The sequence below is a fragment of the Leptonotus elevatus genome, chromosome 10 (genome assembly GCF_054856555.1).
Source record: "Leptonotus elevatus isolate MCC_2025b chromosome 10, RoL_Lele_1.0, whole genome shotgun sequence".
Classification (NCBI taxonomy): Eukaryota; Metazoa; Chordata; class Actinopteri; order Syngnathiformes; family Syngnathidae; genus Leptonotus; species Leptonotus elevatus.
This window is the reverse complement of record NC_141248.1, coordinates 15,163,992-15,277,075: the sequence shown is the minus strand read 5'-3', so window position 1 is coordinate 15,277,075 and position 113,084 is coordinate 15,163,992. Positions and strand designations below refer to the sequence as shown.

Here is a 113,084-nt window from a genome sequence, read left to right as displayed (position 1 = left end):
AGCACCAACATCCCTAATATAAAATTAGATATGTACAATTAAAAAACCTGCAATACAGTTAACCTGCAAAAAGTGAACCCATTTTTATCCATCTGAGGGGACGGCCATTTTAACACTTGCTGTCGACTGACAATGACATCACATCAGCTCAGGGTTTACTGAACAACCAATCATGGCTCCATAAGTCATTTTAATTGTTAATCTAAGTGCTGATTTTCATACGGTAGACCACACAGTAATTTTGTGGCAAATGGTTCCTACCTCACTGAGAAATTAAGTTCAGATCCATGCTCCTTGGAGGTCTATGGAGGAAAATGTGGTGTGCCACAAGGTTCAATTTTAGGTCCTTGTTTGCTTTACTCATATATGCTGATGTTCCTGCTTGAAATATAATTTTAACTGTTTCCTGGGCAGCAAATTCGGGATGGCAGAGAATATTCTCTTTTTTTATATTTAACTCATGTAAAGCACTTTGGGTTGCTTATTTTGTATAGAAAGTGCTATATGAATACAACTTTATAAATAAATAAAAATTACAGTTTTGTAAATTACATAACCCTTCTGAAATGTAACTTTTAATGTACAAATACATACATTAAAAAAAAGAATATTTTAGAATTAACAGCTAACTCATAAAACTCTGAACGTAAACATGAAATTAAATGGGGTATTTTGTAAAGATGATCACATTTTAACATATTTTTTACAAAAGAAATTCTGCTGACTGAGCAGCCAGATTTTTCTCTTTCATAAAATTAACATTTATTTATTAAAATAATGTGTGTCCATCAATCGTCCTACCTTGGGTTGCGTGGTGCCAAAAGCTAAAAGTAGTTTGAAGATGCTGACTTGAAGCACCGTTCTCTCCATGGTGGCGCCAATCAGAATGAAGCCAGGACATCAAAAGTTGTTTTTTTATACTCGAACAGAGTCACGGGGCAACGTGGATGTGTGCATCATGTCAAGCTAAAGGGCAAACTCTCTCTTTCTCCCTGGACCCTCTCACACTTACAATACATACAAAATTAGGACCAACTGCAAAATTGATCCAAAAAGTCGTCTTTACAATATACAAAAATGTTAAAGCTTAATTTTAACCGACACTGAAATTTGTGTCTAATAACTTTTAGAAATTGACACAGCCTGCCTAAAATAATTGTGGCCTCTACATGCAAAGAAAGTATTTTTTTTTTTGAAAGATAGAAGCACATGATGGCACTTTAAGAGGCTGGATGATTGCTAAGACCAATAGTTTCAATGGTCTAATAAATGTGTTTTTATTTCATTTCATTGTGTTCAGTGCGTTTGTCACCAGTACGGCGACGCAGCAGGCCAAAGCATTCATACATTGCAAGCATGAACAATGACAAGGGTTGGGTCATACTCAATGAAGCGCAAAACGTTTTACAGAGAAAGAGAAATGAAATATAATATAATATGAGGCATTTATAAAGTACTCTTTGTCTGCAAAGAGATTTCAAAATGATCCATTCTTTTGATACTGTCAATCAGGCCGGATGAAGAAATGTTGAAAGTGAACGTGTTTGAAGGTGAAATCATTTTAAAAGGGTGAAAAGGAATGAAGTTACACACCTTCTAATACACTTTAAGAATAAAAACAAGAATGCAATGCAATTAAACAGGCTTTTCAGTAATTCACATTCTTGGTGTACTTTATACCATCAACCTCACAGCAACTCTTAAAAACTCCCTCAAGGCAACAATATGTAACGCGACAGGTTTGAAGAGGTAAAGGACATTTCTGTGTCATAGTTGATTTTATGCCTTTTTCCCACCACCTTGCGAATGAAGAGGAGAAAAAACAACAACAGAATGCATTTTAAGCACATTGTATACTGTAGATCCCCAGGTGATTATTATTATTATTATTGTTATTTTTTTTACAATCTGTGATATTTTATGACCTGCAATGAATGATGAGATTATAGCATTTTTTTTTTCCTGTCCATTTTGATCCTCCTAATCAGATTATTTAAGCATACATTGAGAATAACTCATGGCTGCTTCGGACTTAAATGCTCATCTTCAGAAATTACAATACAAGGCACGCTCGCAGGTGTTTTTCACCTGAAGGTAAAAGTTCCTTCCGATCTCTCGTTAATATTCCAAGCGCTTGTGCTGGAAGCATTTCATTGATGGGCTGAAGGGAAAAAATTAAAATTAAAATAAACGTAACCTCGGACTGAGAGCAGGTCGGCGCACGTCTGGTCCAGAAGTCTTCACAGTGGCGGCTGCTGAAGGGTTGCACAGCAGGAGACGCACGCAGTAGCTGCAGCAACAACCTAAGCATCATCCGCTGTTAACTGTACAAACACGCAAACTATGTACAGACTAACAAGATATATTACACGTGGTCGTAGCAACACAACTCTGTAAATCTCAGTATTGAATGTAACAAGTTGACATACAAGCAATGACTGCAAACTCTACCTTTGCTCAATGATAATATGACATATGAACATGAGGTATGCAAATGAGAGACCAATGGTAACATACGTGCTGGTTAAATACACTATATACAGTATATGCACATTGTCATGGACTACAACTACAATGACATTGCTTTTTGGTACACGACTTGGAAGACACAAATTGCTACTCAGCTTTAAAGAGTTCTTGCTTTGGGGTCCGGCGGTTGATATGACGCACTTGGGATGGAAGCATCCTGGCTTGCGGGAGTGCCAGGAAAGGCAAAAATTCCAGAAGGAAGGGCGAGGGGCGCCCCGGGTGATCGGCGAAGAGAGAGGGGAGAGGACGAGGCCCGGACGGGGAGGGGCGAGAGTAGTTGACAAACGGCGCCGGTTTCTCTGGAGGACACGTTGACCATCGCCATGCCGGCGCTGCCAGGCCATGATGGGGGACGGTTGCCGCTTCCGACACTCGGGGTCATCCATGACGACACCTTGAGAGTTGGATAATGAATTAGATCAGGGAGGGGGCCACAATTTTTCATCAGCGCTATTTGGGGGCCATGTAGGACCACATACTTCCTAAGCAGATGTATGAGAAACATTTTATTTTACTATTGCACAAAATTCTAAATCTGCAAAAAAAGTTGTAATATAGAGCAATATATGACAAGCACAACTAAGCCAACATTAGTTGTTTTGTTTTATTGTTGTTTTTAACTCATTCACTCCCAGTCATTTTCAATGAAGCCACCCCCTTCGCTCTCTCTTTTACTGGATTTTGACGGATTTTACAAGGCCCACAGAATATGGTGTTCTATTGCTATAAAAAACATGGAACCGACCAAAAGAAAGATGAGAGTCTATTGTTTCATCAGGAAAAAAAACATCTGTTTCCGTTTTGCAGCAATTAGCATTAGAATATAGCTAAGTTTCATCATTATTCACAAATCCATTTAAAACACTGGGGAAAGAGCGTTTTGCAACATGGCCCTGGTTGATCACTTATACTATATTTCCACCTTCTGGCCGATTTTGTAATAACTACCATTGCTTTGCGTGTTCTCTTCAGTTTAGAGGCTGTATCAAAGCCTTCTGTATGCTCTTGCAGTAAAAAAAACACTTTTGGCAACATTTAAAATAGAATGTTTTTATAGGTTTTTGGGAGCAAATGAGTTAACGACAATAAGGTTTTTATTTCCCTATGTGCCAGTTTTGCCATTCGCTTCCGCCTTCCTTAGAAACTGTCAGCTGACTGCTGTCTACAAACCTAACCGAACAATGTCTTAAAAAAAAAAAAAAGAACGGAAAAAACAAATGACTGTATAAACTAAAAGACAAATTGAACGTTATTAGCTAATAACAAAGCCCTGTTTGCCATCTAATGACGAGTGGTGATATTACATATATATATATATATATATATATATATATATATATATATATATATATATATATATATATATATATATATATATATATATATATATATATATATATATATATATATATAATACATATAAATGTATATATTCAATATTATATATACATTTTCCATGAAAAAAAATCCTTTCTAAAAAAACAAAACCTTTTCTTTCTTTTTTTACATCTGAAAATGGTGCAAAGCTGAGAGTATTCAGGGTCCACTGTACATGTGCTTCTCTGCAAACTCACCTCTGAGTTACTTGCAACGTGACTTGGGGCAACCACTCGATCCAAAAGCTGCTGCCCCCCGATGCGCAGGGAATTCGTACGCGGCCTGTGAGTGACAATAAGAACCTCCTGCGTCCAGTCGTCCATCAGTCTTTGCAGATCTTCCAGCAGGTTGATTTCAGTGGCATTGATGGATGAACCAGCGTAGCTTGCTGTCTTGTTGTTGCTGTTATTGGCTTGAGCTTGTGCCAGTCCCATCACTGGCTGATGAGGAGGGGGTGTGGCACCGGTAGGTGGCTGCTGCAATGGATTAACAACCCCTAGGCCAGCACCCGGCCCTGGCATGAGTAAAAACACGCACACATGGCAGCAAAATTCTATGATGTTGAGGAGTACAGTGATGTACGGCAGTGATTTCCAACCAAGGCGCCATGGAATTATCCAATTTCACTTATTTTGTTTGAGAATTGTTATAGTGGAACTTTGAGATATGACTGACCCGAAAAAAGGAGGAAAATCGATTGGGAAAAAATCTATATAAAAAATATTGAATCAAATATTGAATAATTTTTGGAAAAAAATGTGAGGAAAAAAATGTGAAAATGTGAATACGTGGGTGCCAAACCATGTAATGGGCTAACGAAGCAACGGATATATGAACATAAAATGTTAATCAACACATGTAGACAGACAATGTAACAATACGTACTCACACGAGCATATGTCTTTTATCTTCTGCAAAACCAAACCAAAAAAACGAACATTATTGCAGCATTCGGAGTCACTTAGAGTAGTTGTGAAACTCTTCTTCCTTCCATCTGCATGATTGTATTATACTGCCCCTGGTGGCTATGTTGCGCACTCCAGAAGGAATTACAATGAATTATCTTGATGCACAAACTAGTTATAGTTTTTTTTAATTATGTTATTAATATGTATATATAGTCCAATGTGAAAGACTGTTAATCTATATTCAAAACATTACAAAATCTTTTTTTTCCCATCGATCTCTGTGAGCGACATATAGTGACAGAACAATTCAATGTTCTTCCAATAGATGGCAGAAGGTACAATTAAACTGTGCCTCCAAATACATTAATGCAACAGAATAATAATTTTGTGTTGATCTGAACGGCAAGATTTTTTTTTCACAATTTAAATTGGATGCCTTAGCTTAATAAAGGTTGGGAAACACTAATGTACAGTACACAACATGATTGCAAAGTCCTTTACATACATAAATAAACTACATACTGTTGCCTCGCTCTTTGCCAAGACACAAACGCTTCAGCGTTGACCCTGTGAGACAAAACAAGAGTTTACAAAACTTGTCTGAGACTCCTTTTAGAGAAGAATTGTGTACAGTATTTGACAACAAGATGCTTTAACAAAGCGGCTGAGACAGAAAGCAAAAAAAAAAAAACTAAACTTGAATTTGAAGCAAAATGGTCAGCCTCCTGAAACAAGTGCAACAGTAAAGTGCAGCGTAAGGAGCGGAAAGGAAGAAAGACATTTATGAATATACATGCTTGATATTAAATACTGTAAATATAATGTGACTGACTCATCCATACAAACATTCACTGACCACCTAATACAATACAAGACCTCATTAAGATTCTGTAGATAAGATCATGAATAATGCCGAGTTATGATTAACAATGAAGTACAAAATAAATGATGTCATGGCATCGCTGGAAGCATTCACACACAATGTCTTGTAGTTCATCATTTAGCAATACATTGTAGTTTACAGTATGTAGAACTGCATTGCATCAAGTTCCCACTTTACATAGCTAAATAAAGCAACCGAAAATGTCAAAGCAGCAGCGCAACTTTTGACGCGGTTCATATAATGGACCTCATTAGATGAGTGAACCATGTCAACATTGTGGTCAGTGAGTGTTTCAACCAGTATGGATCTGGGAAGGTGCACTGAGAGTTCACCTTAGCAAATATTCTGTTTATCCAAACCTAGGCTATAATGCATGTCATTATTTTTGACAAAAGCTACCAGCCAATTATTATTCATAGATTGAATTCTTAATGTCAAATGATTAATTTGTCAACTCTGTAGCCGTTTGAATAAACAGGACAAAATGTAGGAACCGAAGGAAAATGTCAAAAAACAAGTGCAAAGAAAACAAGCTGTGTTTCGGAACACAAAGTAAAGACAGCGTTGTGTGTCGCATGAGAGAAAGACACGCAAAACAACGGAAGCAGAGCAGCAAGAGAAGAGATACAAACAGATAGATAAAGGCACAGGCCCACTGAGAAATCTAGCTCTGGGCTTGCTACTGGATTTGTAAGTCACACTCTCGGTTGATTGAGGGTAATTAGCCCAGCCTGGATAGGAGAATAATCAAAAAGGGGAGAAGACACCAGAGTAAGAAAAGCACACATTTAAAAAACTCTTAAATAAATTCCACAAGAGGCAGTTAATATGTTGATCCAAGGTACAAGTAGTGACGGGAAAATGAAGCTTCATGAAGCACTTGTGATATTATTTGACTCCTCTAGATGGTGCTCTTGGTTTAAAGATAACTTTAACTTTCCTCTCCTTTATCTAGGTATCTTTAAACCTGAGAGTGCCATCTAGAGGAATCAAAAAATATCCCAGGTGGTTCATGAAGCTTCATTTGTCCAACACATTACTGTATCACACAACATTAAAGTGTTCTCACCTTGTCCTGGTGGAGCTTGTGTGCTTGTGCCGTCTCCAGTGTATAGTCCAGCATAAATGTTATCAGAGGACAAGGAGCCCTTGAGGGAGCAGGGCTGCTGAGTCTGCACGGGTTCCGGGGTGAAGCCGGGAATGTGGCTGGGACAGGATGGCTCCCTGCCCTGAGTGGTGACGGTCGCCTTGGCTGGAGAGCCGTTTAAACTCACAGTTGTTTCACCTGATCTAGGGACAGCTAATGGACACATGAGGGTGTTACTATTATTTTTCATTTGTAGGCTCAGGGCACTCATTATCACCTTATAACACCAATAAAAGTAACAATAATTAGGAATGAAAAAGATTACAATTTAGAATTAGACTTAAAATTGTCGTTGGGGCTTTCTTGTTCGCTGACCTGCTACACTCCACCATCGAAAGGCAGTTTGCAACGGCGGAGTCTAACCCGAGACGCTTAGGACCACCCCCCTCACATTTCATGCTGACAGCATTTGGAGCATGAAATAAATAAATATGAGAGCAGAGCCTTTTTGTTTATTGATTGATATTTAAATCTATGAATATATTTATATTTGGATTAAAAAATAATAATTGTATTTTGTATTTTTTTTTCTCGCGTCTCTTTATTTATTTAGTTTACTTTATTTTCTTATTTATTTATGTATAATATATATATATATATATTCCATTATTATTTATTTTTTGTATATAATTTTTAATTATATTTTTATATCTGTTTTTATTTTCACTTTTATTTATTTATTTATTTAGGCATTTTTGGTCCTCCATAAATAGTGGTAGCGGACTAGAGTGGTTTAGATCCTATTTGGCCGACAGAACTTGTGTTAGCCTTAGTTGCTCTGAGTCCTGCTTTGCTCCACTGTTGCATGTGGTGTTCCGCAGGGTTCAATTTGCTGTTTTCATTGTATTTGCTGCCACTGGGTTTCATCTTGAAAACACGGTACTGTATTTCCTTTAACTGTTGTATGTCCCGCTGAGCAAAAAGTGTGTTTTTTCATTAAGGCCACTAAGTTCTGTCCTGTCTGGAGGAAATCAAGGCCTGGATGGCACTGAATTTCTTGCATTTCAATGAAAAAGGTCTAGCAAGCACAATAATACTTTATCACTGTAAGAATACTTTATCATGCCATAACTTCTCTTTACACAGCGTGCGGCCTTGCTACACCTCACCACCCGTCACCTGGCTTAGTGAAAGGAGTTCGACTTCCTCAGCCGGAGCGAGAACCAATCAAAGAGACTCGCTAACCTAATTGCTTGTCGGGAAGCGGCTGCCTCTGTGAAGTTCATCATCCAAATTGCAGAGCTTAATTTGCAGTTGCCTAAAAGTGTTGTCATCAATGTCCTGAAAGTATTGATGCATTTTTAAAAGTACCAGACGTACTGTATAGTATCCACGCTAGTGAGGAGCATTGAAGGAGAAGAGCATAGAAAAAAAGACTTCAAGGTGGGAAGAAGGAACTCGATATTATGAGACTCACTGGATCTGCCGGCGTCACCAGATTTATTTGTGACATGTCGAAATTGCTGAACCAGTGGGCTGAGGAGCTTGCCGGGTTTCAGCCTGTGCTTGCCGGACCTTTTTCTGCGACCTGTAGGTGGCGCTACGTGCGAGTACGTTATGCCGGATGGTGGGACTTTGCCAAGTCTGAGATACAGCAGCTCCACTTCTCCTCTCTGATGATCCTGCAGCTCTGAGATCTCCCTCAAATGTCTAAAGGAATTGGAGCAAGAAAGTAAAGCTCATTTATATAATAATATATTTCATTTCATTTTTTATAGTAATCACCTCAAAAAAATTCTTACTCACTTCTCCATGAGTGTCTGTAGTTCTCTCTTCATGTCTGAGTCCTCCATCTCCGAGTCATTATCACTACTGGCGTAGGCGGAACCCGTCACACCTCCGTGCCTGCTCGGAGAATCCGAGCTCTGCACACTGCTGCTGCGCCCTGACCGTCTGAGGAAGGCCACTGCCCTCTTCATCAAGTCACTTCCTCTGCGCTCAGACCGAGTGTGTTGACTCGGGGTGGCAGGGGCCAGCTTGGCGGGGCTGCTCTCGGCCCCCGAGTCAGAAGACGGGAAGCGAGCGTGGACTGTGATGTCGACGGGTACAGAGGCTGAGGTGATGGTATGAGGGAAGGAGCCCTGGGTCGATCCGGAAGAAGGCGTGTCTAGATAGAAGTCAGGCGGCGCCGAGTAGCGACTGCAACGTGTCCTTTGTGTGACGTCATCCTCGGCGCTGACCACGGCGAAGCGACCGATGGTGGTGGAAGGAGTCATGGCCTCAATGGCAGCATTGTAACCGGCGGGATGTGCTGGCGAGGCAACGCTGCTCCAGCTCCTCTGCTTCACATCACGCTTGTTGGCCACTTCAGGAGGAACTGACATTATCTGACAAAAGAAATAGACATGAATGTATAGTATGCTGCTACGCTCAATAGAAAATCATTTTTTTCCTTCAAACGCACCTTAAACCGGCCTCTTGTCCCAGAGCAGGAGACAGAGTGAGAAACGTGCCTTTTGGAATGGGATGCTGCAGATAATTGAAAGTTAACACGAAAATTCATTGAAAAGAAAAACTGAGGAATGCATGGACAGTCAGGCACAATATTTGAACATTTTAAAATGTCCTCATTGAAGACAGTACAGTACATACCACATACAGCTGAGTCACTCAGAGTGCTCAAACTATCCATTCTCTCGGGAATTTGAGGCTAAAAGAGATGATGGACAAAACAAATTAAAAGTCATGAGTGTGTGTTGACGTGATCAAAATGCACTGTAGCGAAAAAAATAGATCAGATCTTAAAGGTATGGTCCGAAGTTGTAAACACAACATTCATAACTGACGCTCGAGGAAGCAGCCAACCAGGAACGAGTGTGAAATCAGTCCACCAATCAGGAGCAGGAGTTTGCACAGCTGAATTTGCATATACCACTGATAGTAGCTTGCCTCTGTGGCTTGTCTGGAAGAAAAATGTTGAGTCCCGCCCAGAAACGTCCCGGACAGACCAAAACTTCGGACTATACCTTTAAACAAATTACATGGTGTGTAGGGATAGGCGAGTACTGATACCAGGTATCGGCAACGTGCTGATACCAGGGCTTATTTCAATGTATTGGTACTCGTGATGGCCTACCCTCTTGTAGTTGTTTACAATCAGGAACTAGAAATGACAAATTGGAAGAATAGAAAGTATTCATTTTTTTAAGGAAAAATGCTATAGTAGGTCTTCCTTTAAAATTATCTGTCATTGTTTTGTTTGGGGAAAATTGTATGTATCGAAAGTACTAGTGGTATCGGAACTTGGTATCGTTGACTACGGTCACTCCCAGCCATTTTCACTGATGCAATCCCTTTCACTCCCGATTGTTTTACTGGATTTTGACTGATTTTGCAAGGCCCACAGAATATTGTGTTCTATTGCTATAAAAACATGGAACCTACCATTAGAGCGTCTTTTTTCATCAAGAAAAAAAGTATGTTTCTATCTGTTTCCGTTTTGCAGCAATTAGCATTAGAATATAGCTAAGTTTCATCATTATTCACAAATCTTTTAGAATTGTGAGTACATTTGCTTTTTTTCAACATAACCCTGGTTGATCTATTTTGCTCTGCTGCCACCTGCTGGCCGTTTGTGTAATAACTACTATTTCTTCAACCGTTCTTTGCAGTTAGAGGCTCAATCAAAGCCTTCTGTATTGCTCTAGCATAAAAACAAAAACAAACAAAAAACGCATAAATACGTCTTTGAGACACTTAAAACATTTAAAATAGAACGTATTTATACATTTTGGGGAGAAAATTAGTTAAGAGCTGAGTACTAGCACTGGTATCAGTTCGAAAAAAAAGTGATACCGAGCATCCCTAATTGTGTGAATAAAAGATACAAGATGGCTAGTTGCAAATATGGATGCAATACTCGACTACCCTTGAGTAGTCACCGATACCAAGTTACCACTAGTACATTTGATACATAAAATTTCCCCCAAAACAATGACAGATTAAAAAAAAAAAAAAAGACCTCTATAATAAAATACAGCATCTTTCCTTTAAAATGCATGAAATTAGTAGTAAGTAAGGACTGCTGATACTGGTAACGGCCGCAGTTGCAAGTACTGATACCAGTAGGCCAGACATCAGCCTGATACCAATACAGTATTAGTATTAGTCACCCATCCTTAGTTATAAAGTTGCAGTTGCACATCAGACAGTAAATGATTGGTGCCCCACTTTGATTTTTGTAGAGCAAACATAAACATATAACCTAAATACTGCATATGGAGCTAAGATTTGTATTGAACAAATATTACCAAACGTACCAATTGTTCCCCTGCTCTGTATCGACTCTCCTCCATTGGACCCGGTGTACTGTTTCCTGACCCACCAGTGGCACTGTCTGGCCCAGGAGGCGATTGGATGTACTCCGTACCGGAACCTGGCGTCTCCGCTGTGCTTCCCGACGGATACATGGGCGCGTACTCCTGGTAGAGCAAATTCCGAAGTTTCTCATCCAGTGTTTTTATGGTGCTGTCCACAAATCCCCCGCGACCCAGTCGTCCTTCACCGTCTGACTCGCCCGGTCCTCCGCCGTGCTGCGAGGGTGCGGGGCTCTGGGGCAGTGAGCACACTTTGGCCCCTCCCACACTGGAGAAAGGCTGGTGAAGCACCACGGGCTGCTGCGGGCGCTCACTGCGTGTGGCGGCGGCGGCGTACGAGAGAGATAGTGACTCTTTGGCTGAACCGGGCTCCTGGGGTGGAAGAGGAGTGATGGGGGAGCCACCCAGTGAGCTGCCCACATCCAGAGACAGGGGCATGACCAGGGGACAGCAGGGTATTTCCTCCGCCGCAGAAAGGGGACATGCCATGTGTAAAGTGGAATGGGTGGGGGAGGTGGCGGCCACGGGGGATCCTTGTGGCTCGTCTATTTGAAAAGAGGTTTGTGGAGATGATGGTGGCAAAGTTTCAGCTCTGGCCGGTTGGGCTTGATGCACGCTGCCGAGTAGCTCCATCGATGGTACCGACTGAAGAGCCGGGGGGGCAGACACCGGAGGGGAAAGACTGACCAAGAGGAGAGGGTCTGTGTTGGACATAACCGGGGGACTGCAGAATCCATACAGGTCATGGATGAAGCCTCCACTCCCTCCTGACATCGTCGAGGATGAGCCCTCCTCAGCTACCGAAAAAAAACACACACATGGATCATAACAATATCATATTTCTTTTCAATAGACTCCCATCTGCCACAAATTGCGATGCAATCAGATTTTGCACAGCAGATGAAAAAGAATCACCTCGCGATGTGGAAGGCCTGCCAGGCAGCTGCGTGTTGGCTGAACTGCTAGGAGACTGCGAAGTTGTACCATCAGATGTGGGCTCCTGGCTGGAAAAGGGGGTCTCCTCCACAGGACAGATTATGAACCATCGCTTTCCTGTGTGGAGGACTGCAATACCCATGCGTTTAGAAAATGAACAAAATAATTATCAAAATGCTGTGAGGGATAAAGTGCTTCACCATTCTGCTGGTAGACAGGCTGGGATAATCCAGATTGTTGACTCTGTAGTAAGAAAAGACACGTGCGATAAATACTAATGTCCCTTTACAGAATCTTGAATAACTATATGGACTCAAATATTTTGAGAAGAAAATTTGGACTTGGTCCTGAGCTACAAGAGCTTCCACTGAAAGACTTTATACAAGCTTTTGGAGTGTGTTTTGGGGAAATTAAAAACTTTCCAACAACGTTGGAAGCACATAATTCAAAATGTATTGACAAATTCAGGGAGAATCTCATACTTGTATCCGTATTAGGGACGTAACAATAATGGCAATATCACGATATTGCAATACTAAAATTGTCATGATATTAAAAGCAGCATATCTGTTAAAAAGGCGAGGTTGTATTCCATTTGTGCAGTTCCAGCACCCTCTGGTGGTCAGTTTATTAGCGCCATTTAATCTTTATTATGCATGTTTTGGCCACTGCGGCGGTTATCACTCACTCACACCTCAGTCATACCAGCAAATATATTTGAACATCTCTGTAAAAAAAAATTATATATATTTTGTACCCGCTTCATCTGAACACAGCATTGTGAACTACATAGACCATGATACTTTGCGCCGCTGAGCCAATAGGAGCACATGACAATAAAATGATTGGCCAAGCCTATTTCTTGTCACTAATGTTATTGTGCTTTTTTTCAATCATTGTTATTTTTGTACAATATGTGTTTTTATACTGTATCATGAGCTTTTTTAATTTAATATCGCCAACCTACTCACAATATTGTGATAATTATCGTATTGTGACGTTTGTATTTTTCACAATATTAATAATTTATTTGACACTTCTGTTACCTCTCCCACTTGTCCTTCAGAGGTCTGGCCTTGTTGCGGGCTACAACTCAAAGTAGAAGCCCGCTCCCCCTCCGTGTCGTCATTCAGCATGTCCTCAGCTTTATCCACAATGTCCTTTAACTGGTCAATGAAGATCTCTTTTTCTAAAGGCAGTATAAATCCATTCTCCACCTAAATTCAAACAATGCCCACATGTTGTGAGCAACGCCAATACAGTAGATGAGAAAGAACTTGATCATGTTAATTGTTAAACAAACCATGTAAGTAGCAATTTCCTCCGGAGCGTCACCATCCAGATCAAATTTAAACGTCACCATTTTGTGATTGTGAGTCTCCAGCTGACATTCCACCATTTTGTCGCCCGTGTTGCAAACCTGTAGGGGCAGGGGCCACACTTCACAAACAAGAATACGGCTTTAGGGACGTGTAACCTTGGAAAAATATGAATCCTGTTCTCACATTGAGCATGCTCAGTTTAGGTTTGCTCATTTTCTCTTGACGAGAGCGTGTTCGAGTCGACTTGCGATGATGTTTTCTGTGTTTTCCTTCCCCCTTCCCTCCGCTGGCCAGGCTGTCATACCCGTCACTTGTTTCTTTACCAGATGCAACATCAGAGAAGGGACTGAGAGAGAAAAAGAAATACAGATGTTGAGGATTTTTTTAGTTAATGTACAGAATTAAAGGATTGCTTAAAAAATGCACACACCTGTCATAGGCATAGCTGGGCAATGATACTAGTTTTTCCTGAAACACTTCCTGAAGAGAGTAAATGTAGGGAGATATGTGCATTTGGAAATGTCAATAACCTGAGTGAATTTGTTACTCTCAGTAATACACCGTCTTGTGTTCACCATACCTCTGTGCAGGGATCTTGCTGTAAAGTGCAAGAAGTTGATGAGGCTTCTTGTTTCTGACAAACTGTTGTCTGGCTTATACATTCAGATGTCTGGATTCCAGCGGACTGCAGAACTGGAGCTGGGACAGAAGTCGGAACAGGAGCAGGCTGAGCTGGTAGCGGGACGGAGCTCGGTCCTGAGACCAACCCTGGTACGGAGATGTGGTTTTGTCCTGCTGCCGAGGAATCATCTAAGGCTGTAGATGAGACTTTTGGTGATCCTGATAAAGAAATGACGGTGGCTTCAGATGGGGCTAGAGCTGGAGCTTGAAATGAGAATGGAGCCGCGGAGTGAGCCGGCATTTGGGATGCTGCTTGGCCTTTTGGCTGGATTAAAGCTTGTGCTGGGGTTTGGGTTTCGACATCCGCTGCAGATGGGAGTGGTGCTGAGGTGTGAAATGTCGAGGCTACATTTAAGTCCGTGCTGGCTGCAGCATTATCTAGATCTGTTCCACTTCCCCAGAGAGGAATCTGAATAGTAGGAAAACCAGGTTGAACTGGGGCCAAAAGTTGAAAATCTTCTAAATTTCCCTGTGGAGTGTTTGTCTGCATCTAGAAAAAAAAAAGAAGCACATTTGAGGAATTAATTTATAGATAAAGCAAACGGCTTATAAATGCCCAAATGCATGATCTGTGCATGCATTGCACCAAGGGCTAAGCACCATTTGTCCACCTCATTTCCAATCACCCCAGAACTACAAGTCAAATAGTCACCTGTTCAGCCAAGTCTTGCTCAGGGTGGGGGACGGGGTATGGGGTGGGTTGTACCTGGGAGAGAGGTAAGGAAGGGGTGTAATGGAAGCTAGCAATGTTTGGATAGTATGTAGCTGGGCCGCTCTGCTCCTGGGGCACTGCAAAGGACATGTTCATGGCAAGGAGTGTGCCGGGGAGTGCTACACTGGCCACCTGCTGAGGTGCCGGCTGGAGGGTGCTAAAAGCAGCAGAATGAGGATTAAAGGGAATGATGGTGGGGTGGGGTGAGTAGTAAGGGCTAGCTAAAGGAGCCGGGGAGATAGAAGGGGGCTTGAGGCCCCCTGCTTGAATACAATATGGTGAGGAAAACTGGGAAAGAAAAAGGGAAAATGATATACAATGAACACTGTCACCCATTCAATAGAAACAATATTTACACAGGTGTCATGCGTCAAACATATTTACCCGAAACAACCTTACGTAACAGTCTACGCCAACTTCATATTACACACCTGCGTGCTGATGCGGAGGGGTAGTAGAGGAGGGGGAGCACTGGTGGCAGATTGTAGAAAACTGGTAGATAAGTCAGGAGGACTCAAGTGAGCTGTAGGCTGGTCAGGAAGACAATCAAATATTGTGTTGAAGTAGGAATACTAATTAGCATCACAATTCAACTGGCATCACGATATTGGGTGTTTTACTTTTTTAAATTATTGTATGAAATGTTAAATGGTACGAGGTCTAATTTCCCCCATGAATTGTTAACCTTTCATTACAAATGACGCATTTTCATGTTACATGTTTACAAGTCATTCAGTTAAATTTTCAATATCGATGTTCAACTTCTTAAAATAATCACTTAAGTCATTTTTTCAGGGAACACGAAAAATTTAACCACCAACCAGGCAAAACATTTTTTTTTTGCAAAAATATGACTAAGCAATTATTTTAAGAGGGTGATGATATGCCAAAATTTCGCACATACCAAAAATTTCCAATTTTTCACCCCACAAAAATATTGGATATTATATTATTAGGACATATTCTACATTATTCAATCCTTCCTCAACATTACTTGACCGATTCAAACCATTCCAACACATTGAAAGTCATCCAATATCATTCCACATCATTCAAAATCATTCTAAATAACGTCATACTTTTTCAGTCAGCCTTTCAGCACTCACCCACAATTTCTTCAGAAATTAGAAATGTCTAGTTATTTTTTATTATTAATTTTAAGCATCAATTGATTATAATAATGATGTAAGGTAATAATGTAATATAATAATGACGTAATATGTATGGGTACTCCAACTAGCCACCAACTAGCCACCGACACCACTACTACTTTGCAAACATTTGCATAATAGACTGAGTTGTCGTAGGATAGTTGCGGCCACAAACATTTAACCAGCGTCAATACTGGGCTCAACCCGTACTAACCACCGGGTTGTATCACCTTATTTCTTAAGAAATAAAACCAACATGACCTCAATACTGACCCACTAAAGTCAGGAAAATTGAGGTTAAACTCACAATAATATCAGTAGCATGTTTCTACTATACTTTGAAAGCAGGATAGCTGTTCGGACATACATTAGCTGGTAAAAACAAACTATGCAGTTGTGCTAAAAGTTGCATGACAGTATGGTCAACAAATGGAACCGATGGCCTTTTGTTATACTTTCTTTTGTGTTGTAGTTCACAAAATGTAAACAGTTTTCGTGAAGTACCTGGTCCTGGCCAGGCTGAGCCGTAATCTGCGTCTGTACGCTGGGCGTTGCAGTCGGGAAGCTCTGTGCTGTCGGTCTACTGTGCTGCGTGGGAGGGGCTGGCGTCGATGGAGCAGAGACTGTCTGTCAGAAACAAATATGACAAGCCCACGTTAACTACACGATGACTCATAACGCACAAGTGTTTGTATGGCGAGTGCTAACTGAAGCTCAAGGTCAAAATGCTCTGCGTGCTGGAGCAGGCAAGTGGTAGAATATATTTTTGGGGGGCAGGAATCCAAGAGGGAAGCTGGATGGAAGGGGATTGCAGTGGCATGACTTTGTGAATTTGTGAAGCATCGCACACCCTACTGTGCTCTCGCTTAATCTGTCTCAAATGAAAGCTTCATTTAGGATAAGCAGGAGCAAAAGCTGTTTGTTGTACATTTCTACGGAGATGCTTAGAGAAAAAAGAAGCTTGCGGGGTCATAAAAAATGCAGCAGGCTGCCGCAGTAGAAGTGTCTGCCCTACAGCTTTCTTCTCTAACCTACCAGTGTATCTGCTCTGCCTTTGCCATTACATCTTGGGAGGAGGAGCCTTTTGTCCAGTGGGACTTTAAGGCTCTGACCTTTGTCTACATGCTCAAACAAAGGGGATGCAAGACGGTTAGCGCCACACTCCGAAAGAGTTGGCGAACTTGTTCTGCGGCCGACGATGTGATGGAGACAGTGGTTAAGAAGACTGAGATCTCCACCGTCAAGTAGATTCCTGCACAGGTCAGCATTTGAAGGCAAAATCAATGGCGGGGAGCGACGTTTCGATGACGTCAAAATAGAAGGTAGACTCGGCGGTGAGGATGTGGATGAGGCAGGTTTAGAGATTGAAGTCATCTGGGCGGATGTGGGCAAAGAGTGAACATGGGCGGGTTCCACAGAACCCCTTCTTCTTCTGCAAGTCCTACAGTGGCGAGGCTGCAGTGGGACACTGAGTCGTTGCTCTGAGGGGTGGGGCGGCGTCAGGAGAAGGAGAGGTGAAGCGTAAGGATTCGCTGAGTCATGATGAGAAAATTCATGAGGAAATAAAGACGAGGTTTGGGAACGGTTAGAAAATAAACTGTCTTTGTTGTACGAGCAGGACATCTCAACCTGGGAGGCACTTCCACGTCTGGGGCACACAAATGGATCACTGTGGAGACTCTGATCAGAAATGTATTATTACAACATGCAAAGACAAAAAAAAAAAAAAGAGGAGGTTTTGCATACACTTACTGTTGGAGCATCATGTGGTCCCAGGTGCAATTGTGCAGCAGGTTGTTGGTAGGTCGTAGCTTGCAGCTGACCTGCGGTTTGCTGGTAGGCTCCGTGATGTAACTGCGTGGATTCTTGCATGTATTGGTCCTGTGCTGTGGCTTGCTGGTAAGGCTCCAACTGTGCAGGAGGACTGCAGACCGACTGAGCTGAGCAGGTTTCAGGCAGCGACTGGTAGGAGCCATTTTGCTGTTTGCTGGGATCATCCAATTGCATGGTGGAGCTTACACCACTGTCCGCTGTATGAAAGTGTAATTTTGGAATTAATCACATCGAGGACTATGAGGCGACAAGGACATAGAAAAGAGGGGGAAAAAAATGTTTTCATCACGACCCGAGGGAGGAAATGTTGATGACTAATCAAAGTTGTTGTTTTTTTTTTAAAGGGGAAATCAACCCTTCCCCCCCAAAAAAATCTTGCCATTAATGTGTTAAATGTGACCTCACTACTCTAAACATGACATTCTGATTAATATTACATTTGTGGAATATGAGTTATGAAGCAGAATTCAGCCGTTTTTATCCATCTCAGTGGGCTGCCATTTTGCCACTTACTGTCTAGTGAAAATGACATCACAGTTGCCCAGGTAACTCAGGTAACCAGGTTGCTTAGGTAACAACCAATCACAGATCAGCTTCAGCAAACAGGTGAGCTGTGATCGGTCGTTGCTGCAGCTCTGAGCAACTGTGATGTAATTTTCACTCAACAGCAAGTGGCAAAATGGCCGCCCACTGAGATGGATAAAAACAGCTGGATTTGGCTTCTTAACTCATATTCCACAAATTTAATATTAATCAGAATGTCATGTTTAAACTAGTGCGGTCACATTTAACTCATTGACTGCCATTGACGCCTATAAACGTCAAAAATTCATTTGAACTATTTCTATTAGTTTAACATTTTTTTCCCCACTTTTGTTAACAATAGTATGAAAACCTAGACATTTTTTTTTATAATCTTTTTGGGGGGAAGGGGGGGGGGATTATTAAAAATTAGGGGCGTCAGGCGATTAAAATGTTTAATTGTAATTAATCGCATGACTTCAATAGTTAACTCACGATTAATCACAAATTTTACATCTGTTCTAAATGTACACTATTGTTTTCTAGGTTTTCATACATAATTTTTTTTAAACTAATAGAAATTGTTAAAATTCTTTTTTGACGTCTATAGCCGTCAATGGCAGTGAATGAGTTAACATATTATTGTCAATACATTTTAAAGTTGACTTTAATCCTGTTACAGCCTCAAGTGAGACTTGACGTGGTTTATCATGATGTAATATTCAGGTCTGTTTCATTAGCACATTCTCACATGTGGTAGACGTGGTGACGGGGACTGTACATATCAAGGTCTGCTGCTCCACCTCCTGCTCGTCATACTCGGTTGAGGCCAACGTGGCCCCCTGTTGTCCGGGAACCTGCAGGAGGTTCTGCTGAGTCTTCTTCACAGATGCCTCGCCAGTTCCCGGTGAGACGGTGCGCTCCCTTCTCCATTTGATCAGAGCAACGCGGTCTCGGATTGACTTTCCAACAACCTTCACATCGCAGTCCAGAAAAAAGCCAGACTCCACCTACAACATCAAAAAATTTAATTACAGTGTGTATACTAAACAGACAAGAGGTATTTTGAATAGGCATAATAATTCATTGTTAAGTATACAATGTCAAATTCTGTCTTTACAAAAAAAAAAACATTATTGCTACATGAGAAAATATTACACCACCAAGTACGATGCACAGTTCTGCACCAAACAAAGACAATAGTAGCCATAAATCACAGACAGGGCGACTTCGTTGTCGCATTATGTTTAATTAAGAGACTGGGATTACATTTCTCAATTTAATGAGTCAATTTAGTCAAACACATACTGTGTAATGTGCACCAACCACTTAATTAGCTTGAAATGCACAATCGAATGACAGCACATGCAAGAGCCGGATTGCAAAATCTGTCTTTAGAAAAGATAACAATGTCTCATTTTTCTGAGAATGATTCATGTCAACCAGGGTGTCCAAACGACGGCCCGGGGGCCATTTGCAGCTCGCCATACGTTTTTCAGTGGCCCGCAGCATATACTAAAAATGACATTTGACATGGCTCACAAGGCTAATTAAATAATGATAATAATAATAATAATAAAATGTTTATTTACTGTACAGCTTTTCTGGATATGCAAAAAAAAAAAACTATTTAAGACTAAAACAATAATTCCTCATCAAAAACATTGTTAAAGAGATACTTGACTCATTTTCAGCAGTAAAAAGTTAATATTTTGTCTAGAATGAATTTGATAACTTCATTCATTTTCATGTAATTTTTCCACTTGCTGTTGACTGAAGATGACATCACCTGTGCTTAGGAAGTAGGTAATGACAAATCATGGCTCAACTGTTTTCTGGGTTTGGTCAACAAACTGAGCTATGATTGGTTGTTACCTACTTCCTCAGCACAGGTGATGTCATCGTCAGTCAACAGCAAGTGGAAAAAATTGTTTTTAAAGGTATTAATTGTACATAAAAGATAATTACGTTATCAAATTCATTATAGAGAAAATATGAACTTTTTACTGTTGAAAATGGCTCATTGAGTCAAGTAACCCTTTAATATAATTTTAGAAGCAAAAATTGTTTCTTTATGAATATTAATGATCCTCAAGTAACTCTTTTAAAATGGTCAGCCTACTGCAGTTTGCTCTTGTTTTAGTTTTGAATGTGGAGATGGGATTTGGTCACTGTTTTTAAAATCCTAAACTATTTTCCTTATCAACTTTAACAGAAAGCCATTATGTAGCAGTTTTTTCAGAATACCTAGAAAATATAAACGATATGAAATGGATTGCTTGACTGATTTCAGTGTGTTTAATCAATTAAAGTCAAATAAAGCCTTATCGCAAAATGAGAGTAATTAACCGATTAAAATCATGTTTACCATTTCTTGCGCAACAACTTCTGGGTCCTCGTTTGCCAAATTAAACGTGAACTCAATTGCACCAGCATCCTTGTACTTCCCCTTCAGCTTTTTGGGATCCTCAACCCACAGCTTCAACGCGATGGAGGATTTTTCCCCGTCATCTTCTTCATTGAGTTCCACTCTAACACCTGTATCCTCTGCAAAGAAGGCGTGGTTCAAGAGGTCCTTGATGGAGTACCTGCAGGAAATGAACACAACAACAACAGCTACTTACTGTAGGTCACTGAATGACACGCAGCACACAAACATGAACTCTGTCACAGCCAAATACTGGTGTTGACGTCATAACACGGGAGCAGCAACACCACAACAGAGTTAATGTTATGGGTCAGCCATTACTTGCTTGCGTGAGTTTTGTCACATACTCACCTTTCCTCCCATCTGTGACAAATGCACTCTCCAATTATCTCCTTAATTTCTGGGTCGCTTACTTTGCTGTAGCTGGCAGGTTTTACACCCTGGGGAGGGGGGGGGGGGAGTAAGTGAGAGTAGCAATCGTATGGCATGAGTAAAAAAAACAAATAAAAACATCTCACAACACTCAAAAAATTTACTTTAATAGTTTTGAAGTGTCCTTTTTCGTGACATTACTTTTGAGATTTAAAAATTATACTAATTTTGCACTGGTTAATAAGATGGACATATTTAAGATACTGTGCTGTCCATTCTGGTGTTCTTCCTTTGGCCTGAAGGTGGCAGTAGTGTGACACAAGTAGAATTGATGGATGATGTCAAGAAGAAGTAAACAGTCAGCAAACTAAACTAAAGTTAACGCTAAACTTCAGAAGTTCTACTCATTTCCACAGAACACAGAAAATATGTTTTTATGATATGAGTAAGGTTAGATGTTCCATTTGTTAGTGTTATTGAAATGTTTATGCAAAAGAAACAGTTGTTTGATGATTGTTTAAAATGACTGTAATATCAATGCTAATTTCTGCTAGCCTTTGTATGTTAGCATTAAGTAAACAGATTTATGTTAGGCTAACAATAATGGCTATGATACTGTGTTGAAATTACTTTGAATCAACAGTTATTAGCCAAACTACGGTAAATACAACACATTTGAGGAAGGCGGCATACAAACAAATACAAAAGAGAACAAACTTGTCAATAAACAAATGGAACCACAAAACAAAAACAATACGTCAAGTTTTCAGTGTGATGAAGGCACTCTCTGCGGTGACTGAAATGCATAGTTCATGTTTAATTTCACTTTAGAGGGACTTCAAAAGAAATACTGTAACTTAAGAAAACTGAGTGAAAACTCACGCTGGTGACTTTGCGATAGATTTGTGCGGCGTTTTGACACTCGGAGTAAGGATATTCTGAAGTGGCCATCTCCAACATGCACATGCCGAAGGCGTAGACATCCACAGCCTCATCATAGTGCTCCTCGTACATCTCTGGGGCCATGAACTCTGGTGTGCCTAGACCATTAAAACAAATAGATTTTTTAACAAGTGGAGAAACAGTTAGTGTTGTTCCAATACAGTTTTTTGGCCCCCGATACAGATTCCAATAACCAGTTTTTTTCTTGGCTTGTCATGCAATGAACACGTCACACATCAGTGAATGGCGTGCACGAGCAAGGCACAAGATGCTGCATCCAAAGTCCTATATTAGCGTCAGAAATAATAGTATCGGCATTTTACTTGTTAGTACTTGCCGATACTGATACCACTGTTTCAATGCAGTATCAGGGCCTCTTCCGATACCAGTATCGGAACACTAGAAACAGTACTGCTAAGAATTAAATTTTGAGTTTAAAGCAACTACTGTAATTACTAGGGCCCGGCCGATTAATCAGCCGGCCAATTATAGCGGGCGATATAATAATATATGATAATAATCTGCTGAAGTTTTGCCAACTAAATGCCAATGTACTTTCTTATGAAACAGGAAAATGACACGCATCCCTATCCATCCTCTTATAGGCCCATTAACACAATGTTTGTAAGAAAATATTTATGTTGATAAGGTTTATATTCATGCTTAGTGTGCATTAGTAATGTTGAAATTTGCTCCCGTTTCGGGTGAACTCATCATATATTCAAATGCAACTCTGTCAAAGATTTTGATGTGAGAAAGGCATTTCTGTTTTTATTTTGAAGTCATCACTTAATAGCAAAGAAAATAATGAAGTAGAAGAAATATGATTCAATGTTAAAGGAAAGAGTAAATCATGTTTTACCCCCCAAAAATCATAATGTTGCTTATGTGCTGCATTCATTCATGGCCTAAATCTAAAACTAATTTCATCAGTTCAAGCTTCTTTTTTTTTTCTTTTTTTTTGTACTAAATTCATCCTCTATTGTTCTGCCTGTAATTAAAATCCTTGTTTTTGTAAACATGGAGGGACCAAAAATAAGTTATTTTTGTCATGATGTAATTTTTAAAATAATCTAACAATTACTGGTTATTGAATTTTTTTTTACTGCCAAAAATCGGAATTGACCTTAAAAAAAAGAATCCATATTGGTTAGACCCTACTCATCTCAATTTTAAAAAGTGTCGAGTTAGTGGCTAACCAATAACACTTTTAGCGAAGGAAGCCCTCTTCAGAGTTGCCAAGCCCAGATCGCCTATCTTGACGGATCCCGTGGGGCCCGTGATGAAGATGTTGTCACACTTGAGGTCTCTGTGGATGATCGGGGGTGTCCTGGTGTGGAGGAAATGGAGGCCCTTCAGGATCTGTCTGCACCAGCTCCGAAGAACTTTCGGCTTCATCACCTTGAAGCGCTTCAAATACCTGCAGAAGTTTCATAAAAAAATCATGATAAAAGGCTGGAGATGTGCAAATATATCACTGTAGATCGTTCTCACTCACGTTTTCAGTGTGCCTGAGGTCATGAGCTCTGTCACCAGGACTATGCACTTCTTTCCTTTCAATGGCGACTCCCAGAAGTCGTAAAATCTCACAATGTTGGGGTGCTGAAGGGCCTTCAACATCTCTGCCTCCTCCTTGAACCTCTGTCTCTCCACCTTGGACAGTTTCCGCTCCTTAGGAACGTTCATGAAGGCAATTAATTTTCTAGAATGCTTGAATTTCACCAGTGTGGTGATATCAAAGGTCATCCTTAAAATTAAATAGGTCAAACGAGAAGAGATAAATTATCCTTTCAAACCGCTCTTACAACCCGCCTGAGTAAATTCAGAAGGAAATTGTGAATTGCCCTGCGGCGCGAGTGAAAGTGAACATGACTTCTTCTCAGCCCATTTCTTTTTTTGTGTGTTGAATAAAAACAACAGTGTAAACATCAGACCCGTATTTTCAGACACATACCACATAATATTACACGTTGGGCCTTGAGATCAACCCACATATGTAAATCAAGGAGAGATGCACTGCAAAAACTGAAATCTTAAGTAAGATATAATTTCTTAAATTGAACCTAAATTTGCTTATTTTGATTTGACAAGTTATTTTTTTACTTAAAATGAAATTGTCATGCAAAATCATTGTGCTTATTTTAAGATACTTATTACTTAATTATTTTTATTTGATCAAGCAGTCTTGGCATTGAGTGTTAACAGCCAGTTTGAAGTACTGTGAAGATTAAAACAAGCATTTGCCACATTTTAAGATGTCAACTAACCAACATCAAAGGCCCTGAAATGGGGTTTCATAAGTTTTCTTATTTTAAGATTTTGCATAATCTAGTAATAAGATAAATGGGGAAAAAATACAAGTATGAAAACAATCAGGAGTGCAATGTGGTTCATTTCATTATATTTACTAAGCAAATCTTTCCTTGTTTTAGTACCAGATCAGTGGTCTCGTGGTAGAGTGCCTACCGTCAGACTTGAAGGTTGTGGGTTCAATTCCTGGCTAGGTCATGACAAAGAAAATTGGACCTGTTACCTCCCTGCTTGACACTCAAGCTAAGTTGTCTAAGCGTAAAAAAAATTCTCGTTTATTTTAAGAAAATAGTTCTATTTAATACAGCTTGAAAAAAATGGACATGACTTGTTTTTAGTCTGAAAATACTATTTTCAAGAATGGTATGGGCCTAGTATTATTTTCTTATTTTTCAAAATCTTACAGGTAAATTTAAGTGAAATTTTCTTGTTCTCTTGGCAGATAATTTGGCTTATTTGAAGTAATGATTTTCTTATTTTACTATATTTTTTTCTTAAATTTTCTACAGTCCTTTTTGCAGTGTGCAAATGTTATGATTTTGTTCCTTTTATACACACACACACAATAGATTTGAAATAAAACAATAAACGTGATTAAAATATATATTCTGGACCCTGCCTTCCTTGAATTGCTGTATAAATAGTAAACTAGCTAAACATTCATTTGAGTCAGCGCATTACAAACACGCATGACGTCTTTGCTTTCTTAATCGCGTACTGTTCAACTAAATCATGCGGCTGCTTTGTAACACACACATTGTTACGCTCTACTTTGCGTGCATCGATTATAGACCGATGCCAAGGAGTCGGATTTCAGTAGACCATCGTGACCTACCGGTGTGCAGCCTCATGCTTCTCGAATTACGTCTGCTCTGCACCACTCTTGGCACAATTTAAAGGATTGTTACAAATGAGCGTCTTTCCAGGAGAATTAAACTGGATTTTATTCATATTTGGGGACATTATAATTATTTAAAACTGGCCATGTTATTTGAATTATTCAAAAATATATATTTGAACTCTTTCAAGATGAGTGCGTCAAAATTATGGTAAAATATTCATTTTTTTGTGGCAGGATATATTTTTAAGCTTAAAAAAATCACTGCATGGGTTGCTCAGTGTGCATAAAGAACATATGCAGGTGATGTAACATCCATAGTGCTGGAAAATATAAATGAAATATACAATATCATAGGTGGTAAATGTTTTTGGTCAACGGGAATTTTCTTGTTTAATAACAATTATTTCTACAAAGTAAAACAGTACATTGGTGAAAAGATGAAGACATTAGTAATTAAATTGAAATTTTGCCTATAGCAAGTCATCAGCATTTGTCAACTTGGGCTTTGCATTTTTGTAAGTATGTCTTGTCTGTGTTTCAATATGTAAGTAATAACAAGTCAAATTTGACAGATGCTACGGAGAGTGATAAAGGCTAAAAAAATATATATATTTTTTTTAATGAAGCGCTAATTAGCAAACCGTCAGGTTATTAGGTGATTAGACGGGTTGTTACTGTGAAGACAAAATCCTGGTTCATGAGCATGAACCAGACTATTTGAAGCTGCTGTTTTGGTGTGCCATGTCTCGCACTTGCGCCCAGTAACACAATCTTCAAAACATTTGACAACTCTCCAGAAACTGGTGCTGAACTGCAGTGGGGACAGAAAACCTTTGCGTCACGTCAGTAGGCGAGAAATGAACAAACTGCAAAGACTAAGCTATCAAATGCTGACGGCCTCACGTCTGTCTGAATCATGCCTGAAACTTTTGGGACAACTTGTACTATACTTACCACTTATGCCTTTTATGTTTTCATATGAACCTAAATTTGTTAACCTCAATAACCATTAAAGCGTTGCTGAAATAACTTTTTGCCTTTTTACTGAATTCTCGTCAATTATATGAAAAAAAACAGTCACGGCTAGTTATAATTTTTATACAGCAAGTGAATGCATACGTATATGTTTGACATATTGCTATCTCCTGAAGCCACAATTTCCCTCCCCGCCTCCCCCTTCTCTTGCTGCAGAGGGCTGCATCAGCAGGATTTACTCCCCAGGCGCCACTGTGTTGCAACACTGGGGGAGGGGGGAAGGGGGGGGGGGGTTACACGATGTGATGTTTAGCATTCAGCGCAGCCTGATCAATCAAGTAACAAGCAGTGAGACAGCGCGCTCAAGAAAGTGTTGATATTTCACTAAATCGTTGCCTAATTTCTTCCATTCATCCTCCTCAGCATGTGAGCATCCACAACCGCTACCAGCACCTTTTTTTCTGCTGTCTCATGCTGTGACTTATGCAACGGCTACGCAAACGTGCCTCGCTGTAAGAGAGGTGCGTAGGCAAGGAAGCTCGAAAGGGCAAGGGCTGGTCTCAAGGCGCAGAGGGGTTGAATCATCACTAGATCTCCCCTAAGAAGCTGCTCAGACAACATAAATACACTCGCACGCACACGCGGGCCATACTTGATGCATAAGAGCGTGCCTGCCCTGTTGCACATGCTCCAAATGTATCCCCGCCCTTCTATTGTAGTGCAGTTAGTTATTTTTTTTCTTTTAACAGATGGCAGGAAATACTTAAAATCTAAGCATTTTTCAGGAGAATCTTTAATCCCTTCAATAAAAAAGCAGATTTGAATGTACGACTCAAATAAAGCATATTTGATATGAATAGCAAAAACAAGTGACATCTGTTGTTGATGTCTAGAAAGAACGAGGGTTCATATTAAAAATGTCATACAACATAATGCAGACTAATAAGATCCAATCTGTTTTGCAAAGAAAATAGGTTTTGATTGCGACAACACTTGAAGCAAAAAATATAATGGATAGAAAAAAACTTTACACACCCCTGTTCGAATGAGTTTTGGGTTTTTTTGTGATATAAAAGCGTGAACAAAGACAAATTATTTCGAAACTTTTTTTCAGCATGAACGTGAGCTACAACCTGTACATAGGGCTGTGCAATTAATCGAAATTCAATTACAATTTCAATTATTACACTCCACAATTACAAAATAAGCATAATTATAAACAAAAATAAAAGATTATTCATGGTAATTTTGAGTTGTTTAAATGTATATATTTGCACCCTTTTATCTTAAAATGACGAATTTAATAAATCTTGTTTAGTCCAAAAAATTTAATAATTATAGTGTTTCAAAAAAAAAGGTATTGTCTTCATATTTTTTTCACATGTTTAAACATTTTCTTTCTTGTATTGTACCGAAAACAAAATGATTGTAGCTACTAATCGTGATTGCAATTATTACCATATTAACTCATCCACTGCCATAAATTCGTTTAAAAAAAAGATGAGTAAAAATTAGGGGCGACAGGCGATTAACATTTTTAATTGTAATTAATCGCATGACTTCACTAGTTAACTCACAATTAATCACAAATTTTAATCTGTTCTAAATGTACAATAACAAAATTCTAGGTTTTCATACTCTTGTTACAAAAGTGGGAAAAAAAATTTAACTAATAGAAATAGTTTAAATGAATTTTTGACGTCTATAGCCGTCAATGGCAATGAATGAGTTAACCGTGATTAATATTTTCTTCATAATCGAGCAGCCCTATATGTACAACTCAATTAAAAAAAAAAAAAATCTTCCAAACAATTTAAACAACAACAAAAAAAAACATAATTTTATATGTACAGGTTTAATGTCACAGTAATAGTGGAACATTTTTTGAAATATCTCAGTCTTATTTTTGCAGATCACAAAAACCTGGGGTGTATACACTTTTTATATCCACTATTATTATATTTTGTTATCAACATATTTTGATTTGAATCCTAGTAATAATAGGTTAATCACAGACACTGCATGTGAATACTCCGCATGGGTGTGTAGACTTTTTATATCCACTATTATTAGCATATTCTGTTATCAACATATTCTTTTATTAACATATTTTGATTTGAATCCTAGTATTAATTGGTTAATCACATACACTAAATGTGAATCCTCCAGAAGAGTAAATCCTTTCCTCCGTAAACCAGAGCAAATCAATAAATTGACATTGCCGGTCAATGTGAGCCGAAGTCACAATGTTATAACCATTAAGAGAATTTATTATAAATTACAAGCTCATAAAACTGAGCTAAGGTCAGTTGAGACTTTATGGCCCACTGCACATGCACCACAGTATGTACCACCTAAAAACAGGACACATCATTTAATCAAAGTACACATTGAGTCAGAAAGTTATTTTTAAGTTTTAAAATGCATTCTTATGGAACATTTTAAATTGCAAAAGGGCATCTGAGATCTAGGCTAATCTGTTCACCACATGGATGGCATTTAAACTGATCATTAGATTAGATCAGACTTTATACAGATTAGTGATATCCTAAATTATGCGTTCAGTTATCAAGCAGCTAGTTTAATTCTGGCCAAAAGATACTGGTAAAATATGCATACTATGTTGGGGGAATTGCTCATAAATAAAATCTGAATACATTTTAAGTGCATCCATTTTAGGGTCAAGGGAAACTGGAAACTATCACAGATGATTCTGGGAAAAACACACTCACATTCACACCTATGGCCAATATAGAGTCTTCAGTAAACTCATAACTCAACATGCATACTTTTGGAATTTGGGGAGAAGGCGGCACAAACTCCACACAGGAACTCAGAAATGCTGCCAGCAAAGATACGTTAATGCTCGATTTGTAAATCCATGTGTGATTTGGGATTTTGGAGCAGACAGTGAGTCAATAGCCAATAATGCATAATTACAACAATGTTAATTGAAAATGCTACAGCGGTATTACTTTAACCCATCTTTGCCTCAGACATGATATACTATTTAACAATCTTTTAGACTGCACATACTTTAGCCCACAGGTGTTGGGTATTCCAAGGCTCCACAGACTGCAGGAGGGTGCGAGGGAATGTTTGTGTCTATTAACATTTCTTTTGTGGAGTAGCAAAGGAGTTATATAAATAAAAGTTGGTTTGATGGATATTTTTACTGAAACTTGTTTGCCAATTGGAGAAGGGGTTGCCCAAGTAGAATATGAAACCAAAGGCTCAAGAAAACAAGGAGATAGAAGTATTATGGCTTTGACTAATTAACAAGTGGTGTTGTTGTTTTTCGTTTGGTTGTTTTTTTAACAGCTGTTTTATCCAACACACACAAAAAACTTACTGCCGACATCATCCATTTTTCAAATTACTTGTTTTTGTTTTGTTGGTGGCCATTTTAACCAGACTCAGCATTTATATAGTTATTATTGAGAAATCTTGTCATGATGCTATTTCTAGCACTTATAAACGATCTACATTCAGGTGCTACTAGTAGGCCGACTCAAAAGTATAGCCTACCTAATTATTTTTACAAGCAAAAGAACCACCAAAAGTTTAGTTGTCATTTTATTTTTTTATGTCCGCATTATATATGTCTGCATCAAGTCACAGATGACCTTCAACTGCCGATCAATGTATTGAATTTATATATCTTTGTAAAGGCAGTTACTTTTGAAACCGCTTTTGTTCTGGATCTTATTAAGCGCACCAAATGATGGAGTTGTGACGTTACAGGCGTCTTGGAAGTTGAAACCCACCTGCAGTTCGCACCATGCTACTTCGACCCAAGTTTCCGTGTCGAGACCCTTGTAGACCGTCTTGAAGGAGCCCCTCCCCAACTCAATGTCGAATTTGAGGAAGCGCCCCCCAGGTGAGGTGGAAACGGCCTTCATCCCCGGTTCCTCTTCGTTCTCATCACTTCCTGCTTTCCCGGTGACGTCAGATAACACGCCCTCTTCTTTGACCTCGCTCTGGCACGTGTCACGTTTCTCCTCAGTGTCGTCCTTCACTTCCACCTGACTCTCCGGCTTCGACTTCTCCTGGTGGTCCAGACGCGTGGCGTGTAAAGTCCGGCTCCGAGTCCGGCCGACGATGGAGCGCAGGTCGATGTTGAGCACCGGGGTGCTGTTGACACTCTCTGCCGTGTCCGGCGTCTGCTCCTCGGAGTCCGACACCCACAAACTCCGCCGAATGAACCTCTGGCGCACCAGCCCGCGGTAGTCCGCGGAGGGATAGGCGCTGGGGTCGCTGGCCCCTCGCAGGGCTGTGTTCTGGACCTTGACATTGTCATCCGCGCCGTTCTCATAAATGGGCCTGAACGCGTTGGCGTTAATGTCAGAGTCCAAATCGGGCGCCGAGGAAAACGTTGATCCAAGTGGCGGATCTTTACTCGAATCCTCCGCCGCATGCATCCCCGCCGATTTTAGTCCCTCGACATTGTGTGAGGAAGAGCGGTCCTCTCCGGTGGCGGCTCGTCTACCTGCAGCCGCACTCGCATGCAGTGACGCAGTTCGGAATATTCCAATGTACGGCGTCGGGATTGTTTAGGATCCAGAGCATCTCCCCCCACCCCCACCCCAAAAAATGTCCAGATGGGATCGTGCGAGATTTACTCCGTGCAAGTTTACCTCAGTGTGCACCTTGCTGCGACTGCGTAGCGCGCGCAAATCCACTTGATGCCATTGCACCTACAATTAAAACAAAACAAAAAAGGGAGGGGGGGGACAATAAATAAATTTAAAAAAGCAACAAAAAAGCTTTGCAGGAAAACGACTAGCCAGGATGTTTAGGATGTGCTATTCACTAATCCCTGCGTAGCCTATATCACGGGACAAGCAGAGTGCGCAGATGCCATGCTCAGCGACACGCCCGCAAATGAATAGCCGGCATCCGGGTGGAAATAGCACGAGCTCACTCCGTATTCCCTCCTCCGACCACACGCACTTTTCTCCCACGAGTGACATCCCGGAGCGCAGTGCAGGAGCTGGGATAGAATGAAAAGAAGCTCTTATCAGATTATGCTCAGTTGCTCACTGCGGCACACTTTCCGCACTCCCCACACGGCACAGCCCAAGCTTCCATTTGACCACGATGTTAAGCGGGAACGTGGACCATTTCACGGCACAAAAGCCCACGCCCAACTGCAGCGTGGCCAATGAGCGACTCCCTCAAGATAACCTGATGATGCTTAACCATGTTTGGTAAAGCAAGGCAGTCTCTCTCTCTCTCTCTTTCTCTCTCCCTCCCTCCCTCTCTCAATGGCAGCTCCCACGTGAAAAGTAGTTTTTTTTTTTTTAATTACACTCAGCATCTGTCCCACACACAGAAAGTGACGTCACCTTGCAGTTTGATGCACACTTCCGAATGAGCAAAGTTCCTTGAATTATGTTATTAATAATCTCTCAATGCTCATGTCAAAGATTTCCCACAATAATTACAAAAAAAAAAGGTAGGAAATTTAATATGGTTTGGTTTCAATAAATCTCTGCACATGTTTGCTTTTTCAAATGATCATTTTGATAACATTTAGGAAATCACAATATCCCATCATTGTGAGTTATTTTTTGAACAGGCCCTCAGGCCTACCGAACCCACATTAATGTCTTAGCCCAGTGATTCTCAGGGTGGTATGAGTACCACAAGTGGTACAGGGCTCCCTCTAGTGGTACATGAAAGAATTGCTGAATTCAATGTTCGAGCTGCACAAGTTATATTAGCTTTTTTTATTTTTTGTTCTAGTACAGTAAATTTGTTGTACTGCTGTTACAGTTCCGTAAGGTTTAAAGTGGACCTCACTTATTCACGGTTTGACGGTTGTGAAAAAGTGGAAACCCACAATCCCTGGTTTATTTGTGGGGGGGTTTCACAATCCGATGAATATTGTTGTTTTTTTCTAGTTTTTTTTTCATGCAATTATAATGTGCATAATTTATTCACAGATTTTCGCAATTTGTCTTTCAAGGCGGATCCCTATCCAATATCAGTAGCATCAGTTCACTGTAGTACATTTGTATTTAATTATTTAAAATGTTGCAATTCTCCACCTTTACATAATTAATCATGCTAACCCAATCCACTTTGGACACCCTGTCTTTGTAAGACTGTTTACATTTGAGCGGTCATTCTTTCCTGTTTAGATTACCATGGAGACCGTGGGACTGAAGTAGTCATGTGATCATCCCATTGTCACCTTACCCAAGCTGATGTTGTGTGATACCTTTCAAAACGCAGTGATCAATTTTGTGAGGGGAAAGTAACAACATAGTGAAAGTGAAATCATATTAATGACTAACAATGACAATTTACAATGTGTATATTGTGATAAAGATATATATCAATATTTTATTACTTTAGTATTATAATGTTGTACATATTAATAGTTACAATACAGTTAAAAGGAAATAAATGAATAAATACATAGAGTACATTACTTTTGATATCTAGTATGAACAGAATAGACAAATCCGCTCAAGCTCATCCGCTACCATACAAGAGGTACAGAAAATTAATATATGGATGAATATAATGTTACTTCCAACAACCAGGCTGCAGTACCGCCTGATACACACGAGGTGGCAGTAAAGCGCCATATGTTGGTTGTCAACGCTGCGTGAAGCAAAGTCAAGTTCATCAACTGCTTACTTTCCCCAAATAGGATTATTACTCATCTTACTTTCACATCATTTGTTCCGAGTGTGGAGGGGGAAGCAGGGAAGTTCCAAGCATGACAACTAAACTAGTGGGTGTAGTTTACCGCGGGTCTGCCTGCCCTCAAACCGGTGAAGGGGCGGGAGTGTTGGCTTTGCTTTACTCCCCCCCACCCCTTCTGTCGTCACCACAGGGTTGTAATTCCGCGGACCGTGACCGTGTCGCCCCACACGCCTGACCGCCACGGCTTTTATAACATTGCTGGATTAATCCTCTTCACACCTGTGTGCCTGGAAGGCAAATCGTTAATCGGAGATGGCAACAGATGATTTGCCGATGAACGGCGATGCGGACCGGAACGGCGAGGCGGAGGTAAGGCGGTACCGTTAGAGCAGACTGAGCCCTAACGTGTGATGTGGGCTAAGCCGCTGTGGTGGTGATAAACCGGTGGGGCTCCGCAGATGGAAGGAAATAACCAGTTACCGCTTGGATCTAGCCAGATTTTCCCCATCTTCCACTAGCGTTTGCGAATATTGGCCCGTTTCTGGTTTGTTTCAGTTTCACAACTAGCATAAAGTAAGGAGAGGAGTTCGCTTAAGCTTCTGACAGCATTCAGATGATAAAATGTAGGCAACCCTACGAGCGTTCCATTATAAAAATGTATGTGACGTACTAATAAATAAATTAATTATGTGTGAAAGTTTAGTAAAGTTTACAAACAATAAGGCTAATCAGTCTCACATATTGGCGGGGTAATGGGCAAAAAAAGGTGGTGACGTAACAATGATGTCATCAGTACTGCCTGGAAATACAGTCGTGGTAGCTCAGTGGTTCTCAGACTGGGGTCCCAGGGAAACAAATGTCCCAGAGAAAGAGCAATGCTTGCTCAAGGGACATTAGCTCCAATAATGTAAAAAAGGTTATGTTTGTTTATTACTGATCTCCACTTTATTTAGTAGTCGTATTGAGCAGGCTGGATCTAGACACTGTAGTTAACTAATTTAACTTATATACTTTAATGTATCTGTCATCATTACATTTTATATTTAGATGCTATTGCTTGTAGTAGTCTCCTGTGACTTTACATGCATAATGTCATGCATGTGTAACTGGAGGTTCCACTGTATTTGGGCGTTGCTACGCTGTTGCACTTGTCAAAATCAAACAATATGCATTTCTGTCACACCTATCATATGCTTTTATTACTTTTACAAATTCTCTTGACTACTGGCCTGCATATGCATCCATTGTTTAAGGACACAGAAATATGACAGCGGTGTGTTCATTAACTCATTTATCAAATATGTCATCTCTTTTCTGATATACCTCAGAAGAACAATGAAGGCATACAACTTCTAATTGACTTTTATGGGAGTTGTAATTCCTCACAATGTCCCAGAGGTTTTACAAGCCCACAGGAAGAACCCAGTCCAAGTTCTTGAGAAAGGCTCTCTCCAAAGTCAACAGTACGGGAGGAGAGAGAAAAAAAAGGGGCAAAGACGATTAAGGAGAGAAGGAAGTGAAAAGGAAATAGTGTCATGATTGTGGCACTCTGCTCCACACTTCATTGTCAGTTGTAGCACAAGGCAGGCCCTTGTTGAACTGCTGCTGTGAGCTCGGTGCAGATGAAACCTTGACAACTCATCTATGCAGAAGTTATCCTGTTGCCAGGGATCAGGGCTTCCTCTTATGTAAGGTTATGGGGCATACAAAACAAGGAAGTCTGTGCATGGCCTCTTCCTGGATGGAATAACCGGCCCATCCCAATAACGTGCCACATTAAATTTTCATTTACTGTTACTTATCAACAATGCTGAGTTTGATCAGTTGTGCATGATTCACATGTTGGGTTTATTCCCACTGCCTTTGGGTGGAGGCCACTTAGTATTAAATGAACCCACTGAAGTCTAAAAAAAGGATGTGGCTTTTTACGACATTATTTGACCTTTGTAATGAAAGCAGAACGGTGACCTTAGTGGTCATGATGTTGTTCCAAATTTTGGTTTCAGCTACTAAGCATTATTATTAGTTTTTAATTTGGGCTAGGCACAATTTTGATTTATTTTTTCGGTTTGATTTATGGTCCCAACCTATTCAAACATGCAATTAATTGCAACAATAGGAAGAGATTGGAAAAAGAAAAGTAATCATGGTACACGTAAAAGATTTAGTTTGCCATTCACCAATAAGAGACTCAAAATGGTTAGAAGGATTGAAAAATAATGAAATAATATATGGTTTTCATTTAGCATCCAAGTCACTTGAGGTAGCTCACATGCATGTTTGATTGTACTTTACCCTGGAACAGGAATTCAATTTAATTTATAATACCACTGTAGATGTACAAAACAAATATTTTCAAATGAAAGTTGTATAAAATCGTTTTGCCCACAAAGACAATTTTGCATATTTGTAGATTAGTTGAGTGATGAATGTCATTTTTGTTTTGGCATCGTTACATTGTGTCGTCCTTTTGGCGAAATGTTGAAGGAAATGGATGCTGAAAACTAGGGACTTTATAAACTGCAATGAAGTTGTAAAGTAAAAATTAAAATTCCAAATATCAGTCAGTGTCAGCATAAAATCTTCAGTTATCCACTAGAAAGCAAAAAAAATAAAAATGTCAGGAAACTCCTACTAGAACATCTGAACTATATTGGAGTTCATCAGAGGCACTTTAAATGGTGCCAGCTGGGCGCAGACTCCCATTTAATCATACTTAACATGAATATGAATGTGATTTGTACATTCTAAACACAGCCACATCCTTATTTATGAGATTGAGTCTGTGTACACTGCATACTTCCCCTCTTGAAAAAAAAAAAGCAAAACAAATAGAGTTACCGGTATGTCACTCACATTAACAGTGGAAAAATGTAAATAATTTATATTGGTCTTATTTATACCACCAAAAAATGGCATTTTAACAGAAGTGTATAGAGTTTTTTTTTTATCTACTGAAGAACATTATTGGTGCCAAAGTTTGTCCTGTTTGTGATATGAGGGCACAGTTGTTAGGTCATTTCGACCCAAAGACAGTGTGAGGGACAAACAGCTGTCAAGCTCAGCACAATGGGAGAGGAACTCATGACCGCAGACAAACAGAAGACAAAATAAAATAAAAAATCTGTGTTCAAAACACACGTACAAGAAATATCTGTAGGCCATCTCTTCTCGCTCCAATAACTCATCTGTGATGGCTCAATTCAAGTCAACCAGTTGCCTTGGCACCACTGCACACATTGATTCCAAAGCAAAAGCTTTTATTTTATTTATTTTTTTTTTAATCCAAGATGTAGAAAAAGTGGCATTTCTCATTTTAGAGAACAACAGAAGGAAACCATCTAGTTCCCACTGTAAGGGACTAATAAAATGTTTCTTCAACTAAAACTTCCCATTTGTGCCAATAAACACACATGCTGATGGCTCTCATGGAAATTCCATCATGCAAAAAATAAGCCCCAAAAACCCTTTAAGGAAATGAAAGTGTACAGTATTTCCTAGTCGGGATTTAGAATTTATGTGAAACACTGTGTTTGAGGTCGTATTGTATTTTAATGACACCATTGAAAGCTGATTATTCAGTTGAAAATTGAGCACAGTCTCTGTTTGGTTAAATTAAAACCAATTTGCAGATTTAAATAAATTGTCATTAAATTAATTAAGTGTAGTGCATTTTTTTATTGTGGTCATTGTCAATTTAGTTACTGAACAACCAGAACAGAGCTGTGTGTGCCACTTTCCTATCTCAAGTCCAATTAAAAAAATAATAATAATAATAACACAACCTACATTGCAATAGACTACACACTAGATACAGCGGAACTTACTCATATCATTCACAAGCTTCCACTGTGTTGGTTTTCGTGTTGCAGGTTCCACTGCACGACCACCCGACGAGGCCAAGGAGACCCATGAACATGAACCATTATGCCAATAAGAAGAGCGTGGCACAGAGCATGCTGGATGTGGCTCTTCTCATGGCCAATGCCTCGCAGCTGAAGGCCGTGCTGGAGCAAGGGCCGTCCTTCTCCTTTTACACGCCGCTCATCTTTCTCATCAGCATCTCCCTCGCCCTGCAAATCTTAGTGGGAATTATGCTCATTTTCATCGGTAGGATTGTGGTCGTTTTTTGTACTAAATGTTTGTCTGTTACTTACACTACAAGTGGCTCTCATTAGAGAATCTATGCTTTCACCTTGAGAGGTAACATGACACGCAAGCTGGTTTCACAAAGGGTCTCTTTTAAATCCATCCGATACAGAGCTGATTGAAAGTGTTTGGTAAAAAAAAAAAAAAACGAGGTTATTTGAGGAACCCTATTGACAATTCCGAACATCCAGGCATTTCTGACATTTCCACAATGCAACGCTTCATTTCCACGGCGTATTGTATTGCTTTTGCCTGTGACTAGCATATAAACCAGGCATATTTTTTTTAGTAGTCATTTTTATTACATTTTCAAATCAAACAAAAATAATCATCTCAAATCAAATTAAAATGATCCAAAGTACAATGCTTTTTAATTAGAAAAAAATGCTGCATTCAAGCAAACTGGGAAATCCGAAAATCTCTCTCGGATTGTCTCAATTCCGACCTCAAAGCGTGCGAGCCAAATGTAAATACAACACATATGTTCACGTGACACAACGTTATTTGGAATGACTGTTAACCAGAACAACAGTTTATTGGAATCAGCCATCTTTGTTTACATTTGCCTTGAACGCTTTGAGGGTGGAAGTAGGACACAGTAAGTGGGATATATCCGACTTCAAACCTTTCTCGAATGCAGCATAAAACCGCCATTGTGACGTAAACTAGGAATTGTCAAAATAGAAAAGCACATACTGTATGGTGCCGTTTCTCATTGAGGCCTTTCAATTTGAATGTTGTGGCCTTCCCTTTTCCTGTCAAATTGTGTCCTTATCTTATCCTAACAGTGCATGCGTGCTCTTGTGAAAAGCTGCTAAAATTAGAGAGAACTGAAGAACTGCCTGTCAATCATCTGAAACTGCTCCTACATTAAGCAGGTTCATCACTATCTTAAATAAGTTTACACGTGATGTCAGTGTGGTCGTAAGCATGAAAAATAAGTGCAAGATAATAATTAATCAGAATGGAAACACCGAGTTAATCAATGTAACGTCTTTTTACTTCACGACTGCTGCTTTTCTGCTAGGCAGCTCTCTGCTGCCCCTTAGTGGACAAAGGCAGTCTCACTGATGCTAATACTACAATTCCTATCTCTTGCAGTGAAGTGGAACCTGAATGACGAACGCATGCACTACAGATTAAACATCATGGAGAACCTGACCACAGCGTTTGTGTTTATCATCGTCGTGGTCAACGTTTTCATCACAGCCTTCGGCGTCCAGCGGCCCAACGACGACCTCAAACATTGACAAGCGTCATGTATCGGGCCTGGTGTTTAGTCGAAATGCATTTGCACTCACGGACAGCTTATTTACTCTGCCTACAAACTGGCTGGCAAATACACACACAGATGCGTTTGTCCTGGAATTTGACCTCGCAGGCTCGAGGAGAGCAAATGTTACGAACGCCGAGGATTAAATGACTCGGCCAGGTGAACACAATCCACCTTACAATGACTGTTACTTTTCTAACTGTGGTCAGTATTGGGTTTTGATGTTATTGTGTTTTTACATAAACATGTGTTTTTGTTTTTTTTATTATACAACAACTGCCTTATCATACAAATACTGTTTTTTTGTTTTTGTTTTTAGCAATACTGTTAAGCACCGGATGTTTTTTTGTTTAAATTTAGTGAATGATACCATCATACTGTACAATACATCCCATACTTATTTCAGGTTTTGCCTTATTGCATGTCTCAACTAAACAACTGAACCAATTTTACACGACATGGATTCAAAAGTTTTATTATTAAATAATAGTCAATTTACATTTACTTTTAGGCATCAACAGAGATGGAGCTACATATTTTATTGTATACCTTATGTGCTATGCAACCACTACTGTGTATTTAAACTGAGTAATAGACATATTTTAGTTAAAGCCACAAAGTGTCTGTTCATTTATTTGCGTTCTATTATGTCTTTATAGCATTTTCTAAAGACTAAAATCTCTTTTGGATTTTACTATGACATAATACACACTGTGACCACTATTTTAAATTAAAGATATGAAACAAACAAATTGTTATCATTTTGTTTATTGTCATTAGTTCAGAGGTCCAAAGTGGCACTTCTACGTTTTATTTAAGGCATCTTAACATGACAAGAAAAATGGAAGCAGGCACAGAAAACTTAGAATATCAGCTAACAAGAACACAACTGCACAATATTATACGGGGAAAAAACAAAAGAAACACAAGGACTAAAACATGTATGTAGTAGAACTGCTTCTTGATATTTTCACAAAGCACCAATCTATCATCAATTACTATACTGTGTTCCGTTTTTTTCGGTACATGTAGATAAAGATAATTTAAAATTGGTTTAAGGCACTTTAAGTGGGGAAATGTCCAATAAATGACGGAAATGATCTATCCATATTTTGGGGTATTATTTAAGAAACATTAAAAATAGTTGTTAAGGCAAACTGGGTGGACTAAAATTATAAAATATTAACAGAAACTTCCCAACACATTCCAGCTTGAAAGTTGAGTGCTTACACTGCCTTGTGGCATAAAAAAAAAGACACCTTTCGTAGATTTTTGAGCTGCTAAAAATAAAGGATTGTAGTGTTAGGAAGAAAAAAACTTGGTTAGAGATGCCACGAAGTAGGTGGCAGTGCCTTAACCATATATGTGTTGCAGGCCACAGGGGCCATTTCCATCCTTGTCAAGGGGAGTGCTAACCTTCTCTCCTTTCATACAACACAACAGTACTTCCAAAGGTTACGGCATTTTATAGTAGCATCCACGCAGTGGTCTTTCACTGACGGTGCTCGCAATACCAACCTGACTGTTTCTAATGTGTTAAAACAACACAATCGCGTCTGTAGCTTTTACATTTTCTTATTTTCTAGAAGGCGTTTGTGTTTTCATTTAGAAATTATTTTGACATTGCTTCGTTTTTTGTTTTTAGAACGCAACCCATAATGCACCACGCAGAAGAGTTGGAAGCGATTGGCTACGGCTGTCACGTGTCTGCATGTGCATTGGATAACAGTCCAACTTCACTTTTATCCAAACAAAACTTGAGTGATATGACTTCATTTCGTCACACAACCGAGCACTTTTTTTTTGTAACGGATTTGTCTACGCGAATCGAGTTTTATCCTCCCGTGAACATAATCCCTTTGTTCTTGTACATTGCTGACCACACGAGGGCGACAAAGTACAAACTTTTAGTTTTATGTTCTGCAGCTCGCTCAGAATTTTCTTTTGACTGACGTCATAATAATGCATTCAGCAACGTGTACACGAGAAATGCTCTGAAATAACAGTTAATATAACTAGTTAGAATATGGGTATTGGGTCTGTTCATTAAAAAATAACAAGACTTAATATTGTATTTATAGTCTTTATATATTTAAAGGTTATAGAATTAAAGAGATGTGGAATAGTATTTTATCTTCCCTGTTCATTTTCATAATTCATTTACCTCAAATTATATGGCTATCAACCAAATATAAGAAAAGTGCCAGTTGTAGACTCAAATGTTCCCCATCATTATTATTTTGGACCCCCCAAGTAATAAATACAATTGTATTAAAAAGCAAAATGAAAACAAAAAATCTTATTGACCACTTGAAAGGCAAAGTATGGTGCTGTGCTTTGGTTTGGTTTAAATGAAGATTTTCTCAAGGCTGAGGGTCAATCGATCCTTACTTCATGAGGCTTTCTTCTGTGTACCATACAAGAACCTCGCGAGCTTTTCTTTTCAAACCCAAAGCAGCCATCCCAAGGGCCCCGCTTCCTCCAGTCACTTTGGCTTCTATGGAACAAGGACAGCCTCTATTGTGAAACTTGACCCTGAATTATAACTTGGATGGCATTTTTAAACCTCTTGAGATTATACGCATGACATACAGAAAATAGCTCCTTACCACCAAAGTAATAGACTAATGCCACTCCAACTGCAACACTGAAGCAGCCTATAAAGAAGAGGGGACCTAGAAAGAGGTAGTTATGAGTGGCACTGCTGAATTTATCCAATGATTTCATTGAAAATAGCATGCAAATATATAGCAAATAGTTGACAACATTTAATTTCTTTTACCTTTATCGTTCATTACGTGTCTCTCCTTGAAGGCACTTGGATATGTGAGAGGATCAACAGAACCTGGACACAAAGATTGTGATTTTGGAGTGTAGACTGTAGGAATACAGTGGCCTGTAAATAATAAAGGCTTTATGATAGTGGCAGCTTGTTATCAAATTAGATCAATTTGTATGTTAGTGCCAGCGAAAAGATTGTGTTTGACTTTGAAGGTTCACCTCGGAGGCGGAGCCGTGTTGGCAAACTGTAATAGACGTCCTCTACATGCAGGTGAAGAGCCCTGTAAAATTCCCTGCACGCTTCCTCGCCTTTTGCCTGCAGGTGCGTCAGGAGTTCTCCTAGTCGGACGCAAGTGGGCACATCCAAGTTGCGGAACTGCAATGGAAAACAAATAAGACATTAGCTTGCTACAATGTTTCCCTAACTTCTAAACTAGTTACCCATCAGAAATATTAACTCATTTATGCCAATGACGGCTATAAACGTCAAAAATGTATTTAAACTATTTCTATTAGTTTAACATTTTTTTTCCACTTTTGTTAACAAGAATATGAAAACCTTGAATTTTTTATTGTACATTTAGAACAGATATGAAATTTGTGATTAATTGTGAGTTAACTAGTGAAGTCATGCAATTAATTAAATTTTTTAAAAAAATAACCGCCTCTTGCCCCTAATTTTTAACAATCTTTTTTTTTTTTATTAATTTATGGCAGTGAATGAGTTAATGTTGTAATTTTCTACATAAAAAAAAGACTTAAATGTTGATGTTTTATTTTTAAATAGGGTTAACTATGATCCTGTTTAAACAAAACAGGCAATTTGTTTTGTATTTGGTTCACTTACCGTGCCGAATGTAAACCAAACCACTAAGGTACATACCAAACCATAATTTTTGACACGCCTCTGGTGATTAAAAATGTACACGGTTTCACTGCTATGACCTCCCCTCGGGGATACCTCAACTATATGTGATCTGTGATGAAAATAAATTTGCCTGGTGTATAGCATCCGTTTTCTAAAAATTACGAATATACAATTTCCTTAATCAGATGAGTGGCAGCCTCTTGATACACTTGTGACACCCTAAGCTGCTTACAAGTTAATACAACATTAATACTAATAATCCATCACACTTGGTTAAGTGCACAGACAGCACATTTGATTCTTAAAATCACGCACCAGTGGCAGTATTTTAATGTTTCCTTGTGGTTTGACAACGAACATTCAGTAAACTTGGTGCATGCTGAGAACTTGATGTTTAACGTGTAGACCTGCTACTTGCCTTGGTGGCCTCCTTGTCAGTGAGTATTTGCGGGTAGATTCTGTTGAGCTGTAAGATAATTTTGTCTACGAGCTCCGTGTTCAGTCTCCTCTCTGCTCTGAGGAAGGCGCCATCCTCTGTCAGCTGGTCATGGAAACTGTCTGTCCACACAGAGAAGTCTCGTTTAAATAAACGGCATAGTCGCAACTTTGGCACACACACAAAAAAATACACGAATGTTGCTAAACACAGTTTTTGTTCGAACGAAGAGGAGATTGATAGTCGAAGACCAACTCAATCAGAGTTGGCAACTGATAGCACTAACTGCAACATCTATGAAAAACGAACTTTTGGGACGTCTAAACGGTATTTATCACGAAAGAACTATCATTAGCAAGTAAATTGGGCATCACACTGCTTTATTGCTCATGTTTAGAATCTAAAACTTCAGCGATTAAAACGGAAAAGACAACGTAAAAGATAAATGAACATTTTTTTTTTCAGTCAGCGAAAGAAACAAACCTCCCATAGTGGAGTCCCTTCTGTCCTTCTCAAGACACGCCCCCTAGATGTCATAGCTTCCGCGCCACCACCGGAAACGGAAGTTAGTGTAAACATTTGAGCGAAATGAAAAAACATAAGTTTTACAGCGAACCTAATTTATTTGAATTATAAATAATGTAGAAAATAAAACATTCGACATGAAGTGTTTTTTTTTTGTATTTGCACTTGAAAAAAGTAGACGGTGCAGCGAAGCGTATCACAAATTTACGATATGCTAATGTGTCCTACTAGTCATAATCACAGCAGATATGAAAAACACGGTGTAAACTGAAATAATGCTCAGTTTTGAGTGAAACAGTCATGAATGTAATACATTTAGCGTGTGAATGTGACATGAGAGGGCATGTGAGGAATATTTAAAGGCTACACTGCAAACATCTTATCTGGCACACAAAAAAACGGATCAATATTACATTTATAAGGCAAAAAATGCGATGCAGCTCTCATTTTGGATCACATTAGATTGTGTAGCTGTAATTAATACTGTAACTGATGAGTGCATTACTCCCATATTATCAGTATTACTGTACAGTATATGGTTTGTTTGAACAATATTTGACCCATCATATTTCATGCATACAAATATTCACAACTGAAATGTAATTCTAAATATAAAGAAATAACTCTTCAGAACCATAGGAGTTAGATTATTTTATTGATTACCAGTCCAAAAAAACTTAGCACTGACAGTTGTGCAGTCATGATGATTTTTGCTAGTGTTTTACCACAAGTCTTTGTGATTACCATCCACCTCTGTTCAACACAACTGAACAATAACTGTAGTTCTAATGAAATATAAGAAAAAAAGTGACAAACGCCATGTAACACTTTCACTTGGTATGACCAAGGGTAGGAGTTATCCAATCTCAGAAATTGCACTTACACCATCACACAAAATGGCACTGGAGGCAAGTTTTGTTTTTAAAGTTCTATACAGTAAAAAGTAAATGCATGACATACTCTTTTGTGAACAAAATTCATGAATATTATTAACATATGACCTTAATTTAGACAGCTTTAAATAAAAGTTTGCATTTAATACTCTTCCTTGCTGATGACGAGCATAATTTGCTCGGCCATGGTTACAGATTTCATCTACTCTAAATCAGGGTTCCCAAACTCGTGGCCCAGGAGTCATTTTCAGCCTGCAGGATGATACTTTGGGGCCCCCTACTTGACATCAAACTTTCATTTTAGTGTGGCCCTCACACTCGCTACCATAGCTTATGACAGCTTTCAGTGGAACATTACGTGTCTGAAGAAACACCATGCGGAAGGAAAAGATATCCTGTCAGCCTGTCCCAGTCATGTCTTTTCCAAAACATGCCGTTAAGAGAGACGCTGGCGATTAGAACAGCTCGTTTCAAGAAAACGCAACTCCCACATAAGTTAAGTTTGAGACCCCTGCTCTAAATTATGCAGTTCATTATTACACTGCAGACTATTATTTATGTTCCTGTTAAGGTATGTAACAGAAATTGTCATCTTTCATTTTTCACAATTTCAAGCAATGGGTTGAAAATATAGGTTTTACACAAGGTGACTTCTTGCTATAAAATAAATACAAAAAACAACAACAAAAGCCAGTGAGTAACTTAGAAATGATGAGCCTGGCAGATAAAAATGCACTTTTTGTAAAAATATTTCTCAATATTAGAAAAGCAGAAGAAAAGAAAATTGCTTAGAAATAAAGCGACATGTAAAACGCAAAGTGCTCAGTCGGGGTAACACACACACACACAGGCAGCAAATAAGTCATAAGTAATAAGTAATAATAGAGCTCATCCATTGACTCATCAAAGTGACGTCCATTCTTGGAAAACTGATGGACTGCAGAGACTGACGATGCTGTGTTCAACAGTTTACAAAAAAGTTTTGGCACTTTAAAACAAGGCCCTTGTTGTGTATGACTTGGTGTATGCATAATTTGGAAGGTAATTAAGAGTGAAGACATCCAGGGGCACAGGTATCTGGAAACTGCACACTGATCAGACTCCTCAAAGACACGTTGACGTCAGATTTACTGTGGAAGAAACGATAAAAAGAGAAAAATCATATTTAATTGGTAGGAAAATGACATTTTCAATCAGGCTGGGATATGATTCGGTAGCAATTCACTGCGTCTCGAGAATCCTCAATTTTTTTTACAGATTTATTAGTGAGTGAGATAGATAGATAGATAGCTAGAGAGAGGGAGAGAGAGAGATACTTCTCCGTCTTCAATGAGTGGAACATTTTGAAGTTGAATCATTTACAACAGCGAAGTTAATGCAGAAGCGGAAGTCTGGGAAAATTGCAAATTTTTGGAGCAACAACAGTAGGCCTATGTCCTGAATTGTGTGAAGACATTGAAGTTGCAATGGTTTGAATTGATGGAGACGTGGAAGGAGTAGAATGGTGAAAAAGGACACAATGATAATGATGATGATGTTGATAATAATAATAATAATAACTTAATAAGATATTTCGGTATAGAATTACGTATGTGTGAATGCTTCCAGAATTTGTAAATGCCGGTATTACAGCTCCATTTAAAGAAAATATGTCCTTATCATTTACATAAATATTCAAAACTATGTATTAAGATATCTTAAACATTAAAAAGATGAAATGCAAACAAAAAAAAGTCAAATGTAACTAAAACGAATGTGAGTAACTCTAATTAGTATCTTTTTCATAACACAAACATGAGTGCCTGATTTCATGGTCTATTTCTTATTTTAAAAAAATACCCATGAAACACGCCACCAAAATAGACCCAGTTTGTTAATTACCGTGGAAACTACAGCTAGCAACTTTCAATAATGACCGTTGTTCTTTGGACAACGTATAACATACACAAAGGTTTGTTTGAAGCCAGCCTGGGCGGCGGCCCTGCACAGTTACCGGGACTTACATGATGACTGGACGGGGCTCCCTTGCCCTTAGTCTTGCCCTTTGCCCCCGCCAAAGTAGCAGTGTTGCGGCGCGCCTGCTCGTGGTCAAACTCCAGGTCCTCCAGACGCTGGGTGAGGGCCAGTTTCTGCTGGATGGCCATTCGTAACAGAGAGTTCAGCGTCTTCTTCTCATCCTCGGCCGCCACCAGTTGCCTCTGCATGTCGTCCAGCTGGGTCACATACTCGTCGCACCTGACAGGAACAAGAGAAGAGAAGAAGAAATGATTCAAAAGGAAGCAAAGCGCTAATAAATCCTACTGACAGTAGGGGGTGCCATTTACACATTTTACTCGTTTGCAGTACTCCCGCATGCTCTTACCATTGCCAAATGTAGTTTCCAGATGGAGCGACTATTACATCAGCCAGTTCCCACAATGCTTTGTGCCTCATCCACATACATGTAAGAATCAACTCTGTTCTACGTGTGATTATGCTTCCCCAAATTGATTTGAAAAACAAATATATATATATATATATAAAACATCATTGTACCTTGAAGCAAACATGGCTCTGAGAGAGGAGAAGGTGGCAGCGTCTTCTTTTAAAGCCTTGAGTTCATTGCGGAGCTTCATAATGGTTTCGGTCACCATGGCCTTCTCACTGTTGTATTTGCTCTTCAGGTTGGCCAGTGCGACCTCAGCCGTCTAAGGAATGTGTTTTATACATATCACAATTAAGCAAGTCCGAACGGCGGCTACAAATTCAATGTTCAAACTACATAATGTTTAAAATAATAATAATAATAATAATAATAAATCATGTACAGCACGTTTATAATGTACAGTTTAGTTGTATTTACATTTTAAGTACCACCACAATAAAAATGTATAGAAATAAAATTAAATATATATTCTTAATATAAATATAATATATTTATAACATTATAAAATAAAATAAAATAAAATAAAATAAAATAAAATAAAATAAAATAAAATAAAATAAAATAAAATAAAATAAAATAAGTTAAGCGGGGAGCTCTGACCTGTTTGTTGGCTTTGAGCACAGCTCTGAGCGTGGCGATCTGTTCTCTTTTGGTGCTGAGCAGCGACTTGAGTTTGAGGATCTCCTCCATGCAAGCCTCTTTGTCCTTATCTGCCACGGTGCTCAGCTCCAGGTTGGCCAGCCTCTGGCGGGACAGCTCTGTGGTACGGTCCACCGCTTGCTGCAGGTGGCGGATCTGGTCTCGGATGATGGCGACCAGGTTGTACACGTTCATGGGCTCCGGACGAGGCTCCGGCGCCGAGACGACGGCGGTGTCAATGGAATCCATTTTTTTAGGGTCCGTCTCGGGAATAAGTCCGTTAGTGAGAAGTACGGACGAGGGCCGTGTCTTCGCATCTTGTCCTCGCCTCAACAATGCTTTGCCCTCCTTGTAGTAGTCCAACATGACACGGTTGGGGGTCTCATTGTTGCACATGCAGACGTGGTTGTAGAGATTTGCCAGCTCCTCACTGAATGCTATGAGCTCATCTTGGGCCACATTGAGGCTGCCGAGCGATTCTCCTGCAGCCTCGCTAACTAGATGGAGTTCCTTCTCCAGACGAGCCATCTCCGTTTTATCTGCTTGGCTAATCTTCTCCAGGGATGCGAACCTTGTTCTGAGCTCATGGAGGTCACTTTCCAGCCGTGCTCGTTCATCGTGGTACTGGGTTCGACAATTGTCATACTGTGACCTAAGTGTCTTTAGCTCCTGCCTCAACTCGCCCGCTTCAGAAACAGCCACGGTGTATTTACACTTGAGGATTTCCGGCCCGTTGATGTCCAGCTCATAGTAGTCGCCGTCTTCGTGGCTGTCACGATCTTTTTCACCGTCAAGGGCGGATTGGCGCTCCTTGCTGGCCTGAAGCTTCCTCATGGCGCTAAGGTTCTCGGTGAGTCTGTTGACTGTTTCCTTTTGCTCAGACACGGTCCCATAAGCATGCTCAAGCTGCTTCTGGTTCTCCTGCAGAGTGTTGATGAGGGCCATTTTCTCTCTTTCCACCTAAAATAAAAATGTGCTTTTTCAGTAATGTAAGAGTTAGAGGTAAGAGTTATAACCGTGCAACCTGTAACTTGTCCTTTGTCAAAAGCACAGCACTTATATTTTTTTGCAACTGAAACTACTAATGTTCAGAAATTTGAGATCTTGGCCTCAGTTTCTGATGTTAAAAACTGCATTAAATATGTTGTATGCATCCACACTAGTATAAATCGTTTTTGATTAATATTGTGTTTGTGCAACATGAATAAAGCAGCAAAATCCACCCGTTTTTATCCATCTCAAAGGGCAGCCATTTTGTCACTTTCTGTCGACTGACAATTACGTCACAGTTACTCAGGTATCAGGTAGCGACCAATCACAGCTCAGCTTACGAACATCACATGACCAAACTAAAAAAAACTCAGAAAACGGGTGCGCTACGATTGGTTGTTACCTGAGCCATGAGCAACTGTGATGTCATTTTTAGTCGGCTCCTGAAATGGGTAAAATTGGGTGGATTTTGATGCTTATCATATTCAACAAATGCAATATTCATCAGAACAGTGGGGGCGCATTCATATGCCTTTGATGCTACCTCTCTGAAGGCGAGATAATAGAAGGGCTATTTGGTGTCCCTAATTATTTTATACAAAACAGCAACCCAGAAAAGTCACAAATTTACCAAGCTATACAAAATGGGCTACAATGTCACGGATCTCCTACCTGTCCAAGCTGTTGTTTCAGTTTCTGAATCTCAGAAATGTTGAGCTCGCTCAGCAGGTCGTCCACCAGGCTCGGAGCAGGCTTGAAGGAGTCTCCTCTCTGGCCTGCCGCAGAGTCGTTGTCTTTGTCACCTTCGCCTGCCTTGATCAAGCCATTCTCAAAGCCTCGGATCAGGTCATCGTTGTCCAGATCGGAGATCGCCGAGGGTTCGTCGTGGAGCTTAAGGTTGTCGAAGGAGATATTGAACGGGCCGTTGTACACGGAGCCGCCGATGGTCACGTAGTGCGAGAGCTCCTTGCGTAAGGTGGCCTTCTGCTCACGTTCGGTTTTAATCGTCTCTAAGGCCTCGGTTAGCTGGCGCTCGGCGATCTCCCTCAGTCGCATGGCATCTTCCAGCTGGCTGTTTAGGCACTGGGAGTCCTCCTCCAGACGGCGGATCTCATACTTGAGGCCTTCAAATTCCACCTAAATGGGGATTAAGACACAGAAGCATTAGTGTGTATTATATATTCACCACATTCGCAAACACTTTGTCGCACCTGGTTCTGTCTCAGCGCAGACACTTGTTTCTGCAGAGAGATGTTCTCCTCTTCCAGTTCATTGTAGTCCTGCAGATGGCGGGCTTCCCGCACCTTATACTCTCGAATGTCATCCCGCAGCTGACTGCGCTGCAGCTCCACCTGGTCAGAAGCCTACTCGATGGGAAAAGAGCAGAAATAAGAGGAAATATGGACAAATTACTATTAATCATTTGAAACGCAGGGGATCCTCATTTCAAATTCCAGTGGAAAATATGACTCTCACACAAAATGTGACATCATTCAAGAACTCGGCATAACTCACTAGAGTTCATTTTTCCGTTCATATCAAAAGAAAATCTGTAGATGGTTTGACATTTATTTTTAAGAATTTTCACAATATTTAGCATTTTGTTGTTTTTATTGTTAATATTAATTTTCTTTTCCACTTTTATGCCAGTTAATGACGCTAAAATGAGGGCCTCAGATATATATATTTTTTAATTGAGTATTCTATCAATTATCCCATTGATTTATTGAGCAATCGGATAAAAGTTGATATTGCAATATTAGACAAGAATGTGCAGGCATTATTTTTGTCTACATCGGGTTGTCATCCTCACATTTTACTGTATCTGTGCCTTTGTGTGGAACGCTTTAAAAGGCGGGGCCTGTACTGGTGACTGACATGGGTGTCAGCGAATGAGAGTGGACACATTGCACTTTATCTTCCATGTTAACATTGAAATGATCCCAAGCTTTGCATATTCCGTCTATAACAAACATTTTCCTCCAAACTGATTTCTACACTCAGTCATACATGGGACTGTTTTACCACAAAATGGGAAGTCAACCGAAAATTCTTCCTTTGTTAACGATCAATCTCGGCTCACTTGTTTTCTGAAGCTGAGCCGTGATTGGTCATTACCCATTTCAAATCACTTTGTACTTTCATCCCATTCACCTCTCTCGTTTCCAAAGCGATGTGCGACAGGCGCTCATTCTCAGCTTGCACACTGGCAGTTGAGACTTTTGCCTGGCGAAGGTCATTCTGCAGCTCCAGGACTTTCTGCTGGTACTCCGCCTCCTTACTGGCCGACTCCAAGATCAACGATTCCTCCCTGCTCTCTCCATCTGCTGCCACCTTCCTGTGGGCCGAGTGCACTTGCCCAAAGGCCTGAAGACAGAAAGGACAGATAAAGCAACAAACACAGAGAGAACATCATACAAGCAGCCAGTATTTCAAATCATTCGTGCTCATGAAGCAGAATTTATCCCTTTATTTGCAGCAGCAATTAAAACACACCAGAACGGCAAATACACTCAGCATTGATATGAAAGGCCTGCTGTCAAGAAAACACAATGAAACTGCTCTGACTTTTTTCTTTTTTTTTTAAGATCAAAATCTAACCACTCATTTGTGCAACAGGCAGTGGTCAGTCAGGCCTCCAGCTCTGACGGCATTCTCGCTCAAGAGGGAAGTAGGTCATCATCATGAGACCTCCCTAACAATGAGTTAATACTAAGTCAACTGACTGTGATTTACGCCACAATGTGACCATTACCTACCATCAACGTAATATCGAGAAAAGGTCATCATTTGTGTCTCACATTCAATAAAAAAATATTTTGTTCAAAACACTGGGTGACATTACCAAACAGAAACTACTGCATCCCCTGCAAAAGGAAGTGGCTGGGGGTGGAGGGGTATCTGTATTTATGCAGGATGTGGGAGTTGTAACAAATGCATTGGAGGAATTTGTACTTAAGTTGGACTGCTGTCTTTCAGCGTAGTGTGATATTCTCTGCATTTCTAGTTTGCCACATCAGCAGGCATGAAAGAAAGACAAGGCATAGCATACGGAGAAGAACAAGTTCAGACGTGACACGTGTGTCACCGTCTTTTGCAATTAAGGAATTATTCCATCACGCGCCTACATGCTGCTTACAAATATGAAACTCCACGATGATTTGTCAAAACCATTTCAGACTCACTGGATATTTTTGATATTTTCTACACCTGCACAATCTAATAAGATTCAATTTGAGCAGTGTCTTGCCATGATAAAGGATCCTCAATGAATGACAAGGGGCAGCATGGTGGATAAGTCTTTAGCATGTCTGCTTCACAGCTCTGTGGTTCGGGGTTTGAATATCGGCTGTGGACTATCTGTGTGGAGTTCCCTCCCGTATGGGTTTTCTCCAGGGCATTCCGGATTCCTCCCACATTCCAAATACGTGCATGTTAGACTCATGGAAGTCTCTGAATTATTGAGTGTGGATGGTTGTTTGTCTATAAGTGCCCTGCAATTGACTGGCGACCAGTCAAGGGTCTTTTGAGATTTCCGGACAGTCAGCTGGGATAGGCTTCAGCTCATCTTGGACAATAACGAGGGTAAGTGGTAAAGAAAATGGATGAATGGAAATATACCAATATAGAAATATTATTGTCAGGTATTCTACTTGATATTGACGAGTACAATACTAATAAATAAATAAATACTATGGTACTATACTAGTACTTCTTACACTCGGTCTGAAATATGTGGTATCCGTAGTGCATGTATTCGTAGCATGCCTGTAAAATGAGTGAAGATGTTTTGTACATTTGGGTAATTTACCTAATATTACCTCTAAACATGATAAAACATACACGACTACAATGATAAACATATTTATTTTACAATTCTGTGTCAATTACATATATATGCATTATTATTTTTCAAAAGGCTTATTTTTATATTGCCGACTTGCATTTCATCTCATGAGAATGTGCAAGTGTAGTCGTGCGTGAATTTAAAAATAGAGACATAACGTCAATAATTCACGACAAAGAGCCAGGCTTTTCTTCGCTCGCTTTTACGCAACAATCTGACGAATGACCGAATGTTTTAAGTAGCATTCTAATATGTTTAAAGGGTGACCTTATACTACCTCTTTGAGCTGATCCAGCTCGTGTCGGACCGCCTCATATTCGGTCTCCAACTCATCAAATCGCTGCTTGAGCTGTTGTTTCTCCTCCAGCACCGCTAGTCCATATTCCGCCGCTTGGATCTTTTCCTGCGTTGTTTCTCGCAGCTCCTTGGCGAGTCGTTCCACTTCAACCCGGAGCCACTGCGGCCCGGCCTCGGTCACCAGGACCGCTTCGGGATATTCCTGGTCGGCCATGGAAATGTTGGCGAACCGCAGCCTCCCAGCTGTAACGGGACCCAGCCCTGGCTAGCCGGAGCAGCGAAGAAAAGCGAGCAGGACTTCAAATCACTGCCCTCTGCCTTTGAAGCGCATTGTTGGAACTCACACAGCTTCCGAGCGCTTTATTCGCCCCTTTACACATACCGAAGGCTCACGCTACACTAGTTCCATTTTCGGTTACTTTTCTTGGGTCGCTCTATTCTTGAAGCTGACAGACGAAACTTGAGTTGAAGATAATCAAGTGTGGTGGAAAAAAATGCCCCTGCACGACATTCAAAATAGTGAAGAGGGAAATGTAGTTTAAGTCTAAATTGAGTCTGTACGCTTCACTTGACAAATAAACTACAAGTACCATAATGCGTTGCTCGGGCTTTGACGAACTCAAGCGTACTCGTGCGCTGAATTAAATACTGCACTGCTATCTACTGGCTCATAACGAAAACTACAACTATTTGATATTTTAAAAACGTCTTTAAATACAGTATCTCAAACCGATAAAATTAAATTTTCAAGATGTTATGAGCCCACTCTTTCTCACACAAGCGTGAGAGAGTTTTTAGACAGATTAGACAATTAGACAGATGTGTTCCATTTTAGGAATATGGATGAATATTTTATCTTTGAACTATATAATAAATTGGGATACTATTTAAAATGTCATGCAATCCTATTTGCAGTTTCGCTCTTTAGACTGTAACTATCACCTAAGTTGTTGCTTATTATGGTAAAAAATAGTTTTACTTTATGCTTTAATTCAACTGTTTGCAGGTTTCACTTTATAAGACCATGTAAATTGAATTAGCCTATGTCTGTTTTACCCTCTTGTTGTAATCTGGGGTTTTATTAAAATAACAGTAAACTTTATTGTTAACATACCAGGAAATGCCTGTAAAGTTCATAACCCCCTTGACAGGGGTAACAAAAGTAAAACACATACAAACTCCATGACTCAAATGTAGAGGGCTTTATTACATGAAAGAATGGTACTTACAAAACTTCAAGTAACAGTTCTTAGGTTCACAAGTCAGATTTAACGCTACCTGCACAGTCACAATCAAGCTTCTGCATTAGCATGGGAGGAGCCCCTCACCTCGTATACAAACACAATGTCAATGGCCACGCCGTTACCGTTGATGCGGCAGTGCGGTCCAATCGTATGGCTGACGTGTGGTGCAAATGGTAGGTGACATCAACAACAAAACAACGCTGAGTAGAAGCAATTCAACATTTGAGTCGTCTAACCTGTGTTTTATGTGCTACTTTTAACCAATCTACATTTGTTTTTTTTGGGGTTTTTTCGGCGCTAACTTCTAAACACAACTCACCTGGTTTCTTTCTGACACCTTCGTCATGACAACTACTTTAATACTAACCACCCACCCGATTTCAAGAGCTACATTTGGGATAATATATAAAAAACATTGCCACCTTAATGACGTGACTGAAAAAGCATTGCAAAAACACATGGAACCATCACAATGTACTCCTGAACATGTAAAAAGTGTGTGTTGTTGGCCACATTTGGACAAGATGGGATATGTAGCGTGTGTATGTGTGTATTAGTGTTTGTGTGTGGCGTGATGGGTGCATAAAAATTACCAAAAGTGTCATTCTACCTTGAAAAATCACAAAATCACAAGACTTTAAACATTCACGGGGATTCACAGTGAAGAAAAAGAGAGCTGGGTGTCGTGTAACGCACTTGACTGTTGATAGATTTGGTGAGAAAAAGGGTTGGGCAGGGGCGGAGATTTACTTGGCGTTGGTGGAGGAGCTGAGCATTTTGCGTACGGCCTGGGCGATGGCGTCACGGTCGATGCCGTAGATCTTGAGAAGCTCTTGCGGCTTTCCGCTATGCGGTACATGAGACACGGCCAGACGATGCAGATTGAAGCCAGTCTCGTTTACTACTGCCGAGCATACGGCCTCCCCCAGGCCACCTGTGAGACAAAAATATATTTTACATGAAAGAAATGTCAGACAAAGTCTTGTCATCAGTCTAGAGCAAAGGGGAGCCAAGTATAGCCCACAGGCCATATCGGCCGGCATCCACATTATCAGGAGTCCTGTTGAAAAGATCATCATCGTCATTTTGCTGATTTTTTTGTCCCAATTTTTTATATAGATGTAATGTGACAATTAGTGAATCTTAATTTTAATGTGTTCATTTTCATCAAACAATTTGCTAATTGAGTTATTGTAAAGAATACATTAAAAATATTTGTAAAATAAACACATTTACATATATGTTCAACTGTTTTTTCTAATTAAACACTTGGTTACAGTACAGTATAATTAATATTACAAAATATAACATTTTATTATTATATTTTATTATTATTAAAATAAATATTTTGAAGCAATATTAATAGTAATAATTAAATTTGTTCTCTCCCTAAAATGGTTACTAAAAAACAATTTAAATTAATACTTCTATATTTTTAGTATTTAGTATATATATTTTTTAAGTTTAATATAAATAATACAATTGAAAATTGAAAATGAATGATTATTTTATTAGTATTTTACATACATTTTCAGACATTAATTTTTTTATACACCTCATCTACAAATTATCTGATAAGAATGATCCATCTGTCCATTTAAAAAAAACCCTAGTGTGGTCTTTGAGCACAAGTCTGCCCAACTGAGGTCCAGTATAGTATTTTGAAAACTATAGCCTCAATTCCCTGAAATTTACCAATATTGTATCTAGCTCAATAAGTGGTTATGGCTATGGGTTCGGTAAACAAAACGTTCCTACACTTAACCGTCAGAAAACCCGGAAACAAAACCAGGTTCCAGGTCAATTTTTATTGGGTTAATAACTGTCACACAATCAATAAAACACTAATATATATTACGTCAGTAAAACATCAAGCAGATTCCCATTTTGAGTTCCTTTTATTGAAAATACATGGAGGAGCCATAATATTAATTTCAGCTGAAAAAATAACCCATGTTTCAAATGTATCTCCAAATGTTGTGTTTTGTCAAGAAAAACAACAATGAAAAGCCAAAACAGTTGGAATGTATGCTTTCAACTGGCTAGCGACACTAATATACAGTTTATGTGTGGTCTAGTTGGCTTGCATGCAAAATGAATAGAAAAGCTGGTATGTATTGTCCAGTTAAGTGTACGCCATCACCCATCCCCGCTGCCTTGGCGGACAGAGGGCATGGCTGCCTACGCTATCTAGGTCACAAAGTACCCAACGGGCACATGCTCAGCTAAGGCAATGTGACAGCGCGCCGCCTAGTTGACTTCCACATTTCGCAAAAGCTCCAATATACCTTGCCTGCAATGGGGGCGCACTACAGCCAGCCAATAAGCAAATTCCACCGCATTGTGTCCTTTTTCTCCAAGCCAATGGGAACGTGCCACCGCAACACACACGATGATGCGGTCCAACGCGAAAGCACAGATGCAGCCAAGCCGAGATGCTTTTTGCTGAAAGCCTGGTCGCTGTCATGCAATATGCAAAAGCTAAGCAACATTACCTACCTTCATAGTAATGGTCCTCCACAGTAAGGATTCTTCCCCTAGTGGCACGCGTGTGGTCAATGATGGTCTTGGCATCAAGAGGTTTGATTGTAAACGGGTCAATGACCCGCACATATATTCTCTCTGCAACATCAAGGATAGAGAAGCAGGATTTTTATCTTTTTAATTTCGGTTCAAAGTGCTTAGATTTACAGATGCCACATATAAAGTTACCGTACACGTCAGTTACTTAGGGAAAAATATCTACATAACTATGCTCAGTCTTTGGAAGGCTATTCAGTTAACATGATTTATATTATTGTGGTTGATAATCATTTTCTATACTTCTCATGCTCATTGAGGTCGCTGGTGAGCAGGAGCCTATTCATAGCCTTTGGGCTAGAGGTTGGGTATTTCCTGGACCAAAGCCATACAAAGGAAAGTCTCTTTTATGTGACCGCACTACTCCGTCATTGGTTAAAACCACATCATGTGATTTATGGACATCATGTTGTTACCTAGTGTCCTCATTTCCATGCCGATGTTTTATTTCCCGAAAAAAAACAGAAAAACGACGCCTGTGGGAGGTAAAAGTCAAACAAGAGGGCTGCAAGCCTCCCGGTTATTATTTTGAATTCTACATCCCATATCCTCAATTTAGCAGCGACAGTGTGTATTTTGAGGCACCACTATCATGCTGGTCACTCAAGCTCAATTTAAAAATGACTGTAGGACTGGAACTAGCATACTTGACACCAGTCTTCAAATGTGGAGGAATGCAAGAGAAGTCATTTTCTAACATTTTCATATCAAATTCTAAGTATTATAAGCCCCTTTTACGCATAAATGTTAGCATTGCTAACAATTTGCTGATCTCAGATATTGAGAGGTTTCTGTGGACAACATCCATTGCAGATAAAAAAATTTTTTTTGACTTGACTTCCCCGTTAAAATCAAATAAGAAATATGTCGCATTTCATTGGACTGCATAGTGACATCATGTCAAGCAGGGAGGATGGTGGAGAACGGGGATCACATGTAAGGTCTATACAGGAAGTCCAGAACCCCAACCTCTAGAAATGTGAGGCAGATATGCTAACCGCTCGATCACTCTACATTAGAAGCTTAACATATCAGAAGCAGCTCAGGTAATAAGTTCAGTTGAATCAAATCGCCTATTGACTGTAAGTGTTTTACAGTACCTTTCTTTAGATGTTCAGCTGCTGCCAGAGCCTCATGCAGAGTCACCCCAGCAGCCACCACAGTCACCTGATCATCTTTGCTCTGGTACACAACCTGGAAAAATGTGAGCATGCATGCACTATTTTGCAGTAAACCCATAAAACAGGCACATCAGTGTCAGTAGAGAAATTCCTACCTTAGCCTGTCCAACATGGAAATCTTCACTGCTGTTGTAGATGATGGCATTGTCTTGACGGCTGGTTCGGATATAGCAAACACCCTTTGGGAAGCATAACAGAAGGACAGACAAATAAATATGTTTCCTCCACGAAACACAATTTTCACGCTGGTTTTACTTTTGTGGATGCAGCCAGTTCCACAGCCTTCTCTGTAGACACTCCATCACAAGGATAAAAGATGGTTGTCCTAGGGAGTGCCCTGAACATGGCCATGTCCTCCAATCCCATCAAGGAGGGCCCCTCCTCTCCTGTAATACATGCATTTTCGCTCTGTGATAATTGTTTGAATATGGCAGACGATCCTTACACGTCAAAATCTGGGCAGGTGAGAAGACACATGCAGGAGGCATATTGGACGTGGCGTGCATGAGGTGTACCTGCGCTAAAAGAGGAACACATGGTTCCTTGCAGGCGGCTTCCAGGGCAGACAGGAAGGAAGGAAAAGGGGAGGAGTGAGGACTAGTGGGGCATTGGTGAGGAAAAGACAGGATTAGAGGACAAAGGAGAAAACGACAAGAACTGTACTCACGCACACAAAAAAACAACAGGAGCGGGGTGCTCAGTGTGAAGGAAACAAATGTTTATGAGGGTTATTTTCTTTGAGGTTGGTAGTTGTGACTAACCAGTGGACAGGCCGCAGTGGGAGCCACATAGATTGACGTTGCTCTCTAATATGGCCGCCATGCGGAGCTGGTCGTAGGCACGTGTGAAAAAGGATGCCAGGGTGCTGGCAAACACAACGTTCCTTTCACGGGCGGTACATCCCATGGCAACACTGACCTAGAAAAGGAGCATTTACATTTCTTAGCACCTATACAACAGGATAGGATATGTAACTTAGAGGCAAAGTCATTTGACGGACAAAGTACAATGGAAACGTGGTTCACGAACTGAAGACATTTCTCACATTAAAATGAATGGAAATATAATTGATCCATTCCAGCCCCAGAACCAAGTTAGGTTTACCTTGTTTTTATTGGATATAGCAAAAAAGTGATCGTTTGACTTATTTAATAGTTAATAGTACTGAAACAGTTGATATCATATTTATTATTGTGACACTTCTGGTCATGAGCAATTTGAATTTGCATATTAGCTAAATAGTTAGTTTCACTCACAAATACTGCAAATATGTAAATATGTATATAAATGTTTTTTTTCCCCAAACATGACACAATATTTTCCCAGCATGAACCACATTTACAAACGGCACCTCAATAACGGACACTACAGTCACTGCAAGGCAGAAGAACTGTGTGATTAGCCAATCAGTGATAATAACCCAAAAAAAATATTAAGTATCATTAAATCAAATTCAGCGTTATTGGCCAAGTATGTAAAAACACACAAGAAATTTGTCTTAGCCACAAGCAAATTAGCGCCTCGAGTTATTTAAAAAAAAAAACATGAGAAAGGAGGGATAAAAATGATTAGAGTTTTTATCAGATACAATTTTTTATTAGTGATAATTGAATGGTTACTATCCGTATCCTTACTGGATCTGCCCTTCAACTTTTGACTTCCCATGAGCCAAATGGCCGCACCCTCCCCACTAATTAATATTTCACTTGCCGTGACTGCTTACCATCATACAAATGCCTGACCTAGATTGGAGTCATCTGCAGTTGGAGACACAACAGCACCAACATTTAAATTGCTGTTCTTCCCAAATGATCAATCTCATCATGAGATTAATAAACTCACAATGACACATGCAGAGAAAGTGTCTCATCACCGGTGGCCATAATAAAGCAAATGGGTCATGTCTTTACCTATCCTTACATAATGGGCTGGGCTGGCAACTCATATATAATTTATTACCACATATGACCAGCTGTCAAATCTATAATCAGAGATGATTCACACAAAGCCATCACAAAAGAGTAATAAAAGAGAACTCAGTTAACTTAAGTGGTTCTTCACTATGAGGCCATAGAATCGAATGATTTCTCCAAGCCAGCAGACCAGACAGTCCATAATGAATAACAATAATGAAACACGCACAACAAAATACAATGAAAGTTTACGAACATTTCAGTGACAACCAAAAATTAATTAAAAACAAGAATCTGTGTCTCGGTTTCTGACAACCAAGCATCTTAGCGGTGGAAGTTCCTGAGACATCCTACCATATTCTGCTGTGCAATGTAGCACTCCACAAAGCGATTGGGATGCTCATTCTTGAAGATCTCCGAGTAGGTGAGGTTGTTTGTGTCTCCATCAAGAGCCACGACGCGTTCGTTGTAGCGGGCCAACTTGGTGATCGCCATCCCATAGGCCTTGCGCGTGGCAATCTGTGACAGAAAATGTCGATATCACACATGTCTGCCTCTGCGGTGACCGGAGATGTGTGAAATGCTATGCACAGGTGAGCAACCTTTTCTCCAGGCTTGTAAGTGGGTGCGCTAGCCATACGGATGTTCCTCAAGCTCACTGGAGGTGAGTCTTCTACGGGAGTAGGGGCGTACAGGTGCTTGCTGGTGTTCATAATCCGACTCTGCAGATCCTTCATGACCATCTCGGCCATGTCTTTTGGCAGAGTTTTGGAGTGCCAGCCCATCTTATCTTCTGCAGCTTAAATAGCCATCAACCATACATCATCGCATTAGATGTTACACACGGCATTATTTGATCTTTTCATTGACTGGTAAATACCTGGAATGCCTTTGCCCTTGATGGTTTTGGCAATGATGGCGGTGGGCTGATGGCGTGGCTGGCTCAGAGCCTTGCACAGCTCCTCCACACTGTGTCCATCCACAATGATGGCATGCCAGCTGTATACACATTACACACACATATAGCACTTCAAAAGAAGAATTTGGTTATCCAAAACATACTAACATTTGCCAGGGACAAATAATCATAATTTTGATCTGCCACTAAAAGACTCATGCATTATTTTTCTTGAAAACCAAAGGACATTTTTTTTTTAAATGTATAGCTTATTTACTTATTTATTTAACAATCTTTTCTGTAATGCGTTTAAATAATTTTTGCTTGATGCTGCTAACCAACAGACAAGTCTGTGAAATATTATAATTCATCAAGGTTATTGCATTCTCAGGGTAGTCGAATCGATCACAAATGGACTGTTTAGCATGACATCCGAGTAGGTTTCATCAACTAATGCACATATTGTAAGCTATATAAGACAGTTCTGGCCTAAATGTTGATGTGGAAACCGCAGTATTTAATCTGCCGGTAAGTTAGGCTGACGCCGCAACCCCAAATAGTATCACACATTTGGAATGTAAAAGGAAATCATCAATAAAGGTATTTATTATGCTTGCAGTCTAATGATTGTTGTTTTTTTGTTTTGTTTTTTAACTTTTTATTAAATGAATGAAGTTATACTATTTATTTTTAAGGAAACTTGGCTTCCTTAAATATGTAAACTTAATCCATGTCATAGATCTCTCTAGATTTTTTGTTAACATTAGAAATTGAAGGAAAAAAAGAAATAAAATGCCTTGGAGTAATCACATACTGTAGATCTACTGCCAAATAGTGAGATGTGAAAGTTAACTTACTGATTATGGTTCTTTAGGTACAATATAACTGGCTTATGCTATAATAATAAAAAAAAATAAAAAAAAATGCATTGACATGACATCGTTGGCGTCAGGCCAAAACCTTGTACCTCCAAAATCATCACTTTTTAGGAGAGCCAAAAAACGTCATGTTTGTTCAATTAGTAACATAGCATCATCAAAGAGAGCAAGCCGATCATTTGTAAAAATGACATCTACATGTGTGGGCTGACCAAGTATAGATTTATTTTCTTCTTTTTCTTAAATAAAATTTTCCAAATGGTGACTTGCGAGGTTTTGCCAGCGATATACTTCACAGCGCATCTAACGCTTGGTTAATCAGGCTTGTATGGAATTACCCGAAAGCTTCACAGCGTCTCTGGTATTTCTCTGCATGATGCTGCAGAGGCGCAGAGTCACTTTGGCTCAGGCGGTTGATGTCCATGATGGCCACTAGGTTGTCTAGCTGGTAGTAAGAAGCGAACGACATGGCTTCCCATACGGAGCCCTCTGACATTTCGCCATCCCCCAACAGGCAGTAAACACGGTAGCTGCAGTGGAGAAGAGTTTTACCATTAGTGTGTATGCGCTTGTGTGCGCCAAGCATGAAAATGCTATCTGACACATTTCCAGTTAGGTTGATTCCTGATTTGACAGCACGCTTGCTAAGCATGACACGAGAGAAGCTTCCTGAGGCTTCTGAAGGTGTGGCTGTGGAATTTCACACCTGCACTTCCTTCCAACTTGCTTTCCATTTTCTCCAATGCACAATTGTCTTTCTTTGGACAGCTATTTTTGCGTGCAGTTTCCCCCCAAAAAAAGAGAAATGACTTGTAATTACAAAAATACATTTGAACAATCAACAGTGTATAAATCCACGGTTGAAAGCACAATTCTGTTTTTTTTCCCAAGAGGAAATCTGCTAGGAAAAGACTTGAGATACGACGACTGCTGGGCCTGTGATTATTAGAGCAGAAAAATCAGGAGAGCAGAGCATATAGCCGCAGCGCACTTCCACTGTGTGGACAATCCTAAAATTGCTCCTACGAAGCTCCAATATAGACCTCATTACAGCAATTAACTAGTGTGTGCACTCCTTAAAAAATCTGAATGCGTAGATTTGGACCTTTTCTGAAATATAGCTGTTCGCGCTTGGGAGCGATTACCTGGCTTTGTCAAAGTATTTCCCAGTGTACGCCATTCCACAGGCCACACCAAGTCCCTGTCCCAGATAGCCAGTGGTTACGTTCACAAATTGCTGCTTCTGAAATGGAACCTCACATAAATACAGCGGACAGAAAAGGTCTACACACCCCTGTTCATGCCAGCTTTTTAAGGTAGAAAAAAAATGAGACCGTGTCCATGACAAAAACTCCTATCAACTCAATTACATTTGTTTTCATATTTTCCAGAGAGAAGTAAAACTAAACAACTGGAACAATGTGGTTGCATAAGTGTGCACATCCTCTGATAACTGTGATGCTGGTGCGTTCTAAATTAAGTAATCACATTCAGAAACCTGCAAAATTTAAAGTGCCTCAGGTTAACGGCAAATAAATGTCAGCTGTTTTAGTTTTAGTTCAGAATCCTGACAGTTTCGTGCTGATAGTGGTTTCATTAGACCATAACACAGTTTGCCACATGTGTTTGGGAAATGTTGTTACAAACCAATGAAATCAGGATGTTTGGCACAAAGACAACACTGCTCATCAACAAAAGAACACCATACCTACAGTGGAGCATGGTGGTGGCGTCATAGGGCTGTTTTTATTTGTTTTTGTTTTTAGATGGAACTTGTGCCATAGGCTAGGAGGATGAAATTACCAGTATGAACAGTTCCAAATAGCAGTTTTAGCGCAAAATGTAAATGTCAGGAAAAGCCTACTAGAATATCTGAGCTTTATTTGTGGTTAATAAGAGGTAATTTAATAGTAGAAGGTGTCTGTTGACTAACATAAATTGTAATATGATTGGTTAATTCTGAACACATCCCTGTTATGAGAGGGTGTGCAACCATGTGCAAACCACATTATTTCAATTTATTTTTACTTCCCGTCATATTTATTATTATTATTTATTTATTTTTGTTAAATTAAGTCATACAGGTTCTAGGTCCCATGAATGTTAGGAGAAACTTCTGATAATATTTAGATATTTATAACTATAAATATAAAACATAAAATTAAAAAGATATAAATAATAATATAATATAAAAATATCTAAAAATATGTAAAAATATATAAAAATATATAAAAATATATAAAAATATATAAAAATATATAAAAATATATAAAAATATATAAAAATAATAATAATAAAAGTATACCGGTAAATACATTTATCACTTTCATTTGAACAGGGATGTAGACATTATATACACTGTACATTTGTTGGCTGATTTTCTGAGCGTGTGGTTTCTCCTTACAGGGATGAGGTGGCCCTCCAGTGAAGAGTCAACCTGGCATATACTGAGAAACTCGCTCTCCTTTAGGAAGCCTGTCTCAACCCACATGGAGTACAAGGCTGGTGCAGATTGAGCCTAGCAAAGAGAAAATAAGGAAATCAGCACTATATCTTATTTTTAAATATACGTTTCCGCCATAGCACAGACGATGGGTTCGCAGTGCACCTTGGACATAAGGAAGCGATCGCTGTGAAAGTTTCGTGGGTCCTCAGGGCGGTACTTCATGGTGTGGAAGAAAAGCACAGACATGATTTCTGCCACACTGCAGCATGATGTAGGGTGTCTGGGGGAGGAAGGAGGGGAGAGGGTGCTTTTATCCAGATGTCACAAATGCGCAAGCACGCGATGTCGCAAAGATGCTCACACAAGAAATTCATCAGGTTACCATGAAAATAAGAAAATGTGATACTAGATGAATTGGCATATCAACTAGCTGAAGAGCTTCACTGTAACTACAGGGCCTATTCATATGTATTTAATATAAATGATTTTTTTCTTAAAAAAAGCAAAAACATGATTTCACAGTGTAGGTCTATTATTAATTATTCATTTAGGGACCTAGTATGTGGAATAAATAATAATAAATAAAGGGTGAAACTAGAATTTAAATACAATATATAACTGCTGTATGGACACAAAGACCACCATCAAGACTTATGGCGTCCTGAGGGCTGTACTACACCGTATGTCTGGCATACTATTGTCATGCATAATGTATGTCTATTCACAGTAATAAAAAATAAAAAAATCTACTTTTGAGTATTTTATTGCTAGTGTAATAACTTGATAGAGGATATGTACAAACTGTAGATAGCAGGTAGGCAATTTATGGTCAAGTAAAATAAGCTTTGTTCAATTTATTTTCGTTTGGTACTGCCCTTTGTCCTTTGCAATTAAAAGGTCAATATATTTCTTTCCTCCAATTCTATAATTTAATTCATGTCATGACAAACGTAACATTTTTGGGAGTAAATTATTAAATAAAAGATGAGATGTTTTCTTAATTTCACTGAAAAAGTCACTAAAAATAACGAAACAATAAAAAAAATCACAAGTGAGGCCTAATACATGAAACACAATAATACTCTTGTGTGTTTATTCTCAAAAGTTCTCTCAGCATATTTTGTCAGCAATGCTTTGTATTCATAAAAAAAAGCAATCATAATTGATTTAATAGCATAAAAAATGCAAATGATATGCTGTGTATTTTTTTCTCCCTACGACAGCATATGAGAGAACATTTGAGATTGAAAAATGTCAGAGGAGCAGAACAAAGGCAGGACATGGTCTTTTACAGGCCCGTCACTTCAAATATGCCTTGGCGTGTACAACATGCATAGACATACATGAAAATAAATCTTGCATGTGGAGAAGTATAAAGTTTGCAAAGATATATTAACATTGTGCTTGTAGAAGAACACAAGTTTATACGTTCATTTGTGACAGTCCGCTCACCCTGTGCCTGCTGCGGTTGTCGCCTTGATGGAGTTGATCCTGAGGCGATTGGCGATGTTCCTCAACGCCTGCACTGTCTGTTGGTCAGGTTTGTGGTAATCCTCCATGAAGGCAAAATGTCGAGCTCCAACAATCCTTTGTTTGTAAACGTGTAAAAGTGTGAGGACGGGCGAGAGTGACCGAACCTGAAAGTGTGCAAGAGATGGCGTTAGGGATCGACAGAAAGACAATGAAAGAGAGTCTGGATTGATCCTATCAGGTATGCAGACGCGAAGATGTGCAAGAACACACTACATACACACTAGCAAAAATCACACACACGGATACGCACGCATCATTAGGCGCAAAGGAGGGGCAACAGAGTGACGTACGCTGCTAAAATTGTATTGCACTTATTTCATTGGATGGGAAGGAAAAGGGTGACAGAGGTGTGTCACTGCAGTGCGTGTGTATGTGCATATAAGCGGGGAGGAGGAGGGGCTGAACATTTAGATCCTAATTCACTTTGGCTTTTCTGTCAAAACGCATATTTCAAATGGAGTGGTTTATTGTCTTTTGTTATTTAATCCCGTCTCAATGCTGCTTTTAGTTTACTGAGTGATATACTCAACAGTACACATTTTAGAATAAAACTGAACAAAAATGTGAAATAGGGTTCAAATAGTTTCTCTCCTTCTCACCCTTGTTTTCTCCTTCACCCAACATGATGATGCTCAGTGATGCTGACGACACCCTGAACTGACGAGAACACGGTGTTCTCTCCTCAGATGTTCCTTGCAGCCACACCTTAATGACCATGAGAAGACATCTATTAACTGGAGCGTACAAACAGTTATGAAACATGTGACCACCCTCAAATTTATTTTTATATTTTAAATGTGTTTCTGATGGAACTAAATTCAACCACGCTCTCACAATTTTGCAACAGCTACAACGGCTTTGTCTTTTGTCGCGTGAGAGACGACTACAAATGCTTAACCCAAATTCTAATCCCTAGCCATGTGTGCAAGAGCGCTGATGCATGGTTGTCGTGCAATCTTTGCATGTAACGGACATCCACACGAGATTAACTGTGCTGGCCTGCCATCAAGAGGATAAACCTTGATTGTGCAGAGGACCACAGCTTTTGCATCTATTGTACAGACAAGAAGGAATACAGGAATTTGAACTTTAAATTGAAGGTTTTAAATCGGACCGCAATTTTAAATTGGACTGGAACATTGGTGCTGTCATTCAATTATTATTTTAGGCATCCTAACTGGAGCACGTAGGAGGGAGCATATAACAATTCAGTTCAATTCTGGCCTAACTTCACTAGCTCCCTGCTCATTTTAAGATTATTTGTATTCGTTTTTAAATCTTTAAATGGTTTTGCCCATTACCTTTCTGAGCTCCTCCCAGGCCAGCGGAGCAGACACTACTGGAGAAAGACTGTGGAGGCTCAGAGGGGTATCGAGCTTTTCCGTACCACTGATTGTCACACGCACCTAAGTGGGGCGAATTTCTTTCTCCGCATTCGACCCATCCCCTGAGGGATCGGTTCCCTTTAGTGATCTAATCCCCCAATTCCAACCCTTAATGCTGAGTGTCAAGCAGGGAGGGAATGGGTCCCATTTTCATAGTCTTTGGTATGACTCGGATGGGGACTGAACCCACGACCTCCCAGTCTCAGGGTAGACACTCTACCACTAAGACACTGAGCCGGTTGCCCTGTCCCTCTCTTAGGAATCACCTCCCGCTAAATATTAGGTAAGACCCTCTGTCTATTACTAAAACCTTTCTTAAGTCACATTTTTATTATTACTTTATGTACAGCACTTTGCATATAGCTATATGGCTATTTTTAGTGCTCTATAAATAAAGTTGAGTTGAGGATGCAATTACATCAGCTTTGTGTTCAATTAAAAAGGCCCAGATAAGTAAATTATTTAGTAGACAGAAGGTCATCATGATTATTTCAGTACAGTATTTATACTGTTTGGAGACATTTTTCTGACGTAGAATAAGTGCTCTATTAATGATAGGACTTGAGACGACACTGTATGTGTTCTACGCTTTGAACACCAAGTGGCGCTATCTCCTAATGAATATATTAAAACATTTTTAATTTTTTTTACAGTTAACGATCTGAATATTACCACCAAAGTTGTCATCTGAGAACTATACTGTATATTAAATGGCAAATGTTTTCAGGAGATATTCATTTATGTGTAAGACGGTGGATTTGTTTTGGATAGCAGTATGAATGAAAAAAACGTGATTTCAGAGTTATTTGAAAGTATGTGTGACGTGCTTTTATCTAACCCTCTCCTGTCCTTGGCTCATTTGCCTCTCCTCCTTTCCGGCCATGTTATCATTGTTCCGGTTGGCTGTAGCATAGAGAGAGAGGTCGCATCATGAAGCTGCCACCTCCGAGCTCGACGCCGGGGCTATGTCATCTCTCCAGCCCGCACGCCCACTGCTCTCCTCGCTCCCACTGACCGTGTCCTTCTCCCAGTTTCCAGCAACTCCTCTGGGCTCCTGGCTGCTGTCATAAAAGCTTTCCCTCACAGTGGCCCACAGGTGCCAGCCAATAGGAGCCAGTGAAGGTGACGCCACGTGATTACTTGTAGCCAATCGTAGAGCCCTGCAGCTGCACACTTCCTGGAGGGTAAGTACATTCAGGGAGCCTGAGCGTTTCTATTTTTAAATCTCTGGCATTAAAAGAGCGGAGCAGCCACTTTTGAAACAATGTCTTAATATAACTATGATAGAATACCAACATTCAAAAAGAAGTGCTCACACGTGCTTATACAAATCACTCATATATTATGTGTGTAAAGTGGTGGCCTTCAGTATTTACCTCTGAGACCACCGCCAAATCATCAATACTAAAATTGCAATATGACACATTGCAACTGTGCCATGTACGCCATCTGCAGCTTTCCATATACATATTTTTTTTAAATTAATAATATGACAAAAACATTTCAAAAGTAAGCGTTATGGTGGCCCCGCGCCTATGGCTACAAACATTTCTGGTTACACACCTCCACATAGAGTGGGCAAACTCGGTCCTCGAGGGCCGGAGTCCTGCAGGTTTTGGATGTTTCCCTGCTACGACGGAGCTGATTCCAATCAACAGGATCGTTATCAGACTTATGCAGAGCTTGCTGATGATCTGATCATATATCAGCTGTGTTGGAGAAGGGAAACATCCAAAACCTGTGGGACTCCGGCCCTCGAGGATCGAGTGTGCCCACCCCTTGCATAGAGGCTGAGAGAGAGAGAGAGAGAGAGAGAGAGAGAGAGAGAGAGAGAGAGAGAGAGAGAGAGAGAGAGAGAGAGAGAGAGAGAAAAACGTAGCCAACAGAAATGCTAGGAAATGAACAGAATACTATTGGGAATAAATTATTATAGTTTCATGGAAGAAATATTTGAATTCAGCTTGTCAATGTAGGTCAGTGCTTCTAAAACACTGTTTAGGCCTCAGAGAAGGCCTTGCCAGCCCCAACTGAAAAAATCCCACACACAAGTGCATGTGCATTCTTTAATGCCAGTTACACCTTCAGGCCCGAGCTGAATACACGTGCTCTTATCACTCCATTTCCCTTCAATCGCTCAGTAGTCACCATGATGACATAGCGCTTGCCCTTCAATCGGAGAGCTGTCTGTCACTCATAGGCTTGGTCCTCTTGATAGTGCATGGGGGCCATAGGACGGGGTAATCACCAGAGTTCTCTATCATTTAGTCATTCACTGATGGATTGGATGATTGGGGTCTTAGTTAGGGGGGCACACATGAGAAGAGAAGCGTGAAGAGGTCTGCGGGGGGGTATTTTAAAGTAAAAGTGTTTTAAGACCAAAAAAATACTGCTTATACAGTATTCCACGTATGACGGTCCTTTAATATTGCAGATTTTTTTTGTGTGTGGAATGTATAGTATCTACTTCTCTATTTCGGAAATCATCACTACTACATCGTGGAAATCTGCAGTTTATAGCAATCATTTTTTATTGGTTTTCACTAGGGTTGGACTGATATGCATTTTTTTAGACTGATATTTGGTAGAATAAAATTCAGATAACCGATTAATCGGCTGATTCTTTAAAAAAAAAAAAATCTATAATGAATAAAATAACTTTCTTTTTTGGGTCCCGTAATGCTTAAAACAATAAAGATATAGATTAAAGTCAGAACAGACTGTGTTGCAATACTTTGTCCTTTGTTTGCCTTTACAACAGTTTCTCAAGAGTTTCTCTCTGTTATAAAGGCAAACAAAGGACTGCAAAACTTCCTGTCTCCATCAGCTCTCCTGTCCATTAAAAAGGTGAAGAAATATTGTGCATTGCACATGTGCAAGTCATGAGTTTTATTGTAAATGTCTAGTAATAAAAAAATTAATTCGGCTGATTTTTGCTGATTTTAAAAATCTAATATCGGATGTTAAAATCAGCTGGCCGATTAATCCGTCGGGCCCTAGTTTTTGCAATATGTTATGTTGATCAAATGATTGACAAGCATATAAATACAGTGGTAACTTGTGAAATGTGATTTTAATTTGCTCCCTCACCATGCTCGTAACTCAAAAACACTCGTATCTCAAATCAGTGTTCTGCACTAAAATGAATGAAAATGCCATTAATCCATCCCATCGTAGTTCCAGCTGCCCAAAAAACACCAACAAAACCTTTTGTAATGTAGTTAAAAAAAAAATGAAAATAGTACTCTACAGTATTGTTCTTTATAAAAATGTACATTAATAATTGACTCGCACTTATTTGTGGGAGTTAGGAATTGGCAAAAAAAAAATCTGTGTAAAATTGACGATCATTGATGATTGGGGGTGAGAAATATTTTAAAAAATTGATGATATTGATGATAAACTTTTTTGGGATTAGGGTGTCAATTACTCTTGACTTTTTGTGTGTTAAATACAATACAATGTGTTTTAATAAGTTTATATTTGTAAATGTTTGGGAGGGGTTAAACAAAAAAAAAATTTTTTTTAATATGGTCTCTCTCTCTCTCTCTCTCGCTCTCGAAATCGTGGATTTTCACCTCTCGCCAGAGGGTCTGCAACATATCCCCCACCATCACCGAGGGTTCATTGTACACAGATTTTGATTTTTTTTAGTAGAAGACGGAGTGGCGACAAATATGGAGGAAGATTGAGGCAGAGGAGAGGAGCGTGCGCGCACAGTGATGACGGCTGAGCGTGTGCTTTGATCTCAGCAGTGAAGTTGACGTTGCACTGGGAGAACAGCTGCGCTGCAGGGCTTTCAGGCTCCATCACTACTGCTCTCCTTCAAGCTGCAACACCAACACACTCCCTCTCATTGCACACACACACACACACACACATACACGTGCACATGCAAAAACCACTGATTGTCGCTTCAGTGCGCAGGAATGTGCTGCAATATAGCCAGGTTTTATATACACGGGAGTCACACCGAGTTTTGTGATTTTGAAAGAATTATTTGCAGTCCATTATAGGGCGCAGTGTTTCGAGAAATTTGGCGTGAGATTAAAAGGGAATAATAGATCAAATTCGGATCACGTGTGGAACCTCATATGGATTTATTGTTGCGGAAAGGTCGAAGAGTGAGGCATAAAGTGTATTTACTGTATGGAGCGACAGAGAACAGCTGTTCACTGGGAAATAAATGCATGCGTAAACTCAACATATTGCACATTCTTATTGAGCCAACACACTATAAAATTATTTTATATGATCATCAAGCAGGAAACAGTCTGTATCATAAGAGATCATAAGCTTCACTTAATTAGCCTGAAGATTAATATTCATTCGTATAATGTATCTTTGTACGTCTTTCTATGCCAGCGACGTATAGTGACAGGCAGAACAATTCATTGTTTTTCCATAAGATGGCAGAAGGTAAAATAAACCTGTATTCCCCTGTTGCCAGTCACAACAGAACAATTCATGGCTAGTATTGTAAGTTAGCAACTTTGTGCTAACTATACATAGCCTGGCAAGCCACACCCACTTTCTTGAAAAGGAAAGTGGGTCTGGACCACTGACCTGAACATAAGACTGGATAGCCGATTCACGCCCGTGCAAGCCGTTGAAGTCACAGGGCGGCCATCTTGCTCCTCCTACATCGCGAGCAGATAAACTACGGTATACGTACAGACGAGACATACAGCTCGTAGGCAGTTAGTATAAGGCCGGGGGGGGGGGGGGTCACTATTTTTTAACAAGGTAAAAAATAATAATATTAACAAGTGGACAGTATGTACTGCTTTGTAGACCCCCCCCCCCCCCCCCCCCCCCCGAAACACTAGTCCAAAGTACCACTTCCCCGACCACAGTCATTTGCATGTACTGCATGTTAATATTTTTGTTAGAGAGGCAGAGTAAATGAGGTGTATAGGGCAACACTGCTGCACTGTGCCAAATGGCATCCACAGTCCCTGGGGGGCCAATGCACCCTCTGTCTGTGTTTTGACTCCCTTTTAAGTGAAAATAACTGCATTGCGCTATAATCCTCAGGACTACAGATGGGCTTTGAGAGCGTCTGCAGGGGAAGGGAGGTGCAGAGTTGAACGCCGTCTCGGAAAGCGTTTTGCACAGTTGTTTTAAGAATTTGCTCAGTTTTCATCATTCTTACTGGTGTAGAAGTCAGCAGGAAAGAAGAAACAGGGCTACAAGCAAAAATACATTCAATTTTGATGGGTTTTGGGTGTGCTTGTTTAATAATAGGTAACATGTTTGTTTGTTTTTACTTGAGTGACAAGAATGGAACATTATGCTATTAAAGTTAATATTTTATTGTTTTTATGGCTTACCAGTCAATGTTCGTCAAACCGGTGTGTGCCGCAAAAACTTTTGTTTAGTAAAGTTAATGGCGATTTTATGTTGGTGACAGGCTAGTTGACCCGAGAACGGCTTGTTCTTGTTTTCATTATTTCCAATGGGAAAGATTACAAATACCGTTCCATTTTTTTCTTTAGCTTCAGTTTTTTTTACATACACAAAGGAGCTATTTGCTTCTGTTACTATACATACAGTGTAATATCAGCTGCTTGTAAGGAGAAATATCTGTTATTGTTTGGTCTCACTACACCATTGATCTTGTTACCTTTCACCTCTACCTCATATAAATCTTGTATAAATCACACAGCCACACTTTTTAGTATTTTTTTTTTTTTTTATATCATCATCTTGGCTGGTCATTCACTGTAATCGGTTATTTGTTTGATAATTCAAGAAAAGGAAAAAAAATATATATAATGTAGTTTTAATTTCATCATAGCTCATGAATTCACATCAGCTTGTTTCAAAAAGAGTGCAAACAAGCACATTGTATTCAACATAAAAACACACTGCACACGCAGGTAAATAATTCAGGAAGATTCTAGAGGAAGAAACCGTTACCCCGAGCAGACAGGTAAGATGATACCTTGGCTTTGTCAAGCCACTATCAAGCAGACGGTCTCCTCTTCTCCCTCCGTTTGAATTCCTCACCAGCACCAGAAGGATGTTTGTTTTGTGCTCCGTGTTGTCAACCAGGACAAACAGCTAAAACTCTCCGCAGATACTTCACCTTGCAAGGTAGGATCATCTTTAATGGAATACCCACTAAACAACTGTGGTCACATTGCAACTGATTAATACTACTGCATGAGATTTGGATGTATCCTGTCAATAGTGACAATCTCTTTACTGTATGTTGCCATGACATTATTGATTGCCATTAAGTCAGAGTACCTTTACAAAACACACAGAGACCATCAATACAGGTGGCCATGAGCTGAGATAAGAACCCAGAGCCTCTCAACGGTGAGACAAAGGTGCGAACCACTATCTCACTGCGCTGCCCCAAAAACTTGTCTCGACAAGCAATAAATCCAAACAAGAAAGGTACTCAATAACAAACCTCCGCCAAGGTTGAAAGATTGCGGCCTCCATATCAACTTAAAGAAGAAACTTAATGTTTTGGGAATGTGGGAGTAAGATGGAGTACCTGCAGAAAACCCACACAAGGACTGTAGCAGATGCTAACCACTCAGGACCGTGTGCCACTTATATCCTTTTTTTTTTTTTTATAGCGCCTATCTTCAGTGGGGTTGCAGGTGAGCTGGAGCACAGAGACTGTGACGCGGATGTGCTAACCACTTGTCCATCATGTCACGCTGAAACTGTCTAGTCACAAACAATAAATCCAAACAAGAAAATTACTCAACAGCAGACCGACAAGGTTGAAAGATTGTGGTCTGCATATCAACATGAAGAATTCCTTCAAACAATTAACAAACACGGAAATGTTTACACAGGAGGTGCAGAGCCAAAATTCAAACCCTAAACCTCAGAACTGTGAGGCAGACAACCACCTTGTACGATTTCTAGCCATTTTTTTTTTTATAGCACTTAGCCTCATTAAACGAGTGACCTGGAGCCTTTCCCAGCTGACCTTGTGATGTACACACACTGGTCACCAGCCAATCACAGGGCACATATATACAAACAACCGTTCACACACATAATCACGTCTATGAATAATTTAGAGTCTTCAATTAGCCAAAAATGCATGTTTTGGGACTGTGGAAGGAAGTTGGGTAGTACTCGCATAAAGATAATTTGTGGTAAATGGTCAATATAATTAGTGATTCCTACCCTTATGAGATTCTATAGATAAAATAAAAAAGTATGTTGATGTTGTAACGCACGGCGGCTTATCAGCCATGGACAGCGCAGTTGTATAGCAAAAACTGGAGAGCACCAAAGGAACTGGAAGTCCATAGGCTTACTTTATTAAAAGGAAACAAAAACAGTGGGCTTCTCGACGCTACCAAGCGTCACGATAAGCGTATTCATCCACGGCGTCAAATACATTGATGCCAAAATGAAAAAGGCTTGTTACAACGTAATAGAACATACTTTTTACGTTCCGGCGCGTTCCGGCGCGGTCCGTCGCTCTGGGCCCGGCGACGCGGTTCGGGGCCTGTGGGCCGCCGGGGTGCCCGGTGGTTCCCTCTCCCCTCCCCCTTCCTCCCCCTTGCTGCCTCTCCCTCCTCGCCTCTCCCCGCCCGTCCTCCGCCTCCCTGTCCCCTCTCCCTCGTCGCCCTTCCTCCTCCTCTCCCCCTCTCCTTGCGTCCCTGCCGCTGCCCCCTGCCCTTCTTGTCGTCCCCTTCCCTCCTCCCTTCCCCTTCCCCGGTACGCCTTCCTTCCCCTCCCCTGGGCCGGGGGCTCCATCCATGGCCCGGGTCTCGGTGCTATGGGGGCCGGCGGGGGTGGCTGGGGTTTGGTGTCGTGCCCGCCCCGCTCCGGTGGGCGTCCTGACACCTCGGGCGGGACCCAGTATCCGGGGGGCGAGCCCTATCGCCCCGCCGGACGGGTCCCATATGCCCGCCGGGGTCCTGGTGGGGTGGGTGGGGGCTTGGTGGGCCGGTGCGCCTCCTGCCCCCGCCCGGTTGGGGGGGGCCCCGCTGGTCACACCTCTTAACTCACTACACTAGGTTTGCACAATACACTTTTATAGACATATAGGGTACATAACACACTTTGGGGGGTGGGGTAGGGTGGAGACACCGTCTTCACCCTACAACTCCCCTCCAATTTTAATACACCACACAACTTGTGGGTGGGGGGGGGGGCTTGTGGGGGTGCCATCGGTTGGGGGCCGCAGTATAGAGCAGTGCTGCGGTCCCCTGTCCGTGTCGCCACCCGGCCCCCCCCCCCGCCCTATCTATTTTTTTTAATGCACCACATACACTCAGCAACATGCTTGGGTGGCGGGTGGATCGGAGCGTGGGAATATCATTTCCATCGGCTCCGGTTCACCTGCTCCTAATTTTAATGCACCACACACACACACTTGTATATACACTGGGTGGGGTCACATTCACGGTTTAGGGGTAGAGTTCGCCAGTCCGCGAGCTGGCGGACTCAGTAACAGGGGTTAATTTTCACAAAGAACGCTGGGGTGACGACCGGGGCCTTCCCCCGCTGGGCCTGGGGTTCGGGGGTGTCGGCCGCCCTCCGGTGCCCCCATCTCCCCCTTCTGCCCCCGGTGTTCCGTCCTTCCACACGGCGGGGGGTGGGGTGGGCGCGGCTGCCCTCTCCGCTCCGCTGTCCGGCCCCTCTTCGGCGCCGGTGCCTGGGTGCGGGTGGTCCCCGGGGGCTGGGGGTCGGGGGTTGGGGGGCTGCCGGTTGGTCGGGGTGGGGTCGGGGGGGGGGGGCGGCTTTGTTGGGGGGGGCGGCTTTGTTGGGGGGGGGGCGGTGGTGGGGGTTGCGGGGTGGGGGGTGCTGGGGGTGGGGGGTGTCTGGGGGATTGGGGGCATGGGGGCGGCTGGGGCTGGGTTGGGGTGGGTGGCGGGGGTGGATGGGGGGCGGGGGGTTGTGGGGGGGTGGGGGTTGGGGGCCGGTGGGGTGCCTGGTGGGCCTGCAGTGCCCCGTCCTGCTGCGTTGGGCCGGGGGCGCGGGCCGTGTTGGGGCGGGGGGCGCTCCTGCTCCTGGGTTTGCTCTCCGGCCGGTGGCCCTGGTGGGGCCCGGGGGTCGTCCTTTGGCGCTGCCGCGGCCTGGGGTGTTGTGAGGTGTTGCGCTTGCTCTGTTCCGGCGGGGGTCGACGGCTCCCCTCTTTGGTGGAGATTTTCATGCATGCCAGATCCACCACACCAGCATCTACCGAAACTCAGACACAATCTGTTTCCTCCTCAGGTTATTGAATCGGTGGAGGCTGGTGTCTCGGATCTCACGCGGCTTCGTCTGTCCTTCCTTCCTTTTCTCGGTCTCTCCGTTGGTCTCTTGAGGCCTCCCTGATTTTATGTTTTTTGGATTTGTTGGGGTCTGGATGTTTCTTGGGCTGGGGTGGAGTTCTGGTGGGGGGTGTCTGGTCGGTGCTGGATTTCACCTTCCTTGGTTTTCTTCGGTCCCCTCGGGTCTCCTGGTGTTCGATTTAGGTGAACGGTATGAGATTTTTTTTTTCTAATAGGTTTTCTGGTGAGCTAACAAACACACGCACGCACGCACGCACGCACACACACATACTCACCCACACACACAAAAAAAAAAAATGTATGTATGTATATATGTATATATGTATGTATATATGTGTATATATATATATATATATATATATAAAAAAAAAAAAAAAAAAAAAAAGAGCAATGATGATGACATTTCCGAATGAACAATACTGAGCTCTTAAGAAAAAAAGAAAAAAAAAAAGAAAAGAACATACTTTTTAGGGGGAGTATTTTAAATTAATAGTGGGTTTTAAAAACCGATGATTAATTCACCACTAGATGGCACAACATTTCTAGACACCGTTCCTTTTAATATCTTCAAACAGATGTTAAAAAACACATTCAAACACAAAATTGATAGAGCGCAAGAGCAACGGATAACAAAAATATCTTCAAAACCGTGTACAGTAATCGCGCGTACCGATCCCGCTATGTGTACAATAAACAAATCTTGTCATTTCCGAATTAACAAACTTATCATCAAACAATATACTTAAGTAATCACGCCCAAAGATGTACAATATAAAATTAACCTACATGCCAAAACGAAATAAGAATGCCGCCATCTAGTTGTTGACAGTGGAATTACACCAAATATAAACGAGAGACTGACATAAGGTTGGTTGTATTACCTTCTATTTTATTTAATTGTATTTTTTATAATAGCGGACCTTAAACCTGCAACATGTAAACCTCCAGTGTTTACTGTATTGAAGTTTTTCTGGCATGCAAGGATCAGTGCATTAAGCGACTTGGGCCAGTGTCAGGTTTTACGGCTGTTTTAGCTGTTGTGGGACAAATGAAAAGAGGAGGTGGGGGGGGGGGGGGATTCAGCGAGCGCCTATGACGAGCACAAGCAGCCAGTGGACGTGGATGCTCTGTTCGGTTGGCCGCATCTCTCCACTAGCACCATGGGAGAGCTTCATTAGTGCTCAGCCTCTACGGATCTCTCTCGCGTCCTGCTTCTTACCACTGGAACCGATGAATTTCAAAGCGTCGTTTGAGAGGACACAGCCAGCCCTCCCGAGCGTTGGAGCAGCGATACCAAGCGGCTAAAGTATCCTGTTTAACCCCCCCACCCCCCCATCCCCCAAAAAAAGGTCCGGTGAGCTCTCTTCTGGTCAGAATGTAGCTTCTTTAGCATAGCATCGTTTTCCGATTTCATATGCATGCAGGAGATGGTGATGTGTGTGTACTTGTCTAATTTTATTCTTACCACGGCAAAGAGGGCAGCTCTTATTGATAGCCAATTTCCTCTCGACGAATGTGTGTGGACGTGGATGAGCTTCAGCACCATGTCATCAACAATAAATCCGTTTTAATGCCCAGGCGCGATACCTTTGCTTTTTATCCACACACACGCGCACACGTACTCAGTTTGTCTGTGGTCATGTGGAGTCCACATTATCATCTCGAGCGCGCGTGTATGTTTATGAGAGACATATTAATAGAGGTTCGTGGGCTGTTTTTTTGTCGTTGTTGCAAGATTTGTCCTACCTTGTCATGCTCCAAGGATAAACGAAAGGCTTTGCATTATCTAACGATGAATGTGAACGTGCATAACCGACGCTGTCGGTGCAGTGTAGTATACAGTATTGTTTTATGTTAGAGCCTCCTTTTGTATGTTTTTTTTCCCATGAACATGCAGCACAAAGGCTGATGATGTGATGTGAGTTATATAATGTGACACGACAATATGGATCACATGTGATTGCTCCACTGTCTTATGTAGATTGAGTAAGGAGAGCATCGCTGCAATGTGACCTTTTTCTCTTCCTTGCTCCGCTCTGGGGCCTGCTTGCAGTTCAAGGACTTGGTAACACAAGTGAGGAGACCAATAGATGCTTAAACTGGCTTATTTCCCTGTTTTCGTTGTGCCACACAATGCCATCTGCTTCCGTTTAAAGATCTGTTTTGCATAAGTGATTTCTTAATTTGAAGCAGCTCAGTGGTTCTCAAACTGGACCGGCGGGGGTCATTGAGCTGTAACTTAGTACTCCCAATAATTTGCATTAAATGATTATGTTGTATATTAAAAATAAAAATAAAAAAAACGGTGCATACCTACTGTACATATGGGGATTGGCATACTCGGTATCACCTCCTCAAAAAAGAAAAAAGAAAAAACATGGACAATGGATAAGCAAATATATATTTTGGTAAGCAATTGAAATAGAAAATGAAAACAACTAAAAGTCCCCGTGAAGTCAAATTTTTACCGTGTTACCATGTACATGTTTGAACTTTGAAGAAGACATGTTTAGTTTTTCAGGGTCTTTACCTACCAACACTGAAAGCAATTGCATTGTGTCGTTAAAGAAAAAATAAGCTTCCTTCCAGTTTGTTTTGACATGTGTCTGGCGCAGTTTGGTGGCTGAAAGTAGACTAAACTTTATGTCTGCTGGAACTACGTCTAAGTATTGGCGCAGGTAGTGTAATATGATTTTGTTGAATTTGATCCAGGTGCAGGCATACAGATTCTGAGCTCCGTGGGCATGTTTAGTGGATGTCATCGTGTTTCATTCATAAATATGACTACAGTCTACATCTAGCACATTATTATTAGCATTTATATTATTTATTGTTAAAATCATCGATGCTAATGAGTCCCCCTTTCTCTTTCAGAGGCAAACTATGCCAGCAGCACCAGAGTCACTCCCCCTGGTGACCTGCCAGCTCATTGGTCAGACTATTCTGCCCCCAACTAGCGTCCCTGTCCATACTGGCAGATCCATGCTGCTGTATGCCCCTCACAGAGCCACACCTGCACCATGAGCGCCAACGGGCCCACCCCAGACCCAGCCCCAACAGACCCAGAAGCTCCTCCAACATCGACGCCTGCCCCGGCCCCAGCTCCGGCACCTGCTCCGACCCCAGCCCCTGCACCCGCGGCGCCGGCCGCTGCGCCCGCCCCGCCTGCCCCGTCAACCTCGACCATCCCGGTAGGTGCGTTGGCACAGAAGAAGCGGCAGCAGTATGCCAAGAGCAAGAAACAGGGCAGTAACGCCAACAGCAGGCCGCCGAGGGCTCTGTTCTGCCTCAACCTCAACAATCCCATACGTAGGGCCTGCATCAGCCTGGTGGAGTGGAAGTATCCTTTACTGGCTGTCTAAATATTATGCACTAGGTGCATGTTTGACCGTTAAAATATACACTCACCAGACACAATATTTGGTGAAACTACACAGTTTTCATCATAGCTGCACTTTGCTTAGTTTTGAGGCATATCAATGTTGTGGCTGGAATTAATAATAATATATATATTTTTAATCAAATAGAATCTTTAAAGGGAAGTTCAACCCTCCCAAAAATCTTTAGAGTAATATGTTGCTCCACTAGTCTAAACACAGTATTCTGATTAACTCATTCACTGCCATTGACGGCTATAGAGGTCAACAATTCATTTGAACTATTTCTATTAGTTTAATATTTTTCCCACTTTTGTTAACAAGAGTATGAAAACCTAGAATTGTATTGTATTAGAACAGATAAAAAATGTGTGATTAATCGTGAAGTCATGCGATTAATTACAATTAAAAATGGTAATCGCCCGACGCCCCTAATTTTTAATAATATTTTCTTTAAAAAAAAAGAAAGAAAGAAAGAAAAGATTATTAAAAATTTTGAAAAAAATATTATAATTATTTTCTTCTTTTTTTTAAAGAAAAGATTATTAAAAATTAGGGGTGTCAGGTGATTAAAAATTTTAATCGTAATTAATCGCATGACTTTACTAGTCACAAATTTTATATCTGTTCTAAATGTAAAAAAAAAATTATAGGTTTTCATACTCTTGTTAACAAAAGTGGAAAAAAATGTTAAACTAATAGAAATAGTAAATATAAAATGAATTTATGACGTCTATCGCCGTCAAGGGCAGTGAATGAGTTAATATATGGATTAAGCAGCAAAATGCTGTTTTTATCTATCTAGAGGCCGGCCATTTTGCCACTTACTGTTGACTGAAAATAACATCACAGTTGCTCAGGCTCAGGTAACGACCAATCACAGCTCAGCTCCGGAAAACAGGTGAGCTGTAATGAGTCGTTATTTGACACCTGAGCAACTGTGATGTCATTTTCAGTTGACAGCAAGTGGCAAAATGGCCACCCTCTGAACATTAGGCAGGTCAATTCACTTCCTGTTTTTAAGTCACTGCTAAAAACTCACTTATTCTCACTGCCGTTTAACCTCGCTTGAGAGTTGACTTTGTTGCTGTTTTTATGTTTAGTTTTCGGTGCCTTTTTACCGTTTTACTATTGTCTTATTATTTTTGTTGTTGTTGCCTATTTGTGCCTTTTTCTTTGATTTTTGTCCAGCACTTTGGTCGACTGTGTTGTTTTTAAAGTGCTTTATAAATGAACTCAATATCAATCGGAATGCCGTGTTTAGAGGATTTTGTAATCAAATTGTTTGCGTTGCCTTTATTTTTAATATAAACATCCTGATGCAACATGCAATAGTCACATCTTTATAAATAAACTGATCAGAATTTTTGAACAATATTGTTTGTCTAATGGCATTATGGGCTAAGTATTTTTTATTTTTTATTTTTTACTTTTTAATAAAACAAGAGAAATCGCAACAAATCCAACAAACAGAGTACATTTTTTTATATTCGACCTTTGCACATAAGTCTGAACTGGACAGTAAAAAACGCAATTTAAAGTTAAAAATAATTTGGACAGTTATGCTATTTGGCCAATGACTTGTTTTGTGTCTTGCAAGATTATTCCTTAACTTCCTTTCTCAGGCCATTTGATATCTTTATACTAATTGCTATATTTGCCAACTGTATGGCCTTAGCTGTCTACGTCCCTTTTCCCCAAGACGATTCCAACTCCACAAACCACGACCTGGTGAGTTGTCAAACTTCTATTTCAATAACGCCGTTTTCCTGTATATGCACTCGGAAAAAAGACTAAGTAATGAATTCTTCATTCAGGAGAGTGTTTCTCACCCTAATTCCTGTTGTCATTTTCTGTGTTATTGTATACTTTGTGATGCGAAAGTTTCAAGTGCTGAAGCGTGAGGAAGAGAACAGTCACCCAGCCTGGTTTAGCTTGCAGCGGCTTACTCAGCTTCACTGATGGCACTTTGTCACACTACGCTCACCTTTGGAGAAGTGCGAGGAGGCTCTTCACACACGCGTACCCCACACACACACACACAAGTGTTTTGTCTCACACGGGGTGGTCAACCTACCTGCCGTGTGACTCACGCTTTGGCAGCATGCTGATGCCACTTCTAATAGTGTAACAGCCTTGAAACAACATGCACGGGGAAGAAGACAGCAATAAAAGCATTATTCACACATTTGCTTCATATTGCGACATAATGCAATTTCTTCCATTTGGGTTTTCTTACTGTCAAAGTTCCGTGGTTGCACCATGTCTGAGCGCTAGTGTGGTTAACTGAGCGACTGCGCTTGAGTGCGCCCTCCAAACGGCAGACCGACACTCATAGCGCGCTCCTTTACACCGGTGCAATTTAGTTGTCGTGTTCGGTGATGCTTAAGACGCTTATACGGTCTGTTTGCAGACATTTTGGAATGTTCTCGAAAGGTTTAAACGAGAGCAGAGGCATCTTAGATGAAGGTTACCTGCCAGCTGTTAAGACCAGAGGGAGGGTCCCTGTGTCTGTTATGTAGCCGAACCCGCTGTGAAAAGATCGACTACGGCTTTGGTGTGCTTAGGACAAGCAAGGTGTGCTGCTTCCCTCCTTTTTGACCTCCCACTGGTTGACCTTAGGGTGTTTGTTTACACAATGGTGTTGCATCAGGGGAAAGTGGGCCATCAAGGACATTACCGGATGCATACGGTGTGATGTACAGTATGTTGTCAGGTTGCTCGTTTGCAGGAGAGGGATGGTGCTGGCAGCCTCATTGTACATGACAGTGGAGCAATGTCAAATGTGATAGAAGCGTTGACTTTTCCTGAGAACTGGAGAACAGAAATTGTTGACGGACTAGATACAGTCCTTGAATTCAATTCAATATATTAATTGTTTAATATCAAATAATGGGAGAGAGTCTGAATGTTTCGAACTCCTGTTTGGCAGATTAATGCTGTCCATAATAGGATCTGCATTGATATATATTTGTGCTCATACGTTTACATGCCCGAGTAGTATGTCAACTTATGAGCACAACCACCGTCAACAAACTCTTAAAGGATCGGGCTGATACCCGACCTTATTTCAAGGAATCGGTGCTCGCAATGGTGACTGAGAGCAGTATTGGCTGCGCTCTTGCCGCCATTTTATCATCAGGAGCTAGAAATTAGAAGAATAGAAAATTGCCATTAATTTCATACAATTTTATGGACAGATGCTTTTTTGGGGATGTACAGGCCTTTCTTTAAACTTATCTGTCATTGTTTTTTTGGGGATCATTTTTATGTATCCCATGTGGTATCAGTACTTGGTATTGGTATCGGTGACTTCTCAAGAGTTAAGAATTCGTACTGGTTTTGGTCTGAAAAAAAAAAAGTAGTATTGGACGTCCCTAATCACTTCTACATGATTGCTAGATCAGTATTTCCCAGCCTTTACTTTACAGCCAAGGCACCCATTTAACATAAGAAAAACTCACAACACCCCACTGAACAAAAATGATGAAATAATGATGCTCTCATCTCAATTTACTCACAAATTGACTTACCCATATAAAGTCAGTGCTTTTTTTAATCTAAAGAAAAACCTAATATATTCAAAGTCAGCCATGTCTTATTCTGTTGTATTTGCGCCAATACATTTTTAATTGAGTGAAATTTAATAATTTATTATGGCACCCATGGTTGGGAATCAAATCACTGTACTGAACAACCAATTCCTCACAATATACCACATTTTTCCTCATCAAATTTCAATTGAAAACATGAATTGGATTTGATTCCACCAACCAATATGTCCCCATATTGTTACTTAAATAGTACACGACTGTCAGTTTTCCATGTGGCGCATGTGAATAAACACCATCTTGTGAACATCTTATTAGCTGATAGGCCTGAATGTCAGCTGACACCAATGTCATACTGATAAACATGCACCCGAAGACAAGAGCACCACGTGCGAGAATGAGATAAGATACTTTGAGCAAACGCCATCTTAGCCCTCAGTGACAGATGCTACTTGAAAACATGAAATCATATTATAACCCTTTGATTGTTAACCCATTACATTCCGAGCATGATGTTAATATGTTAATTTGAATGTTTGTATGTATTGACGCTCGTGTTCAAATCATTTGCAAGGTCTGCAGTCATTTCAATGTTGACTATTTTGAGTGGCTTGATAGTAAGTGATGAAGTACAGCACATTATTGATACAGTATTAGTTGGTGTGGTTTGACAGTGATAATTATTTCATTGTTTCCCTTGCGCAAATATAGACAGAGTTAATGTAAGTTTTGCTTTCCTTTGCAAATCCTTGCCACTTGCAATTTCGTTCTGCAGCTCTGCTGCTGTTGTTGTTCTATTGCATCTTTTTAAACTCACTTGTTAAGTAGTAACTTGCCCATTTCAGCAGCATCACAGTGCTTGCTTGCACAGGACTTTATTTTAATTCTGCAGTGTCAACAACTGATCCGCATAATAAACGAGGGAGGGATAATGCAGCAGAGGCTGAACAGTGAGAGCAGGTGCGGCGGCGACGAGGTTAGATGTTCTGCTCTGCAGCCTCGCAGGTGGACTGAGGCGTGCTATGAAACCTGGAGGGAGCAGGTGGGAGGCCTGATGAGCAAGGCAAGGATCACATTACATGACAGGCTGAGTCAAAATGTGGTGTACTGTAACGTTTGATTACTATTGACTTGTGGACGTGTTAATTATAATTAAACATTCCAGGATGACATGAAAAGTCAAGTTTGGTACAAGACTTGAGAGATTTACTTTCACGTTCCACTCTACGTTCTGTTCTTCTTTTTCTATATTATTAAAGACCCTGTGAAAGTGAAATTATAGATTTGTTTTAGAGATAGACCAATATGCATTGTTTCAAGGCCGATACCGATACAGATTATTGGTAGTCAGGGAGGCCGATAACCAATATTTGAAGCCGATATACATTTGCGAAAAAAAAGTTGGTTGAAATTTTTTTTAATAATAAAATAATAACAACTCCAGCACTTGACTGCTTAAATGCCTTCAAGGACATGTTTATTAAACAGCTTTTTGTTTTGTTTTTTGTTTGCCATCAGCTTTTGCACCAACTATAATGTGGCTTCCGCACGCTAACTCCCAAATAGCCGCTAACCCCGGGATAACTCCCAAATAGACGCTAAAAAAAATTTGGTTAGGCCACGAGCGAACCTAATAGCCATTAATTTGCGAGCTAACCGTTCACCTGCACGCTAACTCCCAAATAGCTGCTAATTCGCGAGCTAACTGTTAGCTCGTGGGCTAACTGTTTTCCCACACGCTAACCCTGGAATAACTCGCAAAAAGCCGCTAAAAAACGGCTATTAGGTTAGCCTGGGAGCCAACCGTTAGCTCGTGAGCTAATAGACGCTAAATGTTGCTTATTGGCTGTTAGCACTGCACGAGCAACCATGGTGCTGTGGGCGGGCCAATGCTGCAGGGAGTCAACAGCCGCTGACTCAGAGCAGACGGAGGAGAATATGTCGGCCATCAAAACAAAAAAAGAGGCCGATGTTGAAGTTCATGAAATGCTGAATATCGGCACTGATTATCAGCCGGGCTGATTATCGGTCTATCCCTAATTTGTTTATAATTACATTACACACTTTTGAAGATAACTGCTGAAAATGTGCAAGACTTAACTATTCAATTGTGGAAATGGACCACTTAACTGGTGTTCCCTTTCAGTTTTCCTGATTTGGGACCTAGCGAAAATATTGCCCACTAGTGACACATTTGGGCATCAAACATGTGTGACTTCTCTCCCACAACATTATAACCTATAAGAACTTCAGCATCTTTGTTCACAATAGTGGTTATTATCCGACGCAATTGTGAGTTATTTGCTGTTACTAGGCCCATTTCTATCACTCCAACGTGCTATCTAGCTAGCTACGGCTACACACGAAAATGCATCTTGAAACTTGAGTGTCTTAGTTTACATTAGTGGTTATTAGACGAAATTGTGAGTTATTTGTTGTTACTAGGCCCATTTTATCTCTCCAACTTGCTAGCGAGCTATGCCGAGTACTCCCGAAAATGCTTCTTTGCTGGATGCCACAAGTTACAAAACAGTTGGGTGTTTTAATAGTTTAACTATAGCTGACGCTGCAGATGAGCCTGCCACCCATTCGTCAAACGAAAGAGCCTGGGAAGACTGTTAATAAGTGAGTTTTTTTTAGAGTCCAAATCAGAATAGCTTTATTGTCATTATTAGTGTTGTTCCGATAACGTTTTTTGGACCCCGATTCCAGTTTTGCAGTATCGGCCGATATCGTACCGATACCCTTTTTTTTTTCTCAACATGAAAAAGCTGTCCTGCCATTGGTTCAGAGCATTCAAGGGCCAATAGGATATCTTGGCTCGGCATACAATGCACATCAGTGAATGTCATGAACGGGCAAGGCACAGGATGCTGCATCCAAAGTCCTATATTAGCGTCGGAAATAATAGTATCAGCATGTTACTTGTTAGTACTTGCAGATGCGGATACAACACTAGTCATTATACCGCAAATTGCAACAAAAATAGAACTAAAAGACATAAAAACAATGACCAACAGGGTGGACAGAACATGAAGCCTGACAGTTTGCCCCAAAAAAGGAAAAACATAAGAAATGGTGAGGGGGGGAAAGCAGCCCAAAACTAAGCACCGAGGGAGGAGCACAGTATGGATTTAAGAAAAGAAGAAAATGCCACGTGAATACACACACAAAAAAACAGTGACAAAGCCACACATAAGAGATGGTGTACCACATTATTTTAGAATTTTCGTTTTTAACTTCCCTTCTCAAAAAGAAAAAAATGAAAAAAATGAGGTTCCGGTTATTGGTTAAATTAGTGGTAAAAAAGTGTTGTTCTAATTTTATACATCACAATAACTCCACTCAATGTGAAACATACTGTACAGAATGTACATAAATGATCTATAACTTCTTCTTTTTTTATTAAAGCATTATTTATTTACAGCATTTGTACGTTCATGTACTTCAGTAATGTGGAGGAGATGATGCTGCTAAGTATCATTGCAAAGTCTGTCAGTCTTGTTGGCACGACCTGGTTAAATGTAGCAGCTCTTTATAAATAGACAGTAGCTTCCTCCTCTGGCAGAACACAGGGCAAAGGATGGAGGTCCCGCGACCACCAGTTGGCACACGTGCGTAACACGACCTACGGAATGGCAGACAAAAACACATGCACGAAGACGACAACCTTCTTCATTCCTGTGTGCATTATTGGCTGCTCTTTTGTTTAGCCCCTGTATAGTGAGACGCACATACACACAAGCCATCTTTCACGCGAGACTGTGTCCCCTTCATACTTACCTTCTCAAGGGGACAGAGAAATAGTCTTCAACTCGCCTGCCTTTGCTGTAAGTCCATATCTGACTTATCTATCTGAGACTCAACACCGCGGGCACTTCTTGACGAAGGTAGCTGAGCCAAACAATGACCTTTTCATGCCGAATGTGATTCATGCGTCTCATCCTTTGTAAGGCATGCGGCATGCAGCCAGCTCATTGCATCTGGTTTCATGTAGCCTTTGCCCGTATCACTGTTATTGCATAACTGGGGAGCTGCAGAGCTATTTATTTGACTGGGGACAAAAAGGACGAAAGCATATAGAGACGTGAGATGTCCTCATTCGAGCCAGCGACACCAGCGCAGCGCTCTCGGTTGTTTCCGTTTTGGTTCATATTCTAGTCTCCCCTAGTCATTAAGGCATTTTTATGCAATCAGTGTTGAAATTAAAAGCTCAGCCTTCAAGCCGAGCAGCTCCAAATTAAGGCCGTGGCCACAGATCATTAGAACACAAATAAAAATGTCACTTCTTTATAACGTCCTTGACAATATAAATTGCATTTTGGAATCTACAAATGTAATAGTAAAGTGAGTGTAATTTGCTCCTTCGTATTTTGCCTCAATTGTTTCAAAATGCAATTAACTCATTCACTCCCTCCAGCCATTTTCACTGAAGGAAACCCCCTTCGCTCCAGGCTGTTTTACTGGATTTTGACAGATTTTGCAAGGCCCACAGAATATTGTGTTCTATTGTTATAAAAACCTGGACTTACCAAAAGAAAGATTAGCGTCTCTTTTTTCATCATACATTTCTATCTGTTTCCGTTTTGCAGCAATTAGCATTAGAATGTAGCTAAGTTTCACGATTATTCACAAATCTATTTAAAACTGTGGGGGGAAGAGCTTTTTGCAACATGGCAACATGGTTGATCTCTTATACTGTGCTGCCACCTGCTGGTCGTTTTTGTAATAACTAACATTGCTTCAAGCATTCTCTTCAGTTCAGAGGCTGCATCAAAGCCTTTTGTATGCTCTAGTATAAAACCAAAACAAAAAAACGTATAAATATGTCTTTGGGAGCATGTTAATATTTGAACATATTTATTCATTTTTGGGAGCAAATCAATATAGTAGACCAGGCTATTTGTGGGCCAAAACACAAGTATGCGGGGGTCCGCTGTATTCCATTCACATAATCATCCATTGTTTTACCATTCCTAGCTACAGTATAACTAAACTAGTGCACAGTGGTACCTTGACTTACGAGTTTAATTTGTTCTGTGACCACACTCATAACTCAAAATACTCAAAACATCGTTTACCATTAAAATGCATGGAAATGTAAACATTTTTGTAACATGTTTCTTAAAAAAAAAAATGTTGCCGACATATACACTACACTGTCCCCTAGAGGCTAAGGCGTGCATAACAGAAGCAGCAGTTAAACTTACAATAGAGTCGTTTTCCAGTACGGTTGTTTTATTAATAACCTTCTGTGCAACAATGTTCAATGAGGCTTGTTTATGTTCATGTACAAATGGCTTTAGCAGACCAAATCGGCAAGAAAACAAATCAGTCATTTGCGCCAAGCTTTACGTATATATTTTATTATTTAAAATTGATTGTTTAAAAAGAGAGTGCTTTATCTTCAAAACATTACATGTACTATGGGTCTCTTGCTGTTAGGGCAGCCGATGACATGTGTTTCCACATGAGAGGTGTTGTGTTGGCGGGGCGTCGTGTTACACAAACGTGTGTGTGTGTGTGTGCTGACGAATGGAGGGGTTGGCTGCCTAATGGTTGGTGCGAGCAGCGACGTCTGCAGACTCCCATAGAGATGATGCTTCAGCTATGTGTTTAGTCACTTAACGTAGCTGCTCATTTGTGGCTCACACTAGCACTGTCCCCGCTAGTTATCTTGAATGTGTGTGTGCTTCTCTCTTCGTGTGTGTGTGTGTGTTTGTGTGCCTATGGAGAGAAGAGGAAAAGCAAGAGCGGGTGCAAAGAGAGTTGAAGCTGTACAGCTTTTGTGTGGATGCTGAGTGTCAGTACAGCCATGCTAATGTGCGCTCAGACTACGTCAAACAGGCCCTCTTAAAAGGGAATGACAGTCTTTTTAAAGAATTCTCCCACTTTAGCTTAGCAGACACAACAAAAAGAATATTTCAGCGTGTTTAATTATTTAATTCATATCCTTAGATGTGAAGTCGAGTGTCTGTCTTGCAACTGGAATATTAAAGGATCAACTCCTGGTAACCTCTGTAATATATTTCAAAGAACAATTATTCCCATTAGAATTAGTTGAAATTGAAATGATCCATTCCTGGGTTGCTGTCAAAAAAAAACTTTATTATTTTTTTAAACTGTTAGTTTTATTTACTGTAATATTTAAACAATAAATGACTGAATGATTTTTTTGTAGTCGACTATAACGTAACGGAAGTCGTTAAGTTGATGATGTCATTGATATTTTTTCAGCACAGACAGTACAGCAAATCTCCAACATGTTTTGCATCATATAAAGACTTATTTTGACTGACCACCAAATACCCATTACGCTGATTTTAGTGTTTGTAATTAGTGGGAGTCTACACGTTTCTCTTCAGCGAGCTTGCTGGTCTCATCTTGTGTTTCATAGCATAGCATGTTGTAAGATGGAAACATATTAGCCAGGCTCCCAAAATTAAGCATTTTTTTCCTGTTTGTTTGGGGCTCACTTTTATAGAATTTTCACACCTTTATTGTATATTTTGCTACCGGTCTCAATTTTGGTCAAATACTGTATTTCCACATGCTTGTAGCATCCATGCGGCCATGTACACTGACATCAATGTCATAAAATGACACGTCTCGATGCTGGTGTGTGTTGTATTTAACAACTGAGAAATATATATATGTTTTTGTTAGCAGTAGCACACAGTTTTTGTCTCTTCCTGACATTATCAGTCATTTAGCGACAAAGATAGCGTTTCACTTGGCGTTGCGGCCCTCTGCTCTCTGCCAGTACTGCTACAAATCTTTTAAGACTACGGAGTTCAGAATAGTGGAAGCTAGCAAGGCTAATAGTGGAATTTAGCGAGGCTACTAGTGGACGCTAGCTAGGCTAACTGCTATTCTCATCTACCACAATTACAGATTAGTCTCTCAATAGCAGAAAACTCTAAAGTCCAAATGATCGACAAGTTGTCAAAATGAGTAATTACTGATTAGTCGACTTAAGAATGAAATATGGATGCGAATTTGTAAAATTGACTCGTTGGCCAATTCAACCCTTAAATGCACAGGTGATACGCCTCATGTGTTCCTCTCACATCTCACCTTGTAACATTCTTAATTGTAAAAATAAATTGAAAAGCAGTGATTATAGTAAACAGTCAAAACAAAACATTGTGCCTTTACAGGTTTTGGTGTGCTTTCAATGTGAGTCTGCATACTTCATGGTCGTTTATTCTATTATTCTTCACACCTGCTGCATGGCTAATCTATCTTTTGAGATACTTTTTTTTTTTTAAATAATAGATAAAAACACAGAAAGAGAAGTTTATCTTTTTGGTCTGTTCTCAGGCCGCATAATGATCTTGTAGTTCATGTCTGTGTCACAGTTCTTGGGTCCGTGGTTCAAATCTTGACACCGGTTTTGCTGTGTGGAGTTTGCATGTTCTCCCTCTGCTTTTGTGGGCTTTCACCGGGTACTTGACCTTCCTCCCCAATTAACAAAAATATATCTTAGCGTCATTGAAGTCTCTAAATTGTTTTGAATGTGAGTGTCAGTGCCGATTTTGTCTGGATGTGCTCTGTGATTGAATGACAACCAGTCCAGGATGTACCCCAGCTCTCATGCAGTCGAGCTCCCCCAAGCTTTTTCCACCCTAATGAGGACAAGCAGTACAGAAAATGGATAGAACTATTCTCACCCCTTCCCAGAATGCAAATGCTAGAGGGAATCATGTCTATCGTCGATCTCATCTTATCGTATCCTCCATGGAGCAGGAAGTAGCCTGCTAACAAATGGACAAACTTTTTTATTTTATTTATTTTTTTACCTTTTTGGGATAATTTTTCTAATTGAGTCAGGATAGAGTCAATCCCCCAGATCGACTACAATTGTCATGGTAAAAATTACTGATATAATATTGTATTGGATCCCAGGTAGTGTGTTTCTACCAAAAGTTGTTGTGTTGACTCACTCGTCGGTTACAACTCAACAAATTCAAAACAATGTTTGGATTTGCAATGTACACCCTCCCAGTGGGGAATATCTTCTCACTAGTGTGGGCATCGTCAACCACTGAAAATAACAAAACATGAGAGCGAGACACACATCCTTGGGAGTATGGGTGAGCAAGTGCACAATCTTGCTATTTTGGTGTCTTTGTCAGCCTTTGTTTAGAGGACATTGCTTAGGTTATAACATGTCACTGAAGCATATTAAAATAAACTCATGTTTATTGTTTCCTTGTATTTAGAAAAGGTTCACTTGATAGTGTGGGTACACTGGAGTTGACCTGCTCTTGAAACCATCTTTGGCAGACTCCTGCCCACCCCCACAGCTCTCACTTCATCTCACACACGTACACGCTCACAAATGTAACACGTGTGCTCTTATACGCCCCACACAAGGACCCATATAGACTGTGTGTTTACAAGCATATGGATGCCGATATACAGACTGATAAACACAGTATGTGGAAATGAAAACATGTGTTTGGCTTTTTGGCTATGTTTTTCTTACACTTGATTTCATCTATTTCATTTCAGGAAAATTATATTATTTTGTGACTCATTTTAATTACAGCGGTACCTCAACTAACGAGTGACCTGATTTGCAAGCCAAAAATAGAGAACTTCAACAAGCAGCGGCTTGGCAGATGGTGAATAATTCTTCAAAAGAGAAGACAAGTGCTTTCTTCAAGCTCTTTATTACAATTTGCTTAAAAACTAAACTGAAACAGAGAATTACACGTTTGTTTAATCAAACCACATTCATTTTGTCATTACGAAAGTAAAGCGGGGAACTCAAACCAAAAATGTTCTTTACAATATTCTATTCTTTGCAGCCCCACTAGTCTAAACACAGTATTCTGATTAATAATGCGTTTGTGAAATATAAGTTAAGCGGCATTTTATCCATTACACGGGGCGGCCATTTTGCCACTTCCTGTCAACCAAAAATGACATCACAGTTTCCCAGGGCTCATGTAACGACTAACGCTGCCTTCATGTGGTATCGAAATGATGGTAAATAGTTACCACATTTCGTGTAGAAAATTGCACGTGAACGTTCCCTCATGTCGTATTTTCTACTGGACAACTGGGAATTTATTTTCCAAGCTGAGAGACCTTTTCAATTTTCAACATGGCGGAAAGCGGCAAAGGATTTGTGAATAGCAAGAAAAAATATTAACACTTATAAGGGCGTTAATGTCCGCTAGCAGGTTGTTTTAGAATCTACACAATTACGTAGCGTACGCAATTCAGTGTCCTGTCCTTCACAACTCATTCTTTGCCGTAATTGTTCGGTTTGACGAGCAGAGAGTACATCAGCTGCTATGTGTATTTTATTTTTTTTTTTTTGCTATAACAACAAAAGCACATGATAATTACTCGGTCGTAATTAGGATTTTCTGAGTGGTAAGGTCCACCTTTCCCAACAGCACGTGAAGGCAGGATAATCACATCTCAGCTTGCTAACGTCACATGACCCAACTCAGAAAAGTGCACCACTATATTTACAACATGTCTGCCTATAACTTCACCCCTCACCAGCTGGGCTGGGCAGCACTGATTGATCCCTACAGGCAGCAGTGGGGGAGATAGAGAGATTATGTGGTAGTGATATGGAGCAGTAGATTGTTATTGGGATCTCTACAGAATCCATTTTTTCTCTCAGTGTGTAGCATCAGATTCAAAATGACATCCTTACTTGATATCTGTTTCCCATCTGTATTTTGGCTCTGTTGGTGCTGAGGCACATTGGCTGTTGTAATCTACAACTATATCACGAGTGTTACACTTTGTTGTGTTTATATGACTGATAAATGATCTGGTCAAAATCCACAAAGATTTTAAGTCATCAGCACAGCTTGTGTCTGTGGGCTTCCCGCCACACGCTGACACTCATCCAGCATGTGCTTGTAGTAACACCCAAGTGGTCATGTCACATGATGACCTGCATGCCATGCACGATGATACTTTGAACTCTTAAGTTGTGTTTGGCTGTCGAGGCACACTTTTCCTACAAAAAAACTGTAATTGTTCCACTTTGGAGGTTCCACTGTTTTGTTGTTAAATGTTGTAAATGAGATTCATGTCGTGAATGACCGGCTAATTTGAACACAGCAAGATTGGTTGAGCAGAAGTTTGGTTGAACTAGTTTTATATTTTTGACATGGTTAGGACACTAGTAAACATTTGTGCTTCTTTGTCCCAATTAAAGAAACCCTAAAACAGAATAAATACTGTATACGTACTTATTTTTTCAGACCGATACCAGTATGAGTAATCACTCTTTGAGTACCAATTACTGAGTACCAGTACTACTAGTACTTTGGATATATAAATGCATTTAACTCAATTACAAAACATTGTGAAGAAAAACCTTTCTAATTCTAACACAAATGATCATTTGTTTTAGGAGTTACTCAATGTTAGATTTTTTTTGCATAAAAATAATGCCAGTATTGGCCTGATACCAATACCTGGTATAGGTACTTGGCCGGCCCTAATACATACCACAGACTGAAATTTGCCAAGTGTTTGGGACTTTTCTTGCCTCACTACAGAAAAATATAAATAGGTGAGTTTTTCCATAAATAACGGAAAATAGGTTCTCCCCCCAAAAATGAAAAATGTGAATGCCAATCAGAAACCACAAATCTGCGGCATTCACTGTATACTGCTCTCCCATATTGTGTCCATTGCCAGTCTCAGGTCTTTGTTATCCCAGGTCACCCTGACGGTGTGTCATAAGATCACACACATGCACACACTTTTGTCTGAATTGTCACCCACTGTTAGTGTTCCCAAAGTGGCGATCCCCATTTTATCTGCGCGGTCTGACAACACCTCCACTGCGTCTCCCCGGGCCCCGCGGACACGACCGTCTGCGTGGTTAATAGGTTTGTATTAGTGCTGTCCGCCTGGCTCTGTCATATGTGTAGTTATGTAGCAGAATGCATAGTTCAGCCAATTAGCATCCTTTGTCATATGGTCAGCTGCAGCTGTGTGAAATGTGTGAGTTTTGCTTGTGGGCACGACGGCTCACCGTGCCTATTCAGCAGCATTAGAGCAGGAATGTATGTATTTGTAGAGCAACATAAGCCACTCGATTGTACTGGCGGACGGAAATGTAGATGTCAAAACAGTATATCAACGTGACTATTTTTCCTAAAGCAAATGAGGTGAATCTTACAAATACCTGATCATGTTAAAAAGCCTAACATAACATATCAGAGTACGTCTTTCTAGAGCGCAAATAAACTAAGATGACTCAGAGATATTTATGGTCATCCCCAAAGGCCTCTTTCCTCCCTCTCTCTCTCTCTCTCTCTCTCTCTCTTTTCCTGTTCTTTCCTTGCTGTCCACCGCTTCCTGTCTCTCTTTGCAGATCCCTGTGCTGATGAGCAAATTTACTGCTCATTAACTGAGAAGGGATGGCTATCACATGCTATTATTTTTAACACATTTCTATTTGCAAACACTTACTACTGCTGATTTACAATTGAGATTTACACCGACCTGTAAACAGTGTCATTTAAAACTGAATATTATATTTGTAACAACAGGATTGCTATTATAACTCTTTAATTGGTACTGATTGGTGAGTCAGTTAGTGGTTTGGTCCTTAACATGTCTGAAAATTGGCATAAATGTTGATAATTGGTTTTCAGATCAAAAGCAGATGTATGCAAATGTCTTATTTTGAAAAACTCAAAGATAATCCATCTGCGTTCATGGCTACAACAATCGGAGATTTACTGTTGAGAGGCTGAAATTCCAAGGAGTTGGACATTTTAAATTAAATAATCTTTATAAACAACTAATATATGATCAAAATAGATATTGATTACTTTTTTGACAATTGCACTTGTATTAACTCATTCACTCCATGTCATTTTCACTGAAGCACCCCCCCCCCCCCTCACTCCTGGCTGTTTTAATGGATTTTGACTGATTTTGCAAGGCCCACAGAATATTGTGTTCTATTGCTATAAGAACATGGACTGACCAAAAGAAAGATTAGCGTCTCTTCTTTCATCAGGAAAAAAAAGTATCTTTCTATGTGTTTCCGTTTTGCAGCAATTAGCATTAGAATATAGCTAAGTTTCACGATTATTCACAAATCTGTTTAAGACTGTGGGGGAAGAGCTTTTTGCAACATGGCCCTGGTTGATCTCTTATACTGTGCTGCCACCTGCTGGTCGTTTTTGTAATAACTCATTGCTTCAAGCATTCTCTTCAGTTCAGAGGCTGCATCAAAGCCTTCTGCATGCTCTAGCATAAAAAACATACCAAAAAAATTATAAATATGTCTTTAGTAGCATGGTAATATTTTAAATTGAACGTAAATGGGCAAATGGGTCAAGTTTCATAATTTTTCACAAATCTGTTTAGAACTGTGGATAAATTAGCTTTTTTCAACAATGCCCTGGTTGATCTCTTTTGCTCTGCTGCCACCTGCCGGCCGTTTTTGTTATAACTACAATTTCTTCAACCGTTCTCTGCAGTTGAGAGGCTGCACCAAAGCCTTCTGTATGCTCTATCATAAAAAACAAAAAACACTTAAAAACATATAAATACGTCTTTGGGACACTTTAAAAACGTTAAAAATAGAACGTATTTCGACGTTTTTGGGAGCAAATGAGTTAATGGCCGAAAAACCTGAGAAATCACAAACTATTTGCCTCATTACCTTTAACAAAAAGCTGTGATGTAGCATTTTGTCAAAAATAAATATAATTAACAGTTTATAAAAACAACATAGTGGGTTTAGCTGTTATGTGTCCCTCTGAGGAAAAAAAACAACAACACCCCTGCTCCAAGTTTAAATCTGCCAATAGGAAGTGCTGCATTGCTGCCAATAGGAAGTGCTGCGTTGTCACTGCTGGATTTGTGGCCTCAACACAGCATTGTCATGGACACGAGCGCCTCAAGCTTTTCTCAACCTTTTGCTTGAGCAACAAAGAAGCCCGTGTCTCTTATTCTGGCCTAAGTGCTCCTTCTAATCTGCTGTAAACTGTTGGGAAATCGAGCCCCGCAGCACTCAGTGCTCTCGCATTTTGTTGCCTCCACAGAGAACACATAGCAGCAGATTCAAGAGGCCCTCGGGCGGAAAAGTGTATTATGTCTTCTATATATGTTTTGTGCATGTGGTTTGTTTGCATTTTGTATTGGGTCCCTTATAAGATATTAAAGGCTTAATATGTTTGGTTGCCACAGCTTTGATGCTGCCTCTGGCCCCGAAAGGTACATTTCCAGTCACTTAGCATCAGAATAGTGTTGAAGGGTATTGCGTGACAGATATTAATAATACCAGTGTGCTATGTCATGCATAAAGCATGGAGGGTAGCCGCTCTCTGGTTTCATGGCAGCTGGGAAGGGCCAAACAGCTGAGTCACCTGTGGCGTGTCCACATCAATAGCTTGTGGATGATCAATACCACTTTTTTTATGAGTACTTTCTTACATTTGAGTACTCGTACCGCAACTGTCACTCAAAGATAACACTTGTTTTACATACAAAATGATCCTATTCCACTTGTCCAGGAGCTGTTTGTGCTGCTTCTGTTGTGCGCTCTTTAACCCTAATAAAAAAATGTTTTCATTGAACTTGTTCATTAGCTTAAACTTTTGCAAGACCAAGCTGATTCAGTTTTTACTGAATTACAAAATTCTGTGTTTTAGATCATATGTATTGTGAGGGGTAAAATAGACAGATCTGTATTGTATTCTTATAATTTAATATAAATAGTAATATTTAGTAAGTACTGTAATAATTAAATTGAACTTTTTTTTTGCAATGAATATTCATGAATCTTAAATGAAGGTGCTGCAGCGTGAGTTAAAAAAATGTATATCCATAATAAAAACGAATATGCTAACAGAGACACATTTTCAATTCCTATTGTGAGCGTATGTGGGGAAAGCAGAAAAAAATGTGTCCAGAAAAATCTGTTATCAGCTACATACAATGCTGAATCAATGATATTCAAAAATAATCACATAATCACAAACCCTTGGTATAAAACACTCACTGTCCACTGTACTCACTAGTGTATAGTCAGCCTCCTATTGACAAGAGCATAATTAATTTGGTCAGTCATATAGCAAGTCATGTGTAGCAATGCCTGGACCATTAATCTTCATCATATGCTCATCTGAGATGGAGAAGTAGAAGAGCAAATGGGATGATGATGAGGGGCTGTAGGGGTTGTTACCATGTTGTTTACAGTTTATTTCAATGCTCATAGGACACTTCATTAGGTACGCCTGTACAACCTAATGTGAGCCATACTCTAATGGAGAGGTATATACTACAGTATAAGTTCATTATTTTTCTATTGTATACAGTACTGTATGTTGCTATTATTGTTTGACTTTTTGGTGGAGAGCTTGGATGTATGCTTATCAGGGTGTTAGAGTAGGTTAGATATAGCATTAAAGATGAGATGCTTTACTAACACTCTAAAACACAAGTATTTACTACTCAATTACAAAAAAAAAGCAAACAACATAAGTGCATTCATACACGAGATGCCGACAGTCAAACAACACGTATCAGAAAGCCAATAGTACACTTCCACTTGCTGACACCCATGTCACTCACCGTGCCAGGCTCATCCTTTTAAAGCTATACACACACACTCAAATCACAGATACTTCCAAGAGAATGTGATTTTGTATTTCTAGTTAGGCACGCAAACATTCTTGTCGGCGTGGCTGTTAAGTGTCTTTTTTATTTATTGACCAATTTGACAGTTGTGAGAGAGCAGATTAAGCTCTCCTATTAATAAATGAGCTGGTAGGTAAAATTTCATTACACTTGTGAACTTCTATAATGTATATGGAATTACTTTAATTAACTATTTTATGTACTGGTGAGAATATGTAATTACTAGTCACACAGCACAAGAAGATCTGTTCAGTTACTGGTGTATGTATTTACTGTTTTTCCATTTGACTGTTAGAAGTGTTTTTCATACAAATTAATTTAATATAAAGTACATGCCAAAAGTTTGGACACACCTTCTCATTCAATACATTTGCTTTATTTTCATGACATTTTCATTATATATTCTCACTGAAGGCATCAAAATTATGACAGCAACTATGACAACTAACGAGCACATTTGGAGTTATGTACTTAACAAAAAAAGGTGAAAATACTCAAATAAATACATAAATAAATATCCACCCTTTTCTCTGATTACTTTTTCACACATTCTTGGCATTCTCTTGATGAGCTTCAAAAGTTAGTCACCTCAAACAGTCTTTAAGGAGTTCTCAGAGGTAAGAATGACAAGAGTATGCAAAAAAGTAACCAGAGCAAAGGATGGCTATTTTGAAGAATCTATAATATAAAACATGTTTTCAGTTCTATCCATCCATCCATCCATCCATTTTCTGTACCGCTTGTCCTCACAAGGGTCGCGGGGGTTGCTGGAGCCTATCCCAGCTGGCTTCGGGCAGTAGGCGGGGTACACCCTGAACTGGTTGCCAGCCAATCGCATGTTTTCAGTTATTACACCTTTTTTTTTTGTTAGGGTCATAACGCCACATCAGTTCATACATAGTTTTGATGCCTTCAGTGAGAATCTAAAAAGTCACCAGTCATGAGAATAAAGCAAATGTATTGAAAAAGAAAGCGTGCCCAAACTTTTGGCCTGTACTGTATTTCTGACTTTACAACTGCATTATTGAAGATTAATGATATATGATCATGACGTTGGCCCCATTGGAACTAAACTCTTAGCAAACTGAGGAGCCCTTTTACTCTAGATTTCCAGTCATTAGGCCTATTTAAATGTTTCGTACCCCACCATGGTTGACATGTATTTTTCTGTGTTTCTTATGTGTGCGCAGGAGACAGTCGAGTATGCCTTCCTCATCATTTTCACAATTGAGACGTTTCTGAAGATTATCGCTTACGGTTTGGTGATGCATCAAAATGCTTACGTGAGAAACGGTTGGAACATGCTGGATTTCGTCATCGTCGTCATTGGGTAAGTCGCCAACAGTTTTTTTTTTTTTAACCTGTAGCTTTCTTCCGAAACGACAGTTCTTTTCGGGTGAGAGTAGCGTTTGTTGATTCAACAATGCCTCATGAGTTTGGTGTTAGGGTTTGCACTTTGACTGTGGTAGTTGCACAGTGAGCGAGGCGGCTGGCTGTGCCAAAGTTAAAGATGCTTAAGCCTCTGCTCCGAGTGGCCCAGTGCTAATAGAGACCCTCATACGCCCACACTATATGACCCAGAAAAGACAGAGAGAATAAATCAGAGCTCTACCACCACTGGAATGAGTCACCATCCCTCCATACTCCATCTCTCCTCCAACACTCCCTCCCATCTCCGCTCTCACTTACTGTCTTTCACTTGCAATCTCCCATCATGCACTGCTTTGTCTTTATCAGCGGCCACTTCCATTTCCGCTCAAATGTACATTTCTTTTCCCCCAGCTCAGACCGCCCTCCTTCCCAACCCCTTTGCACTTGGCTATCTTCATCCTGCAATCTTCTGTGCCCTCCATCTTCCTTCCCCCGTCTTGTCTTGTGACAACCTCTCCTCTAATATGCACAGTCCACTGGGTAGCTGGGTCACGTCTCTGTCTGTGCGCGCCATGCAAGGTTGATCTGGCGTGCACTCACAAGCGAAGACGGGCACTCTGCCGCCAAGCGTTGCCACTCATTCCATGCAGTGACACGCAGGCAAATAAGCGGCCTGCGTTGGATGTCAACATTTCAAAACGTCAGTGTCCATCTCCCCAAAGTGCACAAACACGTTTTAAAAGACCGATGGGTTAAAAAATAAAGCTGTTGGTTTCAGTCCGACTGCTCGTGCCAGGCTCAGCTGGTTTCTTCTGCATTTGTCGAGGTGAAAATCAATTATCTCCTCCACGACCGTTGATTTTGACTGAGATGGATTACTCAACTCAAAATAGTCGATTTTGTGTACCTTGCCTCCCTGCGGAGACCCTGATAAGTGAAGTGGTGATGTAAATGAATAAATAGAACCTGGAGAATGATTGCTATGAAAGCTGGTCTGAGTTGCTACTTTCATAAAGATGGTAATTTGTGAAGGGATGCCTTGCTTGGGTGAGTGAGTAACAAAGCAACCATCGTGCCATTGTGACTCACTTGAACAGGTGCAGTCAACACTTATAGGAGCATCTTTCAGCCCCTGTAGGCAGCTCCATTGTCTACTCGTAGTTTGTCACTTTGATGAAATGCATAGATGATTTCCTCAAGTTTCTACGTGAGGACTGATGCTGCAGATGTTGTCCTATAGAAGCTTTGGATGATGTAGACTCAGAGTTCTATTATTAAGTCAGCCTTGAATATATTCATAAAGCGAATTCTTAGATCCCAGATTAGCTGTTTGTACCTTTTTATAGTTAGATACACAAGCAGTACTTTTTTTTCTATACAACCCTAAAAGATGTACTATTTTGTTTTAGAGTCCATTAACAGATTAACAGGGAATTGTGGGCAACTCACCATATGTGAGGTTGTCCTGGTAAGTGATAGTCCAAGTGTATCCTGGTGATGTCAGTATGGTTTGTGGGTGGTTATTAAAAAAAAGTGTCAACACTCTGGCGCATCCTTAGTGAGTGGCGTTAACAATAGTAAAATGAATTGTTTGAAATTGGCAAGCTACATGTGCAAAGAGAGATCACAAAAATTCACATTGTGTATGTAATTGGTTTCATTCAGTAGAAACAGGTTGCTAAACAAGATATATCAACATTTCTTAGAACGTACAGTCCCCCCCATCCCCAGGCCAACCCACAAAAAGCGAAAAGCTGCATATAATTGATGCTCATTGAAATGCATTGATTCTATATATGTTCTTACTGGCAGCCTCTTCAGTGTCGTCTTGGAGATTCTGACCAAAGATGAGAAGGCAGACGGTGAGGGAGAAGAAAACCACCCGTCCATGCACGGCCACGCTAGTAAATCCGGTGGATTTGACGTGAAGGCCCTTCGAGCCTTCCGTGTGCTGCGTCCCCTGCGGCTGGTCTCAGGAGTACCCAGTAAGTAACGCGCCTTGTCGTTAGGTTTTTCATCCTTTTGCCACATGGTCACAGCTTATATATATATATATATATATATACATACATACATACATACATACACAACTTGGCCACCAGGGGGCAGTGTAATACAGTTATTAAGACGCAACCAAAGAAGACTTTCACAGCTACCTAAAGTGAATCAGTAAACTGCAGTTTGTAGAGCATAAATAAAATATGCCTGTGTCGATGTTTGAGTCCTGTAAACGTGACTTATCCCTCTTTGCTTAGGTTTACAAGTGGTGTTGAACTCCATCATTAAAGCCATGGTCCCTCTCCTTCATATTGCCCTCCTAGTCTTGTTTGTCATCATCATCTATGCTATTATTGGCCTGGAGCTTTTCATCGGTAAAATGCACGCAACCTGCTACCTTCCTGGCTCAGGTATGTAACATAATTTTCATCTGTATTGATTAAAGTGGATGGATGATTGAATGTCTTTTTAACCATACCTCATTGAGTATATTGGCAAATAGGTGAATTTGTGCACGCCGAACCACACACAGTAGGCACCAAACCAATGTATGGCGTCTTTTTAATGGTTTCTCTGTATGTGGCTAACAGTATATGAAACAATGTTATTCTGATAAATAATGTGTGTATTTAACTCATTTGCTCCCAAAAACGTATAAATACGTTCTATTTGAAATGTTCGAAGTGTCCCAAAGACATATTTATACAGCATACAGAAGGCTTTGATGCACCCTCGCAACTGCACAAAATGGTTGAAGCAATGGTAGTTATTACAAAAACGGCAGGTAGCAGCAGGGTAGAAGAGATCAACCAGGGCCATGAGATCAACCAGGGCCATGTTGAAAACAATATTATTTACCCACAGTTCGAAGCAGATTTGTGAATAATGATGAAACTTAGCTATATGCTAATGCTAATTGCTGCAAAACGGAAACACGGCTGTAAAATGACTGCTACGTCTCCAAGCAGCCCATAAATAAGGCATCTTCATGAATTGCTCCACTTTGCCACATCCAATATGGCGCCCTTGCAATGTACGATTGCATTTAGAAGCAAAATGTAATCACAAAAGGCACGACAAAACGTCTTTATTGCTATTTCATTTGAACTCTTTGTTGCATAGACATTATGGCAGAGGAGGATGCTGCGCCATGTGCGATCTCAGGGCACGGGCGGCAATGCCCCATCAATGGCACCGAATGCAGAGAAGGCTGGCAAGGCCCCAACGGCGGCATCACCAACTTTGACAACTTCCTGTTCGCCATGCTGACGGTGTTTCAGTGCATCACTATGGAGGGCTGGACGGACGTGCTTTACTGGGTGAGTGACTCCGCTAACCTGCCGTGTCGACTGTCACGCGGATTCAGCCCGAACGTCGGCTTGGATCACACGTGTGACATCCTGATGATGAAGCTGCTGATAATTTCCTGAGGCAACTCGTATGATTGACTGGTTAAATATGATTGAGAATACTTGACAACTTGTCTTAGGTTGTAATGCAGTGTTGTGTGGAAAGAACACTTCTAACTTGTGTTGTGCCTCTTTTTAAAGTTTTAAGTATCTTTTTTCCCTGATTTCCTCTTTTTTCACTCCTTTCTTCTCACCCCTCTTCTCCCTCCTCTGCGACAACGCACGCTTCCTCCAGATGAACGATGCTATGGGCTTAGAGCTTCCATGGGTGTACTTTGTCAGTCTCGTGATCTTCGGCTCCTTTTTCGTTCTTAACCTGGTTTTGGGTGTGTTGAGCGGGTAAGCACTTTCTGTGTCTCTCACCTTTCTGTGTTTGTGTCTGTTGACCGGCTACTTCTGGATCCCTCAGGTTAACGACGCCATAGGATGGGAAACCCCTTGGATTTATTTTGTTAGCCTGATCATACTCGGATCCTTTTTTGTGCTGAACCTCGTGTTAGGTGTGCTTAGTGGGTAAGAGGCGACTTGTGTGCAGTGGTATTTGCTTTGCAGTGTGCAACTATTGTTTGCTTGGTGTGTTTGGCCAAAGACACCAATTATCTTCTAAATAAGCATGAGAGATTGACAAGTACAAATCCTATTGTATAAACACAGAGCTAATTACATGGACAAAATTGAGACATAACCTATTGATATAACCTATTCACAGTTGGCTATACACAAATTCACCTATTTGTATTTTTTTTCTGCGGAACGTATCCTCAGCTGTGAAATGCCTTACGATGCCTCAAGATGGCACTAAATGAAAGTCGTGTTTGGTGTCAAGGAGCTACGTGGGAGTGATGCATGACGAGTGTTCTAAGACCTTTGCAAGTTGGGGAGGAGCTAAATTTACACTGGGTTGTTAACAGAAGAAGTGTTTTAGGATCATCATTTTTGGTGTATTTATTGTGTCAAGTATTAATACAGTGGTACATTGAGATTAGGGGTGGGAACGATAATCGGGGTTGGTTTATGCGTCGTTAGTCATATTAAAAAAATTCTGAAGGTATTAAATATTGATTTTATTTAAACGTTAATGAAGTTGAAATGAAAAAAACAAAAGCCACTGTTTCAAGTTGTTGTAGCGTCAGCTCCTCAGTGCAGGCAGACATGTCCCGAGAGACGCTCAACTGTAGATAGTGATCGTATAAAAAAATGGTTCCAGTGGTCCATGCCCGGGCCGAGATTCTGCAAAGTCAGGTTGTAAAACTAAGTACTCCTCAGAATCAAATTAAAATGAGAAAGTCTTGGCCGAGATTTAAGCTGAACACTAGGATTTTATTGACACAGACATGATCATGCTCAGAGTAGAGCTCCAGAACAATGAGATGCATTTGTTTATATCGCCCAAATTCAATGTCTATCCCCTGGACTTCATTAGCCCAGGGGCGTTACATCTTGACATTGCTGGTTTCTATTGGTATTTCAAAAAGTGAACACCCTTAGACCCTTAGATTCCCACCCCTACTTGAGATATACGTTAAATTTGTTCCTTGACCACATCCGTTATTTAAAACACTTGTATCTCAAATCTTCTTTCCCCTTTGAAATGAATGGAAATGCCATTAATCCGTTCCAGCCTTCCCCAAATGAAGGAATCATAATCTTTTTATTTTATTTAATTTTTTTACTATTATTAAGGAAAATAGAATAATATGCTATGGTACTTCATAATCAGCCTCATTAATTTAATATTTAATTACAGTGTGTACATCGTAATTAATTACTGTGCAGTTCCTTCTTGTTTGTGCGCCTCAGCCACCTGGGGGCAGCATGACACAGACATACGGATTTACACTGTTCCTTCGCTACTTTGCGGTTAGCACATTGACTGTATCTTGGATTTTTGTTTGTGACCATTTGTGACAGTTTTAACACGGTTTCTGGTAAACTGTTTTAAGATTGATAAGAAAAAGATACATGTAGTTATTAAGCCAACATTTTGTTATCATGGTCTTTGTGCTGCAAGGGTGTGAACAATGGAGCGGGCATACGCTCACATTAATTTATCAAAACAGCCTATAATCAGCAGCTCTGTGTTAAATCTACATAGACACTGTACATAGAGACACAGCTAAATTCAGTTAGCTCTAACTTTCAGTAAAACTACTGTAGTCATTTTTCACAGAGGATAAAGCAAATATGCCGCGATTGCTCCATTTTGAGGGTTTCCACACCACTTGACTATTATGTTCTCATCCTTGTCTTTGACAAACTAAAAGCAATGGGATTATTTCCATTTTGCTCATATGCGAGACTCTCTTCTCGTGGAGTATTCAACCGATTCGTATATGTTTAAAAGGCTTGTGTCCCAATACTTGTGTCCATGTAATGTATTTCGATCCTTTGTTGGCATCACATACTTGCGCCCTTTTTTCGGCAGCTGCAAAGTGAGCATTTCCTCCCCCTCCCACTCCAGTCAAAGCGCCCAACCCTCGAGAGAGTAAAATTAATCGTATTCCTCGCCTTTCAGTCCTCTCTTGTGTTTCTAAGCTCGCGCAAACCCCAGTTTGCTTTCCCGGCAGCGTCGAATGGGGGTGGTGTGTTATTACAGTAGAATTAACTCAGCAGGGATGTTGACCAGCCAGCAAAGCCGAGTTAACAAAATCATAACCTTTGACACGATTGCTGCTACCGTCTCGGCAGTGCGTTTAAAGAAACATTCTTGCATTTTCTTCCTTGCTCATTTTAACGCAGCTAATTAGCAGCAGTTTTATACAATTTGTAAATTGAGATTCCACGCCAATGTTGCATGACTCTTGCAACCATCTGTCTAAATTTCCTACTCTTTATGATGAGGATGTTGGCATGCAGGAAGCACTACGCCAGTGAAGGATCTAAATATAGCGCTGCGCTCTCTTTACAAGGTGAACATCTCCCTCCAGTGGCTAGGGATGAGAAAAACACATTTTAGAAAGGTTAGGATTGCAAGATAGAGATTATGCAACAAAAAAAAATTGCTTAGCTGTTAGACTAACAAATCCTCTTATTGTCGATGAGTCATTTGGGAAGAGTTGACTCATTTGTTTCCATTGTGGTGTGAAAAATTGTGCTCATTGTAGACTCTGGAAGAAGGTCTTATCTCTATTTTGCAATTTTGCTCATTTTTGTGCTTCTGTGTTCTATGTACGTTTGCTTGGCCTCCTAACCCAGCGAGTTCTCCAAAGAGAGAGAAAAGGCCAAAGCTCGCGGAGACTTCCAGAAGCTGCGTGAGAAGCAGCAGCTTGAGGAGGACCTGAAGGGTTACCTGGACTGGATCACTCAGGCTGAAGATATCGACCCTGACAATGAAGATGAGGCAGACGAGGAGTGTAAACGCAACCGTAAGCACAATCTATGACTCACCCTGATTTAGTTTGCACCCTCTAAAGCAGAAAACCCTTCAAAAAGTAGTTTGTCATCTTCCCTTTCAATGTAAGTGGAACACATTGCGACTACCACTGGAGTTCAGCTTAGAAAGGGAGGAGAGAAAAAAACACATTACTTGGGCAATATAAAAAAGTCTTAATCCAAATCCTCTTTATATAAGCAGCACACATGGAACACCAACCGATTCACCTTGTAGTTTAAATTTGTGCTCATTCTCTTCAATCATAAACTACACTTCCTGACATTGAACACGCACTCGATGACATTGAGTGTGTGTTGCTGCAGAAAAATCATTCAATTCTGATAAAACGGCTTTACTTGGCAGCACCATACACTCCAGCGTCTCCAAGCTTGTCCTTAAAGACCTTGTCAAAGTACACGTTTGAAGATAATTGCTATAAACCAGCAAAAACTATTTAGGACTAAATTGTTGCGATATAGCATTCAACTTTTTCACAATTGTAGTTTTCCAGATTTATTAAGCTGCTATAGAGCGTCTGATTGTTTGTCATGAGTGCACGCTCATCACAATAAGAAAAATGTTTTGTTTTTTTCTTAAGAAAGGTAGGGGCATCATGCTGGCATGGCCGCTTTAGAGCGCCTCATTGTTGTGGAGAGAATAGCTTTTGATGTGTCATCTTATATATTAGGCTTTTTTTTTATAATAGAAAAATTATAGAAAAACATGATTTAAAAATACCAGTAAATACAAAAAAAGGAAAAAAAAGAAATAATCAATACGAGCATAGGTAGTACATTGACCACGGACATATAATGATTATTTAGATGTTTAAAAAGTAGTAGGAAATAATATAAATTCATGTTACTATCCCCTTATCTCTATTTCATTATTGATCAACAGTATTTATGAATATTCATATCAGTTTGACAGAGTTGTTTACAAAACGTTTCTCTGTTGTGCGTCAAATTTAGATGACATTCAGCATTTACTTTTATTTACAGGGTCTTAGGTTGAAACACTTCATGGTGTTGGTGAATTGTTAGAAATGTGTTGTCCTGTTTCTTTAGCGCCTTAATCCCAACTGGATATATAGAAATGCCTCTAGGCGCACTCCAACATTTAATAGAAAGTCTTCCCAGGAGAGAACCAAAAGAGCTGTTAATAGCAACAAAGGGCCCAATTCCATATTTTCACTTCCTTTATGTTTAATGGTCTAGTGTCCCAATACTTTTGTTCATGTAATGTTTGTTCACCTCTTGTAGCAGAAACACTCAATTCTAAAAAAAAACCTGCTCGACAGGCACCTCTCATCCTGGCTTGCAGTGTTAATGAAACATGCCCCCAACGAACATGTTGTTAAATGCATTAATTTGCAGTGTAGCATGTTAGTGCAGGGTCTCCTCTCCTACAGGCTTCTCGTGACCAACAGTGAACACCCCCCGCCCCCCCATCACCTCTACCACCACCTCCATGTTCTGCTCTGCTCAGCCCCCATGTGACTCCCGTTGCTCTTTGTCACTGTTGGATTATTGATATCTGGAATACGGTTGTTGTCCTGTGTTGCTTGTCTGCTCTGACCCCATTTTGATAGCGGCGCATTCTCCTCCCTGACCTCTCCCCCCTGCCCCATGTCCCTCTGCTGTGCCATTGTGTCTGAATGCATGGCCTTGCATGCATTGCACATGAAGGGGTGACTCTGGCTGACCTTACTGAGAAGAAGAAAGGAAGGTTTGGGTGGTTCAGCCAGTCGTCCGACACTCATGGTAAATCCTGTGCTCTCCCTCCTTTTTGTGCTTATGAGTGAGAGTGTGGCTGTGTGTTTTTGCGAGTTGGACTAAAACTGCATAATGGTCATAATTGCTGTACTTGTTTATTTTTTTCATTGGCCTACTTGTGGCTGAGCCCTATGCAGTAAAATCTGCCAAGCAACAAGTGGTCACACTATTCCGCATCAGGGTTATTATACTAATGAAAACTCATGACAAAACTAAAACAAAAATTAGTTAAACATTTTTTTTTTTATGAAATAAAATAAGAACGAAAAGGATTTTTTGAAAATGAATATTTTCTGTAGCTATATCTTGTGTTTATAAAATTAACTAAAAGTAACTAATTATAGCAAAATGTCCTTAGTTTTTGTTTTTGCCAATTGATATCATACATGACATTTGGAGTTTATTTTAAATGTATTTTGGTATTGCTGTACAGTACATCCGTAGCTACAGAATAGTCAAGGTAAATTCTTTGAGAATTCTAGTTTACTTTATTGCACTAGACTTTTTTTTAACCTTGCACTCAACAAATACTTAACTCAACATATTAAAAAAAAAAAGCAATTAAAACTAAAACTAATACAAACTAAACTCAAATTAAGCATTTTCAAAAAACAAAAAAAAACAAAACAAACTTGCTGTAAAAACTAATTAAAACTGAATTACAAACCAAAAACAAAAGTCTAAACAAAATAAACGGCAACAAAATGAAAAATCCATCTATTATAAAAATGCGCCGCACTACAGTTATGCCAGTACAGTAGTTATCGTTAAGTTAACCCACGATAATAGGAGTTAAGAACAAAAACAATAAGTTAAGAAAAATTACTACTTATTCGACACAGTTAGCCATTTTCAGTAGTTAAAAGTTAGTAATTTTCTTTATAATTGATTTGATAACGTAATTATTTTGTAAGTACAATTAATACAGTACCTTTAAAAACACATTTTGTCACTTGCTGTTGACTCAAAATGACATCACAGGTGCTCAGAGCTCAGGAAACGATCAATCATGGCTCACCTGCTTTCTGGGTTTGGTCATGTGACGTTGGCAAACTGAGCTATGATTGGTCGTCATTACCTGAGCCCTGAGCACACGGGATGTCATTTTCAGTTGACATAACTGCATATATAACACTAAATAAAAGGAAATTACAAATCTAGATTTCAGAGAACTGTTCTTTTCTTTTTAAGAAAGCGCAACAACTGTACTTTGCCTTCTTTTTTTTAATCTTTGGATCATTTTGATAAACATAAAGTGCGTGTGTGTGTGTGTGTGTGTGTGTGTGTGTGTGTGTGTGTGTGTGTGTGTGGGGGTGTGTGTGTGTGTGTTGTGTGCAGCCTAATGTAAATGTCTACTCACTTCTTTATGCATCATGAATGTGTTAAACCCTTGTGTGTGAGCATTGCACCGCAGTTTTTGTTTACCTCCTAAATGCAAGAGTTATCATTTTCACATGAAAGGAGTTTAATACAGAGTAAATAAAAATACAGGGCTTGATAGCGACACCGCCCCGTTTTTCCTCAAGGCTCTCGGTGTGAATGTAGCAAACAAGGTTAAACCTCGATCACTACTCCAGCAATCAGCACTATTTCCAGAGCTGAGAGCTTTGCGACCACTCAGGAATCAAAGGCAGCACGTCTGCATAAGCTGAGCGGCGGCGACACATGCACGCATGCGCACACACACACCTCAATGCTTTCGAAGATGCCTCACACACCTAATCAACACTGCGCACTGCTGTGAGTGGAGCATTTCATAGACAGTTTTAGCTCTGTCCTCTTCGTCTTCATGGGCAACTACCTACTCGCTTTTCCCACAATTGAATAGTACTTCACGTAAATTAGAATATGGTATTTTATCTTGCTCATTTATGTTCTCACTTCTTTTTTTTTGCAATCAATATTTACACCTTTTGAATTTATGCTCATAGTGTCTGTGGCATATTTGACTATTTTATAAAACATGTACAGTAAATAAGCAACTATGCTACATATCTTTACAGTATCAATTACCAACATGCAACATTTTCATGTATTTTTAATCCTTCTCAATACTGCTTTTTTGTTTGTTCTTTGTTTCTTGCTGTAGTAATATGAAAGTACATGTGTTAAAATTGCTGCTGTGACATTTTAATTTCCATTTTTCCCCATTTTGACTTAAATGTCCCCTTTGTTTGTGTTTGCAGCGAGCGTTCCAGCCAGCGAAACCGAATCTGTGAACACAGAGAACCAAAATGGGGAGGAGGAAAAGACGCCATGCTGCGGACCTCTGTGGTGAGTGTGTGTTGCGCGCTTCACGCACTCATTTCAGAAAAGATTCATTCCGCTTGGATTTCGGTCCCACTTCAGTTGTGCAGATATTTTTCTGCTCAAAGTGGAAGTCAATCTTAAACATTTCTTGACAATAATATGTTATATGTGACCTCAGTAGTTTAAACATGACATTCTGATTAATATAAAATTTGTGGAATATGCGTTATGAAACAAAATACAGCCGTTGTTATCCGTCCCAGGGGGCGGCCATTTTGCCACTTGCTGTTGACAGAAGATGACATCACAGTTGCTCGGGGCTCAGGCAGTGACCAATCACAGCTCACCTGTTTTCTGAAGCTGAGCTGTGATTGGTAATTACCTGATGTGAGCAACTGCGATGTTATTTTCACTCGACAGCATGTGGCAAAATGGCCGCCTTCTGAAACGGATTAAAATGGTTGGATTTTGCTGCTTACCTCATATTCCACTAACACAACATTAACCAGAATACTGTATTTAGACTAATGGGGCTGCATACTGCATATTACATATTATTGTCAAGAATTTTTGGGGGGGCGGGGAGGACGGATGACTTCCCCTTTAAAGAAAATTGCCTTGTTAAATTCCACTACTTTCTGCTTTTTCATATTTCTTCTCATTGATGTTTTTCTAGATTTATACTAATCTTTCACTGCATCTTTCATCTGCAAACTTTGACAAATTCTTCTTTCTTTCAGTCAAAAAATTTCAAAGTCAAAGTTCAGGTCAGTATCTTTCTTTGCATGCTAAATTACAAAGAGGTCTCAGTTTGTATTATTACTGTTATTTGAATATAATATAATATTTAAAAAAAATTCAGTAACATGACCTAATTAGTATGTACCAAAAGTAAAGGCAATTTCATTAGTTCAATTTATGTACAGTAATTTCTGGACTAAGTTCTAAGTCGGTACTTTTTTCACTTGCATTCGACCCTGCGGCAAATACAAAGGTGTGGCTTATCCACCTGACCACAAGGGGGCGCACTTTTAAGAAAGCACAAGAGCGTCAGGCAGAGCAAAACAAACCAAGTGAGCCCAAATACAGTAGGAGAAGACAGAACGAGAGCGAGACAATTTGCGTCCTCATTATGGGGAAAAAAAGTAGTGGGAACCCAGAACGGTAACATTAAAACACTTGCGGCTTACAGTTATATGTAACTTGAGTATTCCCCAAATTTAGCTAGCGCAGCTTATAGTCAGGTGCGCCTTGTAGTCCAGAAATTACTGTACTGTGTATTCATGCAATCCATTTACTGTACATGAATAGACGACTACAAGGGCAAACAATCATTAGACTGGAGCAATACACATAGATACAGTAGATACAATTTAGACTATCACCATACACCAGTATAGATACTCACCTTCTTAAAATATATGCTGGAATTTTGTCATATTTACTGAGAAAAGCGGCCGATTAATATTTGCTCTATTGTCCTGCAGTCGGCGCTGGCGCCGCTGGAACAGGTTCTGCCGCAGAAAGTGCCGGTTGGCTGTCAAATCGGTGCCTTTCTATTGGCTGGTCATCATCCTGGTTTTCCTCAACACGCTCACCATATCATCAGAGCACTACAACCAACCTTTGTGGCTGACACAAGTGCAGGGTACGCACAACACTGTGCTCCATGGCAAATTTCCATCAGAATTGAACCACTTATTTGTGTTTGGGTTGTTTGTGGCTTACAGATGTGGCTAACAAGGTGCTGCTAGCCCTGTTCACTTGTGAGATGTTGGTGAAGATGTACAGTCTGGGCCTGCAGGCCTACTTTGTTTCGCTCTTCAACCGCTTCGACTGCTTTGTGGTGTGTGGAGGGATCACCGAGACCATCCTGGTGGAGCTGGAGATCATGTCGCCCCTCGGGATCTCTGTGTTCCGCTGCGTGCGCCTGCTGAGGATTTTTAAGGTCACACGGTAAGGCCACAACATCCACACATGCGCTTTTGATACCAATTATGTTCAGGATCAAGAGGAAACATTCTAGCTGCCGAATGCATAATGTAGGTACGTATTGTACTACCAAATACTGTGACTATTTCTTACTGAGGGTGGAGTGGCCATTTTGTCAATTGCTGTCTAAAATGACATCAAAGTTGTTTCTAAAGTATCAACAAATCACAGGTGACCTGTTTTCTAACTTTGGTCATGTGACGTTCACAAGCTGAGCCGTAATTGGACGTTACTTGAGCTGAGCGACTGTGATGTAATTTTCAGTTGACAGCAAGTGCCAAAATGGCTGCCCTCGAGATAGATAAAAACTGGTGGATTTTGCTGCTTAACTCGTTTTCCAAAAACACAATATCAATCAAAATGCCTAGTGGGGGCACATAGAAGATATTTTGGGAAAGAAACTTCCCCTTAAAATAAAATTTAAAAAATCAACGTGTTCTTACACTTATCAATGTCATCTACTGGAAGAGCATTCAATCGAGAAAGATAGAAAGATAAATTCATTTTTTGTAATAAATAAGTAATTATTTTCCGACTAAATGAATGTACTTGGGTTATTCTCGCGGCACACCTGACGACATCTCATGGCTACCTAATGTGCCACAGCATAATGGCTTGGAATCACTGCATTCACCACTGAGCTTCCGAGACGACAAACGCGCACTCTGGTTCGGTTCTCTATCATCGTTTGTCTTTCTTCTTCCCTTTTTTTCCCCCAGCCACTGGCAGTCACTCAGCAACCTGGTGGCTTCTCTCCTCAACTCCATGAAGTCCATCGCTTCCCTGCTGCTGCTGCTCTTCCTCTTCATCATCATCTTCTCCCTGCTGGGCATGCAGGTGTTTGGCGGAAAGTTCAACTTTGACGAGACCCAGACCAAGAGGAGCACCTTTGACAACTTTCCACAAGCGCTACTCACCGTCTTTCAGGTATTTAGAGGCCTTTAGATTTTTCCTTTTAGAAATAATAGAAATGGAGTTAACGCCTGTGGGTACAATCTTCTCCCTCAGATCTTGACAGGAGAAGACTGGAATGCTGTCATGTATGATGGCATCATGGCGTACGGAGGCCCTTCCTCTTCTGGAATGATTTTATGCTTTTACTTCATCATCCTCTTCATTTGCGGAAACTGTATCCTTGTTCACGGTCAATTCACTCATATTCATCTGCTGAACCTGACCAAAGCACTGGGCGTTTACATTTCCTTTACTGAAGACTTCCTCAGACATCCTTCTGAATGTCTTCTTGGCCATTGCTGTGGACAACTTGGCAGATGCGGAGTCTCTCAACACGGATGAAGGAGATAAAAAAGCGTAAAAGCTGGACTATTTGTATTTTGAGATGAATAAATGATGGCAACGTAGCATCTTAAGCAACAAGAAGCTTTAGAATGTCCTATGTTGAGCACATACTTTAATAATTAGCTCTTTTTGAGCATGTTTTATTTCAATCAGAAGCAAAGAACAATTGTTTCTATTTCTCATTACAGGGCGCCACCTACAGTTGAAAAAGTGAAATTCCATACTTAAATTCAATACATTTCAACAGAAAAAGACATGTCTGTGTAATAAGTTACATCATGTCTTAAAATAAACACAATCCGATCATTGACTTCACACTGACATGTTTTTACATCTTCAATTTTAAATGGTACTATTTTTCTTAGTGAATTATATTTTTATTATTTTTTTGCAGGAACCTGTAATAAATTAATGACATTTCCATTCATTTCAATGGGGAAAGATGATTTGATATGTTTCAGGGACAGCTGTACAGCAATAAATTTAATTTATAAAAAATAACAAAAAATCTAATTTATGTGTGTTCCAGGGACAAAAAGGATGAGAAAGATGAGAAGGTATGTGACATGCAAACAATACAGCTTTAAAATTGTAAAGCAAGATTGTAGTGAAGATTTTGCACATATGTTTAGGATGAAGAAGAGGACAATGACGACGCCGCGGCAGAGGAGGAAGACCCAGAAGTCCCAGCAGGACCTCGGCCGGCCATCTCCGACTTGGTCAAGAAGGAGAAGATTACTCCAATCCCAGAAGG

The 113,084-nt window shown here is 40.3% G+C and overlaps 6 protein-coding genes and 1 non-coding gene across 29 annotated transcripts in view; 2 read left to right on the top strand and 5 right to left on the bottom strand.

The window, feature by feature from the left end:
- Positions 1-1,655: 1,655 nt before the first annotated feature.
- On the bottom strand, positions 1,656-31,320 carry wnk2 (WNK lysine deficient protein kinase 2). Of its 11 annotated transcripts, XM_086086781.1 has the most exons (29): positions 29,953-30,632; positions 23,558-23,730; positions 23,259-23,479; positions 22,000-22,157; positions 21,097-21,185; positions 20,686-20,905; positions 19,069-19,327; positions 17,715-17,992; positions 16,467-16,589; positions 15,243-15,341; positions 14,937-15,099; positions 14,752-14,888; positions 13,999-14,589; positions 13,849-13,898; positions 13,602-13,764; positions 13,400-13,516; positions 13,143-13,313; positions 12,297-12,339; positions 12,076-12,225; positions 11,104-11,957; positions 9,437-9,494; positions 9,249-9,313; positions 8,591-9,171; positions 8,262-8,494; positions 6,767-6,997; positions 6,330-6,428; positions 5,337-5,381; positions 4,104-4,420; positions 1,656-2,923 (listed from the first exon to the last, which is right to left on the bottom strand). In XM_086086781.1, the coding sequence occupies exons 1-29, from the start codon at positions 30,604-30,606 to the stop codon at positions 2,627-2,629; spliced, it is 6,639 nt and encodes a 2,212-aa protein (XP_085942907.1). In that variant the 5' UTR covers positions 30,607-30,632; the 3' UTR covers positions 1,656-2,626. The 11 variants fall into 11 exon arrangements, 9 of the variants coding, with proteins under 9 accessions (XP_085942907.1, XP_085942898.1, XP_085942899.1 ...); XM_086086772.1 differs by lacking the exons at positions 14,752-14,888; positions 14,937-15,099 and adding an exon at positions 16,998-17,642 and having other exon boundaries at positions 29,953-31,320; XM_086086773.1 differs by lacking the exons at positions 6,330-6,428; positions 14,752-14,888; positions 14,937-15,099 and adding an exon at positions 16,998-17,642 and having other exon boundaries at positions 29,953-31,320.
- A 1,690-nt stretch (positions 31,321-33,010) lies between these two features.
- ninj1 (ninjurin 1) lies at positions 33,011-39,013 on the top strand. The gene is made up of 3 exons (XM_086087776.1): positions 33,011-33,214; positions 36,718-36,955; positions 38,096-39,013. Exons 1-3 carry the CDS (start codon positions 33,158-33,160, stop codon positions 38,242-38,244), a joined length of 444 nt encoding a protein of 147 aa, XP_085943902.1. The 5' UTR covers positions 33,011-33,157; the 3' UTR covers positions 38,245-39,013.
- Positions 39,014-39,019: 6 nt separating this feature from the next.
- Positions 39,020-42,885, bottom strand: card19 (caspase recruitment domain family, member 19). Of its 2 annotated transcripts, none has more exons than XM_086087774.1 (6): positions 42,836-42,885; positions 42,335-42,474; positions 41,268-41,424; positions 41,050-41,112; positions 40,877-40,942; positions 39,020-40,764 (listed from the first exon to the last, which is right to left on the bottom strand). In XM_086087774.1, the coding sequence occupies exons 1-6, from the start codon at positions 42,840-42,842 to the stop codon at positions 40,655-40,657; spliced, it is 543 nt and encodes a 180-aa protein (XP_085943900.1). In that variant the 5' UTR covers positions 42,843-42,885; the 3' UTR covers positions 39,020-40,654. The 2 variants fall into 2 exon arrangements, with proteins under 2 accessions (XP_085943900.1, XP_085943899.1); XM_086087773.1 differs by having other exon boundaries at positions 41,050-41,163; positions 42,836-42,857.
- Positions 39,578-39,705, bottom strand: LOC147167291 (U6atac minor spliceosomal RNA). Its single transcript, XR_015096398.1, has one exon. It is a non-coding gene; the product is annotated as a U6atac minor spliceosomal RNA (small nuclear RNA).
- Positions 42,886-43,511: 626 nt separating the features above from the next.
- bicd2b (BICD cargo adaptor 2b) lies at positions 43,512-52,479 on the bottom strand. The gene is made up of 8 exons (XM_086087687.1): positions 51,949-52,479; positions 49,979-50,191; positions 49,036-49,188; positions 48,497-48,961; positions 46,796-47,794; positions 46,306-46,457; positions 45,774-46,005; positions 43,512-44,900 (listed from the first exon to the last, which is right to left on the bottom strand). Exons 1-8 carry the CDS (start codon positions 52,180-52,182, stop codon positions 44,898-44,900), a joined length of 2,451 nt encoding a protein of 816 aa, XP_085943813.1. The 5' UTR covers positions 52,183-52,479; the 3' UTR covers positions 43,512-44,897.
- Positions 52,480-53,155: 676 nt separating this feature from the next.
- Positions 53,156-64,900, bottom strand: tkta (transketolase a). The gene is made up of 14 exons (XM_086087287.1): positions 64,561-64,900; positions 63,271-63,388; positions 63,067-63,180; positions 61,808-61,905; positions 61,001-61,192; positions 59,767-59,885; positions 59,489-59,685; positions 59,241-59,405; positions 57,735-57,891; positions 57,229-57,359; positions 57,069-57,152; positions 56,893-56,986; positions 55,712-55,834; positions 53,156-54,146 (listed from the first exon to the last, which is right to left on the bottom strand). Exons 1-14 carry the CDS (start codon positions 64,665-64,667, stop codon positions 53,959-53,961), a joined length of 1,887 nt encoding a protein of 628 aa, XP_085943413.1. The 5' UTR covers positions 64,668-64,900; the 3' UTR covers positions 53,156-53,958.
- Positions 64,901-76,390: 11,490 nt separating this feature from the next.
- The window catches only part of cacna1da (calcium channel, voltage-dependent, L type, alpha 1D subunit, a), an 82,491-nt gene continuing 45,797 nt past the window's right edge, over positions 76,391-113,084 (top strand). For 10 of the 12 annotated variants that reach the window (XM_086086223.1, XM_086086217.1, XM_086086221.1 and 7 more), the window contains exons 1-19: positions 76,391-76,635; positions 78,161-78,626; positions 80,289-80,394; positions 98,054-98,193; positions 100,047-100,219; positions 100,490-100,642; positions 101,355-101,551; positions 101,877-101,980; positions 104,837-105,006; positions 106,703-106,777; positions 108,976-109,063; positions 109,780-109,806; positions 110,527-110,687; positions 110,770-110,995; positions 111,751-111,958; positions 112,040-112,160; positions 112,255-112,342; positions 112,860-112,887; positions 112,963-113,084. The exon at positions 112,963-113,084 is cut by the window's right edge and continues 33 nt beyond it. In XM_086086223.1, coding sequence (XP_085942349.1) covers positions 78,307-78,626; positions 80,289-80,394; positions 98,054-98,193; positions 100,047-100,219; positions 100,490-100,642; positions 101,355-101,551; positions 101,877-101,980; positions 104,837-105,006; positions 106,703-106,777; positions 108,976-109,063; positions 109,780-109,806; positions 110,527-110,687; positions 110,770-110,995; positions 111,751-111,958; positions 112,040-112,160; positions 112,255-112,342; positions 112,860-112,887; positions 112,963-113,084 — 2,507 coding nt within the window. In that variant the 5' untranslated portion in view covers positions 76,391-76,635; positions 78,161-78,306. The remainder of the gene's footprint in view (positions 76,636-78,160; positions 78,627-80,288; positions 80,395-98,053; positions 98,194-100,046; positions 100,220-100,489; positions 100,643-101,354; positions 101,552-101,876; positions 101,981-104,836; positions 105,007-106,702; positions 106,778-108,975; positions 109,064-109,779; positions 109,807-110,526; positions 110,688-110,769; positions 110,996-111,750; positions 111,959-112,039; positions 112,161-112,254; positions 112,343-112,859; positions 112,888-112,962) is intronic. The other 2 variants (XM_086086225.1, XM_086086219.1) reach the window with 1 other exon arrangement.

What these genes read in the sequence shown, in the direction of transcription:
- wnk2 (XM_086086772.1), bottom strand. Translation starts at nt 30,606, where the DNA reads ATGCATGCGGCGGAGGATTCGAGTAAAGATCCGCCACTTGGATCAACG. An exon ending in CTCAGCCTGGCCAGGACCAG is followed by an intron (nt 15,342 to 16,466) that starts GTACTTCACGAA and finishes CTTCCTGACCAG; the next exon opens with CCTACAGCTCACTTGAGTCC. An exon ending in TGGCAAAGAGCGAGGCAACA is followed by an intron (nt 4,421 to 5,336) that starts GTATGTAGTTTA and finishes TACTCATGCCAG; the next exon opens with GGCCGGGTGCTGGCCTAGGG.
- ninj1 (XM_086087776.1), top strand. Translation starts at nt 33,158, where the DNA reads ATGGCAACAGATGATTTGCCGATGAACGGCGATGCGGACCGGAACGGC. An exon ending in ACCGGAACGGCGAGGCGGAG is followed by an intron (nt 33,215 to 36,717) that starts GTAAGGCGGTAC and finishes TTCGTGTTGCAG; the next exon opens with GTTCCACTGCACGACCACCC. An exon ending in AATTATGCTCATTTTCATCG is followed by an intron (nt 36,956 to 38,095) that starts GTAGGATTGTGG and finishes TATCTCTTGCAG; the next exon opens with TGAAGTGGAACCTGAATGAC.
- card19 (XM_086087773.1), bottom strand. An exon ending in CTGACAAGGAGGCCACCAAG is followed by an intron (nt 41,425 to 42,334) that starts GCAAGTAGCAGG and finishes TTTCCATTGCAG; the next exon opens with TTCCGCAACTTGGATGTGCC. An exon ending in ACACGTAATGAACGATAAAG is followed by an intron (nt 40,943 to 41,049) that starts GTAAAAGAAATT and finishes ACCTCTTTCTAG; the next exon opens with GTCCCCTCTTCTTTATAGGC.
- bicd2b (XM_086087687.1), bottom strand. Translation starts at nt 52,182, where the DNA reads ATGGCCGACCAGGAATATCCCGAAGCGGTCCTGGTGACCGAGGCCGGG. An exon ending in AGCTGGATCAGCTCAAAGAG is followed by an intron (nt 50,192 to 51,948) that starts GTAGTATAAGGT and finishes TTCTGTCTTCAG; the next exon opens with GCCTTTGGGCAAGTGCACTC. An exon ending in CTGCGCTGAGACAGAACCAG is followed by an intron (nt 48,962 to 49,035) that starts GTGCGACAAAGT and finishes ATCCCCATTTAG; the next exon opens with GTGGAATTTGAAGGCCTCAA.
- tkta (XM_086087287.1), bottom strand. Translation starts at nt 64,667, where the DNA reads ATGGAGGATTACCACAAACCTGACCAACAGACAGTGCAGGCGTTGAGG. An exon ending in TCCATGTTGGACAGGCTAAG is followed by an intron (nt 56,987 to 57,068) that starts GTAGGAATTTCT and finishes ACATTTTTCCAG; the next exon opens with GTTGTGTACCAGAGCAAAGA. An exon ending in AGCTGAACATCTAAAGAAAG is followed by an intron (nt 55,835 to 56,892) that starts GTACTGTAAAAC and finishes TTGATGTTGCAG; the next exon opens with AGAGAATATATGTGCGGGTC.